This window comes from Triplophysa dalaica, chromosome 2, assembly GCF_015846415.1.
Source record: "Triplophysa dalaica isolate WHDGS20190420 chromosome 2, ASM1584641v1, whole genome shotgun sequence".
Classification (NCBI taxonomy): domain Eukaryota; kingdom Metazoa; phylum Chordata; class Actinopteri; order Cypriniformes; family Nemacheilidae; genus Triplophysa; species Triplophysa dalaica.
In genome coordinates this window covers 4,483,040-4,608,885 of record NC_079543.1, presented here as the reverse complement: position 1 = coordinate 4,608,885, position 125,846 = coordinate 4,483,040, and the positions used below count along the sequence as shown (strand labels likewise).

Sequence of the window (125,846 nt, the reverse complement as noted above, 5' to 3'; positions counted from 1 at the left end):
AACTTCGAACCAATTTAAAGACGAAAGCCATTTAATGAATAAAAATGAAAGAAATAAAGCATTTAAAGAGACAACATAACTTCCTAGAACTATCTTAAGGCTCGATGTATCACGTGACAGTCCAACGTTTTGGACTTCTGTTGGCAGAACTCTATCAAGGAATCTGGATTTGACTAAGACCGCACAAATGTATACGCAAGTAAGGTGGGTGTACCTGTCAGTACAATTGCGTTGGAACCTGATGTTCCAAATATGGTAAGAGGTGTTACACTTCAGTTACACGCTTGCAGTTGTCGACCAATCACTACGCACTGGTAAACTGGCCAATCAAAACGCAAATTAATCAAAATGAATAGATTCCAAACTATGCCACAAACTGCCTTGAAACTGGATTGTAGATGCAGATACCCCATTATTTCTGCAAATCATAAAAGATTACATATTTTGAACTTGCCACAATACAAGGTGCCAACCGTTTTTTTGTCACAACACAATTTCCACATTCACGCAGAAGCGCATCCTGGCGTCTATCAGATGTCAAGATTGGTTCATGGCAATCGACCTGAATGGTGCTTACTTTCAGGTCTCGATTCTCCCTTGTCATCGCCCATTCCTACGGTTTGCTTTCGAGGGTCGGGCATAGCAATACAGAGTCCTCCCTTGCAGTCTGTCCCTGTTCCCACGAGTCTCCACGAAGATCGTAGAAGCTGCCCTCAAGGAGAGAGGTGTGCGGGTACTAAACTCTCTCGATGACTGGCTCATCTTGGCACACTCGCGAGATCTGTTATTTACACACAGGGACCTAGTTCTTCCGGCACCTAGATCAATTGGGAATACAGGTCAACCGAGAAAAGAGCAAGCTGTCCCTGTGCAGACCATCCTCTTTCTCATTATGGAATTCAACTCTGTGCAGACCATCCTCTTTCTCATTATGGAATTCAACTCTGTGCAGACCATCCTCTTCTCATTATGGAATTCAACTCTACAGTGCTCACTCAGTCAGTGTTGAACTGCCTGGAACAATTCAGTCAGTCAGCGGTCCACCTGAAACAATTTCAGAGGCTCCTTGGACACATGGCATCCTCTGAGTGGACAGGCTCAGGTAGACCAGTTCGCCTCCCTGGACACCTCCCATTTCCCGCTTTGGTACTCTCTGTCCGAGGCCCTCCGAGGCTGGATACTCAAGCGCACAGCTGGCTGCGGGACAAGTGAAAGTATGCCTTCCCCCAGTGAGCCTCATTGCACAGACCCTGTGCAAGATCAGGGAAGAAGAGCATCAAGTGTTACTAGTTGCGGCTTACTGGCCCAACCGGAACTCCCCCCAGGCCGATTCCCTGACGAAGGACCTGCTTTCTCAGGGGAAGGGGATGTTATGGCATCCCAGGCCAGACCTCTGGAACCTCCATGTCTGGCCCCTGGACGGGACGAGGAGATCCTTAGTGGCCTACCCCCTTCGGTGGTTGAGACCATCTCTCACGCTAGGGCCCCGGGCACTAGGCGGCCATACGCTTACAAGTGTCGCCTCTTCTTGTCCTAGTGTTCTTCTCGAAGTGAAGACCTATGGAGTTGCTCGATCGGGAACGTGCTGTCCTTTCTACAAGAGAGACTTGTGACTAACCTCTCACCTTCCACACTGAGAGTGTATGTAGCCGCTATTGCTGCTCATCACAACTCAATTGCTGGAAAGTCTCTGGGACAGCACGACCTGGTCATCAGGTTCCTAAGGGGCGCAAGTAGGTGTAATCCGCCTCGTCCCCGTTCCATACCCTCTAGGGACCTTGACATCAGTTCTCCCGATGGCGCTAGGCTCCATCAAGAGGGTAGGGGACCTACAAGCATTCTACGCGTCCCCTGATTGCCTAGAATTCGGGCCCGGTGATTCTCACATTATCCTGAGACCACGGCCTGGCTACTTGCCCAAGATTCCAACCACTCCCTTTTGTGACAAGTTGATGAATTTGCTGGCGCTCTACACCGGGGAGGAAGACCCAACGCCATCCGTGCTGTGTCCAGTACACGCACTGCGCCTCTACTTAACGCATTCAGAGCTTCAAGATCTCTGATTTGCTATTTGTCTATTTTGGAAGTCAGCAGAAGGGTAGTGCTGTCTCCAAACAGAGAGTAGCGCACTGGATTGTGGACGCCATCATGACTAGGGATGGAAATAGATAAGAATTTAACGATTCCGATTCCATTATCGATATTGCTTATTGATCCGATTCCTTATCGATTCTCTTATCGATTCTCATTGGGTGAAGGAATAAGTACAAATCTGTTTGTTTGTATTAACTCGCTTTAATATCTGATAAGAACACAGCACATACTCGGAGTATACACACATTTTGTGAAGCAACCTCAGAACAAACCTAAAAGTAGGCTACAAAGTAAAGTCCAGGGACCTATAGAATTTTTCACATTCATCATTGGTCCAGACAAAAAAATTATATAAAACTGCCATTTAAGTGCCATAAAAACTAAAAACACAGACTAAACAGTCAAGGAAGAGCTTCTGCCTTTGGGAATATTCTACCTGAAACAAAATTAAACTCAACTGACATACAAAATAAAAGTCTTCTGTAAAGACCACAACTATCAACGACAATGGAGATTATTATTCATAAAGTAAAAGTTTACACAATGAAATGGCGCTCACATTAACTAAATAGAGATGTTACCTTCGGCATCAAAAGCAGATCACGTCTCGTTAACTCCGCTGCTGCTTGACTTACTTGTTGTTGCTGTGTCGCTAAGTAGTAGTGTATCAAACACGCGAAAGTCCTGCAAATGAATTGCGTGCTGTGTGGCCAAATGTTTCTGCATATTGGACGTAATTCCTCCCTTTGCCGAAATTAAACTTTTACAGTTGTTACAAATGACCGCATTGGCGTCTTTTCTAGTGAAATATAACCAAGCTTTAGATCGCTTCTACTTCGATGACATGTTTGCTGCGTAACCAAAACAACGCAGCGCGTGTGGGACGTCTCGATGATGACACATTTGCAACGAGCGGAACCGATAAGCGGAATCGTTAAGCAGGTACGCTAACGGTTCCAAGGAATCGATTCACTGGGCACCGGTTCTAAAGAAGAACCGGTACTTGGTTCCCATCCCTAATCATGACGGTGTGCCGATCCCAAGATCGCCCCTGCCCACTATCAGTGAGAGCTCACTCCACCCGGGGTATAGCCTCCTCGTGGGCACTGGCTCACTGGTTCTGCAACCTCCGGGTAGAACTGGTATCAACTGGCGTCTTGCATGGCAACATGTAGGACGGGAAGCCGGTAGAGCGCATGCCTGCAAAAGCACCTTCCTCCCTTCCCATAGGTGGGTCAGTGTGCTACATTAGCCTCCCTTCTTCATCCACTAGGTGAAGAACAGGCATTCCATCCATCACTAAGCATGCACCTCCTGCGGGAGGGCTGGGCAGAGCACCCCTGCCCCTTAGACCGGGTACCAACTGAGTTATCCACATATAGCTTTAACCGGACCTAGTGCTACCAGACATTGTAACTCCCCCAATCGAGCGGTTGCATCTCATGTATCCATGACCTTCCCTAGGTGGACCTCCACCTTGTAGTAAACTAATTTAGTCCTCACATTTTTCCCATGAGCTCTCCCCTGACAGCGAGACCATGCTGGTGTCTCCACAAAACTCCTCCCTACGGTAGGAAGTGGTCTCTGTAGTGCATTCCCCATTTGAGGAAGTAGTGCTTACCCAGTGGCCTTACAGCACCGTGAGCACCAAATGCAGAGGCATCCCACCTGTCCCAAGATCTGGGACCCCCTACCTACCTATCCAGTGGAAGATTCAACTTTGCGAAAGCACTCACGTCTGACACGCCCGGGCCAGTCACTGTCGCTTTGCTAGAGATTGTGATACGGCACAGCGCTGTGGTGTGTTCATTAGGAAACCCATCGGTTTGACACTACGTCAAGAGACCGACATAAAGGGAACTTCTGAGAAGGACGTTGTGTCCTTCTCGCCAAAACGCGTGCCGCCGCTGCAGCGGTCGTAAGAGGCTCTCAGGCTCCTCAGAACTAAAGGTGAATGAATGCAGCACGCCATCTCCCTTTTATACCCGGATATCCGGGGGCAGAGTCCGACATGAAAATTTAATTTGCCAATTTCATTGGCCTTTTCTAAAGTAGTCGAAGTTGATAAGTTCTCTAGGGTGAACCCCATCTGTCGGTTTGAATTTCGTTATGACATTCAAATACAGTAGAACGCCACTCATACCACTGCAGTGTACCGCTCTGTAGCATCTGCCAAATCTAACTATTTTCGCAGTTCCCGTTTCTCTCTGCTTTAAGTCTACCCAACCAGAAACTTGTGCGCATGAAAACCACACACGCGGGCGTTATTTTAGCGCGCTGAACAGTTCCACAGGTGTAACCACACCTTTGGAAGGGCGCATTTATGCTCCACGAGTGCACAGAACAGTAGCCGTGCACGAAAAAATTATTGCGAGAGCAGATTTCTGCTCTGTATGCAAAAACGCAGTCTGCTAGCAGAAGCTTTGACGAGCGCACGCAATTCTCTCTAAAGGCTGCGTCCAAATACCCCAACTTGCGCTCATGGCCCCTTAACAGGAAGGAAGAGAAAAGCTTAATGCACACTACACCCACACTAGCTTGAATACCGCTTTGGAGCGGTTTTAAGGCTAAGCTTATCCCATCATGGATCATGTTCTGGACATAAATCATGAGACTTTGCTCGGTCTCCGATGTGAAAACTGCTTTTTATCTCATAATTAGAAACACCACATTAATCAACGTTATATGTTTAGACTTGCTTAGTGTGTTCCCGCAGGTTAGAAATACTACATGCTCACTTGGGAACTTCACGCACACTAGAACACTAGGGCCAAAAAACGGAAATAATTCATGAAAGTAGTCAAGTGGTCAAGTTTAAAGTACGCAAATGGTGTATTTGGACGTAGCCTAAGCGTATCCCATCATGCATCTTGAGGAAAGCTTTCCAGTGCATGTTATACTACTACTTTTTAAAGAGCACATTCCCTGCGATCCCATTTTTAACCTTTAGTTAGTGTGTAATGTTGCTGTTAGAGCATAAATAATACCTGTAAAATGATAAAGGTCAAAGTTCAGTGCCAAGCAAGATATTGTCTTTAACAGATTTCACGTTTCAAGGACTACATAGAACAGCTGGATCGTACTACAGCCCTTTACTTCCCGGGTACATGATGTCACCATTCCGAGTGCTTTTAATAAACTCCGCCCACAGGAATACGCCAAATGAGGTGCGAGGTCTACCTTAGAGATGTGGAAGAGTCGCTGGAGTAGTGCATTCTAATATAACCAACGGTCAAATAACAGCTTCCATGACTTTAACATCAGCTGTGAAAGCTGTTCTGTGTAATACACTGAAATTGTGTTTGTGTGTGTGTGTGTGTGTGCGCGTGTGTGTGTGCGCGCTCACCTCTTAAACATTTCTATGAAACGTCCATTGCAAGTCCTGCTTGCAAATGTCTCCTGGTCATTCTACATTTTTTTTTATCCAACCCGGGTACAAAAGAAAAAGTAACTGTAATAACTTCTGTTATTAGTCTTAATTAATATAACCTATATATTAATTAATATAACTGTCTAAGAACACCTGATTCCTTTGTAAGTCATAAGAGAGTGGTAAGGATCACCATCAAGTCCAGCTGCTTGTAGTTTCAGCAAATAATTGCGTGTTTTAGTCCCGTTTTTTTGTTCCTCCTATTGAATGCAGCCATTTTGCCTTAGTTTTACCACCCAAGGGAGCGTAACCCGGCGTGTTCAGGTGGGAAAGTGACATCAATGCATACACTCTATACTCGACGCATCTGCAAGTTCTTTTTTTATAATGCTTTATTGAACATTTTGTTATAACAACACAATGTTACAACATAAACATAACATAACTTTAAGAAACACTTAGACTAATGAAAAGAGAGAGAAGAGAAAATAATACATTAGCATGGCTCAAAAAAACAAGACAAAAAAACAACAACTCTTAAACGCTTAAATAGGTTGAATAGTTCTTTTTGCTTTAATATTAGAAGAAAACATCATTGTTTTTAAATACAGTTTCATGTATATCAAATGTACATAGAGAAGGAATCAGGTTGATTATAAAACAAGGATTTTGTGGAACCTTCAAAAAAATAAAAAATGCATTTGGTGTCAAAGTTAGACCCACATTTTTCTTTAAAAAAAATTTGGTAGGGCAAATGTTATGGAGTAGTTTAAAGGATAGTTCTTTGACTTTGTTTGAGAGAAGATTTTTTGTTGCATGGACCATATCATATTCCAGTTTAGATGATCAAAAAGGCTGTTCCAGTATAAAACAGCAGAAGGGGCACAGGCAATGCCTTCAATAATTAAAGCTCTTATGTTTTCCTTTTTTTACTAATAAAACATAACTTACCATTATGCGTCGCTATAGGCTCAGGAAAAGAGACTACTTTGGAATAATTTCTAAAAAGCATGCGTATGCCAGATGGAATAGCATTCATAACAATGGCAAACTGTTTAGGAGCTACTGGTATATTATATTTAGAGAGAAATTCTGAATACCTAAAAAGCATACCCTCCTTATTGAAGAGCTGGCCAACATTCAATATGCCATTACCGAACCATTGTTTAAAGAACAAAGAGCTATTTCTAAATACAATTTTTATTGTTCCAAATATAACATCGATGAGGGGAAAGTTATGTTTGTACAAAATGGTCCAAGCCAGAAGATCCTGTCTGTGAAAATTAGATAGCTTGAGCAGGAGTTTTTGAATATCATATTTGCACAATAAACAAATTTATGACACCAAATTGTGAAAATGCAAATTAGGGGAATAGATTCCAAATAGAGGGTAGGATTATTGAGAAATCGACTGAGCACGTTTATTTTAATTGAATTATTTATTATACTGAAATCAATAAAGTTGAATCCACCCTTATTGTGAATATTTATTTACACAGATTTCTTAAAATAATAAGGTTTATTTTTCCATTGGAAATTATATAGCATTCCATCGATTAAACATTTTCTTTGTCTTAGCTATAATTGGTTTAAAATTCGTGGAACACCTGAGGTTATCTTTAATTATCTGTATAACACGTCTGCAATTTCGCTGGGTGTGCGCGGCAAACATGACGTCATAGCGTTGTTGGCGGAAGTTCGCTTAGAGTGCGCGCGACTTCATTTCGCGTGGCGGAGTGCACACGGCTTTTTTTGTACGCATACGAAAACGAACGAGGGGGTTTCGAGTCTTGCCGAGCAGGCACGTCTATACTTGCATCTCAATGACTAATCCACGCAGAACAATGCAGACTCTTTATCCGATACGTTTTAAATAACATATGTAAAATGTAATACGTCGAGCACTTCTCATGAAAGGTATACCTATGGTGTAGAGACCATGTTTTGGGGGACTGATCTGTTTCTATTAACATAGTTTTAACAGAATCATCATATAACTAATGTGCCTGTAGTGAGACAATAGTAAATTTGTGGCCACTATGATTTATACCACAAATACATAAGTAAACCATGGTAAACTGCGTTGTTCAAGCAAACCACTTCTTCTCCACGCTAATACGTGCTGGTTAGTTAAATCGATTACTATGAGTCGCCATATGTTGTTTCAAAGAACAGCACATCGGCATTATTGACTATAAACGACTCGTCCGTTTGTGTATGTAGGCGTGCAGATAACGGCGAATATACAAGGAGAATATATATATATATATAGTTTCGGACTTTTGAGGCGAGACAATGCCAGACTTCTCCTATCCATTGGTCCACTTTAACAGCACTCACCTAAAGTCTCCGAAATGCATCTTAACCATTGTACAGAAACGTCATCATTCGGCATAACATACTTTTTTCAGTTTTTAAACTTGGGTTACATTTATGTATGCCCTTGGCTTTGGATCTACATATTTGTCATCTTAACAGGAAGTTAAAAAATAAATAGTTCGGTATGTTTTCAGAAATGCTTATGCATTGTTAATCATTTTTCTGAAATTGTTATAAAATGAGCATTAACAAATGGCTACAACAGTATAATTTAAAGCACAAGTTATTATAAATTACAATAGCCTATTATTATGCACTCTAGAAATGTAATTTAAATAATTTATTTGTATTAAATTATTTGTTTTGAAAATATTTAAACCGGTTATACCAGTAAGCATTAACAATTTTCTTAGATAACTCTAATTAAATGACCACATGAGACATTTAATTATATTATAAGATATTTTTGGTAAATAGATCATACATAAAATGTAATTTTAACTATATTATATTACATTTACATTTGCATTTGGCAGATGCTTTTATCCAAAGCGACTTACATTGCTTTATCCTATACATTTTACATAGGTATTTGCAATCCCCTAGGATCGAACCCACAACCTTGCGTTGTTAACGCAATTCTCATACCACTGAGTATTATATAGCATAGTTTTGTTGACAGATGTAAGAAATCAAAACGTCACTTGTTAAAATACTAACACATAGCTAAGGCAAGGTAACACACTAATCATTAGGTAAAACAGGTAGGCTAATCTGTAGGTGCATGTAGGTGAGTGCATGTTTAAAGTGACCAATCAAAGGTTCGTAGAAATCTGCAATTGTCCCGCCTCCAAAGTCTCAGAAGTCAAATCGACGAGCGGACAAGTGTTGAGCAGTTGCGAGACCATAGAGAGAATTGCGCGCGCGCGCGCGCCCGTCAAAGCCTCCGCTCGCGGACTGCGTTTTTGCATGCGGTGTTTACACTCGTGGAACTGTTCTGCGCACAAAAATCACGCGCGTGTGTGGTTTTCATGAGCGCGAGTTTTGGGCGGAAGTCACCCGTGCATAGACCCCATTAAACGCAAAATCTCTGTACGATATAACAACAAACATGCAGCGCTGGATTAGATGTAGTGCACCAATCCACTACCTCAGGGATGACGTATAGAGGGTATTAATGTGACCTCACTTTACCACGTGAGCACGCCGGAGCGCGTGGGTGGCACAACGATCGGCAAAATGGATCCCTCGACCGAAAGGCTATGCATTTTCCCCATAGACTTTTATAAGGCACCGCAAAAAATAAACTCTGCGATTAACAAAGGTTTTTTATGTGTACACGTTTTGTCTATCAAGATCATCTTTACAAATCAACACCACATTTGTTAATTTTGAAACCGAATACAAGTAAAAAGTACAAAACTACACTTAAGGTTGCATGATATCAATTTCACCCCCACCAAGATTTTCAACATCAGATTCAAGTCACTAATACCTTGATTTAAGAGGTCTAAAGACACAGTAAGGTAAAAAATCTTGGGATCATTTTGGTGTCTGACCTAGTATCAGCAGTCATGTCAAAGCAATAAGCAAATCAACGTACTACATCTCAGAAATAAAGCCAGAATCAGATGTTTTGTCTCAAGCCAAGATTTAGAGAAACTAGTCCATGCTTTCATCACCAGCAGGGTGGATTACTGTAAGTGACTCCTTACAGGTCTTCCCAAAAAGACCATCAGACATCTGCAGCTCATACAGAACGCTGCTGCCAGGATTCTGACCAGAACCAAAAAATCTGAGCATATCACTCCAATCCTCAGGTCCTTACACTGGTTACCAGTTACTTTTATGATCAACTTCAAAGTATTATTAATTGTCTATAAATCACTTAATGGTCTAGGACCTAAATACATCTCAGATATGCTCATTGAATATAAACCAAACAGACTTCTCAGATCATCAGGATCAAGTCAGTTAGAGATAACAAGGGTTCACTCAAAACAGGGCGAGTCAGCGTTAAGGCATTATGCCACCCGTAGCTGGAATCTGCTTCCAGAAGACATCAGATGTTCATCAACAGTAGCTACTTTTAAATCCAGATTAAAAACTCACTTGTTTCGCTGTGCATTCACAACCTGAGCACTGTGCTGGTTTACATCAACTGCACTTCTATTTCTAATTTATTTTATTTTGCTCTTATTCTTTTTATATATATATACTCACATTTTTAATCAATTTTATTGCTGTTTTATTGTTTCTTAAAATCTAAAGTATTTGTGATCTTAAATCATTTGCATTTTAAAGAAACGTTTTAATTCTTTCTGTCAATCATTTAATGTAAAGCACTTTGAATTGCCCTTGTGTATGAAATGTGCTATATAAATAAACTTGCCTTGCCTTTCCTAATAAATGCCTACAGGACTATCACCGGATATGCACCGGCATACTTTCACACCCTACTACACTCATTAAGAACCATTTGTTCAGCAAACGGTCAGCATCTTGTACTGCCTTCTCATAAGGGCAGTAAATCACTTTCCCGCTCATTCTCCTTCACAACTCCTTCAAAACTTCCTGGTGGAACATTCTTCCTAAATCGGTCCGGTCAACCAATCTCTAACAACATAAAAAAACTACTAAAAATCCAACTCTTCTGTGAATACTTGACAGACAAATGAAAAATAAAATAAAAAATAACCGTCTCTCTTTCTCTCAACAGGTAGTGGTGTAGCTTTTGTTGGAAACTATTAACTATTGTATTATTGCTACTGTATGACATATCGCTTATTGCTCCCTGGTCTCTTTGTAAGTCGCTTTGGATGAAAGTGTCTGCTAAATGACTTAATGTAAATGTAAATAACCAAAAAGATCTCAACCCTCATTGACTCCCGTAGTAGGAAACATTTGAACACAAAGGAAGACATTTTGAAGAATTTAGGACAGCAAACACTTCTGCACTACTTCTGACTACCATTGTTTTTTCCTACTATGGGAGTCAATGGGGGTTGAGATATATGTTTGGTTATTAGCATTATTCCAAATATCTTTCCATGTGTTCATCAACAAAGAAGTTTATACAGATTTGGAACAACTCGAAGGTCAGTAAATGAAGACAGAATTTTTATTTTTGGGTGAAGTATCCCTTTAACCCCCGAATAGGATTTCGCTAATCCTGGATTGGATTCAGATTTTTTGGAGTCGATTCCGATACCAATTCCTGGTTTGGGAAACGAAGAATTATTCACGGTTTTACTACATTTGTATTTGTAATTACAAAATGAACACTTTTTTAATGCAATACAATTTTGTAAGCTGTCACTTTATACATGTATCAATCGTTAACAGTTTCTATAGCAAAAACCTTTAATAGTAAATATGTTGATCTTTTCCTGCAATTCCAATGGCACTCTCCAATAATTAATATTATCTTATTCTTTCTCATTTTTTTCCTTTACAAGCGGTTTGAAAAAAAAGCACAGGTCAAATAACTATTAACTCTTTTTAAAGTTATTAAACAGTGTACACTTGCGGAATAAAGAAAGACGGATCGATAATCCGTAAATTGTATTAAAATATGTAAGAATAGTGTGCAGATAAGTCTAAACGACCGACATATCTCTAGAGACTCATACACGTTTTGTTTGCTATTGCTCTTTAATCTTCTCATTAAATGTTAAATGCAAGTCGTGTTGAAAAAGCTCTGTCCAGCTTTAACATCTTAAAACAGACGTCCAATTAAATATAAGTGCGTTTCATGCAACTCCATTCACGCACATACTGAGCTCATCGGAAGAGAGTAAGAGAAGACGGTCAGTGTACAGTCGTACGGACAAACGTACTTACTGTATTTGATTTGTTCAGTGTGTGGATGTAATTATATCTGCAAACGAAGTTTTTTCTTTTATGCATGCAGATTGTTATATGTCATTCCACCAGTTTAGACTTCATCCATTAGTTTTTCATCCGAAGTCTGTAGTGTTTTAGACAAGAAACTAATAGGCTTGTTCGACTTGATTTAGCGCCGCAATAAAACGTTTGGTTTCGAATCTCGCGTTACTTTGATATCATCCGCCTGTCGGATCTTTGCGGCGTCGCATTAAGTCAAACAAACCTTGTGATTAGGCTTGTTCGAGTTGACCGATACTAGCCTGCCACTGACTGGCGAGACCAGCCGGTTGCAGGAGGGGGATGAGTAAAAAAATCGCAGTCAGGTTGGACACTTCGTGTTTCCCGTAGGGAGTTGAACCTACAGCAGATCAAGGGATATTTTTTTTAACAAGGATTAAGTAAATTTTATTTTGTTGCATTAAGATCAGTGCAATAAACATTAATGTGGTACAAAAATCAAATTTGTGAGTATAATCCGAGTGTTTCAGAATAAACACGCAACACATACACGAGAACATTCAGGCCAATGAGAATAAAGTGTGTCGTCATCAAGTCTTTCGCAGATGAGCAATTGAAGATCCTGTGACCTAAGCAGCTTGTCTCGTTTTGCTCTCGCGGCACTTCATGGCACATGTGATCTGGAGCGGACAAATTGTCGGACAAATTGTCTAACCAGAATGCATTGCTGTTGTCAGGCGGCTGCAGATTCTTGTGTTGCCGCATGAAGTCGAACAATCCCAATTGACCGGTTACATCGGCTAAGGGGCGGGGCTTGTGCTAATGAAGGCTCTTAGAGATGAATCGACTCCGACTCTCAATTCTTAACGCCTTGGAATCGAGGAATCGATTCCCAGCCCTAGCTGCAAGGGCTTAGTTGTAAGAATCAAAATGGCCTGTCGCTGTTGGTGTGTCGAAAGTTGATTTACATCAAGGAGACATGCTTTTATCACCTGTCACTTTAGATTGTCATGTCTAGTTAGTTTTTTGTATGTCTTTTGTAATTGAACTGAACAGATTTAAATGCGGCTCGTTTGCGATATGGTTTACCACTGGTGTCACACAACTTGCAGACGATGACGTCCCAATGTCCCCACAAAATTTTTAGATCTATAAAATTAACTTAGGTTTGAATCACCAATATATGTAGCATGTCATAAAAAATAAAACGTTTTAGAAATGTGTTAATTACATTTTTTTGGAGACTAGTTTGCATAACGTCCCAAAACGCATGTGTTTGTATTCCTACTGAAGAAAGTAATAAAAGTTTTTTTTTAAACCTATCGTTACCTAAATAATGATTATATTCGTTCAACTTTGGGAGACACTTTAATGGGAAAAGAGGCATTTGCATTCTCACTCGAACTGACTGGACTGGCGCGCGCACGGAAAGTCTGAGGTAAATTGACTTTGAGACGAATTATATTCTTATTATCATGAAAGGTGAGTTTTTATAATAGAAAGAAGAGGTGAATGGCCATGCTTACAACGTCGAAAAGGAATCTTTGTGAGTGTACCTACATGTATTCCCTATTTTGGTCACATAGGGGCAGTGTAACATAATTTTTTCTTTGTAAACCGACACAGGTCAAATATGATATGGTAGCGCATTTCTATCCTCGAAAGGATCAACAAACCAAACTGTTGTTTTATTAGTGTAAAGGTTACGTTTCCACGCGTTTGAGCACAATAGTAACTATTTGTATTACCATAGTTGTGATATAAATGCCCTGTTTTAACTATTGTAATTGTAGTGAGAAAATAGAAAGTTGGTAGATATTTGTGCCTTTTCACGTAAAAAGCTGACTGTTACACTGGCGTGTAAGCCTGTGGGAATGAATGATAAGGCAAATGCATTATTAGGATGCACTTTATTCTCCATTTCAGAATGTAAGAATATAAGAAATATGTTTTTATTAAGGTATATTATTAACGTGTATACCCCTAGTCCATTATTCATTGCTCAATTATTGTGTACTTTTGTGTGACGTTTGAAAGAAAAAAGTGCATGTGCAAGTTGTATCCCAAGATTCGCTTAATAGGACTGGGTGTTATATTACCACTATTTCAGCACAGTTTAATCGCCTAATAGGACATTTCTGAAGCCTTATAAATGACAGGAATATGAATAAAGGAAAGGTGAGGTTTAGGTTCCTCGGTAGGCATCCTCTATGTTTGGGGGATAAATGATTAAAGAAATACATGCATAAATAGCGTTAAAATAAAAATGGAAACATTAAAAAAGTATAATACAATGACGATCAATTTTAATCAATATAATTCTTTAAAGTGATAAATGCTCATCACATGCGCTCTCTTTTGAGATGTGGGGGGATGTTTACTTTTAATGGTGTCATTTTGTTCTTTAAATGACCAGTATGAAACGAGACCAAGGGGCAGACAGGTCCAAAAAAAGAAGGAGAGGACAGTGATAAAAAGAACAAGTTGCTCAAGCCAAGAATCCAGAGTAAGGGACCCATTAAAAAGGCAGAGAGCGCAGACATCTGAGAAAAGAGTCCGAAAACTGAGGCCGATGACAGATCGAGTGAAAGCACACCGACACAGACACAGTGTTAAGACTGTTATTGTGCACTTTCCCTTCTCTCTCTATCTTCAGTTGTTCATTAATCCTACAGAGGGACCCCTCTCATTCTGCTTTCTCCGCTTCACTCCTGCTCATCCACAGCTCGCTGTCCATATGGGAGGGGTGAGAAAATGAGCGAGAGAGAGAGAGAGAACAGTCTCGATGTGTGGAATTCTTGGGCAGACATTGCAACCGTTACACCTCTTCCTACTGTTCTGCCTCAATCACTGTCGGTGGAAAAGGGCTATTACTTATTGCAAACGGAGGATTCATTCTTCACAAGCCAGAAGAAAGGAAGAGAAAGAAAGAAAGTGTGTGAGTGAGAGAAAGAAAGAACTAAAGCAACAGCTGGACAGAGGAAACAAACTGACAGCCTTTTCTGCTTTAAAAGAAAAGAAAGAAAACGGAAGGCACTGGAGTATTTGTTTTTTTCTTTCGTTTTGTTTTTTTCTTTTTTCTTATCGTGGTGCTGGGAGGCACATCATCCTTTCATTTGTTCGCTCTCTCCATCATTTGCCTCCTGATCTATTTCTCCATCTATATGGTGTATAATTTTGTCTATTTATGACAAGACAGGAGAAAAGAGAAAGAAGGGGCAAGTTTTTTTTGTCTTTTTACTCTTTCTCACATTAGCCTGTGTGTATCCCCTTCATTCCTTCACCTGTCCCTCCTATCCATCACTCCTCTGATCCTCCCCTCCTCCTTCCTCCCATCCGTCCCTTCCTCCCAATCCTTCTGTCGCCGAAGTGTGATGCTCCCCGAATGAAAGTTTATTGGAATTGTGAAAGAGATGCAAAAACCATCTCCACACCTCCTTATGAGTTTTTAATTATTCTTTTTTTCTTTCTCTCTTTTTTTAAAGCAGTTCTTTTTGTCCTCCACCATCTCTCCTTATGCATCACTCTTTTTTCCCTGGATGGTTTTATATTCCTCTAGGTAGGTTTAACGGCTCGTTTAGTGTCCGTCCGATTTGTTTGTCTGTGTGTGTGTGTACTTGTGTGTTCCTTTTTTACATGTACATAAAACACACATACACACACACACATACACGCACACACACACATGCATTGAACTAATATGCACCAGGCTACAAGAATTCAGTTTCATACCGCTTTTCCATTTTTTCCTTTGTCAAAGCCTGTCTTTGAAAAATACGGTTGTTTCTTGACATTCTTGTTTTTGTGAGACGCATCTACACTCTAATCCTTGACCATTTGGTCTTGGGATGCCCGTCTGAAAAAATCCCTCCTTGTATATCTTCAGTGTCCATTGCAAGCTTTAGTGTTTTGTGTTTTATTTAGAAAAAAGCTAATATCGGACATTCTGAATTTTTGCTTAGATGGGTGAGGTTGGTGTGATTTGTTAATTTGCGGTTCTTGGACAGATTTAAAACGTCCCATTTGTGGTGTCAGCCAGTTTGGTCCCTTTTGTCGAAACATGGAAAACTAAATAATGGACAATACTTCAGTATTTGCTGAAAATATCCATCAGAAAGCGCAGTGATTTTGTTTCAATGCAGGGATTATTTTTCCCCGTCTCACCTGCTCACTAGCTCGAGTCCATTTGCACTGTTATGGATCACTCCTTGGTTTTATTGAGTGTTTAATTTTCTTCTGTCACTCTACACTGTTTCTCACGTTCTGCCTCGATTTATCTGTTCATCTAACACCTTTCAGACAAACACTCTGCTCCTCGAATCGCAACCTTAATCTTTCTAGTCTTTCTTGGTTTTGGGGTCTCTGTGTTGACGTCCATGGCTAGAAGCTTGTTACAGAATGCAAACTTTTTTTCTCCCCACTTTCAGTTATTTATGTCCCTTAAAATGAATGACATTAGTTATGACCTTTTATGAAAAAGAAAAAACATGTCTTCATTTAGTTGTTGAGTCATTTTATTTTGTATTGTAGATACATAATGTTGAATGAAAAGATTTATCTGGGTATTCCTTCCTTGATTTACTGTCAAGACACAACTTAAGTTGGAAGGAAATTTGAACATCACATTATTTCATTTACATTGAGATTTTCCGTTCTGTGCATCATGTTCTCTTATTGAAGTCCCAATTCAAAATTTCGTTATTCAGCTACTTTTTTTAAATGCTGTATGTGATTTTTGATATCCCAAATTCAACTTTTTTCTTCCTTTTTTTCTTAAATATGGACATTATGAAAAGCAAACAAACATCCCCATGCCTATTGTTTGGCAAAATGGACATATTGAAGGAAGGCGACCATCTTGTATTTTGTTTTTGAACGTTTGCGCTCGCCACCACTGTCTTGTGTGTCACATTTTTTAAAACATTATCCAAATAATTGTGATGAAATTCCAAAAGACAGTTAAGACTGGTAAGTAACAGATTCAAATTGTGTACATTTGTAAGTGTTAGTATGTGTGCATTTGTGAAACATGGCTGTCTCTTCCATGGTTCGAAGTAGGCTATCACATTTATTATTTAAAACATATCAATCAAGCAACCCCCCAACCCTGACCATTGTTGATACGGTATTGAGCATTGTGCATTAGATCAATGGAAAGAAATCACAAGGGGAAAAAACATCTCACAGTTTTCCAAAAATCAACAAGTTTGATTTCATTTGAGCTTTGTTAAGCATTATTTGTCAGCACATGTATTTGAGACATTGTTCTTTGCTTTTCTCTTCCTGTAGTGTCACGATCCAGAGAAGACGTGCATGGATTTCTGAACCAATGATTTTTTGAAAGCAGATGATATCTGGCGCTCCTCCTGTCCTTGATTTTTCCTCTCCTGTCCTCCCACCGCTGGACTCCAGAGTTTGTGGACGTGTTTGCCAATGAAAATGAACTTTTTGGCTTAAGCAGAATTACGCTTGATCATCTTTTGCCACCTTTTGATTTATCTTTGTTTTCTAGCTGATGTAGGCCTGACGTTGCCCCGGTCCATTTTAATATTTTATATTTCCTGATTTTGCTTCAGGTTTGATTTTGAACAGATGAACTGTTCCTTGGTTGACTGAACATCACATAGGTCAAGCGTTTTAAATCTTTTCTTTATTTTGCCGAATTCATTTCTCCAATTGTGAGCCAGGCATCATTTTGACTTAATAGTTGTGATTCAGCGTAAAACTGCCTGTGCTCGATCATCCAGTCTGGATTTACAGTGGGGATCAACCACGGTCTTTATCTGACAGTCGTCTGTCACACCAGCCTACCCGAATCCTCAGTCTACTTCAACGGTCAGGCACATCTCCATCCAGGGCTATGAGAGGAAGAGATAAGACCAAGCTCACATCATCATGCTGGAGTTGAGGAGAGAGAATGGGAGTTGGGCTGGCAATGTTCAAGGTAAGAACTTCATTAGTTTTTTATCTTTTGTTTTTTACGCACACTATTTCCCATCTACTTTATGTCGTCTGTCACACGCTCAAATGCCCTAACAACATGTCTATTTTCTTCCGGGGTTGTATATTTTTGTTGACTTAATAACTGTTTGTGTAAGTGTTTCTATGTTTGGAATCTACATACTGTTACTGTTCCTTTAGTATGTATACTGCGCACAGTATGGATATTTTCTGTATGCATGAGCAACACAACAGGGCTCATGAATACTGTAATACTGTATCCCATGATGTGATGCGCTCAGCTCCATTCTTAGTGTGATGAATGAATTGAAAGGTTCAGAATCGAAACTTGATCTGACTCTCAAAAATTATAATGAGAACTGCTTTAATTTTAAGGGGATAGTTGACCCTAAAATGGAAATTCCTGTTTACATTTCTTAGTACTGTTGAACACAATACAAGTTATTTAGCAGAATGTAATAAACCCTTCAGTTCTACAATAGCAGTTTTTCCCTACTATAGAAGTCAATAGTGCCCTAGTCTTCAAACTGAAGGTCTGAAACTTATCACATCTTTCTTTGGCCAAGGCCAAATGCGTTTTGTGTCGCGTCATGTTTAGAGGCGTAGAAATGATCCCGCCATAACAGACTGGTGTACATTCACAAACGTGTTAAAAGCAACAAAATGATTAGAAGTTTATGCCGTGAACCTCACATTCTTTTAAGAATAAAGCGTTTAGTCGATCGTGATGAATTCTTATACCAACCGTTGTTAACACTACAGCTTACTTTATTTGATCAGACGGCTTCGTGTTGTTTCCAGGTGGACCGTTAAAGAACGTGAGACGCACGTCTCTTAGAAGTCCTGTGAAATTCAACCAATCGCATGACCACTTTGAACAGGCTGAAGTTTTTCCAGAAAAGTGTGCCTTATGCATCAGACGTTCAGCCAACGGTCTGTGGGCGTGACATCTGAGGCTGAGACTAATAGTGCCCCGGAACTATTTGGTTACAAAAAAATTGTGTTCAGCAGAACAGCTAAATTTATACAGGTTTGTAACAACATGAGGATGAGTAAATAATGACCAATTTTTTTATTTTGGGGGGAACTAGGTCCTTATTACTATGATAAATGGATGGCGTTTTCAACAAACTAAACATGCAGTTTCTATGGCGACAAATTTAGCACAAACTCTTTTAAAATGTATTGTAGAAAAATACCTACAGCTTCACATAGTAAGCAAGCTAGTATTCAATTCAGAACACAACCTATGTTCCTGATACTCAGCGCACCGTTGTCTTATCATCCCGCCGTCCGCCAAAATTGCTCTCGGTTGTGCCGCCCTCTTTTCAGTTTGAGTAATGTGCCTGTGGTCTAGGTCAGACATTGAAGCTAAGTGGGTTAATGAAAGAGAGAGTAAAGGCGATAAATACTGAAAAGAGAGAGAGCGTGTAAGAAAACAGGGTGAAGACAAAAGGGTTGAGAATCTGTCTAGAATCTCCTTTTCTGAAGTGGATCTGGAGAAGCTCTTGTTAGCAGATTAAGTCCTTGGAAAGCGTAAAAGTTGTTAGTCGTCGTGAAAAAGTGTGATGACGTCTCTGCCTCTAAAGATTCAGCACTGCTGATTAACGTGAGGTGACAGCATTTTTTCCCTCCACGTCAATGAGGTCGAAACACCTGTCAATCAAGCTTGACGTTGATTGACGGGGACCAGAGGGATGAGGACAGTGTGGAGTGTCTTTCAGAGTGAAGCATCACTATGAGATTCCGTTGGTGTGGTAACGGAGCCTCTGTTGGCATGGCAACGGAACATAGGGACACAAGGGCATTCTAGACTTTCAATGATATAACTGCTACATGGAGATTGTGCACATCAGATTTATGTCAGCCATTGTTTCGTAAATAATGATGCTTACACTGTAGACACCTTGCTCGTGTAGATGTTTTGTTTCTCTTGTCATTGTCTGACAATGTACCACTCTACTGCACGCTCGCGTGTGGACCCACTGAGCAAAAAACAAGCCTTAATCTATCATCCTGAAAGCCTTCGTTTCCGGTGGCACTGACGAAAGTCAGATGCATCTCGCCGATGGATGATGGTTTGTGAATTTTTCTCATGAATAACTGGTGTTGAATATAGAATTGCTAAAATGCAATAGAGTCTAATTAAATAGACTTAAAATGAATTCTATAAGTTATGCAGGAAATTTAAGTTTTATTATTATGTCAACAATAATTCCATCATTTTTTTTAAATCACATTTTCAATCAAGAGATATTTTTAATTTAAAGGATTACTTTACCCAAAAATGTACTTACCCTTATTTCATCACAAGTGTACTTGACATTCTTTCCTCAGTTGTCCCAAAGAAATAATTTTCTATAAAAAATCCGGCATTTAATCTTCTCATATGGTACCTAATGAGGTGAAGCACCAAAAGCCACATACCATCCATCTTTAAAGTTATCAAACAACTCCAGTGGGTTATTAAATGTCCACTGAAGCGAAACCATAAATTTGTGAGAAAAGATTAAGATTTTGAGTTTATTCAGAGATATGTGGTAAATTCAGATATGGTGGCACATCGATAACTCCAAATCTCACTGACGAGATGACGCGCGAAAGCTAAATTTTGTACTTGTGTGAACTGTTTATTTAATTTAAACTCAATTTGTTAATAGTAGACTCGCTGATAAAATGTGGACGGCAGATGTAAAGTGTTACCGTTTGTCTTCTGAAGTGTACAAACATGTTGGCGTGTGGGTACTTGTGAAAGTGTTCGGTGTTGGTGAGAGAGATGGATTGACGTGACACGCAGGTCATTATCCGGCACTGGTCTTTTCTCAGCGGCTTTAACAGTATTGACTAACAAATTAAAGGGCATTTGGTTCCAATGTGTGATGGGCACATTTTATGGAGTTCACCTCTTTAATGGGGTCAAAAGATGCACCTTATGGCACAGGTTAGTTAACAAGCGTCCTCGCCATTTCTGTGTGTTTAATTCCCCCCACAGTGACAGTTGACCAGTTTAAAATGCACACCTCTTGCAATTCACACTTTCTTCACCATAGGAACGATGCTAGCTCTCCTCCCTCGCTCACTAAGATGGTTGAAGCTTAGTCTTAATAGCGGCATGTGACTTCATTACGGCTTGAGTTACAGTGACTTAATGAGCTCTTGTCCAGTCATGCATAGTGTCATAAGTCTCCAAGATGAGTGATGCGCATGAGTAACGTAGTAATTTCATTTTGGCTTTCATTATGTCACTTAATGACAAACTGCTCTTTTCGGAACAGCGGATGTGGACTAGGAAGTCAGATCCGTATTGCAGACAACGAGCGAAATGTCATTATACCAAACACTGCAGTTCAATACTGTTTTTTGCTTTGCTGTTATTTTGTGTGATGTGTGAAATACTGGATATATGAGATTAGCTGTCACCTAAAAAAACGTTTTGTCTGCATTTTCTGCCTTTACTGCAGGGGTGCTCGGTGCTATTACTGGAGATCTGCTTTCCTCTAGAGTTTACCTCGAACTGTGATCAAACACACCCGATCTGGTTAATCAAGGTCTTCACGCTCTATTGAAAATAGAAAGGTCTATAACACCTGGAGGGGGCGATTTGTTTGCATTCCCAACACTCAATAGTGGTTGCTCGGCTGGAACGGCACCTGCCCTTAAGTACATAACCTGCTGTCATCTTTGCACCTAATCCTAGATGATTAATAACTTTGAAGCCATAGGAAAATTGTCATGTTCGATCCTATTGCACAGAATCTGGAGTGTTGTTTTTGCCATTCTGAAATGCTTTAGCCAAAGTCTGGAGATGGTCGTCACTACAGAACACAAGATCCAGGGGGCGGGGTTGGATCCAGATAGAGACCTTATCAGCCAACTTTATTGCAACCAACCACTCCAAATCTTCCTTTCGAAGCACTACGATGGTTCTCACAATACAAAGATATTATCACATTTTCGCTTCTTTGCCAAAAGAGATAATGTATTCACGAAACACGGTCTGTAAAGCAGTTTGTTCGTTTAGGGCTACTGTAGAAACAATAAGGCGAATTCCATGCATGGTGTAGGTACTTCGAAATAGCCTATTCTAAGGTAAAAAACATAACGCTTCATTATGCAGGGTCGTTATACACCTCTGAAGACATGTATTGCATTTCTGTCAATAGATCCTCCAAAAAAATCACATTTAGCACCTTTAAAGAGGACCAATCTGGAATGATGTGTTAGGATTGGTTTTTATTAAAGGGTAGTAAAAGTGTCTTATTATCTGTGCTGTTAAAACTTAATCTATTAGGTGAACAGCTAGCATTTCATATTCATTGTAAAACAAATATTGTGTTTTATGTAATACTAGAATTCCGAGTATTTCTAATTCCAGCTTTTGAGATGTACTGTACTGCCTAATCTCTCATAATTTTTTACTCTATGATGAATGTCTGGTGGATAGGTGAAATGAATTAGATTCAGCAATCTCTCATGACAGTAAACGGTTGATGGACCATCTATGTAGCCTTAATATCTAGATATTTTGAGGAATAAGTGACGTGTTTGGAATAATAGAGGTGAGAGATAACATAACTGTACAGTGACCGTGGCCACGCAGACCCTTTGGTGTCCATTAGTGAATGCTACATGGTGTTTTACAAAGCGCTGAAGTGCAGACCATTGAGTGATTTGAGATGGGTTCATGGGTTTCATGGTAAACATGTGCTGATATTCATTTGGCCATAACAAGGAACAGCTTGGTAATTAATTACCCATGACCAATGGGAAGGGGGGGTGGACCAACGCTCGCGTACAATTGGTCAAAGTAGAAGCAGGCCATCACTGAGCCTTCAGGGGAGGCAGTGATCCCTCACCCAAAAACCTGCTCATCATTCACTGTTTGGATCTGTCAGGTGTGTTTTTATACAGATGTAAGTTCATCCCTGACAACATTTGTTATTTGTCATATAGGTAGATGCTGCACTTGTATTTCTGTGTGCCTACAAATGTTTTAGGGTTTGAATGGTAAATTTGGAGATCTATAATTGTTGTGTGTGTTGTGCATTGTTATTGTGCAAGGCATATGTTTGTGTGGGTGCTTTTGTGTATTCTTGTGCATGTGTCAGTAGAATTGTGGCTGATGTATTGTGAAAATGTGTTCGGGAAGCAATGCGCTCTCGGCTGTGGTTTAAGCGTCATTATAAGAAAAGAGGACTTGAGGAAAGGTTACAGCTGAGAGCCAGGAGTTCATAAACACTGCTTAATGGAACAGCACTCAGAACGCTGTCATAGATACACCTTAGAGACTTGAGTGTGTGTTTTTTGTGCATATGTCTTGGGGTTGTGTATTAAAATTTCAATTTTATTTTATATCCGTATTTCTACATGAATTGTGGTAAGTCCAGAGTGTGTTGAATTTCCACAAAATCTAACCTCAGGAGTAAGAAAGTCATCCAACAGCAATGTGAAAGACTGGCAGCATGAGAACTGTGATAAAAATCCAGGTCATCACTTTCAATTCTTACCTTTACTAAATAGATGCACAAATATTACTGTTGAAGTTTTTAAAAGTGGATATGAACTTTGTAGTGTCTTTTGGGTTGAAAAATACAGAGCATCTTGTCTGTTATTTTGACCTGTTTCTCCAGTCTTCATTGTCTGCAAATAAATCCACGCAGAAACAATATTCTTATTTGAAATTTGGTATAAATATAGTTAGTAGTTTACAGGATTAAAACCAATATGGTAATTTTGCATAAACACGTAGGCCTACCTATAAATAGTGAATTCAGAAAAACTGAAAATAATTTTGAATGGTTTCTTTTTTTTTTTTCGAGGCTGCATGTTTGTGCAGAAGCTAAGAGAAGAAACACTGCCTACTGTATATATCTAGAGCTGTCTAGATATATAAATAAAGAGGCCTAAAAATCATGATAAATAACGATATATTTATTCATATTGCAAAAATATAATGCTATTGAATCATTTTTTTATTTTAATTTGTGTGTGTGTTTTCTCTTTTTTAGCACTCGCATTTAAAATATGGGTGAAAAAAGGCAGAGAGAGTGTGTTTGTAATCACTGTGATATTGAATAGGTGCAAAACAAACGTCGCATCTGAAGTATCAACCACATACTGACACTGAATTATTTATAATATTATCATGTGTAGTTTTAGAACTAGTGTATATCAGAAATAATGATTATTGACATTGCGGGTATATTGTGACACTCACTTCTAGATCATTTTAAATAAGCTTATTTTATAAATATATCTTTGATTGTCTGAGTGTCTGACTTGGCGTAAATAATCAGACCTCATACCTCCACAGTGTTGCGCTGGATTACTGTACAAACTTAATCCCACACTTCAAGAGTGGTCTGCGCGTGTGCATACAGGGTTTCTGTTTCACAAAATGCTAAGAACCTCACTTGCCTCTTTACGCTGAAATAAACATGTTTTTGTTTCGGAATTGAATCAAAGGTCTTGGGTTTATCGGAATTCATTCTGTGTAACCGCATCAATGAATGTTAATTTAGTTGCTGGTTGTTATCAAAGCTTTTGCTCCCGCTCTGAAACGGGCTCGTTTGAGATGGGAGGGAGTCTGTGATGGGCTTTTGTACAAACATTTTGTTGAATACATAATTTATTGCTTTGCTGGGAAGAACTGAGATGGGGGAGAGCATAGAAAATCATCTTATCTGCGTTTAAAAAAGAGAGAGAGAAACAAAGGTGCGTTACATTGCAATAACGTACGCGCTTTACGTTAGAGTCCTTTTCGTTGCCCTTATTGTCAGAATACTTTCACACACATTGTGTGCCCACGCCTGTGATGTCTGAGTTGTTTTGTGTCATTATTACCAATAGGTCTTGTTTGGATTGGTTTGGATTGGATTGCAGTGATTTGGTTTTTATTGTGATCACTGACTGCTTTTACGATCAATAGTTGTTTCTAAATGACATTTTAGCTGACGCTGACACATTATCCCAAGCCTATCGGAAGGTTTCTGACCAATCAGGCGCCCCCGGGGACCATTCTCTTATCTTAAGCCAATTGTCAATCGGACCTTATACACTGCACAACTGTCTTGAGGAAAATCAAAAGAGAGCAACCTTTTAGAGCACGTGCATGGATATAAAACAACACCGCAGGGAAATATGCATGTGTGTAGCGTTTTTGTCATGTAAGTGAAACTGTTGAAGATGTTAAAATATGGTAGAAATCACAACACGGTGTGAACATATGCACACGTTTAAAGCATTTTAAAGCAATCTATATGAAACTGTGTTGAAAGATCATTTATGGCTCTGACATTGAGCCTTTAGCTCCTTAGGAGGAAATGTGTGGGAGGTGTGTGTGTTTAACAGAAGATCTCGATTTCATCTTCCCAATCTGAATAAAATGTATTTTCCGGCTTGCTGGTAAATATGTGTTACTATGGATTTTAGGAGCACAAAATGTATATAAATGTATTTGTATATGGCAATCTCTTTTTTGTGTGTTTGTGTGTCTGTGGAGGAAGGTTCATTTGAATAGTTGCTATGGAAACCAAGTGCTGTTAAAATGAGAGGCAGAGCCAAATAGAGCATCTTACTTTCTCCTCCCTCCCTTGTTCATCTAACTCCTGTTCGTTCTTGTTCTAATCTTCTATCTAGTGCTTAACTTCTAAATTGCGAGCATCTCTTCGCTTACCTCCTTTTAATGCTGCGATTATAAGAACACTGTATTTTTTTGGTCGCTCTCGTCTGTTTCGCATCTCCATACTTTTCCATTGCATGCTTAACCGTTCCCTCTCTTCCTCCCACACCGTGTCCTCCTCCAACTCTTCTCTCGTCTGTGGCAGAAGAGAGCTAATTCACAATTAGCGTGTGTACCTGCAATTAGCACTGACAAACCTCCAATAATTAGCCTCGTAAAGGCAGTCTTCCTTTTTCAAGCGTGTTGGCTTCTTTCATCTTTTTGTCCTCCTCTTCACCCATCATGGTTTCTTTCTCTCTGTTGTTCTTTGGTCGTTCTTTAACGTGTTCGAGAAACCCTGTTGTTTAGGAACAGGCAAATACACACACGCGGATGTTAACTAGAGTCACGTTCACTAATGACTAACTTGTTTTACACTTTTGCTATTGAAAATTGACACAAATTACACCCAGGGTTATGAGAAATGAAGAAAAAAAGATTTAAGAAGGCAACTAAGGTTTCTTGAGGAAATGTTAAGACTATCTTAGCACAAATTCAAATAACATTTGCATACAGTATGTGTGCAGAATGTATTTGTCCACGTACAATCCTTCCAACAGTTACAATGCTATTTATTTCATAAAAATGTGTAATAGTATCACCGATCTCTACCGATAGCCGATTAAAGTGATATCTGCCAATACAGATACTGATTCTGAAGATTAAATAAATACATCTTAACTTTCTGAATGTAATTAATTCATATAAAGAACATTAAACTGATGATGCTTCTTAACATTTTCTATAGACATAGCACAAATTCATTGGATTATTCTGTCCTCTTTTGATTGACAGGATAAATCGGCCCTGATCATTGGCTGTTTTTAAGCCAATAGTGTAAAAAATTACTTTTATCGACCGATACCGATAAAACATTTCGGACATATCTGTGCATCTCTAGTTTTTTCCTTCCTATCTTTGTGTTTTCCAAATCGTGAATAGTAATATAGAAGAGTAAACTTTACAGTTTTATAGTTTATATTTTATGTTAGACCTCAAACTTGCACTTGATAACATCTGGCCACTTGGGGAATTGCGTTGTTCAAATTGCATTTAGCAGAGATTCATTCCTTAAATTAATTGGGGTGCAATTATTAGGTATATTACACAAATATGCGATGCTATCAGTGAGTGCAGTTCATTCTTAGTGTATACCCTATGTGTTTATATGTGTGTGTGTGTGTGTGTTTGTGTGTGAGTGTGTGTTTGCGATGGTGTTTACCAATAAATCAACCGGTATCTTACGCTGTCTAATTGCATTTGGTATTCAGTGTACACACACACTCTCTCTCTTTCACTTACACTCTGTCACTGTGCTTCACACTCAAGGTCTTTTGAACTCATTTAAAAGTGTGTAGAAGAATGTGGGTTTACAAAATTGTTCCCAAAGGCTAGCTTGATCTGACCAAACTTCCTTTTTGAATCAACACAGGTAAAAATAAATGAAATAGAGTAAGCTTTGGTGTGTCATTAAGGGATAACTAGGTAAATGTTTGTGTGTGAGTAGATTTGTTAACTTCTGTAAGTGACCCCATTTTCCACCTCTGCCTATGGTTCTATGATTTCTGTCCAACATATGTTAATAATAAATAAGCCAGACACTCAAAATAAGGACAACCATGCTTTTTTTTTTTAGTTTTTGGGTCAGTCTTGTGTGTTATATATAAAAGTCAGTGTATTTATATAAAGTGAATTCATATTTCAGGCTAAACTCAGTTCTTTTTTCTTCTCTCTTTCTCTGTCTGTAGGGACTGTACCTTCACTCCTCCGCCATGCTTGTCAGCCTCTACCTCTCTTCTTCCCCTTTCTCCGATCGTCGCGTCCTGTCTTTCGTCTCCCTCGCTTCTTCCTCCAAACCACCCCTCTCCCTTGTGCTCCTTCTCCTCGCTCTCCTCTTCTTACCCACCTGCGAGTCTCGCCGTGGAGGCGGGGTTGGAACCCCAGTCGGAGGTATGAGCGGCGGGGACCGCAGCCAATCGATAATCAGCCCTCCACATTATCCTCCGCCGGGAGCCAATCCAGTGGCTCCTCCGTTGCCACCAAAGTTTGCTCAAGGCCTTAGCATCGCAGTGATCCTTGTGGGAAACTCCAGCGAGGTGTCGCTCTCTGAAGGTCTGGAGAAAGAGGACTTTCTACATGTCCCGCTCCCTCCTAAAGTGGAGCTGGTCACAATGAACGAAACGGACCCTAAGAGCATCATCACACGTATCTGTGCTTTAATGTTACGGAACTGGCTCCAGGGTGTGGTGTTTGGGGACGATACCGATCAGGAGGCCATCGCTCAGATATTGGACTTCATCTCGGCTCAGACGCACATCCCCATCCTGGGTATCCGGGGAGGCTCTTCCATGATTATGGCCGCCAAGGTACGAATCGCACAACACACGGGCTCTGTTCCAAAAAACAGCAACCTACCCAGACAGCACCTGCAAGACTGTCAAGCAAATGAATGATGCCCTATATCATACTTTGTTTCGGCCAAATTTAAGGTATTACATTTCTTGGCTAATTAAAAATCCCAGAATGCATTGCAAATACCTTGTCCAAAAATATACCGAACATGGAGAAATGAAGTGCCTATGTAGAGTACTTCAAATGATAAGCAGTCTCTTGTAATTATGTTGAATGTGCATCCATTAATCTTAGGACCAAACTCCCAAAATTGGAATGCTTGAAATTCACATAATCCCTTGTGTTCTCTGCACCTTAGGTTTTCAATTATTCAAAAATATTTGGCTTATTTTCACAAGCATAAGTGAAACTGTTTATTTTGTATTTTTAAAGATATAATCTGTAACTTTTGCCTTTTTATTGCCATCTCTGTTTGAAACATAAAATTGCAGGTTACATACTTTTCCTTTTTTTTGTGAAATCATTACCCAACAGCTGAAATTAGAACCATTATGAATCAGTGTAAATAAGGATTTAATAGCCGTTTGTTTTTACTCAAAACGTACAGATTGCAGCTTTAATTATAAATTGCACAGTTTCCTAAATTTTCCCCCAAATGTAGTTGCCATTCTACCTTAAAGGGTGCCTGTCTATGTACAGTAGACAGCAGACAATACGGCATCTCACCAGGGTTTGGAACAGGGCCACCTTCTCTTTCCATCTCTCTTACTTTAACGTTCCTTCTGTTTCTCTTGCAGTTTTTTTGCTATAGACACTTACACAAATGTGAACACACATGCAAAAACAAATACACATTTCCCTCTCTCTTTTTGTCTTTTCCCTTTTCCCCCCAAGGTCAGAGTTGTGTAGCAGGCTTGTGCCTGCTGTTAAGTCAGCGGAAGTCTGATCCGCTTGAAACAGATGTGGGCTGAACTCACAGATCCCTTTACTGTCACTGTCCGTGCCATCATTAGCTACCTGCACGTGTGTTTATGAGAGGAAAAACCGGAGGGAAAGACAAAAGGAAATAAAGGCTTTGCAGATCTTTTAGTTTTTCAAACAATGTTTTTTTCTTTTCTGGCGAAGAAAAGACAAGAGTGAGGGAGAGAAGTACGGAAAGAGAAGAAAATGTCAGAGACACTTTTTCGTAAATGCCACACAGTAAAAAAACAAGAGTCAAGTACATTGATTTTGTCATCTTGTCGAAAAGGAAAAACAGAAGGGGCCGATAACTGAAGACACTCACAGTGTTAAAAACAAATATTACCTAGACTTTTAAACAACATTCCCTGTCTTTTCACAGCTGCATTCATAACCATTGCCGTCCCAATGAGAGCCATGTTTAAACAGTTTGCAAAAGCTCTGTACACTCAGTATTCTCTGGGTGTGATTTCGGTGGTAAATCCGCGACCTCTTTCTTAACTGCCTGTATTGTAGAGGTATGGCTTGGCATCATGTATAAAGACACCATTGATCCTATAACAGATTGCTCTTTATCTCCAACATGTCCAGTAAATATGCTTCGCAAATCTGCTTGATGTTTTAAATGTGTTCAATTCAGTCTTGGGGGAATTGTAACTATTTTAAAGATGGCTAATTCGTATGAATTCACACAATCTTACTGCAAGTTTTTTTTTCTTATAATCCTATTTTTGGTTGTGTGATTAACATCATCAAACAAATTCATAACAATTAGCAACCTTGTAAAATAGTTATGAATTTCCATGAGATCAGGCTTGCGAGTTAAGATCTGGATTAAAAAAAGAATTACTTCTAATTGTCAGTCATGCTTCGAATGAGCTATAAATTGTCTCTTTTCGCTGCCTTTGAATTGTCAAGGCACACTATTAGGAAATAAATACTTTAATACATGAGATGCAACATACTGCAGTTACTTGAGAAAATGCTTGAGCTCATTTCTTCACAAAGTGCGTTTCTAGCCGTTCTTTTGAATCAGTGAAGAGAGGTGTAGGGACAGCTACAAATGTATGTAGAAAAACAACAATCGTGGCAGTCTCAAAAACAGCTAATTTGCTACATTTCCAAGCACATTTACTAAACGACAAACAGTTGACTCAAAAAGACAAGTTACAACAGCCCGTCTTGTTTTTGTAGCTATTGCTTTAGCCAGACGAAATTCTAAGGTGTTTTTATCTTTTTTCAAGTGCGCACCATTCAACCATGTCTTGTTGTTGTGTGGCCAGCAGCAAGCCAATATTAATTGCATAATGTAACGTTAAGGTTATGTTATTGGTTCAGAACTAAATTAGCTACATTTTGAGAAGAATTTGGAGGCGATATGTTCCAATCAATTTGGCTATATAAAATAATTCCCATGTTTTGGTTACCTGTTCCTTCCAACTGAATTATGTTGAAGTGTAATATCAACCAGTCGAATGAGACTTAAGAGGAGCTCATAAAACTAGAAAGGATTACGAAAAGATTTATGAAGACTTGGGCTTCTATCGGTCTAAAGTCTGACAGATGCTATAAAATGTGGAAATTCTCTGCTGCCATTTGGGGAAGTGGGCATCCCACTACAATTACTGTAATTGCACACTGTAAGTGTTAAACTCTTATGTCATTCCAAACATGTATGAATTTAAAATAAGTTATTTTGAAGAGTGTTGGTACCAAACAACATTGGAGCCCATTGATTTACACTTTACACACCGACACAAAACTATTCCTAGGGAGCTATGTTTTCCGCGATGCGAAAAACGCGGACAGAATAGTGGAATCCATGCATAAAAATGGAATTTGCATTATAACAGGAATGGCACGGAATTTGGCAAATGTATCACTTCTGTAACAGAAAGTAGCGATAAATAGCTAATAAAATGCAAATGCGGTTTGAATAATCTTGTTTTGCATGTCTATATTAAAAGTGGTTAGATTGCATGTACTGCACGTGTAATGCTCGGATTTGTTTCGAACTATTGAGTGCTCCACGAACCACGTGACCACATGGTGGCGAGATCGAGTGTCGTAACTCTGTATTTCAACGGGTCTGGTTTTAGTGCAGTGGGAATTTTCTACTCATCTGTCAGTGTTCTCTTTGTTCTAGATCTATTTTTGCCATATCTGCAGGCTGTAACAAGGAGAAGACCTCTTTTTAGTGCTGTTTTAGTGTTGTTAAAACATGCCGCATCCTGCGGTATGCTAACCGAGGAGCCCTATACAAGTCTAATTGAATTACCAAAGACATTTCACCGTGCTTGACGCCGTCTCCAACCAACCACGCTCACACACGCAACGTTATCTTCGTTTTATGTTTCTCGTAGTTCCCGAGAGCAGAGGAGAGGAATGATAGCCGCGGATTTCTGCGCAGAAAGAGAAATAATCACCTAGGGTGATGTCATAGCCCTTGACATCATCGAGCAGTCAGACTTCTGACTCTAGGCAAGTGTTGTGCTGGTTTATCCGTTCTGTGCGCTTTGCCGAGTGTTAATGGGGAGTCAAAGGAGTGCTGGGATTCTTAATGAGTGCAGTCGTGTTGCTAATTTCATGCTTAATGGAAACACGCACAGAAAATCTGCCTCTCACAGCATTCGACGTGCTCGCTGCATATAGAAGGGAGATTTCAGACGCTGAACGTGTTGTCAAAGCGCTCATCTGACGCACCTGCCTAGTGTGCGAACGCCACGCAGTCTCTCACGTGTACTTCCACACATACATGCTGAGAACGCTCAGTGATTCCTCTTAAGCATTTTTATGTCATTTAACGTATAATAAGGATCACATCTCTCCTTTTTTCAGATATCTTTATGTAATCGGTTCAGACAATGTTATTCTGCAACATTGATTCTGTATATGGGTAGTGGACAAATATTCTGTACATGTGTCATGTAGTTTGTCTCAATCTTTACAAACTTTTTTCTGTAGTTCAAATTTTACAGTGGGAAATTGGGAAGTATGTCCAAGCCAACAACAGCTAACTACTTTGTGACAGTTTCATGAGATGTGTGCGCCGGGACTGTAGTTAACTGTGTTTGGCCAGTCTCTAATATTATAACTATTTTTTTATTTATGTTAATATTAATTAATATCATTATTTTATTTTATAAATAAACTATTTGTTGAATTTTGTTACATGTTTATTTTATTAAATGAAAAATTTGTTGAATGGGTCCTGTAGTTTTGACGCATTTAATGAAACCATATGGTACATTGACATCTAGCAGCTGAGTTTGGTATCGTAGTCTGACGTTTTCGGTTTCTTTCGCTTGCTATCAGAAATAATCTTGAAGCACTGTTTGTGAATATGTAGCGAAATCCGACTCCCCGTGAGATTTTGACTCCCCTATTTCTGATTGGTTCATTCACGTAGGATGGTGCTTTGTGATTGGTCCCTATCTCTAAATCCTGCCCCGCCCCCAAACCTAATCCTTACCCTAACCTTCGTAGGGAAAAACAGGGGAGTCGTAATCTCACGGGGGTCTGATTTTGGAAGGGTAGTCCACGCGCATGCGCAGTAACGTTTGTTTATGTTGTAACTTTGAAACCTTCTATAGGTTATTACGTTTATTAAAATAGAGTTTATGGGCAGATTTACTAACAGCTTTCCGGAGCGCAAACGCATCTATTGGCGTCAAAAAACAGCTTTCTGACGGAGTGAAAATTAACGCATCTTATTGCATATGGTTGAGTTTGCGTTCATCATTGTACTTGTATTTGCGGCTTTATTTAACGCCCTTTATTTTAAGTCTTAAACCCATCGCTTAATTTTGCTCTTTGTAGATTGCATTAGTCATCATGGGAATGAGATCTTCCGCATGTGTTTTTTTAATGTGCATCATGTCACCAATAGAAATTTCGACTCCCTTTTGCCTTTTTTTCAATTGAGCTGTTGCGCTGTTTTGCCCTGTTTAGAAAATCTGGCCTTAAAGTGTAAGCAGCATAAATTGTATCGCATCCAATGGCGTAAATTCAGGTCAGGACCATTTGTTTGTCTATGCAATCAGAAAACCTATTTAAAAGCTGTCATTATTTTTGAAATTGGATTTGGTGACGCAAGTGGCACAGAAATTACACACTTCACCTTTAAATACAGGTTCAACCGCTCGAGCAGTTCTTTTAGATCATCTCTGATTGCCATCGCAAGAAGCGCACCAATTAAACTGCGGCGAACGAATGAGCGCTGCCGAAAAAGGCAAGAATGGATGGAGAGAAGGACGGATGAATATGACAGCTGGAGAGGGAGGTAGAAAAGGACTACAGAGAGAGAGAAAGAGAGAGAGAGAGAGAGAGAGAGAGAGAGAGGAAAGGAAAGGAAAGGAAGAGGGGGCTGTTTTAAAATGAAACACGTGGGTGGGTAACAGAGGAAGAGGAAGGCACTCAACATGCAGCTACAACATCTAAATGGATGCATTCAAAACCACAAAGAAAAACAGATTTAAAAAGAAGAAATGTGATTTTGGATGAAATGTAGTATGTAGGGATGAGAAAGGAGATGAGAAATGATTGACAAAGAACATTTAAGAGGTACTGCGGATCCTGAACACAGATGGGGGAGTGAGTCCATGTGAACGAACGTGCTCGCGCGCGAAAAAGAGATGTGTGACATGCCACAGGAGGTGGTGGTTAAATAGAGGGGATTGAAGAGTGTTTTTAACCCTGTCTTTTTCTTAATAATTACTTTTACACTCTCTCCCTCTTCCACTCTCTCTCTGGCTTTCTCTACCCAACCCCAGACACGCTCTGTGGGCTGCATTGGTTGGCATGGCAACCACTTCTACATACATTTCTATATATATGTGGAAGGAAAGCAAGCGAGGAAGACAACACACGAGTTAGGAAAGGGCAGCAGAGAGAGAGAGAGAGAGAGCACAAGAGACAGAATGAGTTGTTAAAGGGGTTCAGGATGCGCTGGATGTTGGGGTCGGTCAGTGCTAACCTCTGGTGGAGGGACAGAAGTGGATGAAGTAGAGTTAATTGTAATATATGGTATTTTTTACAAACTAGATATTAGTTTAAAGCCATGACACATTGTGACCATGATAGCTTTAGCAGAATGTTTTAGGTTTGCTATGAGTTAGGCCCTATCAAGAGTATTTATGGCATAGCCAAATCTACCTAATTCTTTTTTAATTATTAATATATTTTAATTATAACCAGCAATAACTCTGACTAAACGAAAGGGTTAAAAGACAGGAATAATACAAATAAATAAATAAATATTAAGCCATGGAAAAAATTAATAGACAATTTAATTTTTTTTATTTAATCAGCATTTCTAGATGTATTGTGACCATTCCAGTCCAGTGTCTATTGAATTTCAACAAAATGAAACCTCGGGAGTGACATAAAGTCAACACCGATGTTAAAGACTGGCAGCATAGTTTTCTTTTACATTGCATCTGTTATTTTCACCGTGAAATAAACCCGGAAATAAATGCAAATATAAACAATATTATTATTTTAAATTTGGGGAAAATAATAAATAGTTAATTCTGAAAAACTGAAAATGGCCTTTGAAATGGTCTTTTCAATTTTCCACGGCTGTATATAATATAAAATGAATTAACATTTTATCATCCTAAGACAATATATATATCTTTTTTATACTTAGACTACTTTACTGTTTAATTGCTATTAACCTGCGATGAGACCAGGTTTATTTTAGGAAACACATTGCCTATTCTAGCTTTACGTGATTTGAGCTTTAAAGTTCGTCTTGCTTTCTTTGTGGGAACGTTGCCGTCATTATTGACGTAGCCTGTTAACTGTCACCTGTTCCACATACGGGACACCTAAGTTTGCGTCAATATTGTGCATGTAACTTCTAATCGAATCATGACGAACTATATATCATTGGAAAGGTCTAAGACTAGGGAGAGTAATAAATAATTTTTCATAAAGAGTGTGCTCAGATTTTTGTAATAATTTTGTGACCCGTATTTTTTTTAAGTATTTTTTAATAAAACAAAAACAAACTTTTTTTATTTATTTTTTCCAATAAACCTAACAACATACCTTAAATTATTTTTGGTGGTTGTGTGATTTTTTTTGCAATAATCAGCTACATTTCTTTTTTTAAACTTTACCAACCGTAAGTCTGTATTCCAAAGAATTCATGAGTTACCGCCATTTTAGTTCCAACATGCGTTTTCATGTGTATGCTCAAAAAGGGCTCCGACAGTTAACAAGTGTCCTCTGTACTTCCATTACAGTGTCTATCTGTATGTGATTTTTAAAAGAAAACAAAGGTACGTCTTCATTAGTGCTTAACATAATGTCAACATGGTCAAGTCCATTTCTTTCTCTTACAGCTGTAATTTAAATTTGTGCACATATGCTTCTGACGTCTCTCCTGCTCCGGCTAATAAACGCTCAGTACTGTACTGTTCAGCCAGCGAAATGAACAGTCTTTCCCACAAAAGCACATTCTGCATTTGGGAGATAGAAACGTCTCTATTGTTGACTGTGATTAGTCTGTCAATTAGATCCTCTCCATAAGCCCCCGGTGTTAAAGCATCATCATTGTTTCCCAGCTGTTCTAGTTGGGAGCAATGAGGCGTTTGTCACTAGTGAGTGGTGGCCAAAGGCCAAAATGAATGAGTTACTGCTTCACCCCTTAATTCTCACCCCGTGAAGTCAGTGTTGGGGCCGAGTGTTGACGTGCACATTGGGATGGTCGCTATGGAGCCAAGTCTAATCCTCAGACGGGCTGCTGGTGTTAGACTTGTTTGAGCTGTAAGTAAGAGTGCATGAGTACACAGATACACACAAACAAACAAGTGCACAGTCTCTCATGTTTGCTCGGCTATAGTGTTCCGCCGATCAGTTTTATGGAGATCAAAGACCTGAACTCTTATGAAATAAAACCTGCGACGCGCTTACAATGAGACTCAACAGAGCTTAATGTCCTGCCAGTCTCTCGGTTTCCTACACAATTTAGCATTCCTTAATTTATCCTTTTTCTCCTTCTGTGGCTTTTGTCACTGAGTTCTTTAGAGTCTCACGGCACCTTACAGCCCACATGAAAGAAAAAACAGTCAAAGTCAGAGGAGATAAAAGAGAACCAGGAATGGATCTGATTAGGAACGCTTCAAACAATTTTACATGAAGTTCGTTTTTCTTTTTGTTCTCGTTTCTTTTCTTGTTGTTTCTCTTCTTCTGTTTCTTAATGTGTTTATTTCCTTTCTTTTCATTTCTCTAGTAGTTTCTTCTCATTTCTTCTTCTCTTCTCATTTCTTCTTCTCTTCTCGTTTCTTCTCTTCTCTCGTTTCTCCTCTCCTCTCCTCTCCTCTCCTCTCCTCTCCTCTCCTCTCCTCTCCTCTCCTCTCTGGAATCTTTTATTCACCATATTATACAAATACACCATGGACGCATTGAAAATGCCGAAACTCTCCCTCTCAGTCTCTTCTCCTTTGCTTCGATCTTTCTTTTTTAATCATTTGGGGCTTCTTGATGTCACTTGGAAGTGCTTCGGTGTCGTCCTTTTGTGCGTGTGTGTGTGCAAGGATGTTCTTAGAGATCACAGGAGTCCAGAGTGTCTGAGAGATCAAAGGGGGAGAAATATGAAGACACCAGGCATGCCAGAGATCACAAGGTGTGCGCACGTGTGTGTCTTTTCAGCAATATATAGATCACTCAAGGATGTCAATGTGACAATCATTCTCGATTCACAAACCTGGATGTAGCTATGTGTGTTTGAGTGACCTGGTTTTGGAAGGGTCCTGTCAGTCTCTGACTCTGTTTGTTTGTGTTTGTTAGGGCACTAGAAGATCAAAGAGCTTCTGTCAAACCGTCTACGAGTGTGTGTACGTTTACATGTGTGTGTGTGAGCGTTTAGATCCATGCTCTTTTGTTCAGGGTGAGAGAGGCAGCTGCTTAATTGGACAGACAGTTCTCTCATCACACACACACACACACACTCACACACACATTATCAAGCAGTCTGCCACTGACAGAATAACACTTCACTTTTACCACCAGAGACACACACAATGACCACACAGCGTTTACAACATACCACTTAGTCCAGACAAACAGCACACTTAATAGCAATGAGCCCGAGGGATGCACACTTCGCCAATCAACGCACACACGCAAACGTTTACTTATCTAAATAAGGACATTCCACATAGACTTCTGATGTTTTATACACAGCTAAACAATATTCACATAACAAACACGTGGCCCAAACTTCAGATAGACCTCCGCGAAGAATTGATAACTGTTGAGTAATTTTAATTTAATACAATTAATATACATTTACATTTATGTATTCTGCAGATACTTTTATCCAAAGCGACTTACATTGCATTACACATTTGTTTCTGACTATGTGCAATCCCATGTGATCGAACCCATGACCTTGGCGTTGCTAGCGCCATGCTCTAACCACTGAGCCACGCGAAAGGAAATACCCAGTAAATGATTAATATAAAGTAATATTAATATAAATTAAATAAAGAATTTGTAATATTATAACCAAACACAGATCAAAAGTTAACTTCGGCCCAAGCGTGTGGGTTTGATCAAATCGTCTATAACATAATCCTAACCCACATTCGAACTCACAAAGATAATATTTTGCTATTTTTTTACTATTTTTGGTTTTGTGTTTTTACAAATGAGGGTGTCCTCAAAGAGAGGTTTTGCTTACTTTTGGGGACAAAATATAGCTAAGAATGCACACACACACACAAATAAGTTATATAGAAAGCTATGAGAAGCCATGCATGACAACAATTTTATAAGGCACAATATAAAGCATGTGGCTTTTATAATTATTATAACAATTATTGGAGCAATATGATGTTAGATTTATTAAAAACGATAACATTTTTGGTTGAACATAAACAAAAACCAGTAAGTATATGTAGTACTGTAGACTTTTTTGGATGACACAATCAAAGCTGGTTTAACTCTGGTCCAAAAGAACTGCCTGTTTCATTACACGAATGATTGAACAAAATACCATCAACAGAATATTTATTAGAGATTTAATATGTAAAACAATCTGTAACATTGAATTATGTATGTAAGATTTAAAAAAGAAAAATAAAGAAAAAACTGAAACCCGAAATACTTCTGGACCGGTGTTTACATCTTGCGAAGTGGTCTTTAAATTGAGTGTCTGATTTGCATTGGTTAGCTTATAATAATGATTTAAAAATTGAGTTGAAAGTTAGGGATTTAATGAAATAGTTCCTTAAATAGCACCACACATTTTTAAATAGCCTGAAGGAGAGATTTCATTTTTTTTATAGACTTGGTGACCGAATGTAGAATAATGTAGTGCCTGACGTGTGGTGTGTACTGTATAAGCTATTTAAAACTGTTTTGAGCGTGGCTTATGCAATTAGGTGTCCGCGTCATAAATATCTGTTTTAAGTGATCTTCAAATCATGTGTATTAACCCGGATTTCATTTATTAATCCACCACCTGCACTCTAAGCACCACCATACGAATCTGTCTGTGTGCGTTTGATGTCTCAGAGCTGTGATTGACAGCGATGTTGTAAAGACGTACTCCCCACAGTTCCCTCGCACACTCTCACACAAACACACACTTGTATTGGGACGTTAGACGTGAGAACTGGGCATCTTGTTGCCTGTGAAATAGTGGGTATGACACATAACATATCCACATCTCAGCTGTTGTTTTGATAGCGGCGCTGTTCATTCTGAAGCATTTTCATATTTGCGCGCACGTACTGTATGTGATAATGTGCGGATGTGAAGTTATTAAAAATGAATGCATTCAGATTTATTGCTTTTGTCATCCCAATGCTGATAACATGCGGTCATGCCAGCACAGCACTAATACACAGGCCATAAATATGTAATACCCATACTGCCGTCGTCTACTCAGCAACACGCGTGTGCTGTATGGAAATGCTAGTCATTTCAGCAGTAATGTACTGTATTGTAATCTATTGTTCCTAAAGCAAGTGCCTTAGCGAGGGAATGTACATATTTTTTTGATACCACGGTGCGAATGATTCAGGTCTTCGGTTTCTTTTTCATCCTTTTGATTCAACATGTTTTTATTTTTCTGTGTGTTTGTCACTTCGGCTTTGTGGGTGTGTGTGTGTGTGTGTGTGCATGTTTGTGTTACAGATTGTGTTTGTATCTGCGAGTGTGTGGGGAGTATTTTTTCACTCTAATGGCATCTTTAGCTAGAACGTAACGATGGAAACCACGTTGCCACGGAAACACTGCATGTCTCTTTGAATTAGAAATCTCTCCATATACACACCCTCTCTCTCTCTCTCTATGTTACTGTTACTGACAGTGCAGCTGTCCCTAGTCAGGAAGAGCAGAAAGATATTCAAATTCAAACAAAAATATATAGTGCTAAAAGAGAGAGAGAGCGAGGGAGAAAGGAAGCGAGATGGACTTTCTTGAAGGGAAAGTTAAAGAAATAATTACCTCCCTCCAAAAAAAAGGGAGAGAAACTGAAGTCTAGAGATAAGGAGAGTAGCGGAGGATAACAGCTGTAAGACGAGGGTTAGTGAAGAGAGAGAGAGAGAGAGAGAGAGAGAGAGCGAGAGAGAGCTTATGTTTTAAATGCTTTGGGCTTTAAGTAACATCGTACAACCAGTTTGACTAAATTCTGAATTAACGCTTTTGTTTAGTACTACTAATAAAGGAATGCATTTTATTTGTGGAAACACTAAAGGATAAAGTTGTTGTGAACCAACAACAGACATTAGACACAATGTAACATTATAAAAGATCCTGTAAAAAATGAACATTTTTGGGCGTTTTTCTGTACTCTGACAGTTTTAACCTTTTTTTTTTACGTTAAATCTATAAAAGAACGTAAAATTCCATACAATTACAGTTTTAACATTGATATTATTGTTTAAATGTATTTTTTTAAATTTGCTGCATTATATGTTTAAGTACAATTAAATTGGCTTTAATGTTCGGTTAGAAAATTGGGTTAGGTTGAAATTGCTTCTTTTGACGATTTAAAGTAATGTCAAAACATAATAGTAGTAAAATAATTTGTTAAATTAGTAAATTAAAATAATGGGATATATATCAATGAAAATATATCAAATATATACATTGCACGTATTTTATTTTTACCAAACATTTTAATTGTGCTTTTTAGCTCGTCTTATTTCAGCAGGTAGACATTTTTCACATCTTTGGAGCATAAAGGCTAAAAGCAGGTTCTTTTGATCCCTTGATGGCTTGCATAACAATATTGAAAAAACATATGATTCAAAATTCAGTTAGTAATTCAATGCCTTATAAAGGAGCCAATAAAGGACACTTTAAATCCTCATTTATCAGCAGCCAATGCAAATGAATTCAAACAGGTGTCATGTTTTATCTAATGTGTACTGCAGCGAGAAAGAGAAAAGGATAGAGAGAGAGGAAACTTGGGCGGAAGAGGGTGTAGTGAGAAGGTGGAGAATGAGGGGGAGGAATAGCAAGCAAGTGACAGGGAAAGGGATGACGGAAGCGAGATAAATCGAGGAGGAGAACTTGGGAGGTGGAGGAAGATTTGTGTGAAAGCGCTGCCAAAGATGGAGAATTCAGCAAAAGCGAGTTGTCATGAAAGAGGGAAAAGCAGAAGAAATGGGCTTGGCCAATGATTAAATGGGAAGAAGAGGAAGAGATGAAGATGCTTGAGATGAGGAAACAAGAGAGAGCGAGAGAGATGGGGGGAATGTAGAACAGTCAACAAATACAGTGTCGGGGTTATGAACCGAATAGCTAGTTTTGCATGGCACTTGACTCTCACTGAACACATGCGCACATGGGTGCACAGTCTCCCTCATGTGACACGCTCATAACAGAAAGAAACATTCTGACTCATGCACTCGCTTCATAAATTAGAGGCATTTTTCAATATTCGGGCTCGGCGTTCTATAAAGCTCATATTCATTCCTCTAATGAAGCCTAATGAAAGCGTCTCCTTCAGTAGCAAGCACCAAAGATCACAACAGAACAGCCTGTTCTCCAAAGCCACCGTGCGTGTACGCGTACACGTAAAACACCTCGGTAAACAGAACTCTGTGGTTTGCTGGCATGCATTTTGCTGAAAAGCTAAATTTTGTGATTAGCATGAGAAAACCGCTTAAAATCATTTCTATTGATGAAATCCAGTTGTGGTGGCTGAGCCATAGATTTCCATTTTAAGTGCATGAATGTTAAAAGGATGGTCCATTCAAAAATGAAAAATCTGTCATAATTTATTCCCTCCTGATTTGTTCAAAGCCTTTCTCTCTTCTGCAGAAAACAAAAGAAGACATTTTGAGATATGTCTCATACTATGAACGTCAAAGGGAGGGCATTGTTGTTTGGCTATCATTGTGCTTCAAATATGTTCTTTTGTGTTCTGCACAAGAAATAAAATCATAGAGGTTTGAAATGACATGTGGGGGAATAAATGATAAAAGATTTTCATTTTTCGTTGAACTATCCCTTCAATGCGTAACTTGTTTTTGTGAATTTCCTATGTGCCTGAATGAACATCTCTAAATCAGTTTGCCTCAAAATCGTCAAAATCAGTCAAAACATTCAAAATCGCACATGTGTGTGCAGCTTTAAGACTTTATCTTATACACCTCAGAAGACACACCCACCCTACTACTCAAAACGCACACTCGCACCTTTCCGTTCTTCCCTCTTTCTCTCATCTTGCCTTCAGTCTTGACTCTTCCCGCTCTTTCCAATTTTCTCGCCGTTCCTCTCTGTTTCCCTTCACCACCTTGAGATTATTTAGGCAGACTAAAGACCCTCGATACATACTAATGCACATCTCGCGCGCACACCCACGTCCCGGCGCCTCTGATAAAGATCACGCGCTGAGATTTCAGCAGAGAATTCTGTATGCGCGTGTATTCCGGCTCCTCCACGAGGCTTACATGTGTCAATAAGTGACTAATTGCCTTTATCCTCTGTTTTACTAATGAGTTCTATTAACTGAAAAGAGCCGAGAATTTAATTACCATACGGGGTCGAAGGATATGAAAAATATAAACTGCGCCTTCGTAACGGGCCTCTTTTCTCTCTCCTTTCGGTCTTCTTTTTCGTTTATCGTCTTGTTTTTATTCTGTCGCTCCTATCCATTCATAGTAGCGTACGACTGAAACGCTTAACGTTTTGATGCAGATCAACAACATGAGATTCAATGAGACCCAAACTTTCCTTCACAGCATCCGAATGGATACATTTGATCAGAGCGGCTTGAAGCCTTTTGTGATAAGAGTACGTGTAAACTGAATTTTAAGGAGCGAGATCCGTTTCGGTTTCAAATTCGTTGGAAGAACATAAAAGAAATAAAACATTCTCGGTTCGAAGAAAAACACATTAAATACTTCATTCCTTCATACCTTGTTTCACAGCTGATGGCGTCACAAGAGTCGGTGCTTAGGCGTTCATGTTTTGGCGTTCATTATTAGGGTGTTAAGTTTCCGCTTTGGAAGACAGTGGTTCGCTCGTCCGCAAGTTCGTGCATTTCCGCGGGTCTTTTTAATATGAAGCATTTAGCGCGTACGGTGCACGCATGTCTTAGGATGATGAAGTGTTCCGAGTTGGAGTTTGTGTTTGTGTGTGTCTATGGAAGATGAAGTGTTTTCTGTCCCCCCTGTTATTACAGTCTATTTCAGTCTGACAGAGCCTCGTACATCTATGTCACAACGAGGGAGAACGAATGTGTTTGTGCGCGTTTGTATGTGTACGGACCCGAGTGTTTCTCTGATGAGGTGACTCATGTCTGTTGGGTTTTTATTGTGTGTGAGTTCCTTCCGGTTACGACTGTCTTTCGTTAGCGTGTCTAATATGATGCTCTGAATTTATCTCTCGGCCTAGGAAACCCTTCTGGCCCTGTTTTTTGTAGGTATAAAAAGCGAGCCTTTAAATGTTTATATAAGAGCGTGTAATGTTTTGCCTAGTTTATGTAAATGTGTCAAGCGTCTCGCGTGAAGTCGTGGTGCGGAATGCAGCCGCCACACGCTTTGCTTGTGTAGAAGCTGGCAAGAGCGATTTGCATAACGGCATTCGCATGTGTTTAAAGCCGAGGTCAGGAACGCTAGCCCTAAGGGTTGTTTATGCGCGGCTGACAGTTCCACTAGGAATTTGAGTTTTAGACTATGTGTAAACCGGTGATCTTAGATGCTTGTGGCCATTGCGCATATTTTGTTGCTTTTCTGTTTATACAGATGAATCAATAGCATAGCAAAGCAAGAAATAAATAGAATGTGAATTGAAGGGTTTTACTTCAGATAAGACATTAAGCCGAGGTCCTGACTCTCTGTTGTTTTTAAAAAAGGATGTCCTTTGAATAAATGTAGGGGTGTTACCCGGGCATCCTGGCCAAAATTCGCCCATTTGCCTCTATACATCATGGCCTCCTAATCATCTCTATGTGTACTAATTGGCTTTGTAATTCTGTCTCCTCTCCACCAATAAGCTGGTGTGTGGTGTGCGTTCTGGCGCAATATGGCTGCCGTCGCATCAGCCAGGTGGATGCTGAACATTGGTGGTGCTTGAGGAGATCCCCCCTTCCATGTAAAGCGCTTTGAGAACCCAGAAAAGCGCTATATAAATGTAACTAATGATTAGTTCAAACTGTCAAATAGAGATATCAAATAATAGAAATTTTGTCATTCGTATACAGTGGACAGTGTGGGATTTGTCCTTACAGTATATTACTGTTAGTGACATGAATGAAGAGATTTGGGGTTTCAATTATTCATACTTCATTTCCTGCCGACCGCATTAATAGTGAATCTCTGTGCCAGAAAAGATCTTGGCGTGTTAGAATTGTTAGTTGCGCAAATTTTGAATGTTCATTATCGCGCTTGAGTTATTAGTGCGGCCTATAATTATATTGGACAACAAAGTCTCTGGTTTAAATACAAAAATAAATGGGTGGTAATTTTTGGAACATTACACATTCGAAGTAAAAGATTAAATAGTTGAAATTTGGCCATGGGAAGGGAATTAGAGAGATGGGTTTTTTCGTAGTGGAAGGGAAAGCAATGTATTCTCTTTTCACGACACGCCAAGCATACTTAGCGAGCCAAGAGGAACTTATCTACAACATCTTTGAGATGAAGGAGGTCTCATTAAATTCAGCGGCAGTGACTCCTCTTGGTCTGCTTCTATTGCTCTGAGGATGGGCAAACAGGGTTGAGACCTCATTCCTTAACTTACAGAGAACAAGCAGCGACTGAAACCATACACATCATTGTTCCAATGTGAATGTGGGGACTAGGGATGGATGTCAGTTCACGATTTAATTTTATTTGACTGATATTGTTTCAATTTAATTTGAAGCTATACGGGAAACATCAATTTACAAATGCTGTTTAGAAAAAATATATAAAAAAATCTCAGCACATTGTCCTGTACTGTACTTGTACTGTGGAGCATCCGTCATGAAATATTTAATCAACAAGTTCACCTGTTGTGTCTTCATGAAAAAGTAAATAAATCCAATGAACAATTAATGGATTTTTTTTGCCCATGCCTAATTGAGTCAGCATTTTCACAAATTAGCACCGTTAAAATGCATTTCACAACCCATTAAAATTTTACTGTATATTGAGACTAATTTCTGATTAATAAAGGATTTTCAACATTACGTTATAGGACTTGATTAATTTGTGAAAGTGAGTTTTCGAGGGAAGGGGTCAAAGGTCAAGTGTGTAATTTTTTGGAGGATCTATTGACAGAAATGCAATATTATACACATAACACAATGAATTGCATATCAGTTGTATTGAATTACAATTCAACAGTTATTAATTCTTTACGAAAGTCTACTGGAAATTAATTTTGGGCCACATAATGTTCGTTCATGTTGTACTGACAATCCAGAGCAACCTGCCATCTCTTTTTCGAAAACAAGGATAATGTGATAGAGTGTTTTATTAAGAAGTAATCATAGGAGGGTTAAAAGGTCTCAAAATTAACAATCACAGACCATCACTGTGCTTTTACACCGTTACTGTTGTTGGAGTTTGATGGAGGTGGTTATTTGTATACAGTATATTTGTCTATATTTTCATAATATTTGCATATATGTCTGTGTTATATCATAGGTACTTGCACGAATCTCCATAACACGTGAACAGAGTAAGATGCCCCCAACCTCTTACACATCATCTCCTGTTAGACATTGGGTCATTAATGACACACCGTGAAAGTGAGAAATTGAATCCAAAACTGCACATAATAACATGTTCTTGGAGTTGTAGTACATGTCGTAGCACGTCTATACAACAAACCGTGTTCACGTCACTCTTGTGGAACTGATTACAAATGTTCCTCCCTGCCATTTACTGCAGAGGAAGACGAAAGAAATCGCTTAGTTGTTCCCACAAAACAATTGCTTCTGTCGGAGGAGTCGGAGAAATGATGAGGGGTTTGGAGTGAATTTGTTATCGGCTTCGTCACGGAAAAAGACGTAAAGTAGAGAAAAGAGCAGATGAAGTCCGAGTTAAAAGACAACAGGGAGACGGACTGACACTGCCGGTGACAAGGAGAATAAGACATGATAGGCCTGAGACGGATAATGGAGGAGAAAGTTTCAACAATTAATGAGCCTGATAGCAAGTCTCATTTTCTCCAGGAGAAAAACAGCGCGAATGAAGCATCAGAGAAGAGAGGAGGGAGCGAAAGCCTTTGCTCTCCTTTCCCTCCGAGGGGCCCGCAGGCAGGAAAACTTGAAAAAGAGGGAGAAAATGGAAATAAAATGAGGTCATTGTGTTTCTGACATAGAAACTTAGGCCATCGCCTGTGGCTATTACATGTGCGTTATCTTATTAAGTTGTTTGCAACACTTAGCATCCACGAGTGTTGTTCTGATGCGCCGACTAATAAAATCGTCGTTTCCGTTACATCCCGCACACGACCAGACTGTTAAATCCATCAAAAAGGCTTTGCGATCAACAGACTATGTTTTGGCTTGTACGTGGGATACGGTGTTCGGCGCATCGCCGTGCAATGTGCATTAGTGTATCATCCAAATTTGCTTAGAGCGACTGAAGTAAATGCTATGAGAGTTCAGAGACGTTTTTACGGTACTGTTTACCTCCTCGATGTTGATTAGCACAGGCGGGCAGATGCACCGTGGGCTCTCGGCACTGTTGAGAGATGTCTAGACGTCACTCACACCTATGGCTGATTTCGTTCTCGCTTATCCTCGATTTCTAGGCCACGGGAAAAAAGACGAGGGTGGGAGATGCACCGGGGGAGAATAATAGGAATTATCTCTGCTGGACGGAAATAGCCCCGCGTTTCAATCAAAGACGGGCTTTTTATAAAAATTAGATTTAAGAGCGGGGGCCTGGGGGGTTGGGTTGGGAGGTGTATAATGGGAATTAAGGTTGTTTCACGTTAATTACGCGTCATACGTGACATGTAATTAATTCAGTATGGGTTTGATTAGAGATTGAGGCCCCTTAACAAAGATTTGATGATTGTGCACAATGTGTTGAGGATCCGGCGTAATGAAAATAATTATTTCTGTGGAGATAAAAGGAAACAGAGGTGTAGTTTAATAAACACAGTGGGCAGGCAGGAGATGTCATTGGCCGGCATGCGAACGTCTATACGAGTTCAATTTAAAAGGTTTTGATTTGAGATTCCAGTGATTGGAAAACTCATGAGTACTAGGATTCAGTTACAGAATTGTGTTTATTTGAAACAGGGCAACGGCTGCTCGAAAAATTGGTCTTAATGAACAACTGGATGTTTGGAGGAGCCTATTGATCGTGTATGGTCTGGGGAAATAAGGTGTTTTTAAATAAGATAAAGGAGGAATGGCTTTACTTGTGTAACCGCATGTGTTTTACAGTGGTTTTGTGCGAATGCTTTATAAAAAGCCATAACGTGCATTCGGCCAGTTATCCCGAAATAAACCCAGACAGGGTGATGGGGCGTTGATGGGTGTACTTTGTGATGATAATTTCTGTACATTATCCAGCTACTTACAATGAAAATATTGAATCAAAATGTTGATTTGAGTTTCAGTTATTATATTAATTGTGACTGACGGAACACATGTAGGAGATTAGTAGACGGGCAATGGTCAAAAATACAGTTGTAATACAATGAAATAATTGAACTCCGTTGATGATGTTTGTGTGTGTGTTTATGCAATGCCTAAAAAAAGGTTGTTGTTGTGTAATACTGATTCAAACTAAAGACAGGCAACCAACCATCCTTTGGTCTTAAGGTCAGTTCACACCAAGAACAACAACTACTGTCTATTTAGAATGAATATATAGTGTTATGTTTATTCTATGCTTGCGTGCTGCATTTTCACATTTGAAATGTGTTAGCCCTTTTAAATTTGACTGGATTTTGATTGACTATGGATGTTGTTTTGTTCATTTCCTAGAAAACAAACTACTGTGAATATGATCTTAATGTTATCGTTCCTCTCTATCGTTATCATTATAGTTGCGATGTGGACTTTGATATTATCTTAAGATATAAATGATTTTCTGAACTTGAATTGGTCAAATGACAGAGGCTAAAATGAATATTATTGTTTGTTTTAGATGTAATGCAATGTGTATAAACGCAATTTTTATACACGATTTCAGCCTCTCTGAGTAGATAATTTTTTACAAAGCTCGTCGCTCTGAAAAGTGAGGTCTGCTATGATTGGCCAGTTAACTAGTTCATAGTGATTGGTTGAATATTGCAAGAGTATGATGGAAGTGTAACGCCAGTTACATCAGTTTCCAAAGCAATTGTACTGACTGGTACGCCAACCTTACTTGCGTTTACACTTGGGCGGTCTTGGTCAAATCAAACCACATACTTACGTAGATTTGTGGGGGTGTGGTTACACAAGGCATTTCAGGCAGGTTTGGGTGAGCATTTAGCTTTCAGATAGAGTGCATTATCTATGATGGAAGTTCTGGGTTAAGTTAACCCATTGTTGGGTCAAATATATACATTTTTGGGGTTAATTTAACCCAATGACAAGGTTTGTGTCTTTTTGGCCCAACACTGGTTGAAAATAACCCATCATCTTTTACAGTGAATATACACTTTAAAAAGTGCTGGGTTGTTTTTTGACCCCTGTTGGGTAAATATTGAACTGCTGGGTTAAAAATTGGTTTTTAGCATACTGGTGGGTTCTTTTCCCAACCATGGGTGGCCTGTCCAGTGTTTACCCAGCATGGGTCCATAACAACCCAGCACTTTTTAGAGTGTAGTCATAGTTATCATGTTTTTGTGTGAAATGGCTTTAAGACCAATTCCTACCATCATTGTTTCTTTTTTTAGAGTGACATTAAAAGAAATACTGCGTTGATATCACAGATATAGTTTCACCAACTCTATTAAAGGAATGTCTTAATTATGTGACACATTTCACAATGGGAGAAGATTGAAAGAGGTGAACTGTGACTGCCCACCACTCCTTTAATCCTCCGACCGCTCCGTCTGTTATGAGTAAGACTCCCCTCTCGCTCTTCCTCTGTGTCTCGTGCCTCCCTCTCTCTCTTCCATTTGTTCTCTAAAACCCTTAGCTTGACTTATGAGTCATCACATTGTACAGGGCACAACCCAAGCGTTGCTCTTTAGAACTGTATAACAGTTCTAACATTTCTGTTGCTGGATCTGCTGGATCTATGATGATTATATAACATTTAAGGCCAGTTCATGCACTGAAAGTTTTAAAATCGTTTTAAATGTAAAAGGATGTCATCATTTTTCACTCAAAACCTGTATATGACTCTTCTGTGAAACACAAAAGAAGATATATTGAGAAATGTGGTTTTGTGTTGATATAATGGAATACAATGGGGGTCAATGTTGATTGCTTATCAACATTGATCAATATATCTTATTTTTTGTTCTGCAGAAGAAAGAAATACAAACAGGTTTGCAACGACATCAGGGTGTAAATGAAGAAAGAATTTTCATTCTTGGATAAACAAGGGATTCCTCTTTACAGAACTTTACATTGACTTTATTTTGTTTTGTATATAATTCCAATTTAACTGTTTATCTGCGCATTTTCGCGTTGATCATAAGCGGATCTGCTTTTAATTTAGAATTTGCTTTTTCTTGTAGTTTGATTGCCGCCATTCGTGTTAAAGAGATACGTCACCCAAAAATTACCTAAAATTCTGTCATCATTTACTCACCTTCGAGTTATTCCAAATGTGTATAAATTTGTGTGTCTTGATGAACACAGAGAAAGATATTTGTAATAATGCTTATAACCAAACAGATCTTAACACCCATTGACTCCCAAAGTAGGAAAAACACAATGGTTGTCAAAAGTGCCCCAGAAATGTTTGCTGTCCTACATTCTTCAAAATGTCTTCTTTTGGGTTCAACAGAACAAAAAAAATATGATAAAGTAATTTTTCCCATGGTAGTCAATCTGTGTTGAGATATGTGGTTATAAGCATTATTCAAAAGATCTTTCTCTGTGTTCATCAGAACAAAGACATGTTTACAGATTTGGAACAACTCCAAGCTGGGTTAATGCTGACTTTTAATTTTTGGGTGAAGTGACCATCTTCAGAGCAAGTGTCCCTCTATCTTTACGCGACTCAGCACAAGCTCCATTTAGTTGTGCTAATCCTACTGCTGTTCTGAAGGGTTGAATCTAAACTGTCTCCTCAGTGCTGTTATAAGAAAGATGTGCTGTCTTCAGCTACTAAAGTGACGGTACATCAACTTTGCCCAGAAGTTGCTATGACGGCAAATCAAAAATTTTGGACTTAAGTCTCATCGTCTCACTTTCTCTCCTCTTTCATCTCTCTCTCTGTTTTATTTCCATTAATTTCATCTTTTTTTCATGATGTAAATGTACCTCTCAGTATACGTAACGACATAGAATTTTGACTGCAGTTGTGACGTCCTTATTTTCTCTAATAATTATTCTTCAATTTTATTAGTAATATTTTTTTTACATTTTAATACTTGATTGTGACGAGGCGAACTTAAATCCAAGCTTTTTAATGCATGTTTCAGGAGACATGCCTTCGAGTAGTATTTTTCTTTAATATATGATGTCTGCAGTGGACAGATTTGAACAATTCGGAGAATGATGAAACATCGAAAGCGCCATGGGCGATACCACCCTTACTCATAATTCTGTGTGACGGTTCTCTGTACATGTCATTGTGTTTTTATTCATGACATCTTAAAATTTTACATGGTTGACAAAGCAGGTGATGCATCAAGTAAATCTGGAGTAGGCCTATTTGCTTTTACCTTAACCGAAATGATTATTTTTACGTGATAAAGGAAACATCGAAACACGTTAAAACCGGAAATCCCTCCTGTGAAATGCTTTTTATTTGCCCTCACCCTGCCGCTTGATCCATCACAGCTGATCAGTTGATGAATAATTTGAATTTCCTCGCATGCTCTCCTAAACACACACGATTCTCCTTTTCCAAATCTCTCGCCTTTCTTTCGTAATGACACGCTGTTCTGGTGCGGAGTCGCTGATGGCAAGAGCTCAGCTGTTATACCCCCCGAGCAGTCAAGAGCTGGCGGTGAAACTTATTTTATGTTACGACCTCAGCATCGAATTTTAAAGATACTTCCTTTATAAACTGCCTTGCAGGACACTAGTCTCCATTATTGGAGAGCGAAGAGTAATGTAAGGTCTGGATTAGATCCCTGCCGCTCGTTTGGGCCGTATCGAGTACTGGCTTGGCTAAATGGAGGGTTTGCTAATTCACTTCCATTGTGAGGCGCGTGTGTCTGTGATAGGTTTGACATGGTGCCGTGAGGAGACGCAATGAGGGGTCGATGGGAAGAAATCAGCATCAAGGTATCAAAAAACTAAATGGTATCAAACCCAACTGTTGGGTTAAATAAACTAAAATGTCAATTTGTTAAAAAGGTCTATTTGACCCAACCATGGGTTGAAACAAGATGACAATTTTAAAGCACATTTCCAAATGCTGTCGACATTGAATTTCAAAACAATAGGCATGAATAGGGAGTCTGTCCCTGCTAACAGCTTCTGTTCCTATGGGACGAGATGAAAACCATAGTCTGAGCCTATTTCAAATATCTGCAAGGAGACAATTTAAGAGAAATGGCCAGTATTACTATTTTATTTTTAATTACCTGCTTTTTTTCACGTATCACTGTATCACCACATATTCCTTTTGCATCTTGTGCTAAATTAAGTTTGTCCAAATAACTTGCTCGGCCTATTTTTTGTTCATATTTTTAGATCTCTGTTATTTTAAGAGTGCAACACTGTTATAAAAGTCTTCAGTGGGTTAGCACTGGAGATTATACTGCAAGTTAAAAAAATATTTTGGTTTAAATTGGAGAGATATTATTGAACGATTTCTTTTTTTTTGCTCTAGCCTTTAAATGACAGAAAGGCTCTTCACATCTCTGGTCTGCTGTGCTCGTGAATCCTTAATCATTTCATTTTTTGTTTGAGTATATACATAGACGGTTTCTGTGCGTCTTACAGAATTATGTAACCCAAAAATGAAAATGATTTTTTTCCTTATAAACAAGTCAAATACATTGAGATCACATATTGTCGCTGTCCTTACGAAACCTCAGATGTGACTCAATAGTGTGTTGTCAAAGTTGTCAAGCACTTTTTCATTTTTTCATTGGTCAGATGTTTTCAAAACCCAATGACAAACTAAGGGTGGCTAAAAGTAATAATTTATGGCAAAAAATAAAATTCACAGAATACGGAGATACAAGGTTTGAGAAGGACATCAGCGATATGTATGTTTTTGCAATAGCCTAGTATGCTGTATTTTGTTCATAGGGAGATTTTTTTCCCTCACTTCATTTATATTTGGTCACTTTATGTTTACATAGGTTCCAAAATTAAGAAGCTCCAGTTATCCATAGTGCTTTAATAAATGTGTTCTGATATTTTTTTTAAAGCTGATTTTGTGATATTGAAACCCAGGTGAGCTCCATATTCAGATACAGTGATAACTAAATGACCACAAAAGAATATTTGTTTTCTTACTCACCTTTCGTTTGCTTCAGAAAACACTTTTGAATAACTTTAATTATTTATATATGTGCTTTTTGCAGCTTAGGCAAGTTGGTCTCTTTGTTCATAAAGTGATGGATTTTGAAAAAAAAACTGAATGAAGTCATAAATTTGTGACTAAATTATGAGAACATTTTCTTTTTGTGTGAAACATTACCTTGAAAGTAAAAACGTGCATTTTATTTTCTGCGTTTATTCGCCTTTGAATATGAAGTAGAAACTCTCCAAAAAGGCAGATTTGAAAAGAAATATGATGGCCTCATAACCTCATTAGGGGCCCTCATAAGATTGGCTACGGGGGCGTCCCAAATGCCAGTGGTCCACCATCCACCCCCCCTCACACCCACACTCGTCAGTGTTGTTACCTCATTAAAGCCGAATCAAGGTAACTGATCGGCCCATCGCGGACCTCAAGGGAGTGGCTTTGATGTTGAGTGGAGCGTGGAGACCTGAGAGAGAGAGAGAGAGAGGGCAAGATTTCGCCATGCTGCATGACTAACATGGCAAACACCCACGACCGACTTCATACATGAATACACAAATACACAACAATAATTTACACGGCTGTACAGATCCATACATCAATGTACTGTATGGGCATCCATGTGACCACATATTCATATGTGCGTGACATCACATTTTCTTGGCTTTTTTTTGGATAGTAATAGCCTTGATTTATACACTGCATTAGATGAAGAATTATGCATTTGCAATATATTTATACATATCATTTATCTCCGATGCATTGCTATTATTTCTGTTTGACATTTAAACAGCAAGAGATGTAGCATTTGTTTTAGAAGTGAAGTGGCCATTTAGATGTAAAGGGGGCAATCTGGGTCTCGTTCATATTCTTTGATGCCGCTGATGTTAGATCTGATGTACCGCGCTGCTCCTGGGCTTGATTCTTTTCTCTCATGGATAAGAAGTTGCCTGATCAATCATTCTCTTTCAGTCTCTCTAGGTATCATATGTGCATTTAAAATCTCAACTATATAACAGTGCTCTGCATGTTCTTTTGTAACAGGATTTGCTTGATTCTTCTGTGTTCTCAAACATCTCTTTGTCTTTGTTTTTTTCAGGATGACCATTCCATGTTCTTCCAGTTTGGTCCTTCTATAGAGCAGCAAGCCTCTGTTATACTTAACATAATGGAAGAGTATGATTGGTACATATTCTCCATCGTCACCACTTACTACCCTGGATACCAGGACTTTGTCAACCGGGTAAGAAATTTTGGTTTAAGTTTTTAAATTGGTTCATATGAACACTTTCTGATAGCTTGGTCCGTTAGTGGAGAAAGATAGTGGCCCAATAATGTAAATGTCTTATCAGACATTAAGAGATTAAGTATTATTTATGTCTAATGATGTAAATAATTACATATGCACCAATATGTCAGCAAATAATCGTTATCAACAACCGATAATCAGGGCTTATATATATTGTGAATCGAAAGAGGACAGGAAAATACAATGTCTTTGTGCTCTGTATGTAAACATCACCAGTTTGATGTTTAATATTATTATTCATTATATGAATTAATAACATTCAGAAAGTTACGAAATATTAATTAAATCTGGAGAATCGGTATCGGCAGATATCACTCTGAGGAATCGCATGTCGGTGGAGAAATGAAGTAACGGGGCATCTCTATAAATTGTTGGCTTAAATACAATTTTATAAGGAGAATAATGCTCTTTTAATGTCGGGTTTATATGATGGTGTTGAAAAACATCCACATTTCAATCATATTTATTTAGACTCTCTTATACATAAATGCAGTTTTATGTTTTTATAGGCTTAATTCAAACAACTCGGTAACAATTATTTCACACTTTTGTAAAGATCCAAAAACAACTAATTTACATTTATTGAAAGAAACTTCATTGCTTGAAAAGCATCTAAAAATGTATAATAAGACGTGTTAAATCTTTTAGGTGAGCTTATATTTTTATGGCATTTGTTGTGTAAAAATCTTCAAATCATAGGGACAATTTTATTTAATTTTATCACGATTATTATTATAAACAATAATTATATATGGAAGAAAGATGTCTTGCTGAAATCTGTGGAGAAGAATAAAAATATATTTGAGTATTATTTAACACAATATTTATAATGCAGTGAATATAATGAAATGATCAGAAGCTAAAATAAACTTTTAAAATAACGTTTTATTAATCACGGTAAAATATGTATTTTAGGAAATATAAACTAACAAGATATGTCCTGATATTTAATTTAAAATGATGGATTATATAACCTTCAGTGTTTTTATACATTTTCACAAATGCCTATCTGTGTCTCCATTAGTCTCTATTAAAAGGTTTATAGTCAAAATAATATCGATTGATAATGCACTTTAAAAGCTACAGCGTCAACTAAAATACATTGCAATCAGATAATAAACTCACAAATGTATAAATCGTTGTAGATAAACACACATCAGCTCATTCTTTATTAAAACACCAAGTTGGTAATTTATATTATAAGACTTATGATAATCAAGTGATTGGTGTATTTAGCTATAGTTCTCTAGGAAATCTATAAGGCAAACATTTGTTTCTTCGTACTTTATTCTTAACCGGAAGTTCTCATAAGGTTCAGTATGGTGTATATAAACAGTTGCCTATTCAAAAGCTCCACCAAACTGAGATCGATATCACAGACCACGCTGCTGTTCGCCCCCAATCCCTTAAACTCCAGAATCTCTAGGTCAGATCTAGCTGGTCCAGTTCACATCCTAATTCCAATATTCCTGCTCCCATCGGGAGGCCAGACGTCGCCGCTCTTTTCTCTTTCATCATCTGGAGTTTGCCAATGCTTCAGTCTCCAGTAATGCTCACTTCCTCTCCTCTTTCTTCTGTACACAGAACTAATCCGCCTGTCCTTTCCCGATCTTCAGTATGCTTTGCTTCTATTGAAACTAATGCTACTTCAACGATTGCCTTTTCAAATTCACAATTTGTGGTTTTGGTTTGCTGCCATACAAACTCAATGATAGCGGTGTCTGCCATTTTTATTTCTGCCATCTTAACTGCCTAGATAATGTGATATGGGCACAGCTGGGCAGTTGACGGTCAAAACAGAGATTTAAGGGGCAAGCTTTTATTAAATCTGCAAACTTGTTCAGTAAAAAAAATCACTTTATTGAGCAAGTATATACAATGTTCAGTATTGTCCTATAATGCAATGATTTTAGGGCTGTTCAACAATAAATCGCATCCGTAATAAAAGTTCTGCACTGCATGTCTGTGCACTGTATATATTTATTTTGTATTTATGTATATATTTATTAAATATGTGCATGTATATATTCATATTTATATACAATTTAAATTATAAATATAGAGATTATGTAATACTCCTGTTGGTCCCTAGTTTGGTTTTCCACGTTTTTGCCCCAAGGATGTAATTTTGACACGCTCCCTCACCTGTCCCTCGTCCTTTTCTTTGCACCTGCAGTTCATCATACTCATTGCCCGGGCATTATTTATACCCAGCCTGTTCATATGTTCCTTGTCTAGTGTAAAATGTAACTGGTGTTTGTTTTGCTCCTCGATGTTCATGTGTTTCCTCTTGTTCTCTCTGGTTTTTGGATTTATAAAAACTTTATCGTTTTCATCATCCCGTGATTCCTTACAGATTAATTCTTCATAATATAATTTTTATATTTTTCTTAACTAATTCTTGTCTGTGTATGTGTTTATGAATGCAAAATTAATATGCACAGTGGACGGACATATTATGTAAACACAAACTTTTATTCTGGATGCGATTATTCGTTGAACAGTCCTAAATGATTTGCAGCAGTAAGAATGATTTTACAGATCGATTTTTTGTTCATTGGATGGTGTTTGATTTGAAGATAAGTATGTAAAGTAACCAGCAGTTTAACGGTTCAGACAGAGGTTGCGATAGACAGGCAAGAGAAATCCTGTAAGTAGCATACTCATAAAGAGCACTGTCTAAAATAATTGGATAATACCATGTTACACTAAAAGAAATGTCAAGTAAAATATAGGTGTAAATATTATTAATAAATAATAATTATTGAATATACATTACTAAACATAATAATATTAACATGATTATAATTATGTCTGGAAGTACATCAAAATAAACTAGACATAAAATAAACCAAACCAAACCTATTTAGCAATAACAAAAATAATTATACAAAATAAAATGAGATAAACACATAACAAAATGAAACTTAAATAACACGAAAACTAAAACTCAAAATATGAGTCAATAACAATACAACTAATAAACTACAGTTCTCTAACTCAAAACTGAGCTCGAGGTGATGCACTGTAATTCAGAGGAGGTTTATGTAGCAGGTTTTTTATGTACTTGTAGTGTACAGCAGCCAGGTTCAGTTCTACCTCTGAGGTTTGTGTTTTTGTGTGCTGTTGCCTGTTGGGAATGCAACATGGGTTTGGGCAATTCCAGATGCTGGATTTGTGCCATTTGTCTCCTCTGTTCCCTGTTATTCTGGATTCTATATTTATGTAGCGGTGTCTGTGTAATAATTATGTCAGTGTGCTTTACAAAGCTGTCAAAATGGCAGCCATACAGAAACGTACAACATGTTGAATTATGGGTACTGTAATTTCTTTCTGTTTTCTTTCACCAAGAAACTGCTGTAAAATGTAGATCATCTCAACAGACATGTGTTAGAAGAACAATGTGTTACGAGGAAATATAGTTTAATTTCTCAGCTCTCTACAGACTCGGCAGCACAGAGATTGGTTTTGTGGTCATGACCAGTTTATTTTGAAATGTTGGTTTGGTTTTTGGTTTAAATTTCTGGAGGAGCTATAGGATTACTCTTTTCATTTTACATTCCAAAAGGTGCATTCACACTAGTACAGTATAAGAGTTTAAACAACAATTCTGTCATCATTTATTCACCATTGTGTCATATCTGTGGAGAACAAAAGAAGATATTTTGAGAAATGTCTCAGTGGTTCTGTGTTCATACAGTGGAAGTCAACGAGGACCAGTGTTGTTTGGTTACCAATGTTCTTCAAAATAACTTTCGTTTTAGAAAAAGTAAGTCATACAGGTTTAAATAACATGAGTAGTATTAAATGATGAAAGAAATTTCACTTAGGGGTGAAGTTTTGAGTTATTTTGAGCTTAATGTTATTTGACCTATAGAGATTTTACGTAAATGTTAAACAGTAGATTGCCCATTCAGTAGAACAAAACTAAACTTAAAGCTGCTCAGTTTGCCGTGCTGAAACAAAGAAGTAGCGTAGTTTAACATTTTATGTTCATTATACAGCCTGTTGGTTATTTGGGCTTTATCATTTATTAAAACGGAAGAGCATGACATCATATCCTTTTGCCGAAATTGGTTGCGGTGTAATTTTGCATGCTCAAAGCACAGTCTGCCCGCACCTTATAAATAAATAATTACCTTTCCCCGTCTCTGTCTTTCTCACTTGCACACTTTTTCTCTTGTTTTCTATGGCACTCTCCCTTTCTTTCAACTCGCTCTTCTTTTTAATTGAAGATAATAACAAAGAGCAGTTTCGGGAGAGCTGGAGGCAGCAGGATGTGCGTTTCAGGACAAGAAGTTTGATAGTCTTTCTCTTTGTTTTGCCACCGCGCAGATCCGGAGCACCATTGAGAACAGTTTTGTCGGCTGGGAGCTGGAGGAGGTGTTGCTGCTGGACATGTCGGTCGACGACGGCGACTCGAAGATCCAGAACCAGATGAAGAAGCTCCAAAGTCCTGTCATCCTCCTGTATTGCACTAAAGAAGAAGCAACGACCATCTTCGAGGTGGCACATTCTGTGGGCCTCTCGGGTTACGGTTACACCTGGATCGTACCTTCGCTGGTGACCGGTGACGCTGATAATATACCCAGTGTCTTTCCAACAGGTACAAACAAACAAATGGAACCATTCAAATGTGAAAAAACAAAACGCATTTTGACATGAAAACATACTTTGTTCATCTCAGGTTTGATCTCCGTATCCTACGACGAGTGGGACTATGGCCTGGAGGCTCGTGTGCGTGACGCTGTAGCCATAATCGCCATGGCAACCTCTACAATGATGCTGGATCGGGGTCCTCACACGCTGCTTAAATCTGGATGCCACGGCACACCAGACAAGAAAGGCAGCAAGTCGGGAAACCCCAACGAGGTGCTGAGGTGAGTCAAGCTTAGCGGGGTGCCGGGGGTTCAACGTCGACATCTGGGACCTGTGAAAAACGCACAGGCGCTCTTGCAGGCGCACGCACGTTTACAGGATCTGCTCGGAAAGGTTTCCGAACTAATAGAGTATTTTGATGGGGTGAACGACCCCTAGACAGGTGCACAAACAAGCAGACACAACATCGATGGCGTTCCAGGTGGTAGATATTTTGGAAATGAGCCAGATGGCATTGCCAGATCTATACGGTCTTGAGAGAGCTGGTTTTCTTTTCTTTTCTTTTTTTCTTTTATAAATATGATGTGTTATCAAACATTTGGTAGATTTAAGATTTCTGCCCATTAGCATACAGATTTTGGTCTTGAATTATTTAAAGCTGCAGTTACGTGGTTTGAAACAGCTGCTCGGAGGCGTTAAAATGTATTCACCAAAAATATGTATACTATGGGTTGTCTCAATTTATATAACATCTAAGTTCCTAGTTTCTGACCCTAGATTGAACAACATTCTGTTATAGCTGTGCTGGACCCATAAAGTGACACCTCACCCAGATCGAAAATTCTGTCATCATTTACTCACCCTCGAGTTGTTCCAAATCTGTATACATTTCTTTGTTATGATGAATGCTTTGGAAGAATGCTTGTAATGCTTGTAGATATTCTTTCAAATATCTTTCTATGTGTTCATCAGAACAAAAACAGATTTGGAATAACTCGAGGATGAAAAATCATTTTTTATTTTTGGGTAAACTGTCCCTTTAAGAGTAAACCTGAATTGACTTAAAGCTGTATTGTACCTTTAAGAAAAACTGAGAGCGGCAAATAGCCAAATGGAAGAGAGTAAGACACAGAAATGTTGCGGAAGCTACCTTGAAACTGTATCTTGCCAAGCTACTCATAATTGAAAGTGGTTAAACCCGCAGCCAAGTTACAGATAAAAATAGCTGCACTACATACCACAGTACAAATGAAAAGTACAATAAAACTACTTTCAGGGGCTTCATGAGGACTTTTGAGACATCACATATAGCGTAAAGTCTACGGTGAACAAAACATTGGTGACCGACTTCACTTCAGAATTATCTCATTTCAGAGTGAAATGGAGTATTGAAGGAGAAATATATATATCAAATATATGAAGGGGCTTGCTCTGCAAATTGATTGGATGAAGAAAAGTAGGCGTTTCATTTAGAAATGGAGCTAGCAGTACTGTAGATTGACAATTGGCAAGAAGGAGTTAACGGATGTTCTGCCCAATCAGAGAAGGATCGTGCTGAAGTACATTTCAGATTTCGATTAAACATAACAAACCTGTCAAATGTGAAAGTATATCTAATGAAAATAGCGGAAAACAGCAAGGCAGATGTCCGTTAATATAATGTAAGTACCGATAAACGAATGTATCGTGACTAAATGTTTTTCATCATAGGTCAAAGAGCATGCGGGTCACATGACAAAACAGGCTAAGTATTATTTGTGTGTGTACTGACTTGATCGGATGAATAGGTAACCACAAAACTAGTAATCTGCGGACTCAAGGCGACATCATCAAACGTTTAACTTCTGCAGAACACAATAGAAGACATTTTGAAGAACGATGGTAACCAAACAACATTGGTATCCATTCACTTCCATTGTATGTCACAAAACCACTGAGACATTTCTCACAGTATCTTCTTTCGTGCTCCACAGAAGAATGAGTGTCACGCAGCTTTTAATAGACATGAGGACGAATAAATGCTGACAGAATTTCATTAAACTATGCTTTTAATAAGTTTACCCCAAAAGCTACACATGCACACAACTGCATAGAACGTAACAAAACTTCATTCACACTTTACCATGAAAGGAGCTTATTATTATAAAAACAGCTGAGCTACTGTCACATTACTGCAAAATGTAGTTAAATTCTTAGCGTCGTTTTCACTTAGTTACTCCTCAGCACTGAATAAAAAGTGTATTATTGTTAATGTGGATCTGCCGGAGCTCCTTGCTTACGCGTCAACCACTGAAAACCTTTCGCTTCTCTTTCCCCATTATGTCTCCTCTGACATTCAGCCATCGCCCACGTGTCTGTACTGGACCGGCTGTTATTTTTTATCAGGCAAACATAAATACCCGTGGTAATGCAAAAGTGAGCTTTTCATCTGTTCTTTCTCAAACCTTATTTGACATTTGGTATTGAGGGGCATTGATTCCTAAGTATTAATTAGCGTTTAGGCTCGGTCACACTCTCTCTTAGCCAGTCATTTGATCTGGTGCTGAGGAGTTAATTGAATGCTCAAGGCAGAGCGGGATTAGGAAGCCGAACGGAACAACAGTGGCAGCCACTTTTATTAATTTTCTGCTTTTTTTGTCTTCCTGTTCCTCCTTTGACTTATGCTCTCTCATGTACGTCTTCTGTTCCTCGTGTCGTTCTTCTGTGCATTCCCTTGGTTTTCTTTTTGTGACTTACAGTAGGTTTTACAGCAACAGGCAGTTGCAAATTGTGTTAAAATATTCACTGCCAGTCGGAACAGCGTGTGGATGAGTTTCATGCTTTTGCTTGTGACACAGCAGTCCTTGCAGCTCACAGCGTGACACTAACATCACCGAGATCACGGGTGCGATTCCCAAAGAACATTTAATCGGAGTAATTGTCGACGTTATATCCACTATTAGTGTCTTTTGATGTAAGCATCTGATTAATGCATTAATGTTAATGTGAACGTAAAATCTCATTAAAAAAATGTATGTGGTGTGTCCTCATACTGCATTTCTAATTGTCTGTTATGTGATATCTAGCAGATTCGTCCATGTTTGATGTTTGATACATGAGAAAGCTTAATTTAGTCTAGATTTACTGTGGGCGGGGTTACCTGGTGTAACGCTGTAAAAATAAAAAATAATCAATCGATCGCCATGTTTTAAAAATTACTATAAAAGAAAACTGTTCCGGTTAAGATACAGATAACATTGAGATCACTTTCAGAGCAATTTCTTTTCAGATGATGAACGATAAAACATTGATCCACTAGAATTGAATGGGCTCGCCCATTTAAAATGTCTAGCTGTGAATAAAAAAAACGTTGCTGTGGATGTTAATATTTTTTTTTAATAGTTATTTTATATTTTTTGGGATGTTCAACGATTAATTGCGATTTATCGCATCCATAAAAGTTTCTGTTTATAATATTAGATGTCGGTGCACTGTGCATATTTATTTTTTATTTATAAACGCACGCACACACATACACACATGTATATATTAAGAAGAAAATAAATTATAAAACTGAATAAATGGTGTACATGTATGTGTATATAAATGCAAAATAAATATGCACAGTGCACAGACTTTATTTATAATTACTTTATAATTATTATTATATTATGCAATCATAAACTTTAAAAGATCGCATATCACAGGCAGTTTCTGCCAATCTCATATTAATCTTGAGTGCCTATATAGTAGTATTGCATAGGTTGTATCTTTGTAGAGTATTTCGTTTTATCAAATTTATAAAAGAGAGGTACAGGTGTACGATTATTTCGGGAAAAATACGAGCTGCTAGACGTGTGACTAGTGGAGGAGAGTGGGATGGAACTACAGCACGAGCAAGCAACACATCACGAAACAGCAAAACGAGTTGGAGTGCTGGGGAAGTGTATCAAGAACAGAAATACTACGTCATACGATGTCCAACAGTGTTAAGAAGTCAGAATGCATGACATAGCATAATACGATTAATCGTGATTAATCGTTGAACAGCCCTACTGTAGATATTGTTTTCAATGTTGTCGACTCTCTATATAAGATGCTTTTCTCTTTGTAAATGTTTTTTAAATGATATTAAACAATGTGAAGTGTTGCGCGGGTGCAACAGTGGTTAACGCTGAAATATTTAACAAACCGATCGCTTCATTTTCCGCCTCATCTATTTCTAACCTTCTTTGAAATCCGATGTGCTAAATGCGGGTCCCTTTTTCCGAGCTGATACCTAAAGAAGCACTTAATTCCACTGCTTAGATTGAATGCATTCTAGTGGATGCGACTTAATGCATTTAATTGAGTTTCGCACTAATGCATCATCGATCGTTGATAAAACTAGTTAAGGTTTCATTTACATGTTCAATTAAACATTTATAATGTTTCCCGAACTGTTCGTAGCCCAGAGATCATCTTATGAAGAGGTATAGCCGGGACGTACAGGTAAGCTTTGTTTGCTTAGATGAGAAAAACAAGCAATTAAGTGGTAAAAACACATTTTTACTGTTTATGAATGGTGTAGTTACAACCGTTACCCAGAGGACACGGTCTCCGGTAGAGCAAGATAGCTGTATTTGTTTAATTAGGCAGATGTGTTAGGACGAGATGATGAAGTGGATTTTTGAAGAGGATGATGAAAAGATAAGAGCACACTAATGTCTTGCGAACGCTGGGAAACAAAAGAATAGATGGAACAGGAGAAGTAGAGTAGCCCCAAGTACGAAACGGAGAAAATAGTTTTGTTTATAGCACTCTCGTGGAAGAGCAGGTTTTTCAATCATCCTGCGGCACACAGATGGGGCGCTCCGCACAAACACAAGGGGCCTTGAATGACGGTGTTATGAGGTGGGCTGAGTGGAAACCATTGGGCTCCCGTGACCCCTCGAGGACTCTAATGATCCGTTTCCACAATGATGGAGACGATTTAAATGGCGTTGCAGGATTCTATATTATCATTCAGGAACACCCGCCGTGCTCCGCAGTGGATCTGTCAGAGATGATTGAGGGATTTTCAGATGGCTGGGTCATGTACGGCGATGGTTAAGGGCCCTACGTGGCCTCAGGGGTTTCCTCTGAAGGTCAGCTGAAGGCTTCTTCATGGTATGAGAAGGTTAGATTGGATACACATGCCCTATAAAGGTTGAGTGCGGGGTTAAGGAGGCTTGTCTGTACCTAACCCGTTTTTTTTGTTGTGAAAATCTGATTATTGCTTTCAGGTCATGTTAGAATGTCAAAGTTTGTGCTTTTGTTTTGAAATGTAAAAAATAGTTCTTCTTTATTTAAAAGTTAATACCAAGGCATTTCCAAATGCTTTTACTGTGTGTGTTTGTATTTGAGAAAAAGCAGCCAATTATAGCCCAGCATAGACGGGAACTACTTCAATGGTGTTCAAAAAGCATTAAGAAAATGGCTGATAAAATGCCATTTCAAGGCAAATGGTAGCTTGTTTAAAGGCACTAAAATATAACACAGCATTTCTTTAGTCACAACATAATAATGCTTTATCTCAATATTGTTTTGAGTATACTACAATTTAGAAAAATAGTAATGAATAAGTCATCCTAAACTTGAATAGGAGTTTGAAAATATAAAGCTGTGGAAAAAGAAGAGAACATGTCAAAATGATTTTCACTTTTTCTGAATTTACTATTTATAGGAGTGTGGTTACGTAAAATGGTCATTTTTGTTTCATTCTGAGAACTACTAAAAATATTTCTCCCGTTTTTCGAACAACAACAATATTCTTTCTATTTGAATTCATTCGCAGAAAATGAAAACTGGAGAAATGGGTCAAAATAACAGAGAAGATACTCTGTTTTGTTATCGACCTCAAATACTGCAAAGAACACGAGTTCACATTCACCTTTAAGCAATACAACAGTCATATTTCTACATTTAGGAAAAGTTGATTTATTTTCATCATTGTTTTTATGTGGCTTGTCATGCTGTCAATCTTTCAAATTGCTGTTGGATGACTTTATGTCAACAGAAAATGGACTGAATGACCACAATACATGTAGAAATGCAGATTAAATATACTCTCTTCATTTTTTCCGTAGCTGTATATACACCATATATAACACTATACATGTTTTTTAATTTAGTTTATTTGCAGAAAATGAAAACTAGACAAGTTGGTCAACAGAAAAACATGAAAAAAGGATTTTTCCTTTTTCCTGCATTGAATACTGCAAAGAAAAAAGGTCTCATGTTTTCATGTATTATGTATTTATGAAAGATTATATTTAATAGAATAAGACTGATTTTTGATTACAGTTATCATTCAACTTGCCATGTTTTCAGTCTTTCACGTTGATATCATATACTTTTATTCTTTAATTTTATTGTAAACATAAGTCGACAGAAACAGTGTTTGATGACTTTCTTATGCCCAGCGTGTAGTTACATTCTCATGTGTCAGCGTGCACATACTATTGTACGTTCTTCACGAACGCATGGTTTGCCTCCGTAATGGTTTGACTCCTCCGTAGAGCTTGCGGCCTGTGAAGAGGCTTTTAGTCTCCACTTCACTTAATTGTAGCCCCTCAGGCTGCTGAGCCCAGGTTCACTGTGTGGCCAGCAGACCTTGCGCCCGGAAAGTTTAATAAGGTGGTAGCGGACAATTGTTTTTGCTTTTGGGCATTGCTGTAAGAAGCTGATGATACCATCCACAGAAGTAGGTCAGGATATCAGTCGTGTGCTCCTGCCGATGGACCTGTGCATGTTTGTTTAGCTCTTGTGCTCTTTACGCTTAAAAATATCACCCTGCAAAATGGTAACCTGAAGTTTTATTGGAGTTGAAGTTAAAACCTGTGGTGATAACTTCAAATTCGATTACAGAGTTGAAACTCTGAAAACTCAATCTGGAGCAAATTGTGACGGTTTACATGTAGATGTTGTTTTAATTGAATAATGGGTATATGTTTACTGCACTGTTAGAAAAAGAGTTGTGTCAACTTAAAATAATAAGGCAACCACAAACACGTTTTTGAGTTGACTCTACAAACAGAGACTAAAGATCGCCCAATTTAAAAATGATCTTTAGTTGTCACAACATAGGCAAGTTTACCTAGTACCTAACTAAATATTTTTTGTTGACTGAACAAAAAAAGAGATAAAGATTGGTTATTTAAAAATAAAAAAATTGATTTGTCTTTTGAGTTCAATTGTACTTGTTAACTGCCTCAAACAATCCAAAACTTTGATCAAATAAATTTTGAGTGCATTTATACCGGTTTTGGCTTTGTGTCTTACATTTAAACTTCAACATTGAACACACAAACCTCAATCATGGAAACAATAAAAAATCATAATTCATTAAGAAACCTCTAAAACCAACAGATAACTAACAGAGACAACGGTATAAAAGCATAAATTAAGACAGCAAGAAATGAAACACTAATCTTTAAAAGAAAAACAAATGAGAAACAAAGATTTGAACATGCTGCAATGCATCTTGGGAACTTGCAAAATCTTTCAAATAGTGTTTGTTCAGAATACACCGTTTTTTAAGTTGGGCAAACTTTCTGAGGTTTAAAACTTGAGAATCTAAGTCCAGTCAACCAAGTAATCTTTGTTAGAAAACATGTTTAGGCTAATTTTGTTTAGCATGTGCCAAACAGTCACTTGACTCCTTTAACTAAATATTCTATGTTCAAGTTATTTATTTTTCCTTGTAGGGAAAACATTTTGCAGGTTGGATTTTTAACAGTCTGCATTTCATCGTCTGTCTTTTCTAATTTTTTTGCTCTCTCAATTAGACTTACACAATAGAAATAAACGCTCATTTAATGAAACTATTTGGCTCTTAGCTTATTGGCAGTACAATTCCCATAAGCGAGGCTTTAAAGAGAGACCAAGTGTGTGTGCTTTGTGGTAGTGTGTGAGTGTTGACGGTATGGTCTCGTCCCTGGGGAGGGTTTGATCATTACATGGTGTCCTGTGTAATGGAGGTAAAACAGGTAATTAATCTACTGTTCACCCAGAAGCATGACTGCGGCTGAATTAATGCATCCCCCATTTACCCAGCTGTGTTAAGATATATTTAGTGGCCCCTCCTGTCACAGGGTCCGGGACAACGTTGGCCCCCTGAGGACAGCCGTGCCCAGAAGGATATAATCTGCTTTAATTAAAAAGGCACGTTTAAAAGTTTACATGTTTACACACTACACCAGACCTAATCTCATGCATTCTTTATACAAAGTTTCATAAAACGCACGTGCCAGGCTTGTAGCTAACTTCTGGTCTGTGTTTGGTTATTATATAACAATTGTTTTTTATTTAATTGAGAGTTTATTGTATATTAAAGGGAGACTTCACCCAAAAATGAACACAGAAAAAGATATTTGGAAGAATGCTTAAAACCAGACAGAGTTTGCCCCCCATTGACTCACATAGTAGGAAAAATAACGTTGTTCTGTTGAATACAAATGAAGACATTTTGAAGAATGTAGGACAGCAAACAGATCTGGGGCACTTTTGACCACCATTGTATTTTTTCCTACTATGGGAGTCAATGGGGGGGCAAAATCTGTCTGGTAATAAGCATTCTTCCAAATATCTTTCTTAAAGATACAGTTAATCACGGCATAATATATAATATAACATTTAAAATATGAATTTCAGAGCTTTTTTAACACTCCGTCATCTGTTCAATCCTGTTGGTCAAACTGTCAATGATGTTAAACGTTTTTTTTGTGTGCCTTTACTGCTGTTATGAAGCTTTCTCTCAGGCTTTATAATTTTTTAATGTGTCTTTCCAAATTTATTTTAAAATTAATGTTCATTTTGTATATACAGTATATATGTATTTTTAATTTGCGACACAAGAAGGTCTGTTCAGACATAAATATTGTCAGTTCTATAACAAGTTTCATCTTTCTTGTTAAAACTTTATTTATTCTATGTGTGTTCCACATTTCATTTGTGTGTGTGTTCTTTGATACAAGGTAAATTGTAGAAAGCTCATAAAAACAAACTTTACTTCAAACTTGACAAGGTGTTAGTGCAACCAAAAAACTTAAGTGAAAAATCTGTTGCTGTTGAAAAGAGGTTTATATATATATTTTTTCATTTTCACATTTTGTTCAAATTTGTATTGTATCAAATATGGATATCAAAGCAAAGATTGGCGTTTAGCTGTTTAGTTTAACAAACAGTTTTACGTTAGAAAAATCAGTAGTTCTTTCGTTATCATGTAATATTTGTTCTTAAATCAAAGTTTTACGCCCCCTTTACCTTCTCACAAGAGAATGTCCCTCTATTATTAACACAATAATCATATATTATCTTCACTACAGCTGTTAAAGTCTGTTCCCCATTGACCCCTGAAGATAAGATTGATAAATCTTATGACACCGAAAAATGTCAGACTGTGAAATGTTATATCAGACCCGAAATTACATATGAGAGGAAAACCTCCAATGTGAGCGAGTAATTCATGAATCCTTGAATGGTTGCACTTTTTTATGGCTGTACTGTAAATCTGAGGATGACTTTCCAACATCAGATCAATGCGAGAATTGAAAAATGTTGGATATGATAAATCTGCTCGGCTGTCGTGTCAAATATTAATCTGTTTGTATTTATGGAGACAGATAAATAGCTCTCTGATGCATCATGTGTCTAGCTGTAAGTGCAGAAGATGCTGTCTCTCTCTCTCTCGGGTGAGATTACTGTTCCCATGGCAACACAGCAGATTGCTTGGAGATTGCTATGGTTGTGGGCACCATGGCAACGCATGTTATATGCTGCTGGGTCTATCTCTCTCGCACTCTCACTTTCACTCTCCGAAGGGAGTTTGGGGTTGTGCAATCGCTCCCGTGTGAGGAATCAAAACAGACGGCCGTTAGAACTAACAGTGAGTTTCTGGTTGTAGGTTAAGCAGATCAGGTGTGAGCGTAGCCATCACACTATCCAGTAACTGGTGAAATAACTCTTAAAAAAAAAAGAATGCCTTAGTGTTTTTATAATAGATGTAAATAATTGAAATCTAAAAATCCTAAAAGGTTATAATATCATACGTTCATACTGTATGTTCACATATGAAAGGATCTGTAAGTGTTTCTCTTTTAAGGCTTATTATCACCAGGAAGCGCTTTTTACCGCCTGCACAAACCTCGCTGTTATGGCGACTTACTGTACGTGCGTGAGACGAGTCATCTGTTTGTTCTGTCAATCCTCCGTATATTCCCATATTCCCCTTTTCAGCCTCTGTGCAGATATTTATTTCTCGTGTGTTGAGTCGTTTTTGTGAGGCCGGTTGTTGTCATGGAGACGACAGCCCACAGATGGAGGCGGGGAGCTCGGCAGAGTTTTCACTGGCTCTGACACAAAACTTGTTGACACACATACATGATACTCACGATATGATGAAAATCTGGATGCTGATCGCCGCTCAAGGGCACAAACGCACACCTGACCACGGGCTTTTTTACAGCCGCTGACTATATCGGGTCAGATCATCTACGTCATACGTTTTGCACCCAGGTTTAAAAAAAAACAGGATATGACTTTAAATGGGTTTGTGTGATTGTCATCCATGTTTCATGTCCATCAGTGTAGAGTGTTTGTTTTGAGTGTTAAGCACAACATTCTAGAAAAGAGTGAGTTTTTTAAATGTAGATTTAGCATAACGGTGTCCTATGTTGTGACAGCAAAAATATTAAAAACAAAAACCCTTAGTCATTTATTATTTTTGTTTTTAACATTTATATTTATAATATAAAATAGCAAAAGGAAATGTATCTTCATTATTAGTTTTTTCAAGTATTTTGCTGTGTCACACCATAGAACACATGAGATTTAATTGGTAATCAACTACCTACTGTATAATAATATTACAGATGTGGTTTATTTTTATGATCTTTTTTGAGCATTTTATGTTTCCATAACTTTATTACGACAAATACTAATAGTGCCTTATGTATGTATTTATTATGATTATTATTATGCATGCTTTAATTTAATATTCTTTTAATTTATAATCATTTTAATTGTAGATTTTATTTCATTTTTTTATTCTTTATTTCATTTTTTATTATGTTCTTTTCATTTCACTTATATATAAATATAAAAGTAATGTAATATATAATAAACACTACACAAATAATACACAAGTACTAAGAAAGCATCCTTTTGTTTTAGCTTTGGTTCATCTGAAGTTCGTTTTGATGTCTCAAACAATATGTTAACGAAAAAAGTTTTCACAAAAATGACTTTGATGACCCATAAATACTTGCTGCACAAAACCCTGAGAAGTTGCGACCCCCCTGTTGAAAACCCTTGTTTTAGAAGTGCTAGATGAGGTCACTAAAGATCGAGTCACTAGACTCACTCAGTCCATTAAACACTGCCGAGATTTGACTGTAGAGAAGGTTAGTGACATGAAAAAGGTTAATTACACCAGAGGTTAATAACTGCATAACTCAACCGGCAGCATTGTGTATGGCCTTGAATTGAGATTTGGCAGATTCTGTCGATGCAGTGAGGAGGAAAAGAGAGTTTATCCGGATGACAGTGCAGAGTTATCGGATGTTACCGGATTCCATCATCAAGTTTAATTCGGTCATTGGGAGACGTTTTTATGATACGGTACATTGCTTTACCACGACAATAGGTTGATGTTTCATGAAACAATGTTTAAAAGAAATTATAAAGTTATTCAGATGTGCTATTTTTAGATAGAAGAGCAACTATTCATGAGTTCATGGATACTGAAGACAGTAAAGATCAAATGCATTACATTCTGAGTTGTGGTCATACAATAACATTCCCCTCAGTACTACTTTTTTCCACGTTTTATGGCCTGACCATTATTCTGGTTTTTTTTTTTCCCAAGACAATCCAACCGTATGCATTAAAAAGTCATAATAATGGTTTCATGACCAGGAGGCTGCCAGATTCACATTTTCTACTGTGGATATAATTTGCCATGGCCTCTAGCAACAAACCTGCTTTCCTGCATCATAAATGTGTTTGTGGACGTACACATACAGCAGTGCTCACAAACCTATAGGCGAAGCCATGTAAAATGCTGACAATACCTTTGTGTTGATGCCCACCAAATGTCTCTCTGTTTCTTTTCAGGTACCTCATGAACGTGACGTTCGAAGGGCGTAACCTCTCCTTCAGTGAAGATGGTTTTCAGATGCACCCCAAGTTGGTCATTATTCTGTTAAATAAGGAGAGGCAATATGACAGGGTGGGTGTTTCCTCTCATTTGTGTCCGTCTGTCTTCCCCTCCTTCCCTGATGTAATGATCAACCTTCATTTAGTCCTGATTGCTCTTTATCTTAATTCAAAGTTTCAGTAATCCTCAGATTAAAATTTAACTGTTTCAATCTCGACTGCCTCTCGTTTTCGTCTCTCATCTTTTTGATCTATCACAGGTAGGAAAATGGGAGAACGGGTCTCTGTCAATGAAGTACCACGTGTGGCCTAGGAACGCAGAGGAACGGGAGGATGACCACCTGTCCATCGTCACGCTGGAGGAGGCTCCGTTTGTTATCGTGGAGGATGTTGATCCTCTCAGTGGCACCTGCATGAGGAATACAGTACCCTGCAGAAAGCAGCTTAAAATCATGTGAGCATAAACTCATGCACAGTACAGCTGTTCAGAAACTTCTGCGCAGTTTTGTTTATAATTCAGATTCACTGCAGATTTCACTGCAAATAGTGGTCGATGTGTTAAGTGATTGAGCAAAAAAATGTCATGAATTATATAGTAGTTAGGTGATAGTTTAAGAAATGTGATGAGTGATAGATGTGTTAAGTGATTAAGCAAAAATGTGATGAATGATGCTTGAAAAAATATGATTGAGAAATGTGATGTGTTGACAGATATATTGAGAATGATTGATCTGTTGAGTGATTAAGAAATGTGATGAATGGCAGATGTGACGTGTGAGAAATGATTCTGAAATGTGATGAGTGATACATGTGATGAAAGACTGTTGTTTGGTGATCGAGAAATGTGACGAGTGCTAAATGTCGTGTTATAGATCAAGAAATGTGATTGAGAAATGCAATGATACATGTGTGCTGTTATAGATGGAGAAATGTGATGATTGATAGACCAAGAAATGTGATTGTGAAATAGGATGAGCAATAGATGTGTTAAGTGATTGATCAAAAATGTGGTGAACGATGCTTGAAAAAACATGATTGAGAAATGTGATGCTTGTTAGATGTATTGAAAGTTATATTGAGAATGTTTGATCTGTTGAGTGATTGAGAAATGTGATGAATGGTGATGTGAGGTGTGAGAAATGATAAGCAATTGATTGATAAGCAATACATTGTGAAAGGTGATGAGTGATAGATTTTGTTAAATGACTGATCAAGAAATGTGATGAATGACAGTTGTTAGGTAAAAGATCGAGAAATGTGAGTAGATATGTTGAGTGATACTGTATATTGAGAAATGTGATGAGCGATAGATGTGTTGTCATATTTCAAGAAATGCAGTAAAAATCGAATGTGATAAATGTGACGAATGGCCGTTGATAGATGGAGAATTGTGATGGAGAAATGTGATGAGCAATAAATGTGTTGTGATAGATCAAGAAATGTAATAAAATCGTATGCGATAAATGTGACGAATGGACATTGATAGGTGATAGATTGAGAATTGTGATGGAGAAATGTGACGAGCAATAGAGGTGTTGTGATAGACCAAGAAACGTAATGTGTTGTACTGTGGTATAATATAGTAAATATGTTGAGTGATATGTTAAAAAAATTGATGACTGATAGATGTGTTGCTATAGATCAAGAAATGTGATGGATATCCTGTAATTGATGGAGAAATGTGATGAGTTAAAAAATGTGGTATATGTGATAAGCTACGGATTGAGAAATGTTTAACAGAACCAGCCTGACCTTGTCCTAATTCACCCATAAATATTGGTTTAATTAAGGATAATCTTTTTAGGTGTGTTGAAAAGGAATGATTAAGAAAGAAAATACACTATTTCTAGTTCACTAACCAAATAATCACATTTAACCATGTTTACATAGATTGTGTAGATTAGAAGATCAAATATCCCTGCTTCCTGTTGAAACACAGTTCAACATGTGAGATATGATCTGAGAATAATGTGAAACGTGGTCATTCTGTTTTAGTCGATGTAATGGTCAGTGCAGTGGTTATTAGTCATTGTGATGTCATTGTGACACATGGATTGATTTAAAGATTCATCACATGCTATTTTCATCAAGGACTAAACAGTCTTCACTAGAACATTAATCTTCTCACATGTTTTTCATCCTGTATTTTCCAACCCTAGAAATCAGACAGTAGATTCAGGGATCTACATTAAACGCTGTTGCAAGGGCTTCTGTATAGACATCCTCAAAAAGATCGCCAAGTCTGTGAAATTCACCTATGATCTCTACCTGGTGACCAATGGGAAGCACGGCAAGAAGATCAATGGCACATGGAATGGGATGGTTGGGGAGGTGAGTTTAAAAATGACTTGTCCTAATAAAAAAAACAGTGTTCATTATGTGATACAAAGTTTCTCCTTGGTATTCACATTATTGATAAGGATAAAAGCTTTTCCCATTGAGCCTATCATGATGTTTGATTCAGAGAGAGTTCTTTATGAGAGGTGGATGTATACAGAATAACTCAATGCCTTACGCTGTTGGACTGTGTGCTTATAGATCCTAACAGTCAGGTTCTGGAAATACAATTCCCATTCATTCTTTTACCGTAGAGAAATAGATTTTTAATGATAGCGCATAAACCTTTCTAGACAGACAGACCCTGAGCTCTGAGGTTGTTAGATGATGATATATGCTTCTGTTGAAACTACTGCTTCTGTTTAACTTCCTCTTTAAAACATTTTATTAGCGAAAAATCTGGTGATAAAAACTACACTACCGATAACCCCCCACAGCAATCATTAATCATTGCAAATTATGCAAAAAGGCATATCCTACAAATAATCATTACAACAAAATCAATACTTTTATATTGTACCATTTGTTTTTTATTCAATTATTCACACTGCTTTATGGGATGAGTAGTTCTTTTGTCATACAATAATTTAAAACCGTTTTCTTATTATTCAGGATATTATCATAATTTTAATAATTGCAGTTATTAACATTAAAGAATACATAACTAGGGATTATTAAGGTCCTACTTTGGTTTATGTAGTGTCCAACAACAATTTTATGTACGAAAAAGGAGTAAAAATAATAGGTAGTTATTCTTACCTTACTTGACTGACTCCCAAATGATTTGTTCCGCGATTCATCTGTCTAATCCCCTCCTTTTCGGTAGCCTAGTCTGATGTGATTGGTCAGTTGGTCTGCGTTATTGGTCTACCATCCGCGAATGAGGCTCACAAGCTACAGTGTTTTGTGGAGAAGAGTGAACTTTTTACGGGCAATCCTATCGAAACGTAGGCGGGCACTATATCTAGTGACGTAAATCCGCGGCGGTTCGCGAATCGCACTAGCGACAACTCGTTTGTGTATTTCAGAGTTGACTCCCTTTTTTCCAAGCCAATAACTTTATTCATTCACCTTCGGATTTACAACTTGGCAGACTGCTTACTTTCAAACACGGTAACATTACACACTGCATGAAATGTAATTTTAATTATCTCATGTTATGTACTCTTAAAGTTTATCATCAATACCAGTATACAGCGAAATAAACAATAATAAAGATTTATTTGCAAAAACGATAACACCTTTTTTTAACTTTTTTTTGAAGGAGTTTTTATTGTATTGTATTGTGTTACTTAGGTGTTTAGTTGTTGTTGTTATTTCTACTTAACAAAACAAACCCAACTGCATTGATGTCACTTGCAATGTGCAATAAAACGGTGATTTTTAAAACTGTTTAAAAACTGTTTAAAATCTGTTTTTGCAGATGAACCCCTCATATTAAAAATAATCATTTTATTAATGATTTTGACATCAAGCAAAACCTCCGCTTTTGTTGCTTCTGCGCTGATTTGCTTTGACTCGTGCATGCGGTGCGGACTTTACATTTATAACTTTCCTTTTTTAACTCTGTCACAGCTACACAGTGATTTTATATTATCTCTCTTTAAAACCGGGACAATCTGAACACTGTGTCTAATCACAAGAGGAGATGAAAGAGCGGGAGAGTGAAAGCTAGTGATTTTACCCAACCTCAGGGGAAAATACAGCTGGTGCATTAATTCAGACGAGGAAAAATATTCGTTACCCAATCGCATTTAAATCCAGTTGAAAGGGATGTAGCACATACAGTACCGTTTTCTTTCATTCTTACTCGCATGAGTACTCGCAAAACTGTAGCGCATTCTAAGACTTTCAGTAGCTTTGCTTGTTTAATAGCTTTACAGGTTTAGATGCTTTGAGACGTAATGGTGTTCAGTAACAGATGCTACGGTATAATGTAACGCTCAAACATCTGAAATATACATTATACATTTGAACAGATGTGTGTGTTCTCTAGGAATCGAACCCATAAGCTATAGGACCATATAATCTGGACCATACAATCACCATTAACATCGTTTCGTCCCATTTTTCTGAATCACCTGAGGTCCTTTGTATGTATTTCTAAATATAGCTGGACATGTGATGGTTCAGGGAAATGTAGTGATTAATGTGATAAAAAGAAGAAACATCTATTTAAAGCTCATGTGACCGCTGTAGAAAGTAACCTGATTTCTGGCATCATTGCTCTCTTATTTTTTTCTCGGTGGTCTTTTCATTTATTGCTTTAATCTATTTTTCCTCACACTCCAGTGAACTGTACAGTAACTTCTTCTGTCTGTCTTATTCGTTTCCAGGTGGTGCTTAAGAACGCACACATGGCAGTCGGGTCTTTGACCATAAATGAAGAGAGGTCAGAGGTCATCGACTTCTCCGTGCCCTTCATAGAGACAGGGATTAGTGTCATGGTCTCTCGTAGCAATGGCACGGTGTCTCCTTCTGCCTTTTTAGGTGAATTATAGACATTAACTGTCTGATCTCCTGACAGCTGCAACAGATTTATTATTGTTATAGTTTATTTTCAATTTTGTTATATACTTTTTATTTCTTAGATTTAGACAAAGTTCATTTTTTCATTTAAGTTTAGTTTACTTTTTATTTATTGCCAGCTAATAATTTGATTTATTTATTATTTCCTATTATTATTATTGTTATTTTTAATTTTAATTTTAATTTATTGCTGAGGCAACATTTCTTATTTTAATTAACTTTATGTTTTTAAATAATATTTAGGACGATATTTGATTTTAATCAAATCAAATTAACCAAAAAGGCATTTTTTTAATCTAAAAATAAAATCTAATACTTTTTGTAAACTAAAATAACCTTTCAGTTTTCAAACTAACTTTACATTAATTTAGTTTTTTTGTATCTTATTTGATATGTATCCTTAGTTTTCTGGACAGTCAGATTGAACAGGAGATTGGTTTAGGCCTGCATGACACCCACAATGGGGTATATGTATACAGGTGGATTGAAATACTGCACTTCCTCTATAATCTCAGCCAGGCCGTTACATCCGCTGCACGTAGCGTCCATAGGGAGAAATGGCGTTTCGCTTCAGAATGCACATATGGTTACGGTCAACAATGTGATTATAAATATAAAAACACTTCGCATACGTCGACAACCAAAAAAGAGAAGCACTTCAAGCTTTCTGTTTCAAGTTACATCAACAAAAATGAAAAAGAGTGAAGTGAACTTTTGCACTTACTAGAGGTATGATCATAGAGGCACTTAAAAATGCTCACCCGTAGTGCTGTTGGTTTGCCGAAATTTGAACGTTTTCTTACCAAACACATCGTTATCACTTGGTGAAAAATCCCCTTAGTGCTATGAGAGTGGAAGTGACCTAGCTGGCTGAGATTTTGGCGGAAGTACGTCATCGTCCCTAAAATTGTTGCTGTGATATTTATCCATGAACTTCGAGGTGTATTAGTTCCTTTGACAGTATTCCATAAATAATTTTTGTCAAACCACATTCAAACTGTTTTCTAATCCTGATTCTGTGTCTACACACACACAAATCTCAAGGGGTTTCTCGACAAATACCCATCCCTTTATTTCTCTTCTCTCCTTTGTTCTCGCTCTCAGAGCCCTTCAGCGCTGATGTCTGGGTAATGATGTTTGTGATGCTGTTGATAGTTTCAGCCGTGGCCGTCTTCATCTTTGAATACTTCAGTCCTGTTGGCTACAATCGCTGCTTGGCAGACGGACGAGGTGTGCAGACACGCAACTTGTACAATACACTCACACATACTGAGCTGTCAAACACCCATACACCAGTTGGTTTGTCTATTCATAAACCAGAGCTCAGAAGAAACACGGGACACGGTTGAATCTTTTCCTTTGTTATTAAAGTACATCTGTCTTAAAATGCATGTACTACTTTCATGAATACTTTTGATTTGCATCAAAGTTGAATACCTTATGACTATTCATGGTTTAACATCTTCTGCCTTGTATTACTTTATGATTCCCATAATGTTATAACACACTATCTCTTTTTACTTTGTGCTTATCTACACGCTATCAGAGCCTGGTGGTCCGTCTTTCACCATCGGAAAAGCCGTTTGGCTTCTTTGGGGTTTGGTCTTCAACAACTCTGTGCCCGTGCAGAACCCCAAAGGCACCACGAGTAAGATCATGGTATCGGTCTGGGCCTTCTTCGCTGTGATATTCCTGGCCAGCTACACAGCAAACCTGGCTGCGTTTATGATCCAAGAGGAGTATGTGGACCAGGTGACTGGCCTGAGTGACAAAAAGGTACCGTGAAACTGTGTCTCATTCTTATTAAAATTACAAGTTCTTATTGATCTCAATTATCTTTTGGTCAATACACATATATTCCAACTTTAGTGCGTAAAAGAATCATTATTTCTGAAGGCTGCGTTGGACGTGACTTGACTTGATGCATTTGACTCGTCTCTAACTAAAGAGTTTAAGACTCTTGAAATCAGAACACATTTTGAAATAACTCATAACTGAGAATCACACACTGCGACTGAGGATCGATAATGATTCAAAATGCTGTATGGCATGATTTCAACCCTGGATAGCAAGTGAAATGCAGAGGTTAGTCAAAATTCACTTGCAATTCCACACCGCTACCAAAAAAAGTGAATCAATCTTTCAAAAGATCCTTTAGAAGGGTCATATGGCACGAATATGTGTTTTTTTGTGCCTTTAGTGTGTTATAAGTTGCCCATGCATGTATTAAACACGTAAAATTGAGTGTCGTAACGAAAAATGTATTCTATCTAAAAGCAAATGCTCACCCAGACCTGCCTGAAACGCCTCGTGTAAACACTACCCCACAAATCTACATCAGTTCTTGGTATGAGTTGACTAAGACCGCCCAAATTTATACGCAAGTAAGGTGGGCGTACTTGTCAGTACAATTGCTTTTGAACCCGATGTTCCAAATATGGTATAAGACGTTACATTTCCGTCACAAGCTTGCAGTATTCGACCAATCACTACGCACTGGTTAACTGGCCAATCATAGCACACCTCGCTTTTCAGAGCGATGAGCTTTGTAAAAAATCTGCTCGTTTCAGAGAGGCGGGGCAAAAAGGAGATACAAACATGCAGGAATCTGGAAAATTCAGCTTTATTTCCCTTAAATTGTGAATTTACATTGCATTACATCTAAAACAAACGATAATATTCGTTTTTATTCGCTGTCATATGACCCCTTTAACATTACTGGTTGTATCACCTACTGCACAACTCTTTATTGAAAGTTGAAAGTAATGTGTTTTGTTACTTTTGTTTCATACTTTTTGTGGGACATGCTATGGCCTAGAGATCGCATTTGCAAGGTTTATATAAAAATAAAACAAAAAAGGTAATTTACTGTCCGTTGTAATAATAAAGTCCAATACAGGTTTCCCAAAATCATTCTAAGATTAATGTAAAATTGTCAAAATCTAGGCAAAACAAATGTTTAAAATGTCTGCATAATTGTTAGCACAGCCGAATACATTTAATTGTTCATTTTGAGGGAATTGGGCAAAATAGGAATTTCAAAGTATGAGAATATTTACAAAACAGAAATCACTAGTCTGGCTAGTGACTAATGTATGTTCCCTCTACATTCATTTTAATGCTGAATTTTAATGAAGTAGTTTTGAAATATTAATACAAACTAAATTAAAGTTACTCAATGTTTACAATGTATTCTAAATCCTCTGGCTCAGTGGTTAGAGCATGGCCGAACCCACGACCTTGGCATTGTTAGCGCCATGCTCTTAGCACTGAACTACAGGAAAGTGATGAACTGATAGGATTACCTCAGTTAAGTGGCCTGACATCTATACCTTTCAGACAGAGAAACCAAGCATGTAAAGTAAAGATAAACTGAGAGCGTATACATCTATAGATCCCTGCGTTTACTAACAGTTGCAAACGCAAGCATATGCATTTACTTGAACACAAACCTGACACATAACATGAGCCTTCTCACTGTTCCGTCTCCCTTTATACTAATGCACTTGTGGCAACTAAAGAAAAAGATGACAAACAGTTTCCTTTATGTTCAGTTTCTGGCCGATAGTTAGCTGCTAGTTGTATTACTAATAAAGTTAGCTGGCATACCCTATGAGTTCAAAAGTAAACGCTACATGAAAAATAACCTTGTTCCCCAATTTCTGATTTGGGCATACATGTGGTATTTTTAGACACATCCAAATCATAATCCACACCAACAAAAGACAACGATTTTTATCATAAGTGTTATGAAGTGAAACGAGAGCATTTTTGATGATGGTTTCTATTCAGTCCACTCGTTTTATTGTGTTTAACTACAGCTGTCGTCAGTGTTTTTGTTTGGCGAAGGCAACATTACCAATATCAAATATTGGGGACTGTATTCTGTCGATTGTGGCACTAAACAACACAACAAGATGATATTTTAAACTCCATGTTGTAGAATCTGTGCTGGTTTGTATTGGCTGCCTCTGGTTTTCTCTTTGTTCAGCCTCCAGCTAATTCCGTGACGTAAGAGCGACTATATCCTATTAGTCTTTGAAATGACTTCTTACAAATGTAGTGCAGTTTTGAATGTCACGTCCTATGACTGTTTACTGTCCTTTTACGAATTACATTTTTAGGCAAGCACATGCTGACTGGTTTGGTGATGATTAGTTTTTGCGTCATCCTCTTTGTGTGGACAAAAAATGGGGTAATGTGAAAAAATACCGTAGCCTTTTCATTCATTGATGCGGTGAGATTTTACGCCAAAGAAAGATTCATTTAAAGGTTTTGGAGATGCTCTCCTTACACTTTCTCCCTTGAGTGTTCATTTACACTGAACAACGCATGTGTTTTTTCTCTCTCTCCTATAGTTTCAACATCCCAATGACTTCTCCCCTCCGTTTCGCTTTGGCACCGTACCGAACGGAAGCACGGAGAGAAACATTCGAAACAACTACAAGGAGATGCACAGCTACATGACAAGCTTCCACCAGAAAAATGTGAACGAGGCACTTCATAGCCTGAAGAACGGGTGAGAGAGCGAGAAAGAGACAGGTTTTTGGTAAAATGAAGTGTGGGGAGTGAGGAAGAGAGGGAGATTAAGAGCTTGTAGGACAAGAGTAAGTACAGTGAGGGGGTGGGTGAACTCTGGGCTGATAATAGCATCAAAATGAGGCGATTTGTTTGGGGATGATGATTGGCTGGATGACGTGCAATGATGGCACTGATTTCTATAAGCCTTTAATTATATTGTGGATTAGCGGATTATATAGTAGTCTTCAATATTTCTAATTAGAATAAACTTAAATCTCTAATTATGAAGTCGTATTTTCCATCGCTTTTAAGGATGAAAATGAAAAAGTACAGCCATAAAAGATCAAAAGTGTACCATTTTCTGGATAGTTCTTGATACTTCACCATGTTACAAGATTTTAACGTTGCTTGCATATATTTTTTTACTTTTCAGTATTTTGTATATACCAAGTTTTGCCTTTTTAACAATTTAACCCTAGACCATGTGACCACCTTGTCCACCAATTGTTTTTTTGCACTTAAATGTCCACAGCCAAGCTTTTTCGGCTGCTTAAAAACGCTTCTGGTGCAAAGCGTCAGTCTTCAGCGCTAGTTTATTTAGCTATTATTATGCCAAAAATAAAAAATTTGGTTCTGTTATCAGATGCTCACAGATGATCTACTTTTCTATTGGTTATTAATAAACAATACTGGTCAATACACGTATCTAATTGATCATTATTTTTATGTCTGTAATGCAAAGTTTAATGCATAAAAGTTTTTCTTATTTGATAGTTACTCTCATTTGAAACATACAGATATGCATTTTCTTTGCTTGGAACAATACAGCATGTATGAAAAGGTCTTTAATAAATGTGAATAAAAATATTGCTTATTACCATCATTCTAATGTAATGTTCCCCCGTTTCCTTTTGTTCAGTAAACTGGATGCGTTTATCTACGACGCAGCTGTCTTGAACTACATGGCCGGCCGCGACGAGGGCTGTAAACTGGTGACCATTGGTAGCGGGTACATCTTTGCCACCACGGGGTACGGCATCGCCATTCAGAAAGACTCGGGCTGGAAGAGGGCAGTGGACCTCGCCATTCTACAGCTCTTTGGAGATGGTAAAGATCGTCTGTTACTTTTTTTATTATGTTATTGTAGTGAATCGGAAGACGTCGAGATTAGCTCCATAGCAGGGTGTTTAGAAGAGCGAATTAAAGAAGGAACTGCTTTTTTGGGGCACACACTGTCTACATTGTTTTAGCACCTGATTCACTAATGGAATTATGCAAACCGCAACTGTTTAGTGAAATCTGTCCTCATCCTAAAAAGTCACAGCTTGAGATTTCATTCAGTTAGTACACGCTTTTTATATTAAGTGGTTCTCGATGTGTCCCCGAGGCAAACAGTTTTAAAGAATGCTTGGCAAGAGAGGACAAGTGCCTACACTGGCTGACAGAATGCCAACGAATATGCCACAGAAAATGGGTGTTAGATGCGTGAAAATCTGGCATCCAGTCTTTCTGAGCTTTCTTTGTCTGGCATTCACGGTCAAAGCATAATAAAGCTAATTTTTAATTGGTTGTAAAATCAAAGAATTATCCTTCAAAATGCACCCGGTACAAATAAATTACTATAGTGGACAATGTTCTTACTAGCGATGCCAAATTTAGACCAGACACACGCACATCTCAGTATTAAAATTCTTCCGTAAGATGTTTTTTTTTGTTTCCTTTGTGTTGTGTGTCAGAAAGCAGATCAAATAGCAAATGCTGCTATGCAGAAAAGAAACAGGATTCACGTTTACACAATCACAACACAATCTAATGGAAATTTGTACCTGGGGTGGGGTATCATTTTTGCTTTTTTCTATTTATCATGTGTTTTTGCATCATGCAAAATCATACGAATCATACAAATTTAAATGAATTAGCAACCTCATAAAAAATGCATTTCTAGATGTATTGTGGCTATTCCAGTCCAGTTTCTGTTAAATTTCAACTAAATCAAACCTCAGGAGTGACAAAGTCAACAGAAATGTGATAACTGACTGAATAAGACACATGAAAACTGTGAGAAAAATGCCCAAAAAATATTTGGTTGAACCTTTCCCATAAATCCATATGGAAAAATGTGACTGTTGTATTTCTTAAAAGTGAATATGAATTTATTTTCTTTGCAGTATTTGAGGTCTGAAAAAATACAGAGCATCTTATCTGTTATTTTCTCCTGTTTCTCCAGTCTTCATTTTCTGTAAATAAATGCAAATAGAAACAATTCTTGTTTTTTAAGAATGAGAAATACTGTTATTGGTTTAAAGGGAATGAAACAAAACTGATTATTTTACCCATACCTATAAATAGTAAATTCAGAATTTATGAATTTACTGAGTTACAGATTCGAGGTTGTTGGCAGAAAAGTAAGAAGTAAAGTGCTGTAGTTTAGCTTTTATTATGTATAAAATATTATACATTTAAATTATATTGACCACTTGCAAGATGTGAACAACACTGGTCCAGAAGCACTTCCTGTTTCAGTTTTGTAACACTATATAAACGTTTCCACAAAAAAACAATAAAACAGAATTAAATGATAACTTAACATCTTTAAGACAGGTGTAATGCGAAATTTTATTAAAGAAATAGAAAACAGGATGTTCTTGGGACCAGTGTTTGTTACATGTTTCAAAATGGTCTGATCCAGTGATCCAGATCCAGAGGCCACTTCTGGAAATGATGCCCTCCTACCCTAACAGCATCTAAGATGACAGGCAGTTTGAAACACATCCAGGACACGAATGAGAAACATGCCCTTTGTCGTCCATACAAGCATAAACAATACTAATCATTTCAGACATCATGCATAGCAAGAGCAGTTTTTACAGTATAGGCAAAGTCACAGAAGATACTCGCAGAGTGGAATCTCTAAAGGTCCTAAAATATTCTTTGCAGTGATGCCGCTACAGAACTTTTCTTGGTTTCCCAAAGAACCATTAAAGTCAAAGGGTCTCCAATTCTTTTCACCTTTTGATAGTCTGTCGAACCTTTTTCCACCACAAAGAACCATTTTTAAAACAGAGATGATCTGCTTATGTTAATGCTTTCTTAGTTGTAGGTTTTTTTTAAGTTCTATGACTGATATTTTTTCGTAATTTTTGGTGCTAAAGGTACTAATGCATGCCATGGAAGAACCATTTTTGGCGGAATGGTTCCATTGAAATCATTTCAATTCCTCGTTTACAGTTTCTTTTAGCTTTTTTAGAAAACAAGACATAAATTATGTTATTTATCTTTTCATGTAAATGTATCCTGATTTAAGAATGTTAATTATTCATAATGGAAACAAGAAAAACTCTGATTAAGATTTTTTTGCAGTGTACCCTGTATATCGTACATTTCATAAGATTAGCAACAACATGAACATTCATACATGCATATCTACATTTACTTTTACTCATTTAGCACACACTTTTATCCAAAGCCACTTACGAATGATGTCATTAAAAGTATGTTAAAAAGTACCTTTAATCTAAAGCTTTATGGAACATGTGGTTACGCAACCCTGTATACCATCCACGACAAGGAATAGAGTCCTATTTGCAAGTGTCAAGGGGGCGCTTGTGTTATCTCAAAAGTACACTGCCAAGGCATTAACCGTGTGACATCTACATGGAGGTGCAGATGAAAGCACAGGCACACGGGTTTTCATTTTCATATGGGTGTCTGGTTTTTGAAGGATTATACGATGGCTATTCGATCTACAGGTTTTTTATAACATTTGTATTTTCGTGTGCCTTTGTGCATATGCTGTAAGAAAAAAGTATGGGATTTTAGAGTTTGATCTTGTTCCTCCTATGAGGACTGTCAGACCCCTCTGGGCACTTATTAGTGCTAAGAACCAAATCACAAGTGACTCCCATTAACAATTGTTAATGAGAGAAAGCTCCAGTGCGTTTGAGTTTGGACTAATCCGTCGTGACAAATGTTACCTGTCACAGGAGCCGTAATTTGTTTACAGTGCACAGTTTCGTATGAGCTCTGAATAAATGTGGCACTGCATAGACAAATGTGTACAGACACGCATGCTCACAGAAAAACTCGACCGCATGCAACACACAAAAGTCATTGATGGAAAAGGACAAACTTAAATTCATACAGACAGACTTCATTTCCCAATTATTTTGATTCTCCGTGGACATTCTCTTCCCCCTAACCTCCCGTTCTCGTTTCTTGTTTGCAGGTGAGATGGAGGAATTCGAAGCCCTGTGGCTGACTGGCATCTGCCACAATGAGAAAAACGAGGTGATGAGCAGTCAGTTGGATGTAGACAACATGGCAGGTGTATTCTACATGCTGGGAGCCGCTATGGCGCTGTCCCTTATAACATTCATTGCGGAGCATCTGTTCTACTGGCAACTCCGATTTTGCTTCATGGGTGTGTGCACGGGCAAGCCCGGCATCACCTTCTCCATCAGCAGGGTGAGTGAAGGATTGTTCTCGATTATTATTCTGTAGCCAACTGCCTATTGAGTTCAATTAGTTCTTTAGGCTTTGGAGTCTTAATCCTTTATAGAGCGGGTTTAGAATTATAACGATGGTGTGCTTAGCCTTTATTCAGGCTTTTTTGCGGAATATCAGTAACTAATCACAGCAGTTTAGATATTTGTCAGAAAAGCACGTATGCGAATTGCTTTTCCGCCGAAAAACTGCTTATGTTCAGTTTAGTAAACTTGGAAGTTATTGTTGAGTAACAGTTTAGTATGTTTAAACAATATAAATATACTACAATATGAAATAAAAATATTTGAAATATGAAAATTTAAATGAGACATGTTGGTAGTTTTGTTAAGATCAGTTGCAATTGTATTTTTCGTGATATTGCGACGACCACAGACGGATTACAAACAGACGTCTTTCGGGAATTGGGATGTGCCAAGAAATCCATGCTGTCGTTTAAAGTTTCGCTCCATAGAATGTCATGGAAAAAGACTTCGCAAAGCAAAGCATTTATTACAAAATATATTTATTTTCATATCTTATAATTCAAAGAATGCTTACATGCATACAGGCTGTATATTGTTTTGTTCAAATCCTTTAGCGAGGAAGCGTAATGCCGTGTACTTTTCTCTCAACCCATTTTGTGCTTAAGAAACAAACCTTAGGTAACCAGCTAAAGCACCAGAGCCCCATTTCAAACATTCAGACCTAAAATCTGACCTCAAGCATTTGGACTCATGAGTCACTTAATGACAGAGATGTATAATAGTCTACCTCGTCAAATTGGCAAGTAATTCTAGCATTAACTCGTGTTTGCAAATGTCGACAAACAACATGAGAAATGATGGCTTTATTTGTCACTTAAAGGAAAGGTTGACCCAAAAATAAAATTTCTTTCATCATTTATTCACCCTCATGTCATTTCAAACCATTACAAATTTTGTATGACTTTTGCCAACTAACTTCTGGAAAAGAAAACATAGTTAACCAAACCGCATTGACCCCCATTGTCTTCCATTGTATGAACATAAAACCACTGAGATATTTCTCAAAACACCTTGTTTTGTGTTCCACATGAGTCAGGCTTAAATGACTCAAAATGAATGAATTTTGGGGTAAATTGTCCCTTTAATCAACGGTGCACTTTACATGACCATGTTTTCTGTGCTGCAAGATCCAGCCACGTGTGTATATGGGGGTCATTGAAAGTCAGAAAATTTCCTTTTGAGATCTAGACAAGTGGTTGAACACCAGTTAAAGCAGCGTTACTGTGGATGGGGGTAAGAAGAATGTACAGTTAATAGAGAAACGTGAATAAAGGACTGGCAACAGACAAAAAAAGAAGAAAAAAGCACCTCTCACGAGAAAGGAGGAAAAAAAAAGAGAAATGAGATAACACTAAGCGGAGAATATGTTCCAGCCCGATTGGATGGAGAGGTCAGGAGATGAATAAGAATAAGAGGTGCGCTGGGAAGGATGACCCGAGTTTAAAAAAGACAGAAGGTAGAGGAGATAAGGGGGACATAAAGAAAAGAAAGAAAAACACACAGAAGAGTTTGCTTGACTGAGACGGAGAGAGCACATTTCTGACATGTTGACGCACTCACCAGAGGGGTGGATCACGAGTACTCGATTGACCTTTAGCCTTTAAAATGTTTTGAAGCTTGCATATTTGAACAATTGTAATATATATCCCATTATTGTGCACAACAACCACCTTTGTTTATTAGTCCAGATAGAAATGTCAACACCCAACCATTTATAGTAATGAAGTATTTTGACTTGCAGCCAAAAACAATGGCATTCAGAAATTTGTTTGACAAAATACAACCCAAACCACGGATAAATGGATTCACATTCAGTAAATCCGAAATCACTGTTAAATGAGCGGGAGAGGTTTATTAAATATTGTGTAATTAATTTGTCACGGCAGTGATAAAGGAGATATCAAGTAGACACAGCGGTGTCAGCTGAATTTAAATCACATTGATTGAAGACATTGATGGACGCTCAAATCCACAATGTTAGTGCAACCTTGTCACCCTGTCCTCATCAATCACTACTTCTTTTGCCCTTCTCCCACTTGATATACTCTATTCAACTCTTTCTGTAGCCCTAACAAGTCACTTAAAGGAACAAAATATGACATTTCTCCCTGTTGCTCCAAAGCCTTATTTACTTTATTTCTTCAGAACTCAAAAGGAGGTTGAATATCTGGTTGGAAGAGTTCAGTACATTGGCAGAACATGGTGACTCATGTTAACGCTTAATAAAGCACCCAATTGTGTGTGTACAAATGGTTCATGTGGCTTACTGATCGTTTTCCAAGTGCTTTGATCGGTTTTGGTGAAGAACAAAATAATTAGGCAATTTTATTATGAAATGCTGTCAGGCACTGATGTTCAAAAATAGTTATTGTGATAAACTACACCTGTGTAACTACAAAGTCTGTTCTCCATTCTGACTAAATTACCTTTTACCCTATCATTAGATGTAGATGTAAAGTGTCTAAATATATATTTGAGGTGTGTGTGCATGTGTACTCTTTCAGTTTATACTTTTGGTTGAACAATATACTAATCCCATATTTTTGTCTCCTTTACTCTCCTTTGTTTTCTGTTTTTCTTTTCATCTGTCCAACAGGGCATCTACAGTTGCATCCACGGTGTTCAGATCGAGGAAAACAAATCTGCACTTAACTCACCATCGGCCACTATGAACATGAACATGAACAACACCCACTCCAACATTCTCCGCCTGCTGCGTACTGCCAAGAATATGACCTCTGTGCCCGGGGTAAACGGTTCACCCCTCAGCGCGCTGGACTACAGCCATCGCGAATCAGCCGTTTATGACATTAGCGAACATCGGCGTAGCCTAGCAGGCCACTCCGACTGCAAGCCTCCACCTTACCTGCCAGAAGATAACATGTTCAGCGATTACGTAAGCGAGGTGGAGAGGACTTTTGGGAACTTGCACCTGAAGGACAACAACCTGTACCAGGATCATTACCTACATCACCATGGGGGCACGGGATCCGAACTGGCTCTTGGTATGTCGGGTCCCCTGCCCAACCGACCTCGTAGTTTAGGAAGTGCCAGTTCATTGGAGGGTGGGTACGATTGTGACAGCTTAGGGGGAGGGGTAGCGCCCATTTTCACCACCCAGCCACGCCAGTCACTGACGCACCGGAACAGGGAAAAGTTTGACCTGATTGCGGGTCACCCAACCCAATCAAGCTTCAAGTCCGGCCTGCCCGATCTGTACGGGAAGTTCTCCTTCAAGGGAGGGGCATCCAGTTCAGGGTTCATTCCGGGACACGACAGGTACTGCGGGGGAGGCGGGGTGGGCTCGGGAGGGGACGACGGAAACATTCGTTCCGACGTGTCTGATATTTCTACTCACACCGTCACCTACGGCAACCTCGAAGGGCACGGCAAGCGTCGCAAGCAGTACAGGGACAGTCTGAAAAAGAGGCCAGCTTCTGCCAAGTCCCGTCGCGAGCAGGATGAGATTGAGCTTGGCTTCAGGAGACGCCCCCACCACACTATCCATCATCATCACCACCACCATCCCGCAACCCAAGCACACCGCTCTGCCACACCGCCTGTGGAGCGCAAGAGCCAGAGAAGTGGTAACTGCACCCCTTATCTATTCAGAGACAAAGAGAATTTGAGGGACTTCTATGTGGACCAGTTTCGATCCAAGGAAGGGGCATCCCCATGGGAGCATTTGGATTTAAGCGATGTTCCAGGAATGGGTGGGGGTGGTTGCGGTGGGGTAGTTAGTAGCGGTGGTGGCGGGGCAGCGTGCACTAGCATGGTTCCCATGGATGATTTCCTGAAAGGTAAATCCAAGAAGACAGAGTGTAAGGGTGGAATGGGAGGAGGATCACCTGGGCAACAGAGCCATGCATGCTGGGAAAAGGGGATCGGAGGGGTGGGGGGCTTGGCCGGAGGGGATTGGGAGTGTCGGAATTGCCACAGCGGAGGAGTTGGAAGTGGAGGAAGCAAGCCAGTTTGCATGCACGGGGGAGGTGGGGGCGGGGGCTACCCAGCTGCCGGGGGATCCAGTGCGGGAGGTGGAGGAAGTGGGCAAATCTCAAGCCGCCCCAGCTCAGCCACCTGCAAGCGATGTGATTCGTGCAAGAAACCGGGCAACCTGTATGACATCAGTGAGGACAACCACCTCCTCATGGATCAGATCGGGGGCAAACACGCTCTGGAGAGCGCAAAGGGAGGGGGAGGTACAGGGGCCCAGACCCAGGTACAGAGGCGGAAATTCGGCCCGGGCGGTAAGGTTTTGCGCAGGCAGCATTCTTATGACACATTTGTAGAGCTGCAGAAGGAAGGGGCAGGCAGGATGGGTGGGTTTGGAGGTGGCGGCGGAGCTTCAATGCTTCCTCCACCTCGAAGCGTGAGCCTAAAAGACAAAGACCGCTACATGGAGGGCGTGAGCCCCTACGCCAAGATGTTTGAGCAGTATGCGGGAGGGGATCAGGAGACAAGCTATTTCGCTGCAGGGGACAGAGGAAAGGGTGGGGGGTCGTCATTTAGCTTATTCCGAGGGGGTGAAGGTGGGTTGCACCGTCGCTCCGTGGGTGAGAAAGACATGAGGGACAGGGATAGAGGCATGATGGGAGGAGGTGTGGGCGGTACCCGAGGGGTCGGGACTTACTCCTTGTCTAAATCTCTCTACCCAGATAAGGTGAACCAGAACCCATTCATCCCAACCTTCGGTGACGACCAGTGTCTATTACACGGTGCCAAATCATACTACGTCAAAAAGCAGCAGGCGCAGCCGCAGCAGCAGCAGCAACCGACGCCACAACAGCAGCAGCTCCTCAACAACAGTCGGGCTGATTTCCGGGGCTCCATGGGCGTGACTTCCTATTTGCCTGTCTCTGCCACTTCCGGGGTCTTGTCCAACGTGGCCCCTCGGTTTCCCAAGGAGCTTTGCCTGGGGGGGCCTCTTGGCAACCACCACATTGGAGGACCTAGCAACAACAAGCTGCTGTCAGCCAGGGATGGGTTAGGAATGGGGCAAGGACAGAGACCGTTTAATGGCTCGAGCAACGGACACGTTTACGAGAAGCTTTCCAGTATAGAGTCGGATGTCTGAAGGGGAGAGTTCAAGGTGGATAGATAGACGAAAAAAGCAGACGGACATGACTAGAAAGAAACACGAAAGAGCAGTGTGTAATTAGTACCTTCATGCTTAAAAAGAGAAGAGGAAACCGTGTGTAAGGAACTGACTCGTGCTTTAATGAATTGGATGATGCGCTGTTAAGCTTACATATGTAAATAGAGAGATGGGACCTGCCCACTGTTGAAATTGTGAGATTAGAGGGAAGAAACCTCAGTTTTATTCTCTCATTTCTTTTTGTATATCCCACTATCGACAGAAAACAGCGGCCAATACAGCTTACAGACAATTACAACCGCGTACAATACTTTGTACAATCATGGATGGAAACCAATTACTGTTTTTAAACAACAGGGTAAACTTACAATAACTGTATTGATAATGTTCTTGATAATAATATTATTCTATATTATTACAATGTTTATGATGTTCCATTTGGGCTTGGTTTATGGGTGTTTTATGCTGTTGCATATTTGTACCGTAGTTTCAGTTCTTAGTTAACAAACCACTTCGCAGGAGGCTTATTTGATTCCTTAATTGAGCTTTTTTGATCGTCAATTGAGTTGTAGACGAACTTGGAATCCACAAAGGTTCTTTATTATTAATTATTCAAGTTTATTTTGCCAGTATGGAGTGCTGTAAAATGTGTGTACAAGGCATGATTTGCAAAGTACTTCAGCTGTACTTGAGATATCCTTGTGAAGGAAATGTATTATTATTATTATCTCCTTGTTTTATACTTTCTTGTTTGTCAGAACAATATGGGTTTGATACGCAGCACATTACGTGCCTTACCAATTCTTACAGGATACCAGATGTACAGGTTGTATCGCCATGGTAACTTTCTGGTCACTGTATATGGATTTGTCATTGGGTGATTCATATTATTCTGGAGCTGTCCTTTTAATGATATAAGCACTGATATCTTATATCAAGTAGATGTAGGCTTGTCGGAACACATTCAAATTAATCTCGAGGACGACGTTCTAAAGAAAACGAATGAAATTATCGTCCAGATAATAATATGAACATAATTCAGGTTTTGCACAACAGAGTCGAGATGTTAGGCGTTACTCATATTATGACAACAAAAAAATGATAATTTATTTGTTCCCCATCTCGAAAGACGTCTCAAATTAAGCACCAGAATAAAACCTGTGTCATGGGATTGTTTCCTTTCAGAATACAGTTCTGCAGGGTTGTGCAAGATATAATGAAACGCTTGCATTTTCTGTATATATTTTGTTTTTTCACTCTGTGCGCTGAATAGACAAAAAGGATGTAACTTCACAGGTTTAAGTTTTAAAGCATAGATCAGATCTTAAGAATTAGGTTAACAATCCAACTCTGTTCCAAAAGAAAAACAACGTCCAATTTTCCATTTCAATACCCACTTGTAAGAACAGAGATATTTCTCAGGAATTTTGGTTGGGCACACCCAAAAACAAACATATCATTGAACTAAATTGTCTAATTACCTGAATCAATAAACCTATAAGCTCATTTATTTGGATAACCGTGGGCCACAGAAGCGAACTTATCCAAAATCTTTTCGAAACGTTCCAGGGCTGTCCGATCGCTTGTCGAACTTTTAGCCCACAGCTCCGATCAAATCCTTTACTTGAATACCAATCGCAGATTTTGTTGATACATTTTCTTCGTGAACGAACTGTTAGCTGAACAGATCTCCACGTTAAGCACAATATTTATAATATTTGGTTTATAATTGATGTATCGCTATCGATTTGTGGATTTTTACCTTAGCTTTTTGCCACTTTCTTTTCGCGACTCGGTTGTCTTTGTGCGAAAGTTTGTGTTTGAAGAGGAGCCTGCATGTCTTTTACTTAATTATTGCCATATCTTTAGCGTTTCATACATTTATGTCGATTAAGATATCATGCCTGCTCTGTTGATGAACTGTGCGGCACACAGGATCGGGATGATGACAGTAGCTGTGATTTTAACGAAATGATAAGGTGTTTGAATATGGATATGACAAGGCAAAACCTTCTTCACGCATTGCTTGATGTTGTCAGGCAAACCAAAAATGTGGGTGATAATAGGAACATTGTCATTGGTTGAAAATCATTTTTAAAGATTATTGTTGAATCCATGTAGAGCTTATTTTTAAGTTCATAAGAATTTTTCATCTTTCTTCGCATTGGGACCATGCTTTTAAAAAGACCCTTTTTAACTTAGTTAACTTAAACGTGCTTTTCATTTTGTTAAATCTTTAACAATGTCTCATTTCTCCTAACAGTTTGATTTGTGACATTTTCTGTCCATCACAGGAGAGTCAGACAGATTTTGGTGTGTGTGAGTGTCAGAGACGGTTGCCTTTGCTCTTCCAGAAAAGCTTTCCAGTTTTATATTAAGTTTAATCTAAATTCACACTTTAAAGATGTGGCCTTGTTATAGCGTGCTCATATCATTTGATAAATAACAATTCAAACAATTTGCAGCAGAAGATACTAGAGGAGGCGGAAAGGGAATGAAAGTAGCTAATGTTTCTTCAATGTTTTATTCATTCTTGTTTTATCTTTTTCTTAATGAACGGTAGATTACGACTGCTGTTTCTTACCGTTTTATTTGCTTGTCATCTAAGCCCTCATGTACCCTCCCCAGCATGGTAGGTTACATTTGATTGTACGTGCATCTGAACTCATATGCTTGATTACCTCTGGTGCGAGTTGGCATGTGTGCGCAGGTGTTTGTGTGTGTGTGCACATTTGTCTGTGCACGTGTGTGTGTGAGAAACAGAGCACAGTGCAATGGGTATCTATTGTTACGTCTGCTGTAAATAATGATGTCCCCATTCCACAGACTTTTAATACATGGCGACGAATATTTAAAATCTAGGAATTTGAGATACATTTTTGTCTGGAGGATTTTTATAAAGCCACACGGGGGAAAAAGTTATTAGACCGCAGCACACGGTGCCATTCTAATAACTGAATCTGAGAAGCAGAATTCGAGACGAAACCGACACCTTTGCTGTCTTAATTCTGTCTTTCTTGTGGTTTTAACCACTTGTTTTAAATGTTACTTAACGCTTCACAATTGTACAGATTCTGTAAATAGGACAAAACGGTTTCTTTTTTTTCCCTGTTTTTGTATAGAGAGAGATTACATGTGTTACGACTACAATAATAATTTAACGAGACATTTCACAATACTTAAGCTATTGAGAATACAGACACAGTGTGAAAATAAGTGCTAAGATATATTCTTCTGTCTCTTTGTACAAAACGGTGTTGACTAATAACAAAATAAAAGGGAGAGATCTCAAGCCTCTTAGTCCTCGTGTGTTTTTCTAAAAAGGTACTTTGATGTGATTACAATTAAAGTTACGGGTCAAATTTATGTTTTTTTGTGCCTTTTGAGCAGATATTTCATTATTCTTGACTATTCTTGACTTGCTTAGTTTCCCTTCGTGACATAATGCAGAATGGTGGAAACGTGAAGGGAAGCATCTTTGGCTGCTGGTGTTGCCGTGGTTACATCTGGTTCCCTGCATCACGAACAAATTGCTGTACTGATGTCATTGCATTGAACTTGTCTTATTTGAATGTCAATCGATCAATATCAAACATGATCATGGATATTGATTCCAACTGGTATGGGCTATTCATATCTAAACAGCTGTTTATTTTAAAACCATTTGCAATTGAATATTTCACAAACCTACTCTTTCTATTCCTGTCTCACTCCTCCACTTTCTCTGTCTCTATCTCTTTCGTTCCTTTCTTTCTCTCACGCGCTTCCCTCAAGCAGCCAATCACAGAATACATTGCAACACATGTAACTATTTCTTGACAATTAACTGTTACCTAGCAACTGGATCTTTAGAGAGAGTTGGGGAGAACGAGAGACAGAAGGTTTGTGTAGTACGTCTTGGTTTGGGTGCTAGAAAGCATCAACATTTGATAGAGAAACAGGCAGTGCAGATATGAACACCCACACGCGTGTCCGTGAACACGAGAGACGGCATTCAAAGAAGAAAAAAGAGAGAGCGCGCGCGCTCAAATCTACACGGAAGATAGTGAATTCAATCCATTCAGAACCGCAGAATATACTCAATTGGACCCTTTGTTTGTTTTACAAAGCATGGCAGTGGACAAAAAGAGACCAAATATTGATGGTAGAGCAAGTTTTTGTGTGTTAATCGTACGTAAATTGCAACCTTTCAGTCAACGGCACCATTCACGTAGAAACGCTTTGACACAAGGAGGCTACAATTGCCACAGATTGATTCTGCTTGTGTTTCATGAATAATGCCCAATAGTTACTTTCCCACAGCGACACACGCAAACATACTCACGTACTGCACACTCGAAGTCTGTTGATGTCGATGACGATGAAAACCAGCGGCCCCGGACTTACTCTCCGGCTAAACTCACACAACACCGCCACCGTGTGGCCGGACCTACATAACACCCCAGAGACATTTACAGTCGTATGCTGCTCAAGGGGAAGAAACGTGTTTTTCTGTCATTTCTTTAAAAAGTCAAAAGTTGTATCCTTTTGTTACGTAATAGAACAGATAATGTGTTTTAAGAAACGTGTAATCATGTGTTTAGAAGAGATTCTTTATACGGGAAAATGTGTACATGGATCTCATTTGCATTAATCATACTGCATATAACTTCTTTTATTATCTTGGTTACTGCTTCTTTTTTTTAGTATTCAACGTTAAAACGTTTTTTTATATATAATTTATATAATCCGTAAAATAATTTACGTGAAAAATTCAGTACACTCCCTTATAGCTGTAATAACAGCATTCTTTCGAGTTTGCCTGGTCTCTGTAAATTTGTGCAAAACCTGATGATCCATGTCATCTCAGCGTGATCTGAGAATGTTGAAAATAGCATTTTGTGTGCTTTATTGAGAGATGATATCTTTTGTCACAAATATAATTCGATACAAATATCCTGTGATTATCAGTTTTATTATTTCAAATGAACTTTACCTTTAAAAAAATATTTTTACGTTCACTTATTTATTCAAAATCCTTTATAATTTTGAGGATTTGAGCACATTTGTTTTAACCAATGTTTTTGAGGATTAAAGGTATATTTGAAATGTTGCAACCACCGTGTAGTATGCACTATTGCCAAGTGAACTTGGTTAAACATTTGAGTAAAAAAAAAACGTACAAAATATTCCATTTTGACATTATCAAGCTTATTCATCTCATATGTTTTCTACTACAAACATGAAACTTTTTCTAACAGGAAGTGTTGGAATTAAGATTCTCCACTGAACAACTTTTTCAAGGTTCATTCTTGTTTATTCTTGTTTGTGAAGGTAGTTTCATCAGCTTAACTCTGTTTTTTCTCTCAAGCTGCTGGAAAAGTTCTCCATAGTCACACATTCACAGTCCTGCGGGTTTCTGCCAGGAAACTTTAATAGCACCTTGGAGATCTGATCTTGTAGTTAAACAGACACAACATGCATGCACATAGTCGACAAATGGTAGGCCTACATGTAGCCTATTACAAATATGTTTATCTTGCATGCCTTTATTAAATTATTTCTTTAACAGATTTTCCACGCAAATTTTCCACATATTACTTTTTTTTTTTAAAAGACGGTCAAAAAATGTTGTATCCATGAAAAGACCGTTAATGTACAAGAAAAGCGCCCCAGCTGCCAGAAAACGTCCGTATTTCAACAAGATTTCCTTACACAATTTTTGAAATACGGTCAAACAGTTTAAAATTACAGAAAAAGACAGCAAATTTACAAGAAGAACAGGGAAAACAATTTATTATATGTCCTTATGTCCTGTTATTTCACCGGGGGGGGGGGGAATTTTACGGTATATTTCTGTCGCTCCAGCTAACAGAAAATGGTACTTGGTTAAAAAAAATCAGACTTATAAGGGATACATAGGGGAAGCATAAGGGATTTGAATAGCATAACACCTTCTTAAAGTATAGCCTACTGTTTAAAATGGTAATTTATTAAAGAGAGACTCAATTTATAGTTTGTTTTAGTTTGGCAGTTCATGAAGGGATGAAGAATGTGCAATTTGTGCACGTTTTAAGCATTTGTGTACATAACAGTCGAAGCAGAATACTTAAATATGTGACTTTTAAACACAAGACCAATATTGTGCAATGATCATCCAGAATAACATCCCAATATATAAAAAATATATCTGATCATATTCTCTTTCTATTTTCTTAATCCACTGCAAAAATGTTTAAACTAAAAAACTTTAGCATAAATGCTTCCTCAATTTTCTTAATTGAATCCAACTGGATTTATAAATCACTTGAATTGAAATTGATGTTAAAAATCTAGTTGCATATCTAGTTGCGTATTACTTAACCTTAAAAGTTGAATAAAGTTGAAACTGGTTATATTAGATGTTAAGTCTGTTCAGTATATGATTGTTGGATAGAAGCGTCTGCTAAATGACTAATGATTTTGTTTTACAGTATGCCTAATTTTTTATCTTCTCACATTTTTTTCCAACCTTTCACTTGCCTTGACCTTTTTTTTTTTCATTGTTCACTCTCACTCGCCTAACACGCACCACCCTAATAGGCCGGAGTTCTGGATCCTTGTACCGCCGCTGATACTTTGACATGCTTTTAATAGTCCCCCCTGTCTCACCCTGAGGCGGATGATCTTTGCCATCTTCTCCATCCTCCCCTTCCTCGCGGTAACCGTGATGACGAAAGAAGGGTTCCAGGGTTGCTAGGCGATTGTTAAGGTCTGTGATTCGTTTCTGTAAATGGGAGACTTCTCTGAAGAGATCATTTAGGGACTCCGAAAGAGGACGAACCCTGTGGAGAATCACAAAGCATGTGAGAGGGAAAGAGCGATAAGAGATTCGTTCTCCATTACTTTGTGATTGAACCGCAATAAAAAAATCAATACTAAGCACCAAGCTGAAAATATAATTTTGTGTAAGGCCACTCAGCATGCATCCTTGACAATAGATAGAAAAAATCTCTAAAAGTCTCCAAAAAAGAGGTTTGTATTTCTCTACCTTCATTTCAACATAATTGGGTTTCAAAAACCGGAGTCAACGACCTTAAATTACCTGAACAGTCGAATATGACCTGACTGAACCTCTGCTCCTCCCAACCAAGAGCTGCCTAACAAAAATCTTGAAAGGTCATGCAAATGTTGCCTCCAGGTGTGCTAGAACACTCTGTGTCATAGGATGACGAGTTCTTTTTGTACTACGTTGTGACAACTGCCCAGTCCTGCTGCTACGCACTCAACAACAAAAATGAAAACAAGGCCGTATTCTTCACAGCTCCAACATTCGGCTGCTCATCTGGACATCTGGAGTCTTTTCACAGACGCACTGAAACTCCCTCCATCCTGGCATCTGTCTTACATTCCCTCAAGCTTATCCAAAATCCTGCCACTCACACTAAAAAAACACATTTCAGATGCGTACTGTGCTGCAGCTAGCGTGCATTTAAAAACGCTCATGTCAAAACTCCAGTCGCTCCTTTATAACATGACTTGCATATGGGAACATTTTCTTTTGTTTCCTCAAAGGCTTGATTTTAGTGTTTTACTTCTTCTATATTTGAATAGGGATGACAATTACGCCACACATGATGTCAACAAACATTATAGCTAGTCAATGGAAAAATAAGTATGATTCTAGTTCATTCATGTGGGCTACATAAGTTCAAATGTATTTTTAAGGATACAGCACTTCACGTATATATAAGTGTACAAATAGTTTACTTTTAAGTGTACTATATTAATACTGCTTGGGACATAATTAGTTATATAAGTATTCTAATTTCAAGTTTACTTTAAATGTAACCTTAGTAATTTTAATTTGTATTGCAACTTCACATGCTTAGTTTACGACTACTTTAATTGTAGAACTTTTTTTTGTTTTTTGTAAGTACACTTTGAAGTATACTCTCCATAATTTACTACCTTTTTTAGTTTTACATACTACAAGCATAATTGGACCTTTTCCTTAAGTGAACTTAACATCATACTAACAGTTAACTATTCATTAGAATTTTATTGTAGAATCATATTGTTTCTATAGACATTTGAACATGTAATATGATTAATAAGTTGGTAAGACAGTATGTAAAAAAGCAAAGACTTCTTCAAGGCATACTTATATTAGAATACCTTATACATTTAAGTATATACAGTATCTCCATCAAAAGAGGCAAAGGCCAGACATGCTTTTCTGTCAGGATACGTCAAGTGTGTTTTTGAGAAGTACATTTCGTCGACTGAAAGTATATTTTAGTTTTAGTTTTATTGAAGTACAGCACACTTTTATACACTTCTTTTGTAAGGGTAGCAGCTTAAATAAAGGAGACTTCAAAATGCTGATTCTGAATAACATTATTCTATTTAACATGCCATGGCATATTTCAGTTTGCGTGTCCCCTAGGAAACTCTTTCTAGCTCTTTCTAGTTCCAGTGCTTGTCTTGTACACACAAGACTGCTTAACTGCACACTTCAGGCTAACAAAACTCCCAAAGGGCAGTGGTTCTTTCCTATGTTCTTATACAAAACTATGCAAAAACAAAATGGTAGAGACAGAAAAATTTTAGGTGCTCAAAACTTTGTAAAGCCTTAGAGACAGAACGACTTTCGTGTTCAGACATTGCTGTCGTATTAAATGATCATTGAACACAAATATGAGTTTTTCATTTGTAGTACCTTAATGAAATGTATTTGTGATAAATTTGTGAAATTCAGTGTTGTACCTGGAGTAGTCTGGCAGGAGATCACTGGGTTGTGAGTGTAGGAGTGTCTTGATGTCTTTGAATATACGTTTGCCCCAGGCGTCCAACACTCGAGTGATGCTACGGATGTTTGCCACGTTCACGTTCTCCGCTGTCGTGAGGGCAAACACAATGAGGTCTGTGTTAAATGAGGTTGTTCTTCTTAGAGCTTTAACCTTAGAACATGTAAGTGCTTTAGAAGTCAGATAATGTGTTTGTAGTCAGGATACAGGCTTTTGTCCACTATCAGTGCAATTTAGTTACGTTTATTATCGGAAGCTGGAGTGCCTATCAGCAATACCTCCGTTTTGGAAGAGTTTAATTTAAGAAAATTCTGTCGTATCCAGGAATAAGTTCCACTAAACGAGCAGATAAAGTGTCAAGTGCAAGAGCAACATCAGGCTGTGTAACATCAGGCTGATTACCAATATAAATCTGGGTGTCAACTGCATAGCAGTGAAAACCCAGACCATTCTTTCTAATAATTTGTCCAAGAGGTTGCATGTAAATACTAAAACGAATAGGACCCAGTACTGATCCCTGTGGGACACCCTGTGTTAGGGGAACAGTCTGGGACCTATTTGAACCAGAATAAACAAATTGTGTACGTTCTGAAAGATATGACTGAAACCACTGAGAGATGGTATCAAATGCAAATGCAGCACGCTATGTCCAGATCTGAAAATGGTTCCAAAAATTTGTTGAGAGAGAGATAACTTTGGAGTTTGCTAACTACCACATGCTCCAGGACTTTAGCTAAGAATGGCAAGTTTGAAATAGGCCTCTTATGGACAGGCTTGATTGCCGCTGTTTTAAGAGCCAAAGGGAAAACCCCAGAATCAATTGATGAGTTAATGATGTGGTGGTGATATGTAGAACAATGACTGGCAGGCATTTCTTCAAGACAGTAGTGGGAAGTGGATCAAGTATGCAAGAAGTCGGATTCATTTCTGATACAAGTTTAGATATAAAGTCCTAGTTAACAACAGGAAAACTAGAAAATTAGAAACATGAGAATTTGGCGAATGCCTAGATGAATTATGAACAGCTGCACTAGCACTGTTGATATCCTCAAATTTACGTGACAAATAATTGAGAAATTCTGTACACTCCTTGTAGGAAGAACAACTTTGCCCAGTAGTGGCCTAATCAGACTGTTAATGGTATTAAACAAAACACGTGGGTTAGAGAATCCTCTGCTGTTTTAGTGCATTAGGGTACTCAGTCAGATGTTGCTCGAACATAAATGTATGCACAGTCAAACCAGACTTCCTGTATTGTCGCTCAAGCTGCCTACAGCTTGCATTGAGTTCTCGAAGCTCAGAAGTGTACCATGGCGAGGACCTCTTAAAGGAAACAACATTTGTCTTCAAAGGGGCAAACGCGTACAAGGTGGACGAGAGCGTAGCATTATACTGATCAATAGAGTCGACAACTGGTAAGTCGCTAATGGTGTGAGAGAGAGCGGCCGAGTCAGAATCTTTGATTTTTCTAAAACTAATTACATGCTGTTTTATAGATGGCAGACAGGGCGGAAGAAGACTAAAAGTAAGAAGTTTGATCACTTAAACAGACATCAGTATACTCGAGCTGATCAATAAACACATCAGTCGTACAAACCAAATCAAGTGTGTGACCGTACTTGTGTGTAGGAAAATCAACATGTTGTATTAGATTAAAACCCTCTAAGATTTCCATAAAACAAACAGCATTGTTACAGACCCGTGTGTCCACATGAATAAAATGATATTAGCCATCAATTAATGTGTAGTATATATGAAAAAAAAATATTCGGAATTCCACTGATTTTCCCCACCATGGTTGAGAAAATGTGAAAAGTGTGACGGATTCCACATCATCAACACAAAGAAAATCAACAGTGATACAAAAAATTTGTGACCCATTACTGAGTATTTTTTTTACCTCCATCTCTGTAGTTCCAGTTCCCATAATCCACTTCATTGCTTATCCCAAGACATGGAGACAAAAATGCCACGACAACCAGCGGTAGAATCAGCTTCTTCTTTTCCGTCATCATGATGATGATGTGGCTGAAGTTTATAGAAATTGGGAAGAGTATAAGAACATTTTTAGAATCTGAGAACTTTCCCAATTTCAACCAGCCTCAAACCTTCACCCTGCCAATTCATCTGGCACAAAAAAGAGCGTTTGTTATTTTCCAAGACAAACTACAAAAAGTGTTATATGGGGTGAAGTTAACACAACTTTATATGATCACATCCATTAAGTTGAATCTACGGTCTCTAATCTTTTTCATAATTGTCCACTCACGCTCTTCAAAACCCGAGACAATGATGCAGTGTTGGATATTTTCAGTCACTTTAATGTCTGAGGTCAGATCACAAAATTAGTTCATTCAAGGATTCAGAGAAAAGAGGCACGGGTGGATTGTCTCGTGACTGACCGATGACATCTCAATAAGTTCATTTAAAAGAAGAAAAAAAAACTTTGTGTCAATCACTGAGATTTCTCAGAGGTAAGCTAAAACATGTTCAATGGACTAAATTGTACATTTCAGAGAGATCCAGGAAAGCAAATAGAAGTTCGAGGAGAGAACGAATGACGTGGAGAAAGTTGGAGGAGAGCAAGTTTTCAAAATGTTAATCTTGGAAGTCTTAGTGATTGAGTCAGTGAAGAGGCATTTCTCAGAATGACTTCATATCAAGGTTTGGAAGAGATGAGGAATCCAAAAGATTGGTTGTTTTTACCAGTTTTGAGGGGAAAGGAAAATAGTAAAAAAAGTGTTGTGCTTCACATCCAAGCTACTGAGCCAGCTCACTTCAACAAATTGAATGCATAACAAATAAAATGAGCAGTTCTCTTTAAAAGTTGAGAGATAAACTGAAGTACTATATCAATCAAGTTCTTGTTATTTAAACATAAATAAATCCAGTAATGCAACATCAGAGTTTATTGATAATTCTTTAAATTGCTGTTCCCCTACACCACAGCTAGCAGATACATTGAATATCTCCAGCATACACATGGCACATGTGTGCTTTACACCAAGACGCCGTCAGAGAAACATTATCAAATGAATGTCTATATTTAGTGTTTAAAAATACAGTGAATTGATACAAGTACTTACTTGATCAACTTAATGAAATGTTGCTTTCCTGTAAGTGTACTTGTAGTCTCTTCTGCTTTATAGTTTCTCTGTCCTGTTCGATCGTTTTCGGAACAAACGGATGAGAAGACAGTCACACTTAAACTTGTCCTGCAGCAGTAACTGATGCTCTCTCTCTCTCTCTCACTCTCAATATACCCCTCCCTTCATTGCATTTTTCTCACTTTTGACTCAAGTTCCCTCTCTCAACCACTCTCTATTTCTGCTGCAATTTATTCTCTTCCTCCTCGTTACTTTCTTATTGTGAGCTTGGTTGTGAATCAACTCTTTATTCTTTTTATAGGCAAAAACAACATGCCAAAGTGACTTTTGGGGATTTTAAAGAGAGAATAGGGGTGTGTTGTCCTTCTCTGAACCTTGCGACATGTTGCGTTACCTTTAACACAACTTGTGTTGTCCCTTTCATTTATTTCATTTGTTACAATAATACATAATGTGTTAAATAGCACAACACAAACAATGTAATATTAACACATTCTTTTAAAGAGTGTACTACTCTCCCTAACCATATAAAAATGCCAAGAAATTTGTTAATGATAATATATAAGCATTTTATTATATAATATAATATATAAGCACACTTATCTCATCTGCTCCCTCTGCCATCTTGCATTCTTTTCTTGTTTTCTTACAGACACACTAACAGGTTTTCCGAGCATTGTTTCTTAGTTTTAGATTTATTTAGAATCATATTTTTTATGAGCAATTTACCAGTCATGATAAATTGTATGGTTGAGTTTGAATAAAATACAGGACATCTGAAAAGAAATAAGCATTTTTTTAGTAATCATTTCATGATTGCACTATTATGTCAGACAGAGAGAAAACTTCAAAGCGAGTTACCTGTACTTAGTGCCATCAATCTAATGTTTCATCATTATGACATATATTTTCTTATTTGCCTTGATCTGTTCCCCTTATGCAGCTTTTTGAATGCTTGGCAACACCGTAATCAATAACAGTCCTGCCTACAATACATAAATCTGTGTTGCCTCTGAATGACTGAAGAGAGAAAAGACGGAAGAGATCATGTGAGAGGAAATAGTTTTATTCCCTGCTATCCAGATGTTATTTTTGTTGTGTTTCTCTTTCACCCCGCTCTGTTTTTGTGCTATGTGAGCTCAGTTTTGCCTATATTCCTTTTCCCTTAACGCCGAGGCAGCAGTCACAATGCACCTGTTTTTCATTAAACCAGGCAATCTGTCACCTCCAACTGAATTCCTTTATTCTCTTCTCTCTCACTTTCTCCAACAGGTCATACAAATGGAGTCTGAAGGTTTCATTATTGTGAATGTGTAAAAGCATGTCTGTTATGCTTGGATATATGCTCTTTAAATGCCCAAAAAACATTCATTTTATTTCCTCTTTTATCTTTTTTTATGAAAGCTTACTGTTTGGGAAATATAGTGAAGAAATGATCACATCCTTCATTTTTGGAGCTCATCTTTATTTGCTGGTGAGATAGAAAAGATTACCAACTCCCAGAAGTGCTCACACACACGTTTGCTGCCATCTGTTGGCCAAAGTGCAATATTTCAAAACTTGTACTTACACAAGTTTAACGTATCTGTGGTCACCAGCATAATGTCAATTTATAACGATTTAAGACTTCTGTATATTACTTCTCTAACGCTTCTACTTTTTTAAAAACAAGATCAAGCATAACTAATATTTATTTTTGAAGCATTGGATATGATTTTACAAGCTTGTCATTGTTTACCTCAAAAGAACAGAATTAGAGAAGAGAGTTTGTGACAGAGGAAGTGATATTGAGAAGATTGCTTGAGAAGATTATTTCATAATTTGAGGATCCTGTGAACCTCCACTGTGATGTAACTTCCTGTCTTGTCCAGAGAGGCTGCACCTCTTTACCACTTCTTTAAACAGTAGTGATGGTACCTGGCCTTTAATGAGAAACAGGTCGTTTATTTCATTTCAAAAGAAAGATGTACGTGGCAAAACCTGTCTTGTGTTGGATCTTCATCCAGTCCTGTTGGGAAGGAATTGAAGGTATCACCGGTCTTTATTGATTAAGGAAGTTTACTTCATTTCCATGCTATTTTTCTGATTCGACCCTTCACACCACAGAAATCTTGCAGATGGAGGGGCATAACACCAGTTCTCTGCTCTGTCCTTCCAGCAAAAGCTACAATCTCAACGGAGGACAGAATCAGAGTGGCACGGACCGGACAAACTCTTTCCTTTAACCTGTCACTGAATGTCCGTGCAAACCGCACCTATAAGAGTCCAGAGTGCTACCGTGAGAACCAGCTGATCAATTGGGATACAGAAAAGATTCTCCAAAGTGTGATGTTGGTGACAGATCTCAAAATGCACAACGTTTCCTTTTCTGGAAATTACTTTTGCCGCTATGAAGGTCAGACAGCGAATTGGGTGGTTCTTGTAAGGGGTAAGACTGCAGATCACTAGTATTCTTCGACTTGGTGACATGATCTCTTAGAAACAGAGTGAAAAAGATTTCTTAAAAATTAAGAAAAATACTGTTTAAAGTCGTCTGCATGTATGGGGGTAAAATGTATATTTCATTGATGTATGTTAAAATGTGAACTTTTAAACAGCTCTGAACTTGTGTGGCAATAACAATGGCATGTGAGATTAGTCTTATGACAAGGTGGACTGAAATGGTAACATTGCCTTTTTCAGTTCCTTAAAATTTTGCCAGAAATTAAACTTTTCTCTTTTCTAGCTCTACTTTTGACCGCTGCCGCTTCTTCCTGACTCCAATCTTCTCTTTCCCAGATAAAGGTTATGAGGAGCCAAGTGTTGTGTTAGATAAGGGCATCACCTTACAGATGTGCTTCTCAGGAATTCTACTGATCTTCAGTGTGGCTGGGTCACTTTACATATTAAAGAGCTACAAGGTAATAACTGTATTACTGAAATCTGTTTTCATTCATCTACTTATAATATTCATCTCTGTGTTGTAGTTTACTTTCTTATTTTCCAGGGGTTCCCAAAGTAGGGGCCGCCTATTTAAACAATTATTAGGGATAGCCTATTTAAACAATAAGTGTAACAAAATATAAAGATATCAGTTTAGTTAAGTTGAAAGTAAAACCATGCAAATAAAAAGCTGTCAGCCCTTGGAATTTCCTCCCCCTCGATCGTGACCCCTGCGGTGATTACGCAACATTAGCAACCGCATTAGTTTAGGTGCAGCAAGTCATACAGCACCACATTAAATATTCATATGTGCATGCAGATTGTTTTTCAGGCATTAAGTTTAGGATATTTTTATTTGTCGAAATGAAACGTTGTTGGTTATCGACCAAAGACAATGCAGGGTGCACAGTTGCTTGCAATGTTTGTATTCTTTAACCACCTCCGAGGTTAGTGGGGGTCTCGAGTCCCTGGCGCTGTTATTTTGGGGGTCGCGGGGTGAAAAGTTTTGGAACCCCAGTTCTATACTACGATGAATGAATTAGATAATGCACAGGTTGGAAAAGATATTTTGTTATAATATATCCAAATACCTCAGCACTAAATGTATGCATTTGGCAGAAGTTTTTTATTCAAAACCACTTACAAAGCATTTACGCTATACATTTAGGCCTTTAGCAGACACACAATTCTAAAAATACAACAAATGTTCATGTGTTTTATACATATGCAATTGAGCTTAACCCCAGATTACACCAGACTCGATTTTCCAGAGTCGCTTCGAATGCAAAAATGGTGTGACTTTAACTAGAAACAGCATGATATCTTCCGGTAAAAAGCATTTCACAATCAACCCATTAAACTCTACACAACGACTAAAACAACATTGTGCCTTCCCCTATTCCGTATTATTACACAGAACGACTTTAGTGAGTCCCAGAGCTATTAGCAACACTTTTAGACATTGCAATGTGGTATCCCATCAACCAATCCACTACAATGTAAGTGTTAGTTTAGCTCTTGTTTTTCCTTTGCTGGTTTAGAAACAACCTCCTGTCACAGACAAAATTAATGAAGTGACTGAACAGAGACATGAGGATGCTGAGGATGCTGAGGATGCTGAGGATGCAGGGATGGATGAAGATGTTGCACCTCCATCAGTCTACATGGTGAGATATTAGTCTAATACACTTATGCCAATGATTTTTAAATGTAATTTTTTTAAATGGAAAATGTTTCATTATTATATTATGTTGATATATTATTTTTGATGATTTTTACACACTGTTTTCCAGGCACTAACACATAGAACAAGCTCCATTTATGATATGGTGAATCCTGAAAACAAACAGGTTGGTTTATTACTGGAGGATTTAGGCACTATCCCACTTGTAACAATCTATTCTATGTAATCAACCAAAAAATGAGGAAATCTATGAATGTTACATGATTAACAAGAGCAAGGCCTGAACATGGTAACAACTAATATACAACTAAACACACAATAAACATTTACACATTTACAAATTCACATGTTGAAGGAATGTTACTAATTTGGCTACATAAAATGTAGAAAGTTTGCAATGAGTTATAGTGTATATTGTCGAGCATAGTATTTGTATTTGTATTTGTACATTGCAATTTGTATTTAATGGTCAGTTGTATTCGTACTCAGGGTCAAATTAGCCTAACTTTAGTTCATTAAAGTCCTTTATGTCTTTATAATAAAAAAGTTAACTTCAAAGTTCATTTCAAGTTCAAATTCAATCATATCATGCCAACTGCTCATGTAAAAAATTTAAAAGTGCTTTGAAAACCCCAAAATGCTTTAAAAGAGGCTTTACCTGTTGAAATATGAAATATTTTTGAACCTGTTTTAATGTTGCATAATATTTTAACTTTGACAGTTTCTATTAATTGTATTCTCTTTCAGAACTGCCAACCTGGAGAAGACGACGAACTATTTGATTCCGTCTATGAAAATTATTGAAAATGAATTTTTGTCTTTCTTACTGTCAAATAAAATATATTTTTATGATTTCGATTAATGTGTCGTGTTTTCTTTTTTCAAACTCATCCTGCATAGCGCTTTTATGTAGCCTGTAAAACCCCGCCCTTTCGGCATATAAACCAATCGATATGCGGTTCAGCTCGCATCCAATAAAAAACATTCGTGGCTGAACTTCCTGCTTCTTGCCCCGCCCCCTTTAGTGTCAACAATGGCAGCCGAGGGAGATTTTCTGATGCGCTACCGGGCTGTATCAAATAAACTGAAAAAGTAAGAGCTGAAATAACAGCTGTATTGCTTTTATAATTACTATTATATTGTTGTGCTGTAAATGTTATTCTCAGTTTGTTCTCTAAGACAATACATTTTGTATACGAAAATTGCGATAACCAATGTCATGAGCACACAACACAACACACTGCTGACTAGCACGTTGCTAAAATCAATATACAGTATATTATTGTTAATATTAATATAATCAGTACGTTATCAAATAAAAAATGCCTCAAAATAAAGATTGTTGTGTTAATTTTACATGTGTTAACTTGTAAGATATCTTGTCAGCTTGACGTGCTTTCGACAGCTTTACAATGTATTTTCTCCTATATACGGCAGGCGTTTTCTTCGGAAGCCTAATGTAGCAGAAGCAAGTGAACAGTTTGGTAATAATAAGAAATGTGTATGAACATGTAAACTCTTTAAATAAAGATCACGTGTCACCAAAAAGCAGTCACAGTTTAATATTGGCTGTCATGTGTCTTTAGGTCAGCTGGCTAAGAGCTGAAACAGCAGGACTGTCCTCAATATGCTGCCTTCTGTAATCTAGCCATGGCCCGGTAACACATCTATTTTTATCATATGAATATGAACCTGTTGAAAGTTATTATTTTACTAGTGTATTTTGTCATTGTTTGCAGTTGTGAGCAGACTCTGTTCAACGCCCCAGGAGAAGCCCTGGCTCTGACCGACGCCGCCCGACTCTTCTTGGCTTCTGAACAGGAAACCAGAGCGCTGGGAGCTCCCGGCTTTGATGAGAACATGCAGGCAGCCATGAACTGCTATAGTTTTGCCATTAAGGTAGTTATATGTTTATTTCTAAGTGATCCTTAGGCGTGCGGATACACAGACACAGGTATTTTCAAAGGTTATACATTGGCAAAGCTTTTAGGTCTGAAATACAAAAGTATTGTTTCTGCTCAACTGAGCCTAATAATGATCTAGTGCTTTCACACACTGTTACTGCCTTACTCGCAATGATAAATAAAATAATCACCATATGCAAACCAAAATCTGTTTTGAAGTATGATTCATCCAAAAATGAAACAAACTATGCCGGACTAACGTTTTCAAAGTCCCGCAGTCTTGTTATCGCATGCAGATTTTGTGTTTATTATATTTTGTAGGTGCAAATAAGTACTTATATATTGTTTAGGTCTATATTGAGATGAATCAGCCTGTTATGGCCGCCAGTCTCTCACTGGAGCTTGGCAATGCTCTAAAGGTAATACACTATCGTAATACATGGAGGAGTTTATAATTGTTCTGTGAATAAATCGATTTTAATCTGCACTCTTCTCTGAATATTTCTCTGTAGGACATGAACAGACCAGCGGAGGCCATAGTTCATTTTCAGAGGGCCGCAGAACTGCAGATTCAAACTCCAATCGAGTCGCTGCTGTCGCTGTGGGAGATGGCCTCCTGCAAAATACTGACGCGTGAGGATTATTTCAATGTTTTGTGGAATTGGTTGTAAGGAGTTCAATTCTTTGGTTGCCGTAGTAACAGTAAAGCGATGTTTCATTGGCAGGTGATTACGACGGGGCTCTTGCTGTGCTCTCTGAGATGCAGCACATGTGTCAAGAGAGAGGACTACAGCTACCTGGGACCAACACCCCCGTCGGTACGAATATAATGAACTTTAATTAAATTAGTGCAGATGTCAACTAATGATAACCATGGGAGGGGTAGTCTGCAGATGCAACAGATTCACGCATTGCATCCTTATTTCAGGTGCGTTTATGGATTTCATAGCAAAGTGTGAGATCTCCAGAGTATTGCTACTTATGCTGCTCGAGGTAAAGTAAATGTAAACTCATGTATGAATGACAATGAACAATTTTTATTCATAATAACAGTACCATTGATATGGTCCTGTTCGCGCAAACTCATATTTTGTCTGTGTGTTTTAGCCTCCCCCTCAGAAGCTGTTACCTGAGCATGCTCAAACACTCGAGCGATACGCCTGGGAGTCATTTGACTCGCACAGTCAGGGTAAGACCTTCTAGCATACAACAAAGCGTAGCAATTTTACATGCTTGCTGTTCCGATTAAACTCCTGTGAATTTCTGCCCTCTAGTAAACTTCCTCCCAGAGAATGTGTTCCTTCTACTGCAGTCAGTCGTGGTATGTATTTGTAAAACTTTACATTTAATCGGTATATAATGTACGCAATACTGATGGCTAAAGTGATCTGACTGGTCTGTTTGTAGATGGCGTGTCAGGAGAAGGACACTGAATCTTTAAAGGCTCTGCAGACAGAACTGTGGTGAGCTTTCTGTGTTTTAACTGTGAGGTATTGAAGTCTTGGCTTTTTTAAACGCATTTCTCTTTTTTTCTCTCACAACAGGCCTTTGCTTTCGGCAGAACAGAATCATCTTCTACACTTAGTGGTGCAGGAGAGAATTACACCCTCCGGTCAGGGTATTTAATTCCCCCCCACCAAAATCTTTATTTTGGAACATTCCCATGCCAGTGCCTGGTGCATTTTGCATGAGATCACTGGACCTTTATAAACTGTACATACGCGTGTGAGAAAATCTACCATTCCTTTAATAGCATGAGAATTGCTTCTTGAAGAAATCCTTTAATTGATCAAGCTTCTATAATCTATATGAACTGATATCCTCCATTTTGAATCCATTTCGTAGATTGATCCTATATATTATTTAAAGTTGTAAAATATTGATGTTGTAAATAAAATTACAGAAAATATGCTTCGTCTTTTTTTTATTTGTGTGATTAATAAAAGTAAGATCCTCCGTGGTTTATGCACTGTCGTTGCAATGAAAAAATACAACCGATCCTTTTCATTTACTGTCCATTTTCAAAATAAAAGACTTCTGGAATAGATAATAAAACATTTCTGAACCAAACATAACAGGCAGAAACTAAATAAACCAGACCTTGATATTATAACACGTGAATGTTAAACGGTAACTTTGCTCCCATAAAACATGTATACACTAGCAAAAGACAACCAAGAAATTACATTCAAGATTTTCAGAAGATCCTGTGCTCTAGAATCTGAATCTCAATGAGTGGTCAAGGTGATCATCTGACCCCCACGAACATTCAAGCTAAAATACTCAAAATATTTGGCATAGCACTCAAAGGAAACCATGTTTCTTCACCTCGTTGCACTCAAAACGGTCTGTAAATATGGTGGTGAAATGTTTGTATATGATCATAAAATAAAGAGCACCACAGACTGTCATGTGCTATTGCCATCAGCAGGCAAATCTACTGGAAAGAAAATCTATTGGCTAGGAGTATTTTGATTGGATGTCATCATACAAACACTCACCAAACTGTGTGTTTGTATCTATTTTAAAGTGCAAGTGATGTTCTACAGAAACAAATATCCTCAGAAGAAAGTTTTAAACTACACTCTTATTTATATAGCTTTGTATGTTCTTTATATGTACAACTTATCTTTCTCTATACATGTTTTAGGTACATGGTTTTTACATATCATTTCAGCATATACATTATCATCTCCCACGTAATAGCGTGTTCAGACCCTCTGGTTGCCCTCAGTGCATTATGTAACTAGAAAAGATGACCAGTCAAAAGACTGTAAATTAAAAATGCAAAATTTACATTTTATCTTCCTGATCAAGAAAGCCAGACAGTAATCTTGAGACTCCGAGTAAAGCTTTTCTCACAGTCAGATATTTACACTTTTGCTCGACATGCTGATATCTTTTCAGCTGCGCAAGTTTCTTCTCTTCTAACTGAGCCTGTTACATTCAACCACATTTTTTTATTTACAGCACCTAGACTTATTACAGTCATTCATAGTCCACAGAAAAGTGACACAAGACGAACTAAGGCTGTGGATTAGCACTGAGAGCGCGGGTTGAGATTCAATCCTCTCTTTTTCGAAGGATGATGTACATAATTCCAGTGAAGAGGGTCAGCAGCCATCCGAACCAGGCCATGATGTAAGACCAGCCGTACCAACCGTCCTTCTCATCTCTGTGGAAGTGATCCGTGTAGACTGACAGCGCAACCATTATGCAGAAACCTAGAGAAGTGCGAGTTCAAAATTTCACATACCCGTACTGTATTACAATGATTTACTAATTCAACCTCAAACATCCAGACTCACAGGAGATGAGTTGCACGACTCCAGAGATGGTGAAGCGCTGCCCTTTACTCAGCGTGAAGAGTTGGTAGATGAACACACAGAGTGAGAACACAGCAAACAGGCAGGACAGCACTGCGAACGCCTGTACCGCCTGCAGGTAGTCTGATAAAAGATCAATTGCTGTATTTAGTCCTGGTGAAAAAACATGCGGAATACGTAGAAATGTTATGGGAATGAATTCTTCGTCTACCTTTCCTGTAGGAGGTCGGTATGTCCATGTAAACCCATACATTATCTTCGTTCTCCATCACCCATTTGCCCCACAGGTCTGTGTAAAGGGTCCTCGTAAACCACCAGGCCTGGTTAACGCAAAACTCCCAACATTAAATGTGATCAATGTTTGTAGAGAAATCTAAGAAATGTTTTTTATTAAAAAGTAAATATCACAGAAAAATGTAAATTACTCCAGTGAAACTGTTTATATCGTGAATACATACGCGTTCATCAAAACTGATTTAAAAAAAAATAATAGTTTCACTTACATCATCGATAGTTGCCCAAAAGAGGAAAAATATTGTAGTAAGATGAAGAAAACAGATTCCTGCCAATGCCTTCAACATATTCAGAGGAAGCGAACACAGCTGCTGTAGGGAAAATGTACAAGAAAACTATAAAGAATGTTTATGTGCATGTGGTTGTAAAAAACACAAAAGGGCTTTGACGCTCTATGATACATTTTCAAAACATGAATGCGTGCTTTTTATTCATATACAGTATATGTTAATCCAGACTTTTCAAGAAATATTTCAACCAAAAATTTAAATTCTGTCATTTTTTTTGCCCCCATGTCATTCCAAACCCTTTATGTGACTCTTTCTTCTATGAAATACAAAAGATGTTTTACGAAATGTCTCGGTGGTTTCGTGTCCATACAAGTCAACGTTCTCAAAAATATCTGATTTTGTGTTCTGCAAAAGTCATGCAAGTTTGGAATGACATGATGGTGAATAAATGAAAAAAAATTTGATAGACAGTTTGTTTCTAAAATGACATGCAGAGATACCCAACTGCTTTTCAACCATGAAAGAGACCATAAGTACCAAAAAAATTGGGGGAAAGAGGGTAAGTGGATGCAATTGCAAGTCACGTGGTTGGACTGACAGCTCAGGGCTTTTAAAATGCTGATGCATGCTTTCATACATGTTGAGAGAAACGAGAAGGGTTGTAGGAGAAACTGTTATTGAAAAACTAAATTTCAGATGTGCTCCAACAGCTCAGTCAAATCGACATTCATTTCTAAAGGATGCTTGTTCATTAAAACGTTGATGCAATCGACTATAACTAACGTTGATGTCATTGGTATATATTGTCAAGCGAAAGCAAATCTACATTTTATGCATTAAACGAATGTCCAATAGAATAAGTAAATGCGTACAAATAAAGCATCAGTGCGGAAAAACGAACAGCTCAGGCAAAGCACATAATGAATGGTCTAATACAGAGAAATTCGCCAGCTAATCGGCTGTCTCGTCACAGTTTGGAACAAATACTATATGATCACTTGTATTTCAATACATATTACGTTATCTGTTACGTCATTAACTGTAATAATAAACAATTTAACAAATAACTTGAACTTTCAAACCTCACCTACACGATCGTTTTAAGGCGATGCCACAGATAGGAAGATGTTACCTTTGGGTATTTTAGGCTCGCAATTTATTTCTTGTTTTTCGTATTTGATGACCCACCGTCAGCAGGACGCTCGCTTCCCCGCACCACGTCCGCGGTCTCGCCCCCTCCCGCAATCTTTTGGTGCATTGAGAACCCCACCCATCCCGAGGACTTTTTCGAGTCCTACGTATCCCACATCCAGACAGTAAAACGATTCTTTAACGTCACTACAGCCACTTAGGCCAAAACACACTTATCGAACAGTGATAGTCTGATGCTTACAATAGATATACTTTTGTGCCTCGTGAGCCGTACGTCTTGATCTGTTTCTATCGTTTTTAAGTCCTATTACCTAAAGATCTGATGTGCGATACACAGCTGCCGATCTATCCGCACGCGACAGCATCCCTCATCTCGTTTACAGATGCGCACATTCCAGACTCGTCCGGTGTCGCGCTCATAAGCTCACTGCACCTGCAGGTTGAGAAGAACTGCTCGGGCGGGACAAGTGTAGATCAGCATGGATACCCAACTATAGGCCGGACTCAGTGCCACCCAAAACCAATCTCTCCAATCATGTTAAAGTGGCGCACAGACAGATGCGTGCTCGACCGCATGCGGCGCTGCGCACAACCGAACTCTCCGAACTATGTGCAGCGTTTGAATCATGTACCTGGAGCGACACCTAGTGGCTACATTATATATATTTTCTAGGACTGAAAACATGTGAGAGAAGTCACAAACATGGAGATTACATGAAATGTTTATTTACACAAATTCGTTTTTGTCAAAGCAGTGAGTTTCAACGTCAGTCAAATACCAGTTTGAGTCGTAGTATATCATAATAATAATAATTATTATTTATATTTTTTCAGACATTAACCCGACAATACGAGACATACTGATGGTTGAATATTTTTGTAAATAGCTAAATAAACCAGCCTCAGCACAATTTTATAATGAGTAAATAAAATGTAACAGACAGGCATTGGCATTTAAGTAAGTAACAAGGTTTGCTGGCCAAAACGATGGTAAACAACAGCTTTTACATTTGAACATGTAGGCCTAAATATCTCAATAGGAAAGCTGCTGATTTGACTTTTATAAATGCAATGTACATGGCCATTAAAATCGTGTGAACTTGTTGAAAGCCTGTAATGTTTTCTAAATCAAAGGGGATTTCGACCAAACCACAATAATGTTATTGGATAATTAATTTCAGCTGGGAATTGGTCATTTGCAAATGTCCTTTTGAAACCTTGCATGTCCATATTTTGCTTTCGTTTTGTTGTTGACATAAATTCATTATTTGCAATCATTTGTGTTTGGTTTTGCTAATATCTAACCTATTAAAAAGTGCTTGTCAACTTTAAAAATGAGTGTGTTTTTTTCATTACCCGAAAGACAGCGAATTTGGACATATGGGGTTTTGGATGGACAGCAGCAATATTTTAGTATTTTTAAACCTTTTAAAATAACAGTTAACTTTGGAAACTAAGAAAAAACACATTCAACAAGCAAAATATGTTATGTGTAACTAAAAGTCAAAATAAATCACTTCTTATATTTTAGCATTTGCAGTAAGTTCGTTTGGCATTTTAACATTAAATTACTTTAGGTTAGATGCTTTTTAAAGAATATTGAAGTTTCATTTTGTTCTGGGCTCACACTGGTGGATTTTTCTTCACTAGGCCCATTCAGTGTCCAAAAAAAATTGTATGAAATAAAATGAGAATAAAGGTATTTTAAATGGAAAAACAATTTTCAGAAATATTGTTATATTATATTATAATTATGGCCTGAATATTAATAATAATATTATTAATATGACATTTTAATTTATATTTTATATTTCAATGGCAGGGTGTTTTGTCGTGATGATATGTTACATGTTATTTAAGAATAAATTGAATTGACAAATATATTGAAATAATTTATAAATAGCATTATTATAATTTGCATGCTTAGGCTACTGAAGTTCAATTGGCCACATAAACAAAAACATTCAAAAGAAATAAATAAATATATATTACTGTGGTTATTATAAAGTAAAACATGTCGTATGCAATCAAAATACTTGAAGTTGAAATAAATGAACCAATCAATCAATTCGTGGACCAGTAGTCCAAAAACTGTTCCAAATGAAAAAGTGTTGCCAGCGCGTTTAAAGGGGTACTCTACCCAAAAATTCTGTCATTATTTACTGTTCCACATCTGTATAAATGTATTCGTTCTGATATTTGGAAGAATGCACAGATCGTTCTCTGTGTTCATCAGAACAAAGACATGTATACAGATTTGGAACAACACGAAGGTGAGTAAATGACGACAGAAGTTTCATTTTTGGGTGACCTACCCCTTTAATTGATTGCCTTACATATAGGCCCACAGGTGATCTATATTGAAAATGTTGATTAGACTCGCCTTGTGTGTGCTTTGGTACGCATCTGTGGTAGAACGTCACACTCGCGATGTATTGCAAACCTAAAACATTAATTTCACTCTTGGTATTATTAACAATAACACATCTTCTCAACTGCGGATCTTTACGCGCTAAAGAAGACGCTGCAGGAAACGGCGTCTTTGATTTACACAATCTGACAAATCCGAATTCAGAGCGCATTGAACAGGCGAGGTTAAAACGTGCTTCCGACGGACATCACAACGAAACGCTCACAGAACCACTTCAAACGAGTGAACTTCTATCATCTTGGCGACCCGACAACGGTTTATTTACGCATTCACACCATGAAAGCGCATCACTTCTTAGAAGTTTCACCAAGAGAGCCTCTGATATGGACGCTGGACTTCAAGCGGACAGTCCAGGTGTGTGTTGACCCAATATTTACATATTAATAGCTATCAATATGTGCGCATGTTACATTTGATGTGTTTGATAAACAGCGTATAAGGTACCAGGGGTTCCTGGGAATGCGTACCACAGTTCTCCGCTTGGGTTTAACGCGCACGCTTTCAAACCTATGGTACGCTGTTTTGGAAATGTCATGACTTTAACAGCTCATGGCAGAGCATACACGCACATCCTTGTGGACCGAGGTGAGAATAATGAAAAGTTTTCTCATTTTAGAAATAAAATGCTCATTGAGACATCTGCAGATAAATAACTTTACTCATTCATTTACAGCGGGTGTTTCCCCATTATATTTGTTCCAGTTGCCTTCATACTGTGGTTACAATGTCAAAGTCACATGGAGAGATCTTGTGCTCGTGGCACCGTTTGATGGGTGTTACATCACACAAGAGGTAGCAAATGTCATATTGATTTTTTTTTAACCTTGTGCATTTGCCAAACTTAAAAATCACTCCAGAAAGAAAAATACAAATTGATTTGTCTAAATGTATTTTTGACATTACGCTTATATTTGCATATCTTGTGGCTGTTGGTGCATTCTCGTGTTCATGTTTACTGATGCTTGTCACAACTGACAAGTTTTCCTGCTGTGCATAATGTTGAAAATAAAATGATTAACTTTACATGGTGTTGCAATTTTACTATTGTTTTTCTCTACAGAATGGAAGTTACGTTCTTTCGCTGCTGTGGTGGGGCAGACCTATGAAGATGGCCTGCCCTGCGACACGCGTCTCGCAACCTTCTGTCTTCTGCTCTCACCATGGGATGGTCATTCGAATAGAACGTGCTCAAGAACCTGTTGAGAAGCACAGAGTTATAGGTAAGCATGTTCTGTTGATATAGGAGTCCAATGCTGGGATTCGCTTTACAAGAATTTAAATAATGGTTATGCAGATTAGCCATCCGTTTATAAGGACACTTTACCTGAAAATTGAAGTTCTGTTGTCAAATCCTGTTTGTGACTTTCTCTGTAGAACCGAAGAGACCCTATTTTGAGATGTCTCAGTGGTTTTGTGTCCGTATAATGGAAGTCAATGTTGTTTGGTTACCAACACTCTTCTAGATATCTTATTTTGTGTTCTGTAAAAGAAAGAAACTCTGACTGGATTTAAATAACAAGAGGGTGATTAAATGATGACCAAATTGGCATCATTTTTCACTTCAAGTAAGCTAATATGTGAATTTTAACATTTCTTTAATACACCCAAAAAGCTGAGCAATTCTAGCCGTGTTTCGATATCCATAGATTCTCTTTCGACAGTTTTGTTGTCTTTAATTTGGTTGAGGTCAGTCATGAGAAAAACATATCTAAATGCAATATTTGTTGTTGTTGTTCACAGTGAATGGGGAGGTGTTGCCAGTCCTGTCAGAGACATGTGCCTATCATGTAAATTCTGCGGATGTTGTCATACTTTATACTGCTTACAGCTCAAAATGTGTCACTTCAAAGGTAATAAAAGAAGTGGTTTGCAGGGAACTGATCAGTTTTCTAAAACTCTCAAAATTTGATGCTTTTTGTACTCCGTCTTAATAATATGAAAATGAGTAAGGCAATGATGCAATGGATGTAATGGATGTGAGTTAAAGGTCCGGTGTGTACATTTTTGGTGGCTCTATTGACAGAAACGCAATATCATATACACAACTATGTCTTCAGAGGTGTATAAAGACCTTGCATAATGAAGCGTTATGTTTTTATTACCCTAGAATGAGCTATTTCTATCTATCGCCTTTCGTGGAATCTGCCATTTTGTTTCTACAGTAGCCCTAAATGGACAAACATAGTCTACAGAGCGAGTTTCGTAAATGTTATCTCCTTCAGCAAAAGCGCCAAAACCCTGATGACGACTTCGTCCTGTGTCACTCACCGTAGCGCTTTCATAAGGAAGGGGTGGAGTGAGCCATTGGTTGCAATTCGCAACCTCATCACTAGATGCCGCTAAATTTCATCCACTGGACCTTTAAATTAAGAGAATGTTTTTCTTTTTGCAAGCCTGAACATTGCGCTTCATAGTAAAGGTGTCTTTTGATAGGATGGGGAGTACCGGCTTGCCATCATCGTGGATGGAAAGCAGTTCACCCTCTCTTGTCCTTTTCCTCGCCATCTTTCTCCATTTCACCCCCAACAACCGCTGAAGCCCAATCTGAAGCGAAAACCTTTGGTTCCACATGTACCTGGTTCTATACGAGTTATTGGAAAAATACGCCAGCCTAAAACACCATCTAAACCTCCTGCGGTTCCTTATGAACCTCCCTTGGTAACACAGTTTTACCCTGACCCTCTAAACTGTCCACCGTATCCAGAGGGGTTCTGTTCTCAGGACCCCCACCACGACTACCAATATAATCAGACATTGAGCGCTGATTCAGAATCAACAGTCCAGCCGATGCCAGAGATGGACATCACAAACCAACCTACATACATGCCTCCGACTACTCCTGTCATGCAAACTGAACTGTTGCCCCAAACTCCCATCTCTCCTCCGGTACCCACTGAACAGACTGCCAAGTTGATGTCTCCATCACTTATTTGCACAAGGAACAGAATAACGGCAACTCTGCCCTCCGCAAAAATGGCCTCCATTAAAGTCAGAGGTGAGCTGTAGTGCATTTCTCACTTATTCACCCTTGTCATTCAAAACCTGTATTTGCCTCTTTCTTCAGTGGTACACAGAAGTTATGTTATGAAATGTCTTTGTGGTTTTGCGTTATACAATGTAAGTCAATGAATGTTGTTTATTTCTCTCTCTGTGATGTTTATACGCAAAGAAACAAAGACCGACAGCTGGGTGTCAATTGCCTCTGTTCCGGCGTCCTGTGATTACACACTTCGCTCAAGGGGTGGTGCTGTTGTGCTCTCATCTCCATTGCCGGCCTGTCACACAGAAAAATTGGTGAGCTTCCACTCACTCCAGTCTTCATACAAACATATTTGTTGAATTTAGAATAATATTTGCAAATCTCATAGCGGATTGATTCGCATCATTTCACATATGATTCCTCCTGATGTTTGATTTAAATTGTTACCTTCGTTCTTCAAAATATCTTCTTTGGTGTTCTGCAGAAGAAAGTCACAAAGGTTTGAAAAGACATGAGGGTGAATAAATGATGAAAGAAAATAAATCTTTGGGCAAACTACCCCTTTAACATTGTGTTTGGATACACAAAAACATGGTTTCAATTGTTTTATCATTTGTACACCGTTCTCTGTTTACCTAAAAATCATCCTCTCAACTTTTCCTCTTTGGCTTTAGTCGTCCACCGTCACCGCTTTCTTCATACGCTTCTGGGATTCCTCTCAGATGCGAACCCGAACCATACAGCTTCAGTGTCGGCACAAGCTTCCTCCTGACGCGCTCGAACCTTTCCATCAGATCATACCTCACACTTCAAGCGCACCTGCTCGACAACCCCCTGATGTTCAGGTGTTGTGTTCCAGCCAACATATGAGCGTAAAAGTGCCACCTGGACCGATGTTAAGACTCGTGGTTGAAGGTGAGTTTTATGTAAGACTGAAATGCATGCTGTGTTTTCCAATATCTTTCATTTTATGTCCATATTCTTTTTTAAAGCCCCCTCCAGTGACGTAAAAACGCAAACTAAAGCCGTGCCCCTTTTGGAGGCACCGAGTCATTGTGGCTACTCTCTGAAAAGAGCCAAAGACGGTGCCTTTAACATCCTTCTGCCTTTTTCTTCCTGTCACATGATTCAGCAGGTCTGTGATGTCATTCTGTAGTATCGTGCTGATTTGATCAATGTATGTGTGTTTGCTTATCTATCATACTTGTTGTTTTTAATAGGATGGGCAATACAAAATTATATTGAAATATCAGACGGCGGATGGACGGTCTGTCGAGACGTTGCTGTCATGTCAAGCTTCTGACAGTCAGGGTATAAAACTGGACCTGTGTAAGACATCCAAACATATGATTTTCAGCCCAAAATTGTACCACTGTGCATCTTCTTTTTGTAGAGTGCAATGTGGACACTGACCAGCAGCTGGTTTGTGGATCTGGGGCTTTATCGTCAACCGAATGTCATGACAAAGGTTGCTGTTATTCTTTAGACTCCCAGCTGTGCTATTACCCTATGGACGGTGAGTTGTTTAACAAAAATTCACAGAGCAAAAACTGTTTCCAAGGCAGCAGAGTACATTACGCACGGTTTCAATGAATCATACGTTCCCATCAGAATGCACGGCAGATCATCATTTTGTTTTCTCGGTTAACTCCTCCATGGCGAATCCGCCCCTTTCCCCGTTCACCCTCGTCACTGCTGGTAACAGCTCTTGCTCACCCTACAAAGTTACCGCTGACTTTGCCTTGTTCAAGATACCGCTGGATGAATGTGGCGTCCACCGATATGTGAGTCTTCTACAGTTACTATGCTTCTGTGTGTCTCAGACTTTGTATACATTCTAGATGTACAAATTCTAACTGAAGTGTCTGTAGGAGGTGGGTAAAACTGTCATCTACATGGTTGAGATCCTGAATCGAGTGCAGTCTGTCACTTTAAATTACGGCACAATCACTAGAGACTCGCCTGTAAGGTACACGTGTACATACGATGGGACGGACTCGTGGCGAGCCGGATGATGTGCTGAGATTTATGTCCTGCTTGTTCTAGGTTGTTGGTTGAGTGTCGCTATTATCCCGGCTCTGTGGTAAGCGTGGGATACCTGGTGAAAAGTCCTTCCCTCGGACCTGCTATCAAAGCTCAGGGGGTGTTTGGTGTTCAGCTCAGAATCTCAAAAGGTTGGTTGAATCATAAAAGCTTGGTGGTATTCATTATTGCTATATTTATTCAAGGAGTATATATTTGAGTTTATAAGTTCATGTTTGTTAGTATCAGAGTTTAAAGGTCCAGTGTATGAAATGTAGCGACATCTAGTGGTGAGGCTGCTAATTGCAACCAAAGGCTCACACTATCACTCCCCTTGCATTTGTAAGCACTACGGTTGCTCACACAGAGCAAAGATGTTGTCACTTCTTTGCCAAAGGAGAGCGTATTAACGTATTTACGAACATTTAGGGGTACTGTAGAAACATGGTGAATTTCATGTAAGGGGACCTGTGGTGTATGTAGATAGAAATAGCTCATTTTAAGGTAATAAAATATAATGCTTTGTTATTTTAGGTCTTTATACAACTCTGAAGACAGTTATTTATTGCATTTCTGTCAATCGATTCCTCTAAAAAAAAACACACTTGACCTTTAATGCAGAGGTTTTCAAACTTTATGATGGCCAAAATATTAAGGACCCCAAATTATTATGAATGATTGTGAGAAAGCGCATTTCTAAATATATGTCCATCTATATATTTTAATTTAAACTACAATTTCAACCTTACTATGTCTAACAAAAGGTTAACATTGTTTCCAGGCTTGAATAATAGCTATTACAAAAATCCTCTGAAATTAAGACTAATGCGACAATAGCGAGAAATGCTTACTAGGAAGATGCATAAGAGAATTTGTTTTGCATGCATGTAGCACTTTGAACATAATTAATGTTTTATTCTTTGAACCTTTTTTTCTGAATTTATTTGGTGACCTCTTAAACCCTTTTTGGACCATTACTGGTTTGAAAACCCTGTCTTAATGACTACTTAAAAATTTAAATAAAATATCTTATTTTATTCCAATACATTTACAAATATATATAGTAATAATTTGAATGTAATAAAGCTGTTTTGCAACCATGAAAGTGCTATATAATTTTTTTATACTATATATTTATAGGAAATTTGTAAAATTGAAAAAAACACCAAGTTGACATTCTCTTGAACACAGATTTTTTTTCAATAATTACCAAGTCCCAGTAACATGAGTTTCTTCCTTTTTTCTTTAGATGAATACTACGCTGACTTTTACCCACAATACCACCAGCCCCTGCATATGCTGTTGGGGAAACCCCTTTATCTGGAAGTACGCTTGATAAACCCCCCAGACCCCAGTGCTCTGCTGCTGGTGCATTACTGTGTTGCTTACCCACGCTCTGCAAGATCTGCCTGGATCCTTATTTATGATGGGTATCGTTTTTTATGAAGACATATTTCTAAAATGTATATTTGAACATGAACTCTAAGAATATACGCTTTTCTTTTAAAACCACTGCCAACTGATGTGATGCTATAAATGTTATTTACGTTGTCCCTCTTTAGGTGCCCAAACTCTCTCGACCTAACTCCTACCCACACGCCACCGGCCACACCTGCGGAAGCTCTGACCAATCACGTTCGGCGATTCACAGTCACTACGTTCAAGTTCCTGCCAGATGACGACAGCTTGCAAACGGATGAGGAGGTAAAATTGTGGTCAAATAGTTTGTCTTTGCAAGTGCTTGATGTCAGAATTAAAAGAATGACTTAAAATCCTTCGTTGGCCTCTGTCGCAGATCTATTTTATGTGTTCAACTGAGGTTTGTCTGCCATCAGATGGCCCATGCATTGAAGGCTGCTTTGAAGGTAAATGATGTCTGTATTAAATATTTTTACGCTTCAGTATGATATTAGTCTTTTTTTATTTATTTGTGATTGCACATAACTTAATCTAGAGCTTTCTTGCAAATGGTTCAAAACTACAAATCACTGCCAAGCCGTAGAGCAGGCAAACAAAGCTTCTCTTGCATTTCATTCACTGCAAATCCTTTGTTTTTCCAGATCCTGCAAATGTGAAGTCGAGAGAAGACTGAGCTCGGATGAATGCTTTCTTTTTTGACAAATGTGCACAGTAACACTTTGGCAACCGCAAACAATAAAACTTTGAAACGCTGTCATGTTTCAGTAATGACTCATCACACGTCAATGGAGACCGGCTTTATCTTCACTCATTTACTCAGAGCTCTAGTTTATTATTTCAATGTTTAGTTACATATTTGTAGAATGTAAAGCATGTCTTTACAGAGTCTTTAAATTAGGAAACACACATAAAAATCACTTTAAAATGAATTGCACCGGAAGACATAATCAAGCGAACAAAGTTTTATCAGTAATAGTGGCATGAGACATTGAAAGTAAGTAATTCCATTTTGGTTTTACAACAGTGAATGTAAGCAAACACAAAAATAATGCTGCAGTAACCAAGACAAAAGCGCGAATGTGAAGGACCTTGTCTGCGTCCTTAGTTCCAAATTGATGTTTTTTATTCCTTTAGAGAACAAATATGCTAATGAAAACCAAACTTTGAAGTCAAATCCAATGTATGTTGCTTTACATAAGAACATCTTCCAAATATATGCATAAAATCAAATGCTCAATGTAACTCAATATTCATTTCATTTCACATTGTGATTTAATTTTTACACTAAACTGCTTCTGTTAAAGCAACAATTTATATACAACTGTACACTTATAATACTTTCTGTTTTGTAAAGCTAAAGTACATGCACAATCTTGGTTGGGTAAGCATTCAGCTCCAGGTCCCGCTGGAGGAATGTGCGGGCACGCACGTGTGTGTTTGTTTGTTTGTCTGTCTGCATTTAGTTGAAGGGTCTATAGTGTTTTCTGCTGTGTGTGATGAGATTGGAGCTCTGACTGAAGGCCTTACCGCACACTTTACACACATGCGGCTTCTCACCTGAACAAAACAGAAATTAAACCTTAAAGTGATATGGAGAAATGGTTCATGTAATCATTGAAAGCAACAATTCTTAATGTACATTATCTTCTCATTTGCATGAATCTGTGTGTGCGATGCTCACCTGTGTGTATGAACGTGTGCTTTTTCATATCGGATTTCTGATGGAATCTCTTGCCGCAGTACTGACAGGGATACGGTCGTGTGTCCGAGTGGATCAGCAGATGAGTGGATAATGTGGATGAGCGCTTGAAAATCTTCCCACATTCCTTGCAGTCAAACGTCCGTTCCTTCAACAACACACAATACAATTGGAAAAAAAATATGTATATTTTTATAGTTTGTACATAAAATGCACACTAAAAAGGCCCTCCCTGAAAATACTTTAAATAAGAAACGATTGTTTGTACAACGTTTGTATGAAAATAACTGTTCATTTTCATATTTGAACATGACATATTTGTTAATTCGGGTTCATGTAGGTGGGCACAAGAGGGAGAAATATAGCAATGATCACAATGAAAAGTCATCTGTCAGTCATAGGCTACCTTGACTCTGCATGTCGTCACAGGGTCTTTGCTTTCAAGGAATGCTAGAGAGTGTCCGTGACGACCGCTGTGTGATCTGTACACGTGAGTCTCCAGGCGAGCGAGGGAAGAGAACATCTAATGGACAGACAAAAGAACAGATAGCTTGTTTGAAAATGTCAGTAGTGTTTTCTCCAATCATTTTGTTGTATATATGCATTTGGTGGACACATTCATCAAAAAGTGTGTGTATTTAAGCTATACATTTGATCAAACCCATGATTTTTTGCTAACACATTCAGATTTATGCATTTGGCAGACGTTTTTCTCCAAAGCGGCTTATATTGCATTGTTTTATACATTTTGTTTCTCACTATGTGCAATCCCCTGGTTTCGAACCCATTACCTTGGCGTTGCTAGCGCCATGCTCTAACCCAGTGTTTCCCAACCCAGTCCTATGTGGCAGCCCTTACAGGATGATTTAGATCTCTCCCAATATGAAACACCTAATTTAACTCATCAGCCTGTTAGGGTGTTCACTCGAGACATTTCGAACATTCAGAGGGAAGCGGAGTTAAATCAGGTCTTTCATATTGGGAGAGATGTAAAACATTCTGTCAGGGGTGCCACGTAGGACTGGGTTGGGAAACACTGCTCTAACCAATGAGTCACAGGAAAGAATTTCTAGCACCACATAGTCAAAATCTTCATCGTGTATATTGATGAGAGACGATGTAAAGAACACGCATTTGATCTAAAATCATGCAGTCAGTCCACAAAATGATTTAATAAATATGTTTTCGCGACATTGATTTATAGTAAAATCAATTATTGTTACCATCTGCATTTAGCAACATGACTTGTGACATGTGTCCTGCAAAAAGTTTTATATTGAAATCGGTCCAAAAACAGGCAAGTTTCACCTTTCCACATAAGCTGCAGTGTTTTGTGGGATTTGTCAGAGAGCTGCTGTTGAGCTCCTGCCTGTCTCTGGAGATGACGGGTAACCAGGGGACTGGAGACATAGGAGAGCCAAATTGGAAATCTGCTGCATCTGCAGTAAATAATCAACAAACAAGAATGAATTATGCAAATAAGGTCTGAGAACTCCTAAGATTACAGCGATATTTACACATAATGTAAATATCATCCTTCGGATGAGAGGTTAAAACCGGTGCCCTGGCCCTTGTCAATCATGGCCTCTGAATTCTCTCTCTCCTCTCCACCTATAGCTGGTGTGTGGTGAGCGCACTGGCGCCGCTGTACGGTGGCTGCCGTCGCATCATCCAAGTGCATGCTGCACACTGGTGGTGGTTGAGGAGAGACCCCCCTAATATGATTGTAAAGCGCTTTGGGTGTACAGCAATGCTCAATAAAGCGCTATATAAATGCCTCATTCATTCATAGTAAACAGTTAACATATAAAGGTTGGAATTAGAAAACCCATATTTGAATTACCTGTTACCCAGCCATTCTCGTGACTCTGATGTGTGTTGTCTTTTTTCATGAGCGGAGAATGTGGTTGTGCCTCCTGGGCTGATTCCTCCGGCAATGTGGAAACTTTTAGGGGGACGGACCAACCTACTAGGCCGAGGTAGGGCCCATCAGCTATGGGGGGCGAGGCGCGAAAGCTCCCCTTCCTGCTCTTTTTCACCAGGAACGAACGAGGCATAACGGACCGAGAGAGGCTGAAAACACATCAAAGTCCACATACACAGAGACATTGAACATTTGCCAGATCAATTGAATTATGAGAGAATTTGGTTAAATCTCAGCACTGTTAATACAAACTACTATACCAAGTTTTGATTTATGTCCATAGTAGCGAAAAAAACGATTTGGTCATTGGGAAAGGAACTAAATTGGTTGTATAAGTTAAAGATTTTGCATTTCGTCTTTCTGTGTAAACGGTGATTTAAGGTCAGTGGCTCTAAATGTGTACAGGAGAGAGAAAAGTTGCATTCCTAACTAAAGTGCTAAAGCATTGTGTGTTTAAGTCAATTAGAAAAAAACTGTCCAAAATCAACTTTATTTCTGTTTTCTTCATCGAGTAAGCTCAATTTATTACAATTGATTTACATGCACATTTACTAACGGTTTTCCTAATTCGTGCGACTGTATCATGTCATTTTATATCGGTTTGTTGAATTTTACACCAATTTTACGCCTCTGAAGTACTGAAGTTTTATGAATATTACTTAAACTTGCTTGATTTAATGTAATATAGTCTAAATTGAGGCTAAAATGTAGACAATTAAGTGTATCATATTGCTCTTGCTTCAAAGGGAACGATCAAACTCAGCCTACTCTTTGATGTTTATTAGACCCTAAATAAACAGCTAAAATAACACTGCTCAACAGAAATGAAAATATTCATAATAATTATGATAAAAACAAACTCTTTACTGTTCTTGCTCGTGTTCTCCAGCATTTTCAGTTGAAGAATATTTCCTTACAACTAGACCACTTTGCTCGTTGAACTGAGCTGAACTGAGCTGTGTGAACGTGTCAGTAAATAGTAAAAAGTGCAACTACATCTGAGGTGCTTTGCTTTACTTTGTGGCACCTTATTCGGCCGCTTTCATGTGCATTTTTGCAACCAGAAGCCCCCTTGATTCTTGCACCTGATTTGGCTTTTGATGTAAATAAAACGATCAGAACTTACCAGTTGATGCGTCACGAGGTTGCAAATGTTTTAATAAAATAAAACCGCGCTCTTCGTTGCGCTTTTGTTGATCGCAATCAGATTTGGTTGAACTGCAGCGTTGTGCGTCTCTCCGTCACCGTCAGTAATAAATCACTGAAAGCAGGTGCGCGCTCCTTAAAGCGCAGCAAAACTGAAACTTCGCGAGGTAACGCGCGCTCACAGCACCGGCCCACCACAGACGCGTCAGTTTCCGCCGCGCGTTCAGCCTCGAGCTGTTAAAACCCAAACTGATACTAACCGTAACTGCTGCTCAGTGTGAAGGAAAATTACCAGCAATATATATGATTACTAAAGAAAAACTGTAATCTCACTTGTAGTTTGCAGCTCCAACCAAGAAGCTCATTTAACTATGCGTTAATAATAATAAAAAATGAACTCTTAAAAGAGAGTTCCACTAAGAATACTCAGAGATATCGAATGCTTTTTGGATACAAGTGTCCTCCATGTGTTAAGCCATTCAATGCACATGGTGTGATTGCTTTGAACGTGTGTCTACAGACATACACGTCAGTCAGATTTGCCTTTGACCCGCCAAGGTGAACCGTCTGGCATCCCCACGCAGACCAACATAGAGAAAGAAGGGGAAAAAGTGATGATACTGCCGA

At 38.3% G+C, this 125,846-nt stretch overlaps 7 protein-coding genes across 17 annotated transcripts; 4 read left to right on the top strand and 3 right to left on the bottom strand.

Annotated features, from left to right (window-relative positions):
* Positions 1-15,114: 15,114 nt before the first annotated feature.
* grin2bb (glutamate receptor, ionotropic, N-methyl D-aspartate 2B, genome duplicate b) lies at positions 15,115-91,985 on the top strand. 4 transcript variants are annotated; one of them, XM_056732945.1, is made up of 17 exons: positions 15,115-15,188; positions 16,919-17,573; positions 27,059-27,676; positions 52,737-52,880; positions 57,282-57,552; positions 57,634-57,826; positions 69,660-69,774; positions 69,962-70,155; positions 71,861-72,032; positions 74,375-74,528; positions 75,672-75,797; positions 76,114-76,343; positions 78,926-79,086; positions 80,008-80,195; positions 83,314-83,552; positions 86,214-86,622; positions 88,273-91,985. In XM_056732945.1, exons 2-17 carry the CDS (start codon positions 17,547-17,549, stop codon positions 88,689-88,691), a joined length of 3,660 nt encoding a protein of 1,219 aa, XP_056588923.1. In that variant the 5' UTR covers positions 15,115-15,188; positions 16,919-17,546; the 3' UTR covers positions 88,692-91,985. The 4 variants fall into 4 exon arrangements, with proteins under 4 accessions (XP_056588923.1, XP_056588913.1, XP_056588895.1 ...); XM_056732935.1 differs by having other exon boundaries at positions 86,214-87,204; XM_056732917.1 differs by having other exon boundaries at positions 86,214-91,985.
* A 2,235-nt stretch (positions 91,986-94,220) lies between these two features.
* Positions 94,221-101,198, bottom strand: si:ch211-243a20.3 (uncharacterized protein LOC100151507 homolog). The gene is made up of 4 exons (XM_056733356.1): positions 100,567-101,198; positions 99,381-99,508; positions 97,440-97,569; positions 94,221-95,515 (listed from the first exon to the last, which is right to left on the bottom strand). The coding sequence occupies exons 2-4, from the start codon at positions 99,493-99,495 to the stop codon at positions 95,206-95,208; spliced, it is 555 nt and encodes a 184-aa protein (XP_056589334.1). The 5' UTR covers positions 99,496-99,508; positions 100,567-101,198; the 3' UTR covers positions 94,221-95,205.
* Positions 101,199-102,459: 1,261 nt separating this feature from the next.
* On the top strand, positions 102,460-105,550 carry si:ch211-243a20.4 (NFAT activation molecule 1). Its single transcript, XM_056733331.1, has 6 exons — positions 102,460-102,615; positions 102,746-103,015; positions 103,366-103,487; positions 104,550-104,675; positions 104,802-104,858; positions 105,440-105,550. The coding sequence occupies exons 1-6, from the start codon at positions 102,552-102,554 to the stop codon at positions 105,494-105,496; spliced, it is 696 nt and encodes a 231-aa protein (XP_056589309.1). The 5' UTR covers positions 102,460-102,551; the 3' UTR covers positions 105,497-105,550.
* A 154-nt stretch (positions 105,551-105,704) lies between these two features.
* On the top strand, positions 105,705-108,505 carry f8a (coagulation factor VIII associated). The gene is made up of 12 exons (XM_056733294.1): positions 105,705-105,784; positions 106,130-106,176; positions 106,279-106,350; positions 106,432-106,591; positions 106,947-107,015; positions 107,109-107,229; positions 107,322-107,414; positions 107,525-107,589; positions 107,704-107,785; positions 107,871-107,917; positions 108,004-108,059; positions 108,141-108,505. Exons 3-12 carry the CDS (start codon positions 106,343-106,345, stop codon positions 108,220-108,222), a joined length of 783 nt encoding a protein of 260 aa, XP_056589272.1. The 5' UTR covers positions 105,705-105,784; positions 106,130-106,176; positions 106,279-106,342; the 3' UTR covers positions 108,223-108,505.
* On the bottom strand, positions 108,504-112,184 carry emp1 (epithelial membrane protein 1). Of its 8 annotated transcripts, none has more exons than XM_056733442.1 (5): positions 111,910-112,184; positions 110,426-110,524; positions 110,134-110,242; positions 109,905-110,045; positions 108,504-109,820 (listed from the first exon to the last, which is right to left on the bottom strand). In XM_056733442.1, the coding sequence occupies exons 2-5, from the start codon at positions 110,501-110,503 to the stop codon at positions 109,660-109,662; spliced, it is 489 nt and encodes a 162-aa protein (XP_056589420.1). In that variant the 5' UTR covers positions 110,504-110,524; positions 111,910-112,184; the 3' UTR covers positions 108,504-109,659. The 8 variants fall into 8 exon arrangements, with proteins under 8 accessions (XP_056589420.1, XP_056589386.1, XP_056589395.1 ...); XM_056733408.1 differs by having other exon boundaries at positions 110,426-110,527; positions 111,910-112,182; XM_056733417.1 differs by lacking the exon at positions 111,910-112,184 and adding an exon at positions 111,579-111,727 and having other exon boundaries at positions 110,426-110,527.
* Positions 112,185-114,352: 2,168 nt separating this feature from the next.
* LOC130436458 (uncharacterized) lies at positions 114,353-121,251 on the top strand. The gene is made up of 17 exons (XM_056767106.1): positions 114,353-114,383; positions 114,462-114,614; positions 115,090-115,197; positions 115,770-115,879; positions 116,463-117,024; positions 117,199-117,323; positions 117,684-117,924; positions 118,002-118,144; positions 118,230-118,320; positions 118,403-118,525; positions 118,621-118,793; positions 118,881-118,978; positions 119,056-119,183; positions 120,281-120,461; positions 120,594-120,735; positions 120,827-120,896; positions 121,092-121,251. The coding sequence occupies exons 1-17, from the start codon at positions 114,353-114,355 to the stop codon at positions 121,121-121,123; spliced, it is 2,511 nt and encodes an 836-aa protein (XP_056623084.1). The 3' UTR covers positions 121,124-121,251.
* LOC130409374 (zinc finger protein Gfi-1b-like) lies at positions 121,249-125,394 on the bottom strand. The gene is made up of 6 exons (XM_056733319.1): positions 125,200-125,394; positions 123,993-124,222; positions 123,458-123,588; positions 122,556-122,672; positions 122,132-122,297; positions 121,249-122,007 (listed from the first exon to the last, which is right to left on the bottom strand). Exons 2-6 carry the CDS (start codon positions 124,204-124,206, stop codon positions 121,910-121,912), a joined length of 726 nt encoding a protein of 241 aa, XP_056589297.1. The 5' UTR covers positions 124,207-124,222; positions 125,200-125,394; the 3' UTR covers positions 121,249-121,909.
* Between the last annotated feature and the right edge of the window lie 452 nt (positions 125,395-125,846).

Coding starts and splice junctions, on each gene's coding strand:
- LOC130436458 (XM_056767106.1), top strand. CDS start 114,353: ATGGACGCTGGACTTCAAGCGGACAGTCCAG. Junction 118,145..118,229: donor CCTGTCACATGATTCAGCAG/GTCTGTGATGTC, acceptor TGTTTTTAATAG/GATGGGCAATACAAAATTAT. Junction 120,462..120,593: donor TGGATCCTTATTTATGATGG/GTATCGTTTTTT, acceptor GTCCCTCTTTAG/GTGCCCAAACTCTCTCGACC.
- emp1 (XM_056733442.1), bottom strand. CDS start 110,503: ATGTTGAAGGCATTGGCAGGAATCTGTTTTCTTCATCTTACTACAATA. Junction 110,243..110,425: donor TTTGGGCAACTATCGATGAT/GTAAGTGAAACT, acceptor TGCGTTAACCAG/GCCTGGTGGTTTACGAGGAC. Junction 109,821..109,904: donor AGTCGTGCAACTCATCTCCT/GTGAGTCTGGAT, acceptor GCACTTCTCTAG/GTTTCTGCATAATGGTTGCG.
- f8a (XM_056733294.1), top strand. Junction 107,415..107,524: donor TGGGACCAACACCCCCGTCG/GTACGAATATAA, acceptor TCCTTATTTCAG/GTGCGTTTATGGATTTCATA. Junction 107,590..107,703: donor TGCTACTTATGCTGCTCGAG/GTAAAGTAAATG, acceptor TGTGTGTTTTAG/CCTCCCCCTCAGAAGCTGTT.
- si:ch211-243a20.4 (XM_056733331.1), top strand. CDS start 102,552: ATGTACGTGGCAAAACCTGTCTTGTGTTGGATCTTCATCCAGTCCTGT. Junction 102,616..102,745: donor CTGTTGGGAAGGAATTGAAG/GTATCACCGGTC, acceptor CTGTCCTTCCAG/CAAAAGCTACAATCTCAACG. Junction 103,016..103,365: donor TTGGGTGGTTCTTGTAAGGG/GTAAGACTGCAG, acceptor TCTCTTTCCCAG/ATAAAGGTTATGAGGAGCCA.
- grin2bb (XM_056732917.1), top strand. CDS start 17,547: ATGGGAGTTGGGCTGGCAATGTTCAAG. Junction 17,574..27,058: donor TTGGGCTGGCAATGTTCAAG/GTAAGAACTTCA, acceptor CTCTGTCTGTAG/GGACTGTACCTTCACTCCTC. Junction 70,156..71,860: donor AGAAAGCAGCTTAAAATCAT/GTGAGCATAAAC, acceptor TTCCAACCCTAG/AAATCAGACAGTAGATTCAG.
- si:ch211-243a20.3 (XM_056733356.1), bottom strand. CDS start 99,495: ATGATGACGGAAAAGAAGAAGCTGATTCTACCGCTGGTTGTCGTGGCA. Junction 97,570..99,380: donor CTGGAACTACAGAGATGGAG/GTAAAAAAAATA, acceptor CCCTCACGACAG/CGGAGAACGTGAACGTGGCA. Junction 95,516..97,439: donor CTCCTGCCAGACTACTCCAG/GTACAACACTGA, acceptor GATTCTCCACAG/GGTTCGTCCTCTTTCGGAGT.
- LOC130409374 (XM_056733319.1), bottom strand. CDS start 124,206: ATGCCTCGTTCGTTCCTGGTGAAAAAGAGCAGGAAGGGGAGCTTTCGC. Junction 122,673..123,457: donor ACTGCAGCTTATGTGGAAAG/GTGAAACTTGCC, acceptor TCTGTCCATTAG/ATGTTCTCTTCCCTCGCTCG. Junction 122,008..122,131: donor GCACACGTTCATACACACAG/GTGAGCATCGCA, acceptor TGTTTTGTTCAG/GTGAGAAGCCGCATGTGTGT.